At 33.7% G+C, this 144,179-nt stretch overlaps 9 protein-coding genes, 2 non-coding genes and 5 pseudogenes across 11 annotated transcripts in view; 7 read left to right on the forward strand and 9 right to left on the reverse strand.

Moving 5' to 3' along the window:
• The first annotated feature begins 18,283 nt into the window (after positions 1-18,283).
• On the forward strand, positions 18,284-19,050 carry LOC120149518. The gene is made up of 3 exons (XM_039162279.1): positions 18,284-18,420; positions 18,618-18,697; positions 18,821-19,050. The coding sequence occupies exons 1-3, from the start codon at positions 18,284-18,286 to the stop codon at positions 19,048-19,050; spliced, it is 447 nt and encodes a 148-aa protein (XP_039018210.1).
• Positions 19,051-19,271: 221 nt separating this feature from the next.
• Positions 19,272-22,670, reverse strand: LOC120149424. Its single transcript, XM_039162212.1, has 4 exons — positions 21,821-22,670; positions 21,575-21,729; positions 19,943-20,011; positions 19,272-19,863 (listed from the first exon to the last, which is right to left on the reverse strand). The coding sequence occupies exons 1-4, from the start codon at positions 22,503-22,505 to the stop codon at positions 19,462-19,464; spliced, it is 1,311 nt and encodes a 436-aa protein (XP_039018143.1). The 5' UTR covers positions 22,506-22,670; the 3' UTR covers positions 19,272-19,461.
• Positions 22,671-39,070: 16,400 nt separating this feature from the next.
• Positions 39,071-41,820, reverse strand: LOC120149452 (annotated as a pseudogene).
• Positions 41,821-45,663: 3,843 nt separating this feature from the next.
• On the reverse strand, positions 45,664-46,892 carry LOC120149426 (annotated as a pseudogene).
• Positions 46,893-60,087: 13,195 nt separating this feature from the next.
• LOC120149397 (zinc finger protein CONSTANS-LIKE 16-like) lies at positions 60,088-61,433 on the forward strand. The gene is made up of 2 exons (XM_039162196.1): positions 60,088-61,011; positions 61,089-61,433. The coding sequence occupies exons 1-2, from the start codon at positions 60,118-60,120 to the stop codon at positions 61,314-61,316; spliced, it is 1,122 nt and encodes a 373-aa protein (XP_039018127.1). The 5' UTR covers positions 60,088-60,117; the 3' UTR covers positions 61,317-61,433.
• Positions 61,434-75,056: 13,623 nt separating this feature from the next.
• LOC120149460 lies at positions 75,057-75,566 on the reverse strand. Its single transcript, XM_039162232.1, has one exon. The coding sequence runs from the start codon at positions 75,535-75,537 to the stop codon at positions 75,265-75,267; it is 273 nt and encodes a 90-aa protein (XP_039018163.1). The 5' UTR covers positions 75,538-75,566; the 3' UTR covers positions 75,057-75,264.
• Positions 75,567-76,914: 1,348 nt separating this feature from the next.
• Positions 76,915-79,154, reverse strand: LOC120149403. The gene is made up of 4 exons (XM_039162198.1): positions 79,013-79,154; positions 78,365-78,600; positions 78,207-78,270; positions 76,915-77,461 (listed from the first exon to the last, which is right to left on the reverse strand). The coding sequence occupies exons 2-4, from the start codon at positions 78,553-78,555 to the stop codon at positions 77,150-77,152; spliced, it is 567 nt and encodes a 188-aa protein (XP_039018129.1). The 5' UTR covers positions 78,556-78,600; positions 79,013-79,154; the 3' UTR covers positions 76,915-77,149.
• On the forward strand, positions 79,110-85,951 carry LOC120149519 (annotated as a pseudogene).
• Positions 85,952-87,094: 1,143 nt separating this feature from the next.
• LOC120149413 (transcription factor MYB62-like) lies at positions 87,095-88,335 on the reverse strand. The gene is made up of 3 exons (XM_039162207.1): positions 88,141-88,335; positions 87,892-88,021; positions 87,095-87,819 (listed from the first exon to the last, which is right to left on the reverse strand). The coding sequence occupies exons 1-3, from the start codon at positions 88,292-88,294 to the stop codon at positions 87,225-87,227; spliced, it is 879 nt and encodes a 292-aa protein (XP_039018138.1). The 5' UTR covers positions 88,295-88,335; the 3' UTR covers positions 87,095-87,224.
• A 19,380-nt stretch (positions 88,336-107,715) lies between these two features.
• On the forward strand, positions 107,716-108,614 carry LOC120149431. Its single transcript, XM_039162217.1, has one exon. The coding sequence runs from the start codon at positions 107,775-107,777 to the stop codon at positions 108,531-108,533; it is 759 nt and encodes a 252-aa protein (XP_039018148.1). The 5' UTR covers positions 107,716-107,774; the 3' UTR covers positions 108,534-108,614.
• A 3,043-nt stretch (positions 108,615-111,657) lies between these two features.
• On the forward strand, positions 111,658-111,745 carry TRNAY-GUA. The gene is given in 2 exon segments: positions 111,658-111,694; positions 111,710-111,745. It is a non-coding gene; the product is annotated as a tRNA-Tyr (tRNA).
• A 1,626-nt stretch (positions 111,746-113,371) lies between these two features.
• LOC120149520 lies at positions 113,372-114,642 on the reverse strand. Its single transcript, XM_039162280.1, has 3 exons — positions 113,831-114,642; positions 113,669-113,746; positions 113,372-113,377 (listed from the first exon to the last, which is right to left on the reverse strand). Exons 1-3 carry the CDS (start codon positions 114,548-114,550, stop codon positions 113,372-113,374), a joined length of 804 nt encoding a protein of 267 aa, XP_039018211.1. The 5' UTR covers positions 114,551-114,642.
• Positions 114,643-119,283: 4,641 nt separating this feature from the next.
• LOC120149400 lies at positions 119,284-122,235 on the reverse strand (annotated as a pseudogene).
• Positions 122,236-129,430: 7,195 nt separating this feature from the next.
• On the reverse strand, positions 129,431-129,530 carry LOC120149540. The gene has a single exon (XR_005518477.1). It is a non-coding gene; the product is annotated as a U6 spliceosomal RNA (small nuclear RNA).
• Positions 129,531-130,706: 1,176 nt separating this feature from the next.
• Positions 130,707-139,890, forward strand: LOC120149491 (annotated as a pseudogene).
• Positions 139,891-143,878: 3,988 nt separating this feature from the next.
• LOC120149490 (ethylene-responsive transcription factor LEP-like) overlaps positions 143,879-144,179 on the forward strand; it is a 750-nt gene continuing 449 nt past the window's right edge. The window contains exon 1 of the mRNA XM_039162264.1: positions 143,879-144,179. This exon is cut by the window's right edge and continues 449 nt beyond it. Coding sequence (XP_039018195.1) covers positions 143,903-144,179 — 277 coding nt within the window. The 5' untranslated portion in view covers positions 143,879-143,902.

A 144,179-nucleotide genomic window follows, 5' to 3' on the forward strand; every position in this document is an offset into this window, starting at 1 on the left:
CGTTCCAATAAGAACTTCAACGGGAGACATTATACCGGATTCAGGAAGAGATTCATGAAGAGATTCAGTCCTTATCAGATGAATGTCAATATTTTTATTTGAAAAAGTACAAAGAAAAAAATATGACATTTGAAATTAGTTTTGATTCTCGTACGGAAACCCTAAATTGCTCATACAGAAAATTCAAGACAGTTGGACTTCCACGTCGCCATCAACTTCACGTTTTGAAGCACTTGGATTACACATATTTGCCTGGGTCGTTGATTCAAAGTAGGTGGACTAAGGATGCGAAGACTTCTGCACCCAGTTTTGTTGATTTGAATGTGCCTCCAGAAATAATGCAAATGGCAAGGTTTGCTTCTCTATGTGCAACAACAAGTATGTTATGCTATGCTGCATCAAAGACATACACGTCTTTCAAAACGGCATGAGATGAGATGAAAGATTAACAGAAGAATTTGAGAACTCGTTTGGTTTGAATGATTCAGTAAATCAGAGTAGTGTATTAAACAACGTTCACGACCCTCAACGAAAACAACGCAAGCGAAAAGAAGTAACAAAGAACAAGGTCTAGAAGAAATTTAGGTGATGTGGGTTCTGAAACGGTAAGGGACATAACAAACTAACATATACTCAAGTCAAGCTGGGTTTGAATACAAGCACGCAACCTACTTCAACTGATTTTTTTGAAGATGAAATGAACTGGTCATTCAGTCCTACACATGATGTTAGAGACATTTGGAATAATGCAGACAACGATCTCCATATATCCCAAGTATCAACATGACTCCTACTGTGTATAAGAAACATGTACAACAACCTATTGTTATTGCAAATAAACCACAACATTCAATCTCGTTTGAACATTACAACTATATTAGTATAAAATTAAAAACAATTCTTCAACAACTGGATACAACTATTATATGTAATGTTCAATCATGTACTCCTTACGTTGTAGGGATTCAATCCCTAATCCCTAAAAAAAACTTGTCTTACCAATTTATAGCTTACCATTTAGACCCTAAAAGAGTGTTTTATTGGCTATGCAGTCAATATGATTATGAGCTTCCTTTATCATTTTGCATTCAGTCAGACTGTAGAGATTTGAAATTTGTAATCAATTAAAAGATCTTAAACACTTGAATCCAATTACCATTTCAAGAACAATTACATGAATACATTGATACTTACTGGTCGCTTTCGATTTTCTTCAATGTTGATACGCTGGGGCTCCATTTGAAGATCATCACCGTTGGAGTGGAAGAGTTCTCTGCCTTTAGGGTTTTTCGATTTGGGTTTTGTATAGATAAGAAAAAAACACGCGTAATTTTAAAAAGTATCGACACTAATTTAAAAAGTGTCGATACATTATGTAGACCTATTTTCTCATAAAACTGGTAAATTTAAACCGGTTACATTGTAAAGTGACCTATTACATTATAATTACGGGTTTCGATATTTTTAGGATCGACACTTTTTCTAAATGTATCGACACTTTTTCGTGAACTTGTTTCGAAAATTTATTATGGACATAAAGTGTCGACACAAATGTATAAAGTGTCGATACATTATGTATACCTTTTTTTTAATAACCGGTATATTTAGACCGATTACATTGTTATGTTACCTATTACATTATAATTATGTGTTTCGATGTTTTTGGGATCGACACTTGTTATAAATGTATCGACACTTTTTTCGTGCACTTGGTTTGGAAATACATTCTGGACAACATGTATCGACACAAATGAATAAAGTGTCGATACATATTGTAGACCTATTTTCTCAAAAAACCAGTAAATTTAAACCAGTTACATTGTAAAGTGACCTATTACATTATAGTTACGGGTTTCGATGTTTTTGGGATTGACACTTGATATAAATGTATCGACACTTATTTGTGAACTTGTTTTGGTTGGAAAATACATTATGGACACAAAGTATCGACACAAATGTATAAAGTGTTGATACTTTATGTATACATCTTTTCTCATAAACCGGTATATTTAGACCGGTTACATTGTTATTTTACTTATTACATTATAATTATTGGTCTCGATGTTTTTGGGATCGATACTTTTTATAAATGTATGGAAACTTTGTTCGTGCATTTGGTTTGGAAATACATTCTGGACTACATGTATCAACACGAATGAATAAAGCAAATTCATTATGCACATTATAATTAGTGTTGATATTTCAACAATCCTCAAATGTATCGGTGTACAAAGAAGCAAATATGGATATAAAAGCCCGACCAATCAACCATCAACGATTTGGAGATCAAATGACGTTATATATTCGGAGCAATCAACCTAAATAAAACACGAGGGAAATCCCGACCATCATAATTTTGAGTAACAAGCAGACAGACTGGATAGGCGAAGAATTTCTTCCTAATATTATCCATTTCTTCTAGCTCATAAAGATAGGAGAACCGTAAACCGACGCTTTGGGTTTTGTTTCCCTTTGTTGCATTTCTTGTATACCATCCAGATCATACATCCGAAACGTTTCTGTCGCTTTAACTGTTTGAGAACCAAATGCATCGCCGTTGAGATTTTAAATCTGCAGCTGCTTCTACATCAAGTATGTTTCGCTAAGACTGTATAAGTCACATGTTATAATATAATATTCATATTAAAAGACACAGTTACTATATTATATGATTTAGTTTTTTTGAATGGAATGAAAATATACACATAATATAATCAAACCATAACATACATACACAACAAATTTATGGATAACAATGTTCAAATAATGTACCTACAACGAAATTAATCCGATGGAAAAGGGTTATCGCTAACGAAGTCCGGAACATTAGGCGCCTTCAACAAATTTTCCAAATATTCGCGTATGTTACCACCTTTTTCTGAGGATATATATAAATAATTTCAATAATCAAACTAATCAGGTGTAATTTTACTAACAAGAAACTAAATGAGCATAATCAGGAATAAATTTGTGTCATACTTAGAGCATCGTCGTCCGAATGGGAAACAACGTCGAAAGAATGTGTACATATGCAATTGTTTATCTAATAAAATCATAAATTGTTAATCAATCATTCTATGAACAACTGTTTAACTGGAAAAATATGGCATAACTGTAACTTACCAGATTATGAATCATTTTTCGCGGTGAATCATTGACCAACAGTGTATTTAGGACATTAAAATCAGTAAACTCGTTCCAAACATCATTGAGATCTTTACAGTATGTAAACTTATCTGCTGTTTTGCACTTTCTTTGATCCTGTTTACAAACAGTCGAACATAAATATGTAGGAATCTTAGACAAATTAAAGTTAGCAAAGTGTAATGACAATCATCTTACCCAAACGAATAGAAAGTGGTCAGAGAGCGAACGTAGTTTATCAAGTACACGGTCCATGTTATGCCTAAGATTGTAATCAAGTTTGAATGTTAACATTTAATTGTATATTAACGATTTTGGCTATAGTAATTTGAATTGCTCAATAGTTTTAACCTCATCTTGGATGACCAAATGGCAACAATAAAAGTATGTGTACAAAATTGCATAAATTCACATAATCCATTTATGAGGATAACATCTGCAACATGAAGAAAATGAGATTAAAGTTGTACGCTTATATGTTAAAATAATGGATACAAATTAACAGAATTGAAACCTTCTGGATGTCTTGGGATGTAAGCAAGGACACCATTGACATAAAAAATTACTAGTTTTCTTGTAGGCGGCGTTGCAGACACGATATACTTGTTTGGATCATCATCATCTTCATCGTCATCTTCATTGATCGCTTGGTTGTCCACATCTGTTAAAAGAAAATAAAATACATTTTAGAACGTGTAAATGTTTAGAAACATAAATAATTAATTACCTAACTCGTTTAATGTCGTTGACGTAATTCGTCACGTAATATGGAGACTTCATTACGCAATGATGAAATATCGGCTCGCATTCCGCTCACAAGGGAATCAATATGCTCCCGAAAATTAACCATGTATTCCATCACTGTCGTAATTGTAACATCCTGTCCAACGCGAGCTTCTGGAGCTTCTGCAGTTTTTTCCATCATTGCGTCTCCTCCCCCGTCTCCCATTGATTGGTAATCTTCATTATCCTCCCTCTCTAGATCTAATCCGACTTCCTTGACACGCTTCCAACCAACTTTTTCAACAAAATCATATCCCGCTTTTTTAATAAATAACATGTCAATCTTGCGGGTTAATCGAACAGGGGCGTCAAGCGAAAAATCAACTTCTTCATTTTTCAACATATGGGTGATGACACATCCATATGGTAGTGAATTTAAAATTGATTCTCCCTTTGTGACCATATATACAAATGTTTTAAACACTAGTTTAGCAATGTTTGGGGCTATTTTGGATCTATACTTTGCTATCCACCAATAATCGCAGTCTCGAATCGTTGAATGTTTTCCCCCCAGAAGGCCGAATAAACCAAGTCAGCATTTTGTGAAACACTCTCGCCTCTACATCTAGGTGAATTGGGCTATTTCTATCAACCCGTTGTATTGTAGTATCTAAATCATTTTCATCTGAATCCCCTTTATTCTCGACACCTATACCAGAAGTAATAGTCTCTGGAGATATATATATATATATATATATATATATATCCTTCCCCATAACATGGGTATTAATTCCTATTATATTATTCTTATTAGGCTCATACTGGAAGGAAACATTGTTGTAGAAGACTCTAACTAGGTTGGGGTAATACTTTGGTTCTACACCAAGGAATTCAAGTCAACCCCACGATGTAAATGTGGATTTAAAACTAAAATCATATTTACCATCGAACAAGAAACCCAGGTCAATGACACGTTCGGGACGAATCTTCTTTACTTTAAAACTCCTTTGCCATATTTCTTTCTCCGCATCGGATCTAAAGTTCTCATTGTCGAACGACCTGATTTCCTCAGAAGAGCTGGGTTGAGAAGAGATGGGTTGAGAAGAGCCCCGATTCTGACGCTTATGTTTTGTAGCCATTTTCGGTGTGGATGTTGTTACATTGGAACACAAACACATTAAGGAAACAAAAGTGACCAATTTGCAAATCAAATAAACCCTAATTTTTAGCAAAATATCGACAAATTTACCTGAATATCTGATCGTAACTGTTATGAACGCTGGTATTCGTCGGAGTCGATGAGTTCTCTTATTCCTTTAGGTTTAGGTTTAGGGTTTTTCGATTTGGAGTTTGTATCATATAAATAATGAATGAAAAAATGCGAGTAATTTAAAAATATATCGACACAAATTTAAAATGTGTCGATACATTATAGTGACCTGTTTCAAATTAAATAGGTATATTTATACCAGTTACATTGCAAAATGACCTATTACATTCAAATTATGAATTTCATTGTTTTAAGATCGATACTTTTTATAAATGCATCGACACTTTTTTGTGCACTTTTTGACCATTTACATTCTGGACAAAACGTATCGACACAAGTTCAAAGAGTGTCGATACTTTATGTACACGTGTTTTCTCATAAACCGGTGTATTTAGACCGGTTAGATTCATAATTTACCTATTACATTATAATTATGGATCTCGATGTTTTTGGGATCGACACTTGTTATAAATGTATCGACACATTTCCATGTACTTGGTAAGGAAATCATTCTGGACACAAAGTATTGACACAAATTCAACAAGTGTCGATACTTTATGCACACCTATTTTCTCATAGCCGGTGTATTTAGACCGACTAGATTAATAATTTACCTATTACATTATAATTATGGGTCTCGATGTTTTTGGGATCGATACTTTTTATAAATGTATCGACACATTTCCATTCACTTGGTAAGGAAATCATTCTGGACACAAAGTATCGACACAAATTCAATAAGTGTCGATACTTTATGTACACCTGTTTTCTCATAAACCGGTGTATTTAGACCGGTTAGATTCATAATTTACCTATTACATTATAATTATGGGTCTCGATGCTTTTGGGATCGATACTTTTTATAAATGTATCGACACATTTCCATTCACTTGGTAAGGAAATCATTATGGACACAAAGTATCGACACAAATTCAATAAGTGTCGATACTTTATGTACACATGTTTTCTCATAAACAGGTGTATTTAGACCGGTTAGATTCATAATTTACCTATTACATTATAATTATGGGTCTCGATGTTTTTGGGATCGATACTTTTTATAAATGTATCGACATATTTCCATGCACTTGGTAAGGAAATCATTCTGGACACAAAGTATCGACACAAATTCAATAAGTGTCAATACTTTATGTACACTTGTTTTCTCATAAACCGGTGTATTTAGACCGGTTAGATTCATAATTTACCTATTACATTATAATTATGGGTCTCGATGTTTTTTGGATCGATACTTTTTATAAATGTATCGACACATATGTTTACCATACTCTCATTAAACCGATATATTTTACCTATTACGTTTGGGAACCATACTTGGACAAAATGTTGGAATCAAATCTGTGTTTATTAATTTTTTCAGTGTTATTTTTTATTTTTACCACCTACATTGTAAATTTACCTATTACTTTAAAGTTATTGCATTTTGTAGTTATTGAACATACATAAATATGGAATGGTCATTCAGTCCCGCATATGATGACAATTATGTTAGTGACACTTGGAATAATGCAGACTCCTATTGTGTATAAGAAACATGTACAACAACCTATTGATAACTTTTCCCTTCTCATACATAATTACATTCATATACAAAATTATAAATCGTATACAAAATTAAAAATCTTATACAAAATTAACCCTACATTTACATCATCGCTTTCTTTTGTTATTCTTGTGTAGCATGACAACTTTTGTCATCTTCTCTCTTAGTTGATTTTGATTGTGGCATACGAGATCGTTTAATATTCGCATACGATCTCATTCTCCAACAACCTATATTCAAATTGTCAGTACGTTAATTATTATAAACCACAACATTCAATCTACGACTTTTAACAATGTAACGACAAACTAATTTTTAATTCTACTTACAAAATCACCAGTAGCCCCGCTAGAACCGACCGATTCCATCCACATCATCACATAGATGCCGCAATCATATCCATTCAATTGTTAGATCATCTTATGCTCCACAAATTTGAATCTTTGCAAGGGGACTTTTCCTAGAGAGCCACATGCTTCTACCCAAATGTGTTTCTCATTATAACTATCTAATATTTTCATCTGCATTAAAATATATGAAGTTATGATCCAAACAAATTATGCATTATAATTTACATAATTTCCTTTCATACATACCAATCTATTAGCATCATTCACTCTCTGTTTAGCTGCTTCAGATTTAAACAGACTACCATATACAGTTCCAACATGTTTTACCATATCCAACACCAACAGATACCAATGTGAATTATTGTAGTTTATTGTGATCATGATTTGCAATAAATTTCACACACAATTTGACAAAATTCAACATTATATATCCAAAAACATCATTTATGCCTATTCGTATGGTGTCTTACCTTCTCACAGTTGGTGAATTTCATATAGTTAGACAACATGGCACCCCAAAAGCTCGCAATACCCTCAACATCACTGTTGTCCAACACATGTTTCTGCAATTACGTGACAATCATTATTAATTTACCGTCTATAACATTACTTTTCAACATTTATTAATTTAACTCACCGCTAAGTGGTATGGAATGTAGCCAATCATCCGGTCTGACTTTTTAGAATCGTAGCATACTGTCCAGGCGAGCAAATCAATAACCTAACAAAATTAGTTACACAATAAGAACATATTCAATAGGTTTTGTCTTTTAATTGATTTATACTTACCATACCGCCAACCCATTTCATAGGCTTCAACGTTGCAACGTCAGATACTTGTGCGTATTGATTTCCCATTGAGATTACAGTATATCTGTATGAATCATTAGGATTAATATCTTTTCATGATTAATATTTTTTCATGATTAATATCTTTTCATGAAATATTTAAATATCACTCACAAAGCAATATAAGTGACTTACCCCGATTCTAACCCACTATTCCATAAATAATCACAAATTGCAGCTTCGACCGGTTCAATTCCGATTGGAATATCCGCTTTTACAACCTACAGTTTTGCATACAAATTTGTGTCACAACAACATGATAAAAATCAAATTAAGTTGTCTTTTATTCAACTTACCTTCTGCTTCTTCTTCTGGGGTACAAGACATTCTGAATCCAAATCTGCATCTATAACACTCTCCGGTGTATAGATGTTAGTGACATCCTTTCTCCTCATTTCCTCCATCTTTTCTTCTTCAAATTTTCTCAGTTCATCGTATTTTTTCTCTACACATCTCTTCATCTCTTTTATTTCACCCTTCAATTTCCCCCCTTCATCCAAGTTTTTATGAACCACCTCTTCACCCCCGAAAGTTCACTCCTTATTTCCACAACCTCCTTGACAACTCCATCAATTTTTCCACCCGTCAACAGATTAACTTCACCACTAAACACCTCAACTTTTTTCACCAATACATATATCTTTCCTTCCACTTCCATTTTATGCCTCTCATGTGTCTCTTCGACTCTTGATTGTCTTTGATGAATATCAAAAATGATTTTTTTAATATCAGCCAATTCAAACATCAAAATGTCCAATTTACTCTGTTTTCCCTGATCGTAACCCCCTGACCGTCATCCACCCCTCCAACCATCTCTTCCTCTGCCTCCTCTGCCTCCTATTCGTCCTTGAAAATAACCTTCAAAATTAAATTTGTATTAAGAGATTGATTATATTCTTAATATTATTTAATTTCATTTATTACCATTTATAGCTTCCTCGGTCTATCCACCTTCAACTTCGCCATCACTCTAACCACCTCTTCCTTCCCCCATGCACGGATGCGTGCCACTCCGTGTCTTTCATAAGCCGACAAACTATCACAGCTTGACCAATAATCGAACAGTGCAACCTGAATTTATAATAAAATTAATCATTTTATATAATAACGATACCATCATTTTATATAAAAAAACAAAAACATTCTTCAACTCAGTTACCTCTAAGATTGCTATGCACCCTTTGAGGTATCTCTGGCTGCCCTTTTGAAAGGTGATTATTGATTCAATCAATCTCGAATGAACATATTCAGCCCAATTGAATTCACCCTTCAAGCCTTCATTGCAAATGAGCTTCATATTGTCCTTGTTCGTTGACGTATCACCTGTTGGACAAAGAAATATCCCGACAAGGTACAATAGAACTCGGGCCTTCAGCTCATCCCCTCAGTAAGATCCGGTTTTGATATCCTCTTCAACTTCAGCATATGTCACCTTATGATTCAAACCATATTTGGAGGCAAGTGCTTTCCAGTTCTTACTCCTACAGACTTCTACAACACTTTTGCCTTTGTTTTGTACCCCCAAGACGGCTGCAGCAGTCGATACCCCCAGAGGGAATGAATAATCGCTATATTTAGCAATACATTGTTTGACATCAAATTGCTCCATCAAGGATCGACACAATTCCCTCCGAATTGGTCGATCCTTTACTCCTATCAATGATCCAAACCTCATTTCACTCAGCACATTCAACTGATCATTCTTTTTAAGGTGTTCAATTAATGAATACACCCTTTTTATATGTTGCACCTTGTCGACACATCCTACATTTTTTAACAATATATAATGTTATTGTTCTTATATATTTTGTATCAACGTATTTACAAGTTTAATAAATACCTTCTTTTCATGTGCTTTCCTCCGTTCTTTGTATTTTTTACTATCATTCCTTGAATGTGTGATGTAAGGTTCCTTTTGAGCATCACTCATCGAATTCCATTTCGACCTCACATCTTTTTGTCACCTAATATTAAGCATAAATGTTTCTTAATCAATACATTAACGCTAAATAATACTCAATGTCAATTTTATTTTACATACCGAACCGTTGTGTGTGCCATCTTCCTTTATCCTTTTGCATTCGGCAATACTGTCAACATTTAAAATTTGTAATCAATTTAAAGTTCCTAAATACTTTAATCCAATTACCATTTCAACAATAATAACAAAAAGAAATTGATACTTACTAGAAGTACATATATCCACCCTTTGGTTGCTTTCCACCCATTGACTTCATTTTTCCTTCATATATCAGTTTACACAAATCAAATTAAATACTTGTATACAAAAATCAATAACCACTCTTGTGGTAAAACGGTTGGTCTTCAAAAGAATTTGAATGGCCACTACAACAAGTGTCGGCACATTTATACAACCTAAAATATCATTTTCTACCTATAATATTATATACAGGTATCCATGTTTATTTTCTACCTATAATATTATATAATAATCGATCTCTAAACCTCCCTATTTCATTCAAACAAATGAGAACACTAAATACTCTAAGTATCAACACATTTATACAACCTATAATATCATTTTCTACCTATAATATTAAATAAAAGTATCGATATTTATCATCTACCTAGAAGATCACTTTCTACATGTAATCAGTCCCAAATGCTTCTTTACTTCAAAAACCCCAAATAACAACACATAAAACCCTAATTACTATAATAATAAAAAACTAGGGTTTCAACAACGTACCTTTCGATTTGAAATGCAGCAACAAACAAACAAACTTCAACGTAGAAACGCCTTCTGAAATGCAGCAACAATTACGCTTCGATTTCAAAAACTCTATCTATTTTCAGAGGAAATTTAGCTATGCCTTTATATTTACACTGGATATGTTATTTATATTTAATCGATACAATTACATAAGTGTCGATACTTTTATGTGAAGTGTCGATACTTTCGATAGGATATTAACCTATTTCTTTGAAATTGTCGATACTTTTTTACGCGTACTTATTAAAGTACCGACACTTTCAACATAACCGGTAGCGCTTTACTGGTTTTGTCATTTCGATACCGGTTTTGTCATATTTTTACCTATTATATTGTTATGGATCGATACATTTTCATAAAGTATCGACATTTTTTAGGCGCTATAACTTCTTCTCTTTTAAATTACGAAAGTGTCGATACTTATATTAATTTATCGACGTAGCTTTTTACCGGTTTTATCATTTCGAGACTTGTTTTGTCATATTCTTACCTGTTATATTGCTATGGATCGATACATTTGTATAAAGTATCGACACTTTATAGGCGCTATAACTTCTTCTCTTTTAAATTCAAAATGTGTCGATACTTATATTAACGTATCGACACTTTCAATATATCCTGTAGCTCTTTACCGGTTTTATCATTTCGTGACCGATTTTGTCATACTTATACCTGTTATATTGTTATGGATCGATACGTTTTTATAAAGTATCGACACTTTATAGGCGTTATTACTTCTTCTCTTTTAAATTCTAAAAGTGTCGATACTTATTTAAATCTAATCGATATTTTCGATATATCCAGTAGCAGTTTACCGGTTTTATCATAATGAAACCGGTTTTATCATATTTTTACCTGTTATATTGCTATGGAGCGATACATTTTTCATTTGTATCGACACAAACCGACAAGCTAAGTTTGTCGGTTGCCAAATTTTTTAATATTTTCTTCATGATTTCCACCTACAACATTGTTATTACTCGATATTTCCGGTAACGCTAAACCGAATTTATTAAATATATTATAATGTATCCGGTAACGCCGTATATTAACCGTATATTAACCCGCATTTCCTGAGACAACCCCATTGGTATTCCTCTTGGTCGGTAGTTCTATAAGTTTTTTGATTGCTCGCTTTCCTCATGCATGGCCGTTTGCATATGATATTTTGTTGTCTTTCAAATATAAGTATTGAATATAACTATATATAAGCGGATTGTTTTTTCATTTGTACACTTTGGATTAGGAATGAGCATGGGTCGGGTTTCGACCAATTTGACCCGACCTGATTTTTTGAGATAAAATTCGAACCTGATTTGAAATAATAATAAAATGTTATTTTTATTCAATAAAAATAGTGATTTAATTGAAAAAAAATAATATATAAAGAGTATTATTATAATTATTCTTAAATATATAAAGTAAAATTATATTTTTCGGGTACGATATTTTCACTATAAACTCGAATCCGACCCGACCGAAAATTACCTTTAAAAACCCTACCCTACCCGAACCTGATTTTAAAAAATAACCGAATCAAATAAAAACCCGTCGAATTCAGATCTCATGTCCATCCTACTTTGAATACTCTTTAGGTTCTCCTTTATGTATAATATTCGAAGATGTCAAAATGATTCGTATTTATATGTAGTTGTCTTAACTTTTGACGCTTTTGCTCGTTCAATTGTCATTAATTGTGCCCTGATATATTCTATTTATAATTATCTTTAATGTATGCTTGATATTATTCTACATGATGCTTTAATTAATACAATCTAAATATTTACTTTTTAAAAATTAAAAATATTATTTTAAAATAGTTTAATGAATCTTTTAAACTTTTATCTAATAATATAATAAATTTTTTGACAATACTCTATCTTATTTTATTCATTATACTTTTAATTTTTCTTATTTACTGAACTTTCGAATTACTCATATTTTAATCATTTTAATTATTTTATTATTATTTTTATATGACATGACCTTTTTATTACTATTTAGTATAAAATAATTGTAAATATAAAATAAAAATATAAGGTGGTCGGATGCATAGTCGACCACCGTTGACACCCATAGATGATGGTTGTTCAGTCTCAAATTTAATGGGTCAATTCGTCCCGACCCCTTATCTGAATATGTTGATTGTTACATCAAAAAATGTCTCAAAACTTGTGAAACTTGACTAAAATATTCTGACTTTCTCACTTTCAAGCTCTAATTTGTGAACTTTAAAACAAGTTATGATAAAATAGAGGTCAGATTCATACTCATGGTATCAAGGCGAAGTTATCTATGAAATTTGAGAACAAACAACCACAATCTACTAAGATGGTGTTCGGTCACCTTACGTTTTTTTTATATTTTAAATTATTTTATATTAAATAATAATAAAGTTATCATCTCATATGAAATTAATAATAAAATAATTTAAAATGATAACAAAATAAATACAATTCAAAAATTTAACGAGTAAAATAAAAATATTAAAATTATAATGAATAAAATAATAGAAAGTATAACTCGGTGGAAACGATTAATTTATACTATATGTAAAGATTATGAAAGGAAATTATAGTGATTATTTTATTAATAAATTTTCAAATTAAAAAGAACTGCACATTATTTAATTTGATTGATGTATGACACGATGTGAGATAAAAGCTATAAAAATTAAGTAAATATGTGTACGGTATGAATTTTATTTTTTTATGACGATAATTTGGGATTTTTAAAACAAAAATTACCTTGATACGAAATAATTGTCTGTCACATATTTTTTCTCTCCAAATTTTATCGATTTAATATTTTTTTTAACAATATGTAGATCAACATTCGTGTTTTTACGGAATTTCGTCTGAATTGGTACCACATCAAGAAAGACATTGATAGTTATCTGTATTTTATCCGAGTTGACGTCACATAAGAACATATAAAGATCGTCATATGCGTCTTAGCATTTAAAAAATTAAAAAAATAAAATTATAGAGATTAATATCGTAATTTAATACATATTAATTTTATGAGTTGAAGAACTTAATAGAGTTAATTTATATAGACATATTAAAATGTTTAAATTATGTTTTTTTGACAATATGAGATAAAAACTAAAATATGTATTTCTTGACAATATGTTTAAGTTATGTTTTTATGAGTTACTTTCGATCATTTTCATTATATTTTTATTTCAATTATATATATATATATATATATATATATATATATATTATAATAAGAAATTGATAAATTATTATTTGTTCAATTTTTAAGTTACCATTGAACTCCACAATTTGATGTTCGATTTTAAGATGACCTGATTTTCTTCTCCTGCCTCATTAACTACTGGAATGTAAGACAGAATTTGAAAAAGCTTACCTACCTTAAAATCTTCCTTTAATTTGGCTTTCATCGGTAGGGATTCTATTACTGGACTAACATATAATTCCTCAAAATTTCAAAGGACTTAAAGGAAAAATTTCCATTTTTTCCTGCTTCTTTGTGTTGTGCACCACACTTTACTGCCTATTTCTTCTGTTGGCCGGCCGATAGTGCATAAAATACAAATTGGGTAAACATAAAATGAGAATTTGGTTCTTTTGGCAGTTCACAAACGTAAATAATTTGGTAGTGAGGAGTCGGTAGGCGAATAATTATAAATCTGATCGGATGTAAGATTTTATATTGAGATAAGCTTATAAAATTTTAATGGTAAAAAGACATCAAAGGTCTCAGTACTTAAAAAATAATGTGACCATCGTATTATTTCCTCTCTCAATATATCATCTAACTCCAAAAATAAAATCGAATGTGATATTTTAACCAACAGTTTTTATTGTTTGATTGTTACGGTGTTGACATAGCAGTACACAATGGTTAATAATGTGACAGATAATATGATAAATTTACTAAATTGAAACTCAAACATTACAAGTGTACTGTTACATTAATACCGTGGACAACCACATTAATATCGTGAACTACCATGTTAACACTGTAACGGCCAAACGACGGAAAAAACTAATCAAATGATTACATTAAATTTATTTTTTGAGTGAGCTACATTGTACCCTAAAGTATAAGAACCTCTTTTCCCTAATTTATAAAATTTTAGGAGATAATTTTAATAAAAAAAATATAAAAAAAATCTAAATTATAGAAGATTTTAAATTTTTTTAGAATAACAACTATAATTTTCAGTCTTCCATCAGTCCATCTCTGATTCTAGGCAGTGCCCCATGGGTCCACAAAGCTTATGCCCTCTCACCATTTGAACCATCATTGATTGAAGTTTGTAATGTAATGCTCTGGTTTTGATCTGTTTCAGTATAATTATTGATGGGGCAGATGAATAGGAGAAGAAGTTTTAAGAAAGCAGCTGAGTATAGTAAAGTCCGGGATTAGGATGTTAGAGGTCCTGTGTAAATTTTTAAAAAAAATCCTTTACTATTTCGGGTCCTTGCAAATTTCTTTACTAAAAATTATAAAGTTTGAATGCAGTATAAATAGGAAGATTGGTGATATTACTAACTCAAATCCTAACGACATAGGATAGAGAGATCATGAAAATGAACTTATTTCTCGTAAAGTAAAGTTAAACAAAAAAAAATAAGATTTTTATTATAATAAATTTAATTTTTTTAGATATTTACTATTCTGGGACCCTGTTCGATCGTTATAACCCGCCCCTAAGTAGAGTGGAATACAACTAAGGGTGCGTTTGGTTCACGGAATGTAAGATTATTAGTGGGAATAAAAGATTACCAGAGAATAGAATTACTGAGAATATTGTATTTTGTGTTTGGTTGGTTTAGCAGGAATGTAAGAATACCGTGTTTGGTTAAAGGAATAAAAGATTATTGGAATGTATATTTAATCAAATTGTCCTTATTATATATTTGTATAATATTACAAATTGTAAAATATTTATATATTTTCTTTAAAAAAAATTAAATTCATAATATTTATATAATTTTTTTTACAAAATTAAAAATATAAAAAAGGTTTAATGAAAAGGTAAAAAAAAAATTAACCCTTGAACTTCATATAAAATTTTAATTATAGATTTTTTTTTTGTAAATCTAAAATAATTTAAGGATAAATTTATAATTTAACATTCGTAGAATTTTTATTATTCAATGACAGAAGAATAATATTTTTGAAAAAAAAATAAAAATTTAAGGGCATTTTAGTCCAAAACGCCGGTAATATTACAATACCTAAGGGAATGGAGGTAATGACATTCCCGATAATATACCCAAAAAAATCTACTATTGATAATAAAACATTACAGAAAATGAGATTCTCGACCAACTAAATATGGGAATGTGAGATTCTCATCCCATGAAATCCCACAATCCTTGAATCAAACAACTCCTAAAGGCTTGAGCACATGCTACATTTTGTCTTATCCATTCCATTTTGAATCTTAAAAGAGTGTTGTTTTTGGAGAATGTTAATGGCTTCTGCTTCAAGGCAACATTAACCATGTCATCTTAAATTAATGGCATATGCTCATCTTAAATTGGAGTAACATGCTCTCATCTAAACTTTACCAGTTAAACATACACACATGTCAATCAATTACGTTAATTTTATAATTTTATTGATAAAAATTGTTGAGTGTTTTGGTGCTTACGTAACAGTTCACCATATGATATATATGCGCCAATAATTTTAGTCGAATGAACACTATCAAAGAAACAAGCAAAATGTTGATCAGAATCAGTACGATTCAGATCACAAAAACCCTAGTTGATTTCAAAGAGAAAACAAGCGAAAAATGAAACAAGCTAACCGGTTCATTACCCGAAACCTCCCGATTCGGACCCACGATCTGACCCGACTCGGGTCCAACTGGGTACAGCCAGATCTCCGTCAGGTTGTACCCCCTATCTCTCATCATAGCTAGATGATCCATCGCCATTAAAGAAAGCAAACCCAAGCTCAAACTTCACATAAAAAACCCCAACAAAAGGAAAATAGGCATATATATATATATATATATTCTGGGTTCACTTTCCTTACAATGAAGGGAAACAGAAAGCGATGAAGGATGGATTTTTATCGTTTGTTTTTTGCGAGTGAGTGTTGATCTCCTTAGGCAGTGGAGATTGTTTGTTGGTTCACAAATTTGTGTTCTGCTCTCCTTGGACCGAACCTCTTCCCCTTTTCTAGTTTCTTCTTTCTGGTTTTATTACAGGGGGAGACCCCGGGAGTTGCGAACTATCAATTCCAGTGAGGTTTTGTCGGAAGGGGTGGTCCATTTTCTTCTTCTTTCATAAACCCCTCCTCTTTCTCACGTGCAACTCCACCTCAGTTGATTACCGTCTGATCAATGCGTTTGATTTATGTCAGCGGTTGAAACTAGGCCTACAAATAATGTGGTGGGAATTGGATTTGGTCACTCAGATATTATTTAGTTTCTATTCTGACTACTAGGATATTTTATTTTTCGAAATCATGCGTAACATAATGTTTTGATTCTATTTTGGTCATCCATCATTAAAAAATTAACATTGACGCTGATATGATTTATTTTTTTAATTATTTTTAAACATTAATATGATATTGTCTGATGGGTGACATGTCAACATTACATTTAATATTTTAACGGTGAGTAATAAAAATAGAATCAATAGTAATATTAAGTATGATTTAAGAAAATAATAGAAAAATGATCAAAAACATAAATTAAGTAATAAATCAATTACCAAATAAAAAGTTTATCCTAAAAGATGTAAAGAGTGGGGAAAAAAACTTTTTCAAACATTAGTGATCGATTTGTTATAAATCGATGACATAGTGATCAATTTGTTACTATTAAAACTTTAGTGGAAAAAATAAAAATATAGTCAAATATTAATGACTATTTATATAATTTATCATAATATAAGGTTTCACGTATTTATGAAAATATAATTTTTTAAGAGGTTTAGGGGTTAAGAGAGAGTATTATTCTTTTTTTTCATGTGGAGATTTTGTGTTTAAATAATTGTGCACGAGTGTGTGTTCATTATAAATAATTAAAAAATATTATAAATAAATATTATTTTATTATCATCACTATTAAGTATATAGTATATAGTATGTGAGTCTACTATTAAATTTTATATTACATCATGAAGTCAAATCAATATATATATATATATATAACATGAATCAAATTACCTCAGTGATTAGAGGAATGATTGTTTTTTCTTTAGGTCTTGAGTTTGAGCATTCCGTGATTAGAGGAATTATTGTTATTTATTAAGGTCTTGAGTTTGAACACTAACAATTACAACATGAATGATTGAGTATTTATAATAGATATTACTTTATAATCATCTAGTTTAATAAATAAATAAATAAATAATGTGTTTAATCTTGAATGGTCCACCGGTGATGACGGGTGGACTTATCTAACCCGGAATTAGAAATAACACGTTTCCCATAAGGATAAGGTGGGTGTGGAAGAGGATGTACTATGAATCCAACTAAAACAAGGCCTAGCTTGTGCCCAACTTATTGTCATTTTTTGATGTTTAATTTAGTTAGGCTCACTCCAAAAGCAACTCGATTCTCCTCCTTAAATTAGCATCCCATCACGTTTTGGGGATCGGATAGGCCAACTGCTTTCTTCATGGATCCGTCCCTATCCACTGCCGAAAATGCCGCCATGGCAGAACTCCGTCACTCACAACGAACCTCCAAGTGGAGCTACGAAGAAATGGGTATTATGGGATGTGGAGGTGGTGCATGTGGGAGAGTATTCCAAGTCTTTGAGTTTCCCTTCATTGTTTATTAGGTATTTGTTTTCACTTTGGAGCTTTTCATCCGTGTCCACTTAAGTTTTGGAGGCCTTGAGCGATGATAGTTTACTGTCAATCCCTTTGTTACCAGTTTCAGCTGTCAATCCCTTTGTTACCAGTTTCAGCCGTGTCATCATTGAAGTCCCCAAGGTCTACGGTGGTTACGATAATTTACCTTTGTTACCGGTTTCAGCCTTGTCATCATATTGAAATCCCCAAGTTTTACGGTGGTTCAACAGGGTTGCCGAAATTGTCAGCCGAATGGGTACTACGGTTTAACACCTTTTTCTACCTTTTCTCCTTAATTAGATAACTTGGATGACAAGAAAACATGGCTGCCCTTAAAATGTTTTGCATTTCCTTTCAGCAGGTAAACTCTTAACAAGCATGGGACAGGAATGGATTTGTTCCTTGATGCCAAAGTTGTGCATCTCCATAGCCACCATGACAAGTATCTCTTTGTAAAGGAAGACAAGGTCCAAAACGGATCCTCTGAAAATGCCCAACGGACTGTCGAGTTTGTGCCTGGAACACACATCATCCGCCTAAAAAACTCCTACAACAAGTACCTTACTGCCTCAAACCAACCCTTTTTACTAGGCATGACAGGAAGAAAAGTGATCTAGACACCTACTAGGAATCCCGACTCAACTGTTGAGTGGGAACCCATTAGAGAAAGGTCTCGGGTAAAGCTCAAGACTGGGTGCGATAACTTTTTTGGGAGCAAATGGAGGGTTACCACGGGAATAGTCGGGTGTCCAAAACGGAATCACGGGTATAGTCAGGTGAGTAAATACATAATTTACCCTAAATAATATTGGTGTATGGCCGCAAGAACAGAAATGTTAAACACAAAAGGAATATCACTAGAACTTCCTAATCAATGATTCCAATAGTACCTAACGGCCAAAAGAAAAGTTTAAATAAGGTGCCCAGGATTTGTACCATATCAACATCAATGATCAACCAACGGTCAAACAATGTTTTCCATGCAAAAAAAAACATTTTCATCGCCCTAGCGACACCGAGCAAAGATGTTATGAGGCCACACCGACATCAGCCGCAACATAACTACCATTCTGGACTGCTGACCTGTGATTGTTGTAAGCATGGCCACCTCCCCTGCCACCTCTTCCCCTGCTGTTATAGTAGTTCCTAGGATAATAGTTGTCGGACTGATCATAATACTGGCTACGGCCATTCTGATGGTAAGCGCTACCTCTCCTTCCACCGCCCCTGCCACCTCTACCATTAGAATAACCCCTCCGGCCACCCCCATTACTCTGACCACCTCTTTGGTTCTGATATGTTCTTCGAGGGACATACTGTTGATCACTGGGTTCAATATCTCTCTGATTATGCTCCACATCTTCCTGTAGTTTGCCATTTTCCTGTTGAACTGGAACATCCTCAGTACCATTTTCTATCTCATGTTCATTCTGCAGAGCATAAGCCTTCCAACATTAAGACAAATAAATAAGATCCAACAAATATAGCATTACAGCTAACTGAAGGCACCTTGTGAAGCTCATCTGCAGCACTAAGTTGACTAGTTTCAAATTCTTGAATATTTGATGCATCTTCTTCCTACATCAAATATGAAAAGTAATTTGAAAAAAACACATAATACCTATTGGAATCATACAACTAACAGGAAAAACAGCTCAAAATGAACTATAAATGTGTAGATCAATGCCGGAAAAAAAACATGTATACTACCAGAAACATCAAGTTATAGACAACAAACACCATGCTCTGATTTCTGAATTAAAAATGAAAACAAAGAAACACCACACTCAAGTGCAATTCATTCAACTTGTACCTTTATTTTAGAAACCAACACCAATGATATGTCATTGCTACTATAAATCCTTAATATACCGCAATTTAGCAAAATAAGCTAATTGGTCCAAAGGCTTTATGCTAGAGAATCAATTTTGAAATATCGAACATACAAAATGTAAAACAAAATTGTACACCCAGGAGATGCAGGCAACCTCTGTCAACATCCAAACCGGTTTATACCAGGTGTGAAGAACGCAATTGGAAAACTAAAGCATTTACATTTACCCGAAGTCCAGAAATTTAACAAGCATTCAATAATCCCTAATGGGTATTATCAACCTTCTTGTCACCCAATTAGGCTTTCATGTTTAGGAGTTGCTCATAGTCAGCTTTGGAGATAAAATGTAGAATCCTAGAAGTCTGTATATATACATGCAGCTTCTTTCAACTAATGAAATCTATTTCAACAGATGCATTAGAAATTGTTGATGGTTGTTAACATACCCAATCTCAGGCATGATTTCCAATGAAACTAGAAACAATGTCTAGAACCACCTTACATGTTCTCTTATTTAACTACAGCACAAAAAATTAAAATCCAATATACAAACCATTACTCAACCTTGAGTCATCTCCCATCCATAAATAGGGAATCCTTCGTATAACCCAATTCCTAACGCAAACCAATTGCCCAGTACATTAAACTTTTGATCAATAGTTACTATCTAGTTCTATTATGGTAGCTTTTACTTTACCCTGTACTTCAATCATCAAATAATTCCTATCTAGTTGTCCTAGATTAGGTATTATCATTAACAATACCAAGAACCTTACTCAAGCAACTCCCCCTCCCAAGAATAAAGGGGATTTGCTGACACAGCTAGCAATTCTCACCTGTGATCCTAGCTTAGGCATATTAAAAAAAGAGTAATAGAGTTCAATAATGTCAACTTCTGAAGGATCTCAACAAACATATTATTAATATTTACTTTCAATTGGAAAGACAAATGATCTACAGTTTCAGATAACACGAAAGTACAGATGATATAGCACACAGTGCTTGTTGTGTTTAAACAATCTTTCATGCATTCTCGAACATAGATACATAGGAATTATTTGATGATTGAAGTACAGGGTAACAAGGTCCTATTAGTATTCCTCAAACACTCACAAATAATATAGTTAAACTCTCATGCAAAATCAATAACCATGACTTAACAATATACAAAACAGATACAAGCAAAAGATTTAATGGGGTGCCCACATTATTAAACTGAGCTATAAAAATATCCTTTTCAATCCCAACAATTATTAATTCATAAACAACTAACCACGTTAGTATCTAAACTAAAAATAAAGTGTTACCTTCTGCTCGTATCGGCCAATTGAATCTTCGGCCTGAGATGAAGCATATGCCCCAACAGTAGCAGCTGCCAATTTAGCAGGAGCTTTCATCTCTGGCATGATTGTGAAGTATTCTAAATCCATAATCTTCTTAAGCCTACATCTCAACTCAGCATCTACAATAATAAGAAGGGAATCTAACAGATTAGGAAACAAAACATTAACAATAAAAAGGAAATTAAATAGATGATTAGAGTGAATTATTACAGGAGACGGCGACGGTGGGGTCAATAAGTTGATCGGAGTGCGAAAGCCAAAGCTTGGCATGATGAATGCAACGGTACAAAGCGTTCTGGTGAGATAAACAAGAATCAGCAGGTCGTGAAGTCAACAGTCCACCCAGCATCGAAATCGAATCCAAATCTTTCTCACTAAGCAGATCAGAAGCATCATCGGTAACGTAATCATAAGTTAAGCAACAGCCTCTCTCGTGAGTCCTAGTCAACATGATGGAAGTAAAATCGTTATGAGACTTGACATCGAACAACGACCCAATATAAAGCAGCTTGAGGAGATCCTCAACGCCACGGTACCGGGGCTCATCGGAATGCTGTTCTTGAACTTGAGTGGTTTCCCGCTGGTGTTGAGAGGTAGCTTGTTGAGGAGAAATAGTTTGACACTGTAAGGCGAGTGAGATCTCTTCGGATACGGCGGAAGAGAGAGGCTGACGAAGCTTCTCGAGTTCGTCGATGAGGGCGGAGACGGCGGGTTTAGAACGGAAGACTTCTTCCTGTTCTTTGTTCAAGGGCATTCCCTGGGAGACGGATTCTTCCATCTGGAGGATGCGGTTGTATTTCTTGCGTAGGGCACGGAGTCGTTTGTTGATGACGCCGAGGACGGGACCATCGGAAGAAGCGGTGACTGTGGCATTAGAGGAAACATATGCTGCCATTTGAGGGGTTGTCGATAATGATGGGTAACCAGATACTGGAGAGAGAACCACCGTGAGAATTGCGGCAGCGTCGGAGGTTTGGGAGGAGAAACGGCGGAGGGTTTGGGAGGAGGAGCGGTGATAAGGGACTTGTGGTAAAAGAGAGGGAAACTAAAAGGTTTAGTTTAGTGGTGTTGATTTCTGTAGTATGGGGTTTTTGCTTTAAGTGGAGAGAAATTCACGGCGTTTTTCCCGAAATATCATTTTTTACCGTTAATTTTTCCTATCAGATACCCTTTACATTATTTTTCTCGATCTAACACTCTTTATAATAAATCGCGCTCACTACAACGTGTTTTACGCTGATCTAACATCTCACCCCTCCCTATAAATACCTCAATTCTCAATCACTTTCATCACACCAAATCCTCTCAACTTCTCTTAAATACTCTTATATTCTATTTTAACTATTTAATATATATTTTATTATATTTAATATTTTATTTTTAATTTATTTAAGTATTTAAATTTTTTAATATTTTATTTATTTAATTTTTTTGCATATATAAAATAGAAGGAGGTATACTTCGCTTGGATAGAAATTATATATCGCGACATTTTGCTGATACGATAATATTTTAACGTTTTAATATAATTTAAATTATTAGTAATAATTTATTTATTTATTTAATGCATGATTATTAGTTTAAAAATTAATTTTTGTAATTATTTAATTTTAGGAGAGAGACCGTGTATTAGATCCTTTTATTAGGAACTTTAAGTTAGTGATACCTAGCCGTGTCTTGCCGTATTTAGTAGAGGTTGAATTCGGTCACATAAGTAGATATGAGGGTCACTGTAAGATAGAAACAGACCTTATTGTTGTCTTAGTGGAGCGATGGAGGCCGGAGACCTACACATTTCATCTTCCGTGCGGAGAGTGCACGATTACACTTGAGGATGTTTCTATGCACCTGGGGCTTTCGGTGGACGGAGATGTGATATCGGGGATGGCTCACGGTTCATGGACTGCTTTGTGTCGGGACTATCTACCCGGGAAAATTTAATGGTGGTCGGATACCGTTAAATTGGTTAGATGCCAATTTTCGGGAGTTGAGCGAGGACGCCTCTGATGATGAAGTTAAAATGTATGCGCGGGCATGCATACTACAGTTGATAGGAGGGTTGCTGATGCCGGACAAATCGCGCTACCAAGTTCACTGTATGTGGTTGCGACATCTTGGCAACTTTCGTATGGCCGGATCACTCAGTTGAGGCTCGGCAGTTTTGGCTTTCCTGAACAGGGAGATGTGTTGAGCCACTGACTACAGGAAAAATGCTATCGGCAGATGTCTCATGCTGCTGCAGTATTGGGCATGGTATCGATTGCCCTTTTTATGTCCCTTTGTCAAGAACACATTCATATTTCCGCTACTATTAAGGTAATTATAAAACTAATTTCGTATATTAATCATTTTATACAGTGTATAATAAATTTTGTTTTCCTTAAATAGGTGGTCTACTGATAGGAAAAATCATCAAGAGCTACCTGATGATTTAGAAAAAATTAGGGTGCTAATCGATCAGAAGACTGACACACATGTATGCATTTTAATGTTTAAAAATCGATTTTAGATTATAGTTGTATAATTAGATTATTATTTTGATAAAAATTATATATATTTGTTTTAGTTTGAATGGGTGTCATATTCTAATGATGATGTGAGGATGGTGATCCCACCTGAGTTGAGGGGACCATTAGATGTTTGGATGGCGATTGTCCCTTTGATCTGTTATGCGATCGTCGAGTGGCACTCCACTGATCGTGTGCTCCGACAATTTGGTTGTTGTAAGATGCATCCTATTCGCCATGAAGTTTGACAATGTCATTTTGTTTTGCCAACCAAGCTTTTTTATAGGAAACAGTGTATCCATACTGCGATTGTATAGCTGAAATCAACACATCAACAACTATATGAGAGCTTGCTTTTACCATGGGCATGATGACTTGTCATATCACTTCAGAGTCTAAGTTAGGATGATCTTGGTTGACCCCTCCAGCACAACATGTGTGAGGACCGTTGTATAATGTTAGTTCCCATCTGTTGTTTTTTCTCTTCCTCTTCCTCTTCCTCTTCAATACGCGAACCATCCAATTACATCCGTTTTCGCGTCGGGCACAGTAGCATACATATTTTTCTATCGTGGAGCGATCGACTCTCGATTGAACATAATTACGGATATTATAATTTTTTATAGCCATCATCACTTATTCTTTGCTTGAAAACTCCATGCCTAAAGATAACTCACTATTATTTATTGATGAGTAACATCCATAGTTACCGAGATGAGGCATATCCGTAAATTCTGGCCCGTACATTTCATAATAATCAGCTTCATACATGTGTGCTGGAGGGTCAGTTTGTACCACATTTAATGGAACTTCATCTACATTATCATCATCGTCGGAGTTGAATTGTGGTGATTCTGGGTGAATGAATAGTCCTGTCTCAGCACCATCCACACCAGGCTCACGAAGCGGTTCTTCTGGTGGAGATGATGGTTCCTCCATGCTCTCCACATTTAGCTCGAAGAACCTATTACTTGCACGTCTTCCCCTTGAACTAGAAGGCATATCGACATTGAGATCGAAAAAGCTCGCAATGGAATGCCTCCCCCTGGAGCTTGAAGTCATCGTGTCAAATGGAAACTGCACAGATTGTTGCGTCGATGGCATCTCCATATTAAGGTCAAAGAAATTTGCAGATGAATGCCTTCCCCTTGAACTGGACGCGATGTTGTCATACGGATTGTTCGTGAACCCACCTCGGTACATATAATAAGGAGTTGCAGATGAATGTCTCCCCATTGAAGTTGATGTGACGACACCATGATGTGGACTTCCAATTATGACATTAAAATCATTACACATTACTGTAGTCGGGCTGTCAACTTGATCAATTTGTTTAGCTAGCCCATAGTGAGAGCTTAATGACTAACCCCGAACAACACGCACTTGAACAAACTTTGCATATATCTCAATATCGTCGTCTGAATAATTACTTTGAGAATCAGTCAACATCATCATTGTTCGATAGTCAAACATTGTATAAGTTAATGGCAACAATGATGTTGGAAATCTGTACTGCAACGACGACATTCTTCTACTACTTCCAACATGAACCTTTCTCGAAATCTTCGTTATCAGCTACTCAAAAGTTATGTTTCTCTTGAATGATATTTTAACACGCTCATTTGATACGAAAATAAAATCAGTTTCATCTTCTCGAATTTCTCCATCAAAATAAACAGTAGCTGAAAGTCGCACCATTCTTAGAGTTTAAAAGTGCGACAATATTATATCTGCAAAAAAACAACTGAAACAAACCTGATAAAATAAATAATATATGAACGAAAATATAACACTAATTTTTTTTACACATAAACATAAATAATTTAAATATTATAATTTTATATTATTACCTGCACCGCAAAAATATTTCGACGTATGCTCCCGCTTTTCCCTTGAGCTGACACATAAATTAATTGAAAACAATTACTATAATATTTTTTCAAATAATCATAATAAACAATAAGTATAATAAAAAAAATATTATAACAAAATTACCTTATAACGAAAGATCGAACGAACTTCTGAATCAAATATAAGAGGATTGTCGGGTGTTATTTACTAGTTGAAAGGATTTTTGTATTAATTTCTCGGTTGAGTGGGAATTGTGAGAGAGTTTACGGGGAGAGGGTTATTTATAGTCGAGAGAGGATGCTTTAAAGTCGAGAGGTCTGGGTGAATTATGCAAGGCGCGGTCCCTGCACCGCGCCTTGTATTATGCATGTCTGATAATTGAGCATGTGATAATTGAAAAGCGCGGCCCCTGCCTCTCGCTATAGCCCTATGTGGCGTAAGGCGCACCCCAGGGTCCGCTCTTTAGACACATGTGTCCATGTCAGCGTAAAGCGCGCTGTAGGGGTACGCCTTACCCTACGTGGCGCAAGATCAGCGTAAAACGCACTGCAAGGGGCGCGCCTTACTGCAAAGGGTGTTATATCGGGAAAAATAGCCTGAAGGGTGCCTGACAGGGAAAATTAATGGTAAAAGGTTATATTTCGGGAAAAACACTGAAATTCACCTCGGCTGAGTTATGTATCCCATCTCATCAGCTTAATTTGAAGGGTAAACTACGCCAACGATCACTAATTTTTGGGTTAATTTTATTTTTACCATTAATGTTTTAAAAGTCATAAATCGATCATTAATACTATCGTTTGTTATAAAATGATCCATCGACGTTAACGTGTGTTATTGAGAGTAACGAAATACTGACGTGGAATGTTAAATTGATGATCCGACAGTGTTTTGCAAAACCAGATGACCACACATGTTAGCCATTTGACTTCCTAAGATTTTAACAAAGAAAAAAGGTTTGAAAATAAAATATCTTCTTCCCCGTATGAGAGGGTTGTCTTCCTCCTTTAATCTTTTGCAATGAAATACACAAATGAATGATAAATCATAGAATGAAATGAAAACAAGGTACCAGGAAATAGAAAGTAAAGAAGGAATGAAGAAGAAGCAAGGGAGATGATGGGCATTAAAAGCAAAAGGGTAAAGCTACAAATCAATAACTCTGCCTTCAAAAAGCTCATGAGGTGGAAACCCCTGCAATAGAAGAAGAGGATGCGTCATTGTTTTCACGTAAACACCATCTTTTCTGAAAACAAACTCTCTCTCTACCTTCTTTTCCTCTCCGTTTCCCAATCGATATACATTCAAGCTTCTGATCAACTCTGCAAAAAAAGGAAACAAGAAGAATCTAAACAAACCCAGAAAATAAAATCTGTAGAGGGTAAGGGATAAAGTTATCTTCGTTGATGGTATTTTCAAAAATAAAGAGAGTTGTACCCAAAATCCTTGATTGAAAAAGGCATGAAATCTGAGAAAAGCATATCAACAGAGATGGATCCTGGAATCTGGACGTTTTGTAGATGTCGATTGCAAAAAGAAATACGCCACCTCTTTTTGGTAGGACGTTTTGTAGATGTCAATGGGTTTGCCTTGGAGGATATCTTTAGTGAAAAAGAAATACGCCATGTCGGGTCTTCCCCATGGGCCGTAAACAACGAAGAATCTAAGTCCGGTGAAGGAGAGTGCGTAGACATGGTTATAAGTATGAGCGATTTCCTCGCTGGTTTTCTTGTTGCGGAATACGGCTATCAGTTAGAGCAAAATCGCAACTGATAGTTTGAGAAAATAAAAAATGAAGATAAAGAAGATACAAATTTTACGTGGAAAACCCCAAATAATATAGGGTAAAAACCACGGGTAAAGCTAAAATAATTTCACTATGAGAAAATAGGAATTACAACTTCTCTCGATCTAACAATGAGAAAACAATAACAATTCTCTCTTGATAAAAATGAGAAAACAACTCTCAAGAAAACTCTCTAAATTCTCTAGTATTGGGAGAAAACTAGAATGATTTGAGATGGTTTTGAAGCTAAATGGGTTAGGGTATTTATAGTCAAAGCTTAAGGACTAATCTTGTAAATACCCTAAAGTACAATAACTAAATGTGTAATTATTGTAATACTCCAAAAATTTAGATAATGACCGAAATGCAAATTTGGAAGGTTGGATGGTCAAAGTAGAAAATTGGGAAAAAGTTTAGGAAATTAAGTGATAATTTCCTAAAAAGAATTTTATTCCATAAATAGATAGTTTACTCTTGAGAGTGGAGTTTTATAGAGATCATATTTTTGGGTTTGGAATTGTGCAATTTTTCAGATTTGATCGAATTAGTGGAATTTAATGACTAAATCGAAATGATTTAAAAATATGAGGATTTAATTAAATTAAATAATGAAAGAAGAGGATAAAATATGATTCATGTTTAAATTAGATGGTAGAAAAAGATGATTAAAAGGATATGTTGGTTATTTGCATTAAATTGAATTTAATATTCAATTAATGGGGGTTAGGATAAGAGATAAGATGAGGAAGGGAATTGGAAGTCAACCCTTTCATCTTCATCTCTTTTTGCTGTGGAAAACTCTCCCCTTCAGCTCAAAGGTAAGTTTTCAATTTAATGGTTATTTCCTTCAATTTTTGATGGGGATTGAAACTTTGTATATTATATAAGCTAAATGAAGGTTTAAATGAGATTTAAAACTAAGTTATTGATGAGATATTAAAGATTAAAGATAATGGATTTTTAAGTGACTTAATGGAATATGAAGGTTTATGGAATATGAAGGTTTATGGATGAGTTATTGTAGATTTGACTTGTCATCAATTTAATTAAGAGATATGAGGTGTTAGAACTGGATTTAGAACATGTTGAAATGTGAGTATGATTCTTAAATCTCATGTAAAAGATAGGATTTTGTGGTTAAGGATGGGATAAATGAGTATTAATGAGTTTAAGCATGTGTATGTGACTTAAGAACATGAAAGGGGAAGAAACATGGAGTATTGAAGTTTAAAGGAGTGTATTTCATGCTTAAAATGAGATTTCTGGGCAGAGTGCATCGATGCACATGTGGTGCATCGATACACCCTTCAATTGAAAAACATCGAATGCAATAAGTGCATCGACTCATAGGCAGCGCATCAATACACTATAGAGTGCATCGATGCATAAGGGCCAGAATTGTTAAGTTGGGACGGAAATATTGTAGAAAGATTAATAGTAAATATTTTGATTAATGTTTAAGTTATAATGGTTAGTAAATACACTAACAATTGGTAATATACATGTACTCAATGAATGGGAGATAGATCGAAATAAAGCTTCCGAGTTGAGTAAGGCGAAAGGCAAGGGCCAAGTCTCAAAGTAATTATCTTGGTAATCAGGATTTATAAGCAAGGCGAACCAGGTGAGTGCATCTATTTATTCACATACATGTGGTAATAGTTAATATAGCATGATTTATTAATGTATGTATAGTGATGGCACTATTTGTGCTAAAATGATAAGGAAATCATACTGAGTGTATGAATTTCCATATGGAGCACTGAGTGTGCTAAAATGATAAGGAAACCATATTGAGTGTATGAATTTCCATATAGAGCACTGAGTGTACTAAAAAGATAAGGAAATCATACTGAGTGTATGGATTTCCATATGGAGCACAGAGTGTTCTAAAATGATAAGGAAATCATATTGAATATATGAATTTCCATATAGGGTATTATATGTGCTAATATGATAAGGAAATCATATTGAGTGTATGGATTTCCATATGGAGCATCGAGTGTGCTAAAATGATAAGGAAATCATATTGAATATATGGATTTCCAGATAGGGCATTATATGTGCTAATATGATAAGGAAATCATATTGAATATATAAATTTCCAGATAGGGCATTATATGTGCTAAAATGGTAAGGAAATCATACTGAGTGTATGGATTTCCAGAAAAAGCACTAAGGGTGATACAAGGATAAGGAAATCATACTAATAGTATGGATTTTCACATAGGGCACTTTATGTGCTAAAAATGGTAAAGGAATCACACTAATGGTATGGATTATCGCATAGGGCACTTCGTGTGCTAAAATAAGGAGGAAATCATATTAAGTAAATGGTATTCCAGATAGAGCACTGAGAATGCTAATATTATAAGGAAATTATACGAATTGTACAAATTTCTTATGGAATGTATAGATTCTAATAACGATTAATAAATGAGGTTAATGGCATCAGTGATGTAAATTATAGTAAGTATATTGGTAAAATAAGCTTACGAGCTTATGGAATAATGGTAAGTATATTGATAAAATAAGCTTACAAGCTTAGTGATTTAATGGTAAGTATATTGGTAAAATAAACATACGAGCTTATAGATTAAATGATATGTATATTGATAAGAAATCTTATAATATTTTGATCATGGTAAAATATTGGATATATTGATAACATGATTTTATGGCATTTTGCTTTTGACAATAAAATGCATGATTTGTATTGAACTATTTATTATTGTAATTGTCTCACTAAGTTTATACTTAGCGTGTAATGATTTTCACGCTTAGGTAAAAAGCCAGTAGTGGAGTAAAGAAATCAAAGTGACACTAAGCATCGAGGAGTATATTTCAATATCAGTAAAACATCCTATAATGGAATTTGAATTAGATAGTGGCATGTAAATAATAATATTCAATTTGTTTTGTTGAATTAATTTGGAAAACAATTGGTAACTTGATAGTGATGAAAGGTTAATTTTTATGAGTTTTATATGTAATTTTCGGAAATTACTGTAGCAATCACTGTAGTGGTACTGTAGCAGTGCATCGATGCACAGATATAATTCGAAATTGGGTGTATCGGTGAACTGTTCACATCACTGTAGCAGTGCATCGGTACACTGTTTACTATTCATAAAAAATACTTTGGTTTTAAATTTGTTATAATGAAACATAATTCATATGATACAATATTTTTATAATAACATTTACCATTTTAAAAGAAATAAATTTTAAATCAATTTTGAAGTGAAAATAGTGTTTAAAAATTCGGGTGACATATATAATCTGTATAGGTATAATTATACGGGTTATGGGTGTTACAATTATCCCATTACCCAATTTCAACAAATGACAACTAATTTTCGGTGCATTAAATTATGCACTTTCGGTGGTGCAAATTCCAACTTTCAACAATCTCCCACTTGAAGATTTGATTAGAACAATCATATCTTCACACCATTCTTTCTACCTTGTACCTTCATGTTGCTTACGTCTCTGACAGGACACAAGAGAATCGACACCAGGTAAATTTATCAGCATTGATTGTCTTCGTCATGAAATCTGTTATGTTGTCTTTCGTATGGATTTTCTACATATCTACCGTCCCTTATTCCACCTTTTCACGAATGAAATGGTACTGAACTCGTATGTGTTTTGTCCTTGAATGAAATGATGGATTCCTTGCTAGATGCAAGGTGCTTTGACTGTCACAAAACAGAGAGACATACTCTTGATTGTGCCCAAGCTCCTCCAATAGCATCTTCAACCAAATTGCTTCTTTACTGGCTTGTGTAACTGCTACATATTCTGTCTCTGTTGTGGACGTAGCCACAACTGACTGCAATTTTGAAACCCAACTTACAGCTCCACCAACAATTTTGAACACATATCCTGTAGTAGATTTGCTTTTATCCAAATCCCCTACATAGTCAGAATCAACATACCCATTTATAAGTAAATTTGATCATCCGTAACATAATGCCATATTTTAGGTCCCTTTGATGTATCTCAGGATCTTCTTTACTGTATTTCAATGCTCTTTGCCTGGATTCGCCATGTACCGACTAACCACTCCCACTGTTTGTGCAATGTCTGGTCTTGTGCATATCATAACAAACATTAAACTTCCCATTGCCGATGCATACGGTACTCGAGACATCTCCATCCTCTCTTTTTCACTGCTAGGACTCATATTGGAGGATAATTTGAAGTTAATAGGAAGAATGGTAGAAATTGGCTTACAATCTTGCATGTTGAATCATGACAAGATCTTCTTCAAGTAATTCTTTTGTGAAAGCCAAATCTTCCTATTACTTCTGTCTCGGTGAATTTGTATCCCTAGAATCTTGTTTGTTGATCCCAAGTCCATTTCAAATTTCCTAGCCAGTTGTGCCTTCAATTCTTCAATATGATCTTTGTTGGGTCCTGCAACCAACATGTCATCCACATACAGCATCAATATAACAAAATCGTTATCACGAAACCTCTTGAAATAAACACAAGGGTCTGCATTAAGTCTGTTGTATCCAAGACACATAATGAAGGAATCAAATCTCTTATACCAACACATCGACGTCTGCTTTAGACCGTACAGAGATTTGTTCAACCTGCAAACCAAGTTCTTCTTTTCTTTTTCTTCAAAACCTTTAGACTGGAGCATATAAATATCTTCTTCAATATTTCCATGAAGAAAAGTTGTTTTAACATCCCTGCTGATGATTACTTTACGGGTAGTGCGATCCTATAAGCGATACCCCTTTACTCCATCAGTATACCCCAAGAATTTGCATTTCCTGAATTGTTTTTGATCACATATCTCCTTAGTTGTATTCTTCTCCTCGATGCTTGACAATACTTCATCTGCTAATGCTAGATGAAAGTTTGCCATAACATTCCCGTCTATCTCGTTTTATTTGATGTCATATGTGAAATCTACCGACCTTTCACTGATAGCTGCTAGACAACCATTTTTCCTCAGGATGACTTTCATCTTCAATTTCAACTGAGAAATTTCTCCCATTGAACATTTCAATATCAAATTTTGTTGTCATAGCTTCTATTACGGATAGCTCCCACTATTTTACTATCGTGAATAGTTCTCTGGAACCTTCAAAGAATGAGTAATACCTTCTTACTTTCTTATGTTGGAGGATCCACCTTTTGATGGCAACCACAAAGACAATAAGTAGATATTACACACTCTAATCTGGCTCTTAATACCAATTGTTGCGGAATACGGCTATCGGATATAGCAAAATCGCAACTGATAATTTGAGAAAATAAAAATGAAGATAAAGAATACACAAATTTTACGTGGAAAATCCCTAAATAATATATGGTAAAAATCACGGACAAAGGTAGAAGAATTTCACTATGAGAAAATAGGAATTACAACTTCTCTAGATCTAACAAGGAGAAAACAATAACAATTCTCTCTTGATAAAAAGGAGAGCTTCGTCAACAGTGCCTCGTCATTCAAATCTCCTTCGACGATGAAAATCTGGTGTTTGCTCAAAAGATTCTGCCTCGCTCGTTTCAAAGAATGATCATAATAATCATTGAAAATTTTCAAGCCGAGAACCCCATCATCCTGTTTCTTCAAAGTGATGGAAATGTGAAAGTGGAGACGTAATAGAAGAGGAGGTTAAAATAATGGTCAAATGATGTTAAATCAACAATTAAAACGTCATGTTAGTTCTCTATCACCTACAATAATGACCGTTAATGTTGAATGATTATTTTATAACAAACAAAAATATTAGTGATCGATTTGTGATTTTTGAAACATTAATAGTAAAAAAGAATATTAACCTAAACATTAGTGACCATTGACATAGTTTACCCTAATTTGAATTGCTAAAATTACTCCAACTAAAATATCTCGTGTTATTTGATCAACTAAAATATCTCGTGTTATTTGATCAACTAAAATATTAAATAGTCTTAATACATTCTTAAGTGATTAAATTATATTTTAAATTGAATTTAGTGCTTAAATAATGTTTTATTAAAAATTAAGTGTTCAACATTTTTATATTTTTATATTTTTATCATTTTTATTTTTTAATAATGAAAATATTATTTACAAACATTAAAAAAAAATCAAATCTCACCCCTTGTCGTGACCTCCCTCCCTCACCGTTGTCCATCGATCACCCTTCATCGTCACTATGACATGCACTGTCGTTACCATCGAGTTCGCTATCATCTCACGACCAAACTCTAACCATAGTCTTTCACCCACGTCGTTCGTCGTTCGCCAGAAAGTCGTTAGAAGTCGCGTCGTTTTTTTTCTATCTTCGATTGTTGTAATCACCCTTTTTTTTTGCAAAAATCGTCGCTTGAATCATGAGGGTTTGGCCATTGGATGTTCGGGTGATCGGGTGCCATTGAGATTTCGACCTATTGGCTACGATTACAATAGCCGATGGTGATGAAGGGGTTGAAATTAAGGTTTTTTGAGATTTTGAGGCTTTTTATAATTTAAAAAAAACATAGTTTTTTGTAAAAAAATAATTTTATTTTTTTAAAATAAAAATTTTATATGACTCATGCTTGTTAGATAACAGCAAAATTTAACGATCATTATGGTCCAAACATCTAAAAGTGTAATGTTGGAAACTTTAGACACCTATTTTCACTGAAAAATTCTTTAAATATCAAAAATCAAGTTGAAGCATAGTGTAAGCCCTTAAAAGTGTATTAAGCCTGTTAAATATTACAAATGAAACTTTCAAGTGCAATTACAATTACAAGCCAACATGAGTGAGTTCATTAACTCCGGACAAGAACCACTACTTGATTTTTTGTAACATGAAAAATTACATACAATGCACAAACTGAATTATAATTATGATTAATACATATGCATGACAACGATCAAAATCAACCATTATAATGCATAGGTCTGTAAAAGAGTTGAGTCGAGCTCGAGTATTGCTGAGCTCTGTAAGAAATGAGATATAGACCAGAAGATGAAGACAATGTAACTCTGTTTACTAAATGTAAAAGAATGAATTACAAAGTGCTTGAATCTTTAACCATTACAAACAATACTTATATAGCACCACTAAACCAAGTTTAACAACTTGATCTAACAAACTAACCAACCTTTAACAAACTCAGTTAATTTGACTAAACTAATATCAACTAATTACATTCTATTATATTATATTTCTACCATTCTTTCACTTCTTCTTCTTATTCTTCTTGGGAAAAAAATTAAAAGAAAATAGTGTATTCTTCTTCTTTTTCCTTCATTGTTTCTTCACCCTTCTTGAATTTCACCGTGTGATTTGAGAGTTGATCGAACAATGTTGCAAGCCTAGTGAGTTATAATTGTGAGCTAGAAATCATGTACATTGAACAATTTTTCCTCGTTGAAAGAGGCTTTCTTCAGCTTTTCTTTTCTTCAAGAGTTTTTTTCTCTCTTGTTCTTCAGCTTTACTGTCATTCTTCTTCACTTATTTGGACAATCTTTTTGTTGGAAGCAAGGCAGTTAAGCTACGAGCTCTCGAGTGTAATATGAAGCCTCTATTGGGTAAGAAAACACCCTATTTTGTCTGGTTAAGGAGAGCAAGGCTGTTAAACTCTCGACTCTCCCCAGATATTTTCTACTATGGACACTTGGATGTTAAGCTTCAAGTTCCAACTACCTTGGAGAAGAAGCATCATATAACGAAGAATACAAATTGTTAACAATTTATCGAGAAATGCAATGTCATAGTGTAAATTTCCAGCAGTTTACAACCCAATCATATAACAACTTCCAAAAACAAGCCACTAACAATGAGTGAACTACAATTCCATAGAATTTTCCAGAAACATGAAGATCAACCAACAAAACCAGTGCCAAGAACAACCCAAAACTATCAGTAGATGCCAAAAGTTAAAGTAACTATAATATCCAAAGCAACACTAAAGATCAACCCCGAAACGTAAGATATGTTATTTAACAATTCCTCTCCAAACCATCAATGATAAAAACAAATTGATTACAATTAACTGAAATTACAGAACTTGCAACAGTAATAGGACGAGCAACTGGATTCTTTGTTAACACCAAAGAAAAACCATATCCTCTTAGGTAATATGACAAACAGATAGTGAGCACAAACTTGAAAGAACACCCCAAAACCATACTCTCTTTAAACAAACACCCTCTAAACAGAAGCAACCTCATCCAAAAAAACCTTCAAGAACGTATAGAGTTTCGAAGACAAAGAACAAATCAACGAAACACAACTTTCGATCGAAATAATTCCTAACAACCACTCATCTACTCTTCTAACAACGAGTCAACACGAGTATACTTTCTTACGGTTCAACAGGAAACTCTTACAGTAAAAACATAGATCGAAGAACTGATGCACACGATAAAAAAAACAAAACGAGTGCCATAACCAATCGAGTAAGGAAAACGAGAATAGGCTGAACAATTTAGGATTTGGTTTATGAGTCACCTACGTTATCTTCATCTATAGATCTTGAAGTGCTTTTGAGAGAAGCAACAAACAGACAAGCTCCAAACAGAAGACAAACTAATTGAATGAACAACGACGAAACAAATCATCAAGCCATAACAGCTTTAGCGGAAGGAAAATGAACCAAGATCAGGATCTTTTTGGTGAATGATACCATGTTATAAAGGAGACATAGACCAGAAGATGACGAGAAGGTAACTCCGTTTACTAACTGTGAAAGAATTAATTACAAAGTAATTGAATCTTTAACCCATTACAAACAGTACTTATATAGCACCACTAAACCAAGTTTAACAACTTGATCTAACAAACTAACCAACCTTTAACAAACTCAGTTAATTTGACTAAACCAATATCAACTAATTACATTTTATTATATTATATTTCTAACATTCTTTCTGCTTTTTCTTCTTGGAAAAAAAATTAAAAGAAAATAGTGTATTCTTCTTCTTTTTCCTTCATTGTTTCTTCACCCTTCTTGAAATTCACTGTGTGATTTGAGAGTTGATCGAACAATGTTGCAAGCCTAGTGAGTTATAACTGTGAGCTAGAAATCATGTACTTTGAACAATTTTTTTCCTCGTTGAAAGAGGCTTTCTTCAGCTTTTCTTTTCTTCAAGAGTTTTTTTCTCTCTTGTTCTTCAGCTTTATTGTCATTCTTCTTCACTTATTTGGACAATCTTTTTGTTGGAAGCAAGGCAATTAAGCTACGAGCTCTCGAGTGTAATCTGAAGCCTCTATTGGGCAAGAAAACACCCTATTTTGTCTGGTTAATGAGAGTAAGGCTGTTAAACTCTTGACTCTCCCCATATATTTTCTACTATGAACACTTGACTGTTAAGCTTCAAGTTCCAACTACCTTGGAGAAGAAGCATCATATAACGAAGAATACAAATTGTCAACAATTGATCGAGCAATGCAATGTCATAGTGTCAATTTCGAGCAGTTTACAACCCAGTCATATAACAGCTTCCAAAAACAAGCCACTAACAATGACTGAACTACAATTCCATAGAATTTTCCAGAAACATGAAGATCAACCAACAAAACCAGTGCCAAGAACAACCCAAAACTATCAGTAGATGCCAAACGTTGAAGTAACTATAATACCCAAAGCAACACTAAAGATCAATCCCGAAACGTAAGATGTGTTATTTAACAATCCCTCTACAAACCATCAATGATAAAAATAAATTGATTCCAATTAACTGAAATTACATAACTTGCAACAGTAACAGGACGAGCAACTAGATTCTTTGTTAACACCAAAGAAAAACCATATCCTCTTAGGCAATATGACAAATAGATAGTGAGCACAAACTTGAAAGAACGCCCTAAAACCATACTCTTTTTAAACAACCACCCTCTAAACAGAAGCAACCTCAGCCAAAAAACCTTCAAGAACTTATAGAGTTTTGAAGACAAATAACAAATCAACGAAACACAACTTTCGATCTAAAGAATTCCTAACAACCACTCATCTACTCTTCTAACAACAAGTCAACACGAGTATACTTTCTTACGGTTCAACAGGAAACTCTTACAGCAAAAACATAGATCGAGGAACTGATGTGCACGATAAAAAAAACAAAGCGAGTACCATAACCAATCGAGTAAGGAAAACGAGAACAGGCTGAACAGTTTAGGATTTGGTTTATGAGTCACCTACGTGATCTTCATCTATAGATCTTGAAGTGCCTTTGAGAGAAACAAAAAACAGACAAGCTCCAAACAGAAGACAAACTAATTGAATGAACAACGACGAAACAAATCATCAAGCCATAACAACTTCAGCGAAAGGAAAATGAACCAAAATCAGGATCTTTTTGGCGAATGATACCATGTGAGAAAGGAGACATAGACCAGAAGATGACGAGAATGTAACTCCGTTTACTAACTGTGAAAGAATGGATTACAAAGTGCTTGAATCTTTAATCCATTACAAACAGTATTTATATAGCACCACTAAACCAAGTTTAACAACTTGATCTAACAAACTAACCAACCTTTAACAAACTCAATTAATTTGACTAAACCAATATCAACTAATTACATTATATTATATTTCTAACAAGCTCGACTCGAACTCGAAAAGTTTAAAATTAGGCTTGACTCGACTCGAAAACTCAAAAGCTAAAAATTATCAAGCTCAGCTCGAACTCAAAATATAATATTGAAACTCGACTCGAACTCGAAAAGGCTCGAGCTTAAAAAATTTCAAGAGCTCGATTGAAGCTCAATTCAAGCTCGAACTCGATTCAAACTCGAACTCAAACTCGAATTTGAGCCTACAAAAATCTTATATTACATTTAAAAATATATTTTTAAAAATTTATAATTATCAATAATGTATTTTAATATATTTTTAATAATTTAATTTTTAAAAATCTAAAATTATAATATAACATTTTTTCGAGTAGCTCGCGAGCTTTTCGAGTCGAGTATTAAGTAGCTCATTAAGAATTCGAATCGAGTATTAAGTAGCTCATTAAGAATTCGAGTCGAGTTCATTCGATTCGAGTGTTGATCGAGCTTTGACCGAGTTGATCTCGAGTAGCTCGCGATCTGTCTTGTAAATACAACCCTAAATTAGTGCTCAAATGAGCAAAATGATAATCGAAATATATCTGAACATGGATCAAAATAACTCCGAATAAAATTCACACGTAATAGAACTTAAACCAAAATAAATATGGACTAAAAACTCATATATGATATATGGTATTTCGACATGAAGAGACCCTGACCAGGACTTAAACGTTACCAACACAACCAAGACCTTATTGGTAAGATTCAAAATATTTAAACAAGATAATGGTTCTTTGAGGTTAACCTGAATGTATTATCACAGTGTTAAGGAGGAGAACAGAGTGACCTAATGGCATATGTAAATCCACTCCCACAGTAAACTCTGACCGTACTGTCTTTGTGAACGACTTCATCGCCTAAACTAACTGTTCGAGGGTTGCTCTCATCGCTTGTACTCCCAAGGCCAAGCTGACCATGTTCACCCCAACCCCATGTCTTAATGGCTCCTTCCTCTGCCAATTCGAAGGAGAATTCAGTACACAATATGATGATTAGGCTCACAATAGTGAAAGATCAATGTGACTTTGCCTGTTACAACAGCAGAGTGCTCGGCTCCAGCTGCAATTTCAACAACTTTCGTCCCATCAAGACTTGGGACTCTCTCCAAAACAGCTGCTTCTCCTATATCAGCCGAAACATAAACAATTACTCTAGGATTGATGTGTATATAGATATAATGTTTTTGCTTTCCTTTTAGTACAATTTCCTTGCAATTCTGGTAGTTAAGAAACCAAACATCGCTAATGTGTGGGTGTGTGTATAAGCATCAATCCTTATTCTTCTATTATACTATAGTCTATCGAAGTTCTTGTCTTAGTTTTCCGAAAGGATTGCCTGATAAATGCTTTGAGAGGGTTGTATTCTCAGGATTGCTTAGCTTTCCATGATGGTCACCACCAAGCATAAAAACTTCTCCATTATCTGTACAAAACGAAAATGAAGACATAAACATGTGGTTTACTGTATCTTGCCAGGAGCATCCTAGGAAAGCAGAAAATCCGCTTAAGAGATTTTTCCCGTTTTTCCTTTTTCCTCGGCAGCTGATTGGGGTGGGAGAAGATATATTAAGTTACTGGCAAACAGATCAATTAAAAAGGCAAACAAACTACAAGTCTATATGGAATAACAAGTGTCCACGTGTACCAGATAAAACCAGAGCATGATTCCAACCAAGTGCAACTTTAGAAAACTTCGAGGACGAAGGTAAATGTCGAGGACTGAGAAAATCAGATGAGGAACCGAACCCTCTTCCCCAGGTGTACAATTCTCTATCAGCTGGTGTAACAGATACGAAACAACAATGATAAGAAGAATTACTTGGTGGATAAAATTAAACTAGCAGCTTGTGATTGGCGCTAAATGTTATTAATTCACCGTTCATGGGGTTTGGCGTGCCTAGTAATAGGGTAGTATTTATGATCCAAAATGTTATATGCAACAAATATTCGGCTAATTTGGGTGTAATCACCAGATAATGCTGCACTGTGGTCTCCATTTGCAGCGATGGTAATGATTTCAACACCATCAAATCCACGGGTAATCTCTGGAGTATTGACCGACTTGATTCTATCTATTGAAATAGCCAACTGACCACGCTTTCCAGATCCAAATCCATAAAGTAGAGTTCCTGAACTATCTGCAGACACGAAACTTGGTTATTGGAGATTAAAGAAAATAAGAATGACTAAGCTGAAGCTTCATAGGCTACCCGTCTTCCTTCATATTCACCAAGCATCCAAGATAGAAAAACTATACTTCTATTCATATGAGATTCCTTATTCAATGTTTAGCTCACAAATTCCAATTCATCCCAAGGATCACAAGAAAGTATCCAACAGAGCTTCATTATAAATCATCATTTGTAAAAAAAGAGTTACAAAAAAACACAGCTCCGCAGTTTATCTTTCAGCAATTAGTCCTACTGTGGAGTTTCCAGCAGATTAAGTGATCGTACATAAGACAGACTCCAAAACACATCCACGAAATACTAAGACAAACTTAAATTTCTTAAACGGAGCTTTCAAAAACTACTAGCAGTGCAACTAAATTGTCGTCACATTTACCTTTCGATAGAACAAGTGAATGGCGCATGCCACAAGCTATCTGTTCAACATTCTTATTGACAAAAAACGATACTTTAACAGGAGAGCAATGTGACTTGTAATCACCATGCCCGAGCTGGCCAAATGAACCATCCCCACAAGTAAAAACACAGCCTTCATCTGAAAACCAATTAGAAAACTAGTTCAGTACTCAACTACATGAACGTCGCCATACGAAACACACAACCTCGAATACGCTTAGTCGGACTAAGTTGTATGAAGTTAATTGAGGAACTTGATAACTAACTGTTCAAATTAAAATGGGAAAAACTAAGAAACCCCATCAATATAATTACATTTGATAACATCCAGATAGCAGTTTTAGGTAAAATCAAAATGAATTACTATACATTTTTGTGTGCAACTCAAACTTGAAACAAACCCAGAGAAGCTCCATCCAGCTGAAACTTGAGAAATGAAGTAACTCTCCAAAGTCATTACAGGCTTTGGAGTTAACAAGCTATTAACGATGTCTCCATGGCCTAACTGACCAGAGTTACCCCTTCCCCACGTTAACACTTTCCCTCCTACAGCGTTTATTAAACAAAGTCGTGTGTCAAACAACACAATTGATTCCTTGACAGGCTGACAAAAGAAAAGCGAAGGATAAGGTTGTAAGAAAGGTACCAGAGGTCAAGGCAACAACGTGAGCGCCGCCGCAAGCGAGCATAGAGACGGAGCCGGCGGAAGAAAGAGAAGGGAGGTTGAGGAGTCGTGGGAGGTGCTCGTCTTGGAGCCTAGCTGACCATCCGTGCCAGCTCCCCAGCTCCACAGTTCTTCTTCTTTCTCTCTATGATTTTCATTATCTTGTTGTTGTTTTTGTTCGATTATTGATTGTTTGCTCTTCCGGTTAACTTCCATCGCCGTCTCCACGGCCAAAAAGCCACGGCTGCTCCGCCGCGGATCCTTGATTCACCCAGTTGAAACTACGTCGTTTCGCGGCATATTCTTTTACGCTGTCGATAGCAGTGTTCGGGCCTTCGTGAAACCTTAAACTAAAAAAGGGGTAAACTATATAAACGGTCTTTTGAAATATGAGTATTTTTTATTTTACCATTAAAATTATAAAAATAATAAAACAATCACTAACAATATTTATTTTATAACAAATCAATAACTTAATCATTTTCTAAATATGAATATTTATTTTTAGTAATACATCATATTAACAATGTACAGAAGTATACACTGTCGGTGCATCAAATACAAGCTTGTAAATTTATTGTCAAATTAAAAAACATATGTTCAAGAGCAATTTATTAACAAATTTTGGATACAATAATAATACACACGGAGCTCAGGTCCGATCATCGACCGATCTTGCTTCATTCTGATTATTATCCCAAGCCGCCCCTTTCCCGCCCGTCTCGGTTTCTAGCTAGTTGGACGAAGCATCCGCAATTCAACAAGTTCGTGTCTATTCAAGCTGATATGGATCGAACTGGAAACTCCAACCTCTTAGACAAAGACTTGGAGCTCAGGACTAAACTTGAGGAGGTTTTGGATCATGAAGAGCTGTTGTGGCATCAAAAATCTAGAAGTGATTGGATCATTGAAGGAGATCGCAATACCAGATACTTCCACAATCACGCCCTTACCTGTCGAAGAACCAACTGTATTCAAGCTCTAAGACTAAAAAACGACGAGTGGTGCATTGATGAGGAACGTCTCCGCCTGGAGGCCACGTCATTCTATGCTTCGTTGTACAGTGACGAGGGTGATCGTACCGGTTCCTTTCCCATGTGATCGCCTTCCCGAAGTTATCTCATGCAGACATGCAAAGCCTCAACGCCACTGTTCAGAATGCAGAAATCAAAAGGGCCTTATTTGACATGAGTCCCCTTAAAGCGACTGGGAAGGACGGACTCCATGCTCTCTTCTTCCAAAGCTAATGGGATACGGTGGGCCCTTCCATATGTGCCTGGGTTAAAGGTACTTTCAACGGTAATTCTATCGAGCCTGAAGTTAACAAAACTCTTCTGGTTCTGATCTCAAAAATTGAAAATCCTGAATCTTTTACCCATTTTCGCCTAATTAGCTTATGTTCTATTCTTTACAAACTTATCATGAAGATTATCGCTAACAGGTTCAAAGCAATTTTCCCCAAGATCATTGCTTCGAACCAAGCAAGCTTTATTGCAGAACATCATCGACAACATTCTTGTGACCCAAAAAGCTATTCATTCGACGCGAAAGAAAAAAGGGAAAACTAAGTGGATGGCGATTAAAGTCGATTTGGAGAAAGCCTATGATTGCATTGGGTGGGATTTTTTTACTCTGATGATGAGATAAATCCTACTCACATCTGGCATTGATCTCAGAATTTTCTCAACAAGAACCGCATTTCAAATACTTCAACTGTTAAAACTCAAACAGATCTTTAAGATTATATTAAAGAAAGAAAGATGATTACGTGCCTTTAGCGATGAATCCAGTTGCATCAGTGATAAGAATCGCCTTTCCTATAAGAAAATTTTCAATTCCGATTCCGTCTTTCTTCGACTTAAAGAAAGAATTATGATTAATGGTGGTTGAAGAGTCAAAGATCACCGACATACGGAGATGAAGTAGGGGAAGAAAACATATAGAAAAAGGGTAAATTGATATTTTATCCTAATTTGAGTTTATAAAAGACTCATGATTAATAATTTATCTAAAGTTCAAGGGTTTAAATAAAAATTAAATTTTTTTACTAATATGCCACGTCATCCAATTCACGACAACTAATATCTCAATGACAATATCTTAATTAAAACGAAACAAAATTGAATATATATTATGTTTTTAGATTAGAGTTAACATTCGTTTATAAAATTAAAATAAAAGTAACTAATTTTGTAGTTTACCTTTTTTTATTATTAAAAACTTACTCTCTTTTTTATTTAGTCTCTTAATTTTACATTTTACTCAATTTGATCTTATGACTGCAATTATTTACAAATTCTTTCTTCTTATCAATTACTTAACGTCTTTATACTCTCATCAATATTTTGTCCTTAAAATACTTTCTATAAAATATAATATTATGAATATATTTTATAATTTTAAATTATATTCGTTATATTAAACAACGTTATAGTGTAAAAATTATGATATATATATATATATATATATATATATATATATATATATATATATATATATATATATATATATATATATATATATATCTTATATGGTTAGAGAAAGTAAAAAAATTAGAACTAATCCTTACAGTAATACTATAAATAATTATAATAAAATTAGCATAAAAACTCGAATAACATAATTTGAACAACTAAACTAAACTTTCTTAAATTCGACTCGACTCATTTTTTTAAAATTAATTTTAAATTATAAAATATGATTCTTCAACTTGAATAATTTAAATTTTTTTAACTCGACTCAATCAAATGTTTGTATATATAGATGAAATTGTATGTAGTCATGTAAAAGAACCGAACGAACATGAACGAGGATATGTTCATATTTGTTCGTTTAACTTTAAGCGAACAAATGAACGAACACAAACATAAACAAACAAAAAATTTCTTGTTCGTGTTCGTTTGTTAAGGAATGTAACTTGTTCATGTTCGTTCATTTAAATGATAAACGAACACAAATGAACGAACATAAACAAATGGATGTAAACGAACATAAACGAACACAATAAACGAATGTAAACGAACACAAACAAGCGAACATAAACGAACACAAAACGAACAAACGTAAACGAACACGAACGAATGTAAACGAACACAATAAATGAACATAACTAGAAATATATTTTTCTTTCCTAACAATTTTAGGATTATATTTTATTTAATTGTTTTGAACTTTTTTACTTGTATTTAAAATTAATTGAATTTTAAAATATTTATGGGTATCAAATTAAAATTTATTGAGCTTTAATATTTTAAATGAGTCTAATGAGATTGATATAAACATAAATGAACACGCATAAACGAACATAAACGAACGGACATAAACGAACATAAATGAACGTTTATGAATATAAATGAACGAACGAGCCTTCTATTCATGTTCGTTCATTTAATTAAACGATCATAAATAAACTTTCCGCCAAGTGATTCATGAACAATTTACTGAACATTCGATTCGTTTACCGGACCAATTTTATGCCAAAATCTCCCATTTATCTTATATTGTTTTTTTTTTTATTAGAAACACTTACAAGATGGTCTTTAATTAAACTCCCCCCTGCCTGCAAAATTTCACATGATCCTATCACAAAAGCCAATGAAATCAGATCAGATTCTGATGATCCCAACAGTCTTCACTGCTGCACCTGAATGCCTCGGGAATTTGGAACGATGCAATTCATATTCCACCAATCAGATAATCTCTCAATATTTTTCCATTTCTTGCCTAACCAAAGATTTTCCCTCTCCTCTTTCATCACTTGACTGTAATGAATAAATTTTCTGAAGAAAATTTTAAAATTTACATAAAAATTCTAACTCGAGAACTATTTAAACTATATCAAATTGTTTATTACTTTAATTAATCCGTTGATTATCAAAGATTTTCTTTTTAATCAATATTTTTCCATTTCTTGGGTTAGCAAAGATTTTTCCTTTAATCTCTAATAATATCTTATCAATATGCGTCGGATCGAATGATAAAAAAGTTATCTTTAAAGGTTTATCTATGATGAACTTTATGCTAAATGCAGAGTAAGCAAAGAAGAACGTATCTGATCTGAAAACACCATAATAAAAGTGCAGAAGCATCCAAGTGTTAGCACATTATCTTAGGTCAAGTGTTATTTAACTTAGTAAAACGATGACCAAAATGACTGATCTTCTACCGGTAATTCAAAATTACATGAATTGGCATGTGCATCATAGTAAAATTCGAGTTCGAATTTCGGGAACAACATAGGTGGATGCAGGTGCAGCAGGATCTTGCTTACATTTTCATCATCTCGGGAATTATCGGACTGATCCGGTTAAAAAACGTTCGACAAATCGATCAGCGGAGAACGGTTCCCATCAGTGTAACCAGGGCTATCCGAGTCGAAAGCATCACTTTTAGCCGAACATGCTTCTTCCAACGATGGCACATGGGACACAGGAGATGTTTTTGATGAATTTATGGCATCGAGTGATTCCAAATTTTCCATCCCTTTCTCTCTAATCAGCACCTTCTCTTTCAGTGCAAGTACCTATTCGGATGTAAGTTTTATGGTAAGAACGAATTTATAAAATGGTAGTGGAACGAAAACATATTACCGATAGAAAATAGCAACTGTTTTTGTCGGTCTTACCTCATTTCTCAAACTATCCTCCTCCTTCAGGAGATTCTCATAATCAATCTTGAGCTTCTCGTAGCTAGCTTTCATGGAATCATAGTCTTTCTGCAGCCGCTTGTTCTTAAACCGAGCACGCCGGTTTTGAAACCAGATTGCAACTTGCCGGGGCTGTAGACCGAGTTCCGTCGCGAGTTGCAACTTCCTGTCTGGTTCGGGTTTGTTTTCAACCTCAAAGCTTCTCTCGAGAAACTCAACTTGTGCGGCTGTCAGCCGCCTTTTCTTCCCCGGCGGGTTATACGATCCGTCGAAATCATCGTCTCCATTGTCTTCTTCGTCAACCGGTTGGAACAATGGCATCTCTGTGGTAATTTCAACTCCATTAACATCCTCATAGCTAATTGAAATTTAAACTTATGACAATCAACCAAAAAAATTGAAAGAAAAAAAACACAGGAGAGAGAGGAACAAGAGAATTACCCTGTAGAGCAGAGGAAGAAGAGGGTATCCATAAAGATTCCATAACCTGAGAGGAACAAGAAAGTTGTTCACTTTGAACCAAAACATTCATGTCTGAAACCCATAAATCACCAGGAAAGGAAATGGCCAAGCTTCAAGCTATGAAACCCAGAAAATTTTTGAAGCTTTTCATAAGCACATGGAATCAAAAGTTGTAAACTTTGAAGAGAGATTATTCCTCATCTGAAACTTGGGGTAGAAGGGCCTATGAGATTTAGATCAAGATTCAGTTGTGTGGTTTGTTTTTTTTCCCTCCTTGTGACAGTGGACGGAAGTGGAATTACTACATTGTCCCTACAATTTTCATTTAAGGTATTTAATATCTTATACTATAAATAATATTGTTAAATATATACAAAAAAATCATCATCATAGGTCTTGTACTTTTTAAAAAATTAATGTAATCTTTCAACTCAGAAAATAAATTCAATATGACCCTTTGATCAAATTTTTCATCCTTAATCGTTATAGTACTAACATGAGAATTCACAGTGCTGACATAACAGTCTACGATGACAGATGATATGACAGATGGACTAAATTAGTAACTCAAACATGACAAATAGACCGATACATTAACACCGTTGACCGCCACGTCATTACTGTTAATTGTCACATCGGTACAATCAACCATGAAAAACGATAGTCAAAGGATCACATTAAGTTTATTTTTTTGAGTTAGAGGGTTCAATTGAGAGAAAAATAAGGACCACATTATTTTTTTTCATTAAAAAATAAATAGAGCTCTAATTTATTTTTTGTCTTAAATATATAAAGTGTTTGCCCAAATTACATTAATGGTAAATATCTTAGTTGCTTGATTGTAATAGTTTTTTTTTTTGGTCATATTTGTCTGTCACAATTTTCAATTAATATTTGTTCATTTAGTCAATGATTGTTGATGATACATTCAATTTCAGGTTTTTATTTTTCAGGGGCTTAGGTTTGAATATTGCATGGGTTAGTAGTAGAGGTAGCCTATTAAGTATGTTAAGGGTTAAATCAATTTCAGTTGCGACGATTTATCTTTTCTGATTTAAGTGAAGAGTCTTAATCGATAGTCTTAGGGCGTATAACAACAACATGAGTTAATCAAAAAAAAAAGATTTTTTAGGAGTTGTTGATCTCCCAACAAAAAAGAGAGCAGACGTCGAAGTTAAAAAGTCGAAAAGGTTTCCAACATTGAATAAAGGCGTCAACTGAAACATGCAATTGCTCACCTGAACACCTTGAATGAAAGGGGTTTTCTCCCGAACGATGGTTAGATATGAGGTAACACTGAATACATCCTCTACCCATTAACCCAAGAGAATAGGAGTGGACAGGGGTGGACCTAGGTGGGGGTGGTCGCCCCCTAAAAATCTAAAATTACCATATATTTTAGATTTTTTATGTATTTTCTATTGAAATTATGTTTTTGCCCCACTGAAATTTTATAAGTTGAAGTTCGCCTCCCATAACATAAAATCATGAGTATGTCCCTAGGAGATGAGGTACCTGATAGCGATCATGCAAAGACAAATCGATGATCAGCAGGCTATCAACACTCTTAGGGAAGTATGCGAATAGTTTAATTAACCAAAGTAGGAAAACAACAATAGTTTGATCACCACAAGTGTAATTTACCATAAAAATGTGATCTATCGAGTCGTAAAAACTTTGACCTAAACGAGAGTCGTTCAGCATGACCACAAAAACCAAATATTTCCTGGGATATTATTTGTTAGGTATGACTCATAAATATACCAGTAAATATATCAAGGTTTATTTATTATAAAAGGAGATCTAACTAAAACCTATGAAACATTGAATAAAAATTCTAGCGCCGCCTAAGGCATCGAGGACGTAAGCACATTACTGAACCTCGTTAAAATTCTTGTGTTCTTTTCATTTTCTTTACGCGATTATTCAACATTATCTCATTACTTGGTAAACAGGTGCCCTGTGCTTTAAGAATTGGGACCAAATGTTAAATAGCTACACCATCTTCTTACAGTACAATCATTGAAAATCGAACCGAGTTGGACTTGGAAATGTACTCTTGAACTCCAAAGATGAGTATATATTGTAAACAAATATCGACCATTTAGTTAAATAGGTAGAAGGAACTTTGTTTAGACCAGAAAAGAAGAATATATTATCTGGATTTTTTTCAAAAGGAAAATAACAAAGGACCACAACTTCGGCGTTTTTCCCAAAAAATCATCTTTTTAATTTAATATTCCCGATCAGGCACCGGTCATACTATATTTCCCGATCTAACACCCTTTGCAGTAAGGCGCGGTGCAAGTATCGCGTCTTGCATTATTTTCCCAAACTTCTCGGCTTTAAGGCATCCTCTCTTGGCTATAAATAGTCGTCTCCCGTAAACTCTCTCACCAACAATCATTTGAATCAGTAAATAACATCCGACAGTCATCTTATATTTGATTTAGAAGTTTGCTCGATCTTTCGTTATAAGGTAATTTTGTTATAATATTTATTTTATAGTTATATTTGATTATTTGAAAAAAATATTATACTAACTGTTTTCAATTAATTTATGTGTTTGTAGAATTAGAAAATGGGAGCATACGTCGAAATATTTTTACGGTGCATGTAATAATATAAAATTATATTATTTAAATTATTTACGTTTATGTGTAAAAAATTTATTTTGTTATATTTTTGGTCATATATTATTTATTTAATCAGGTTTGTTTCAGTTGTTTTTTTGCAGATATAATATTGTTGCACTTTTAAACTCTAAGAATGACGCGACTTTCAGCTATTGTTTATTATGATGGAGAAATTCGAGAAGATGAAATCGGTGTTGTTTTCGTATCAAATGAGCGTGTTAAAATATCATTCAAGAGAACATAACTCTTGAGGAGTTGATAACGAAGATTTCGAGGAAGGTTCATGTTGGAAGTAGTAGAAGAATGTCGTCGTTGCAGTACAAATTTCCAACATCATTGTTGCCATTAATTTATACAGCGTTCAAACTATCGAACAATGATGATGTTGAAATGATGGTTGATTCTCAAAGTAATTATTCATACGACGATATTGAGATGTATGCAAAGTTTGTTCAAGTGCGTTCTGTTCGGGGTCAGCCATTAAGCTCACACTATGGGCTGGCTGAACAAGTTGATCAAGTTGACAGCCCGACTACAGTAATGTGTAATGATTTTAATGCCATAATGGGAAATCCACATCATGGTGCCAGCACATCAACTTCAATGGGGAGACATTCATCAGCAACTCCTTACGATAAGTATCGAGGTAGGTCCACGAACAATCCGTATGGAAACATCGCGTCCAGTTCGAGGGGAAGGCATTCATCTGCAATTTTCTTTGACCTTAATATGAAGATGACATTGACGCAACAATCTGTGCAGTTTTCATTTGACACGATGACTTCAAGCTCCAGGAGGAGACATTCAACTGCGAGCTTTTTCGATCTCAATCCATATATGCCTTCTAGTTCAAGGGGAAGGCGTGCCAGTAGTAGGTTCTTCGACCTAAATGTGGAGACTATAAAGGAACCATCATCTCCACTAGAAGAACCGCTTCGTGAGCCTGGTGCGGATGGTGCTGATACTGGACTATTCATTCACCCAGAATCACCACAATTCAACTCCGATGGTGATGATGATGTAGATGAAGTTCCAACAAATGTGGAACAAGCTGACCCTCCAACACACATGTATGAATTTGATTATGATACAATGTACGGGCCAGAATTTATGGATATCCCTCATCTCGGTGACTATGGATATTACTCATCAATAAATAATGGTGAGTTATCTTTAAGCATGAAGTTTTCAAGCAAGGAAGAAGCGATGATGGCTATAAAAAAATTACAATAGTTGTAATTCTGTTCAGTCCAGAGTCGACCGCTCCACAACCAAAAAATATGTATGCTACTATGCCCGACGAGAAAACGGATGCAATTGGATGGTTCGCGTATTGAAGAGTAAGAGGAAAAATAACAGATGATAACTAACAGTATACAACGGTCCTCACACATGTTGTGCTGGAGGGGTCAACCAAGATCATCCTAACTTGGACTCTGAAGCGATATGCCAAGCTATCTACCCATGGTAAAAGCAAGCTCTCATATAGTTGTTGCAATGTTGATTTCAGCTATACAGTCGCAGTATGGGTACAATGTCTCATATAAAAAAGCTTGGTTGGCAAAACAAAATGCCATTGTCAAACTTCATGGCGAATGGGATGCATCTTATAACGAACTTCCATGTTGGTTTAGGCTGGCGCGAACGTTGAATCATGGGACAATTGTGGACTTCGAAACCTCATATGCATACCATAATGATCGAGTTCTACGTGATCAATGCCAATTCTACCGGGTTTTTTGGACTTATCCACAGTGCGTTAATGCTGTCAAATACTGCAAGCTTGTGGTCCAGATCGACGGGACTTTCTTGTATGGAAAATACAAGCAAGTTTTATTATTGGCAGTTGTCCAAGATGGAAATCGCAACATTCTTCTAATTGCTTTTGCTCTTGTCGAATGAGAAGACCCATCAACATTTGAGGTTCTCTCATAGGTAATGACAAAGACCCTGATGAGGTTCAAGATTAGTTTCCGATTGTACCAAATCTGAGTTTATTGAGGGAGCGTGGTCGTCCAAAATCCAATCGAATTCATTGCGATATGGATATTCAAGAAAGATCTAGACAAGACAGAAGATGTGGGCATTGTAGAAACCCAGGACGCACTAGAAAAACATGTCCACTTCTGTTGTCATCAAGTAACAATTGATGAGGAAATGATGTAGTTGTTTATCAAATAATAATTCTTGTACTTTACTTTGCATTTACTTCAAGTTAATGTTATTCGATAACCGCTAATGAAGATTAAAAAAATGATACAATTATACGAGATTAGACGTTGGCGTTATATTAACGAATAATTGATATTAACGATACAATAAGTATTAAATGATAAATACTAAATACAAGTATAAAAAAACAAAATCTATCGATACTTGCGACACGAATGTGTTCCGCAGGGCGGTGGCTGTCGGTATCGAGGAGGATTTCTTCATATCACTAGTTGTGACTCCTCGCTGTCATTATCATCACCATCATCTTCGTCGTCTTCCTGAGTAGGTACATTAGGTTGATGAGGAGCTGATGACGATGAAGCACCTCCATAGAATAATGACCCTCGAGGTGTATGACTGACTATCCCACCGGCCTGTGAAAACTGGGAAAACTAATAAAACCCAGACATCGCTGAGTGTGAAAACTATACAGGAGGTGTCTGTGCTGCGGTCATGGGTGATGAGGCTGAACCCGCCAAATATTCATCATATGAACCCCAAGTCAGATGTACAAATATTGACCCATAATATACTCCAGGAGGGGTCATCTGTGACGGTGGCGGTGGCGGTGGCGGGGTCATAAAACCAGGTGAAGGTGGCAGCGGTGACATCTGGTAATGGAAAGGCGGTGGCATCATATATAGATGCGGTATGTAAGTCGCTGGATACGATGGTTGCTATGAAGGTCCTGTTGGTGCAGCTGAGGATGAACCAGAAGCATTTGCTCTCCGTCCACGAGTCGGGGGACGATGGTGCTGTGTCGGTGAACGTCTCTGTTGACGTCCGGAAAGGTCTGCCCTCGTGCATCCTCGGGAAGTAGAAACGGTTTCCCGTTACTGTTGAACCACTCGTAATAACCGTCAACAACCATAAAGAGGTCAAGTAAAATGGGCTCTCTACGGGGAAGGCGCCGATGTCGATCCTCCCACAACACAACCAACGCATGATGCCTCACCAGCCAATTTGTATCTGTCTTGCCGCGTCTATCTGTGCTATGCAACTCATCCATATTGCGAGGTGCTTCCGGAATTGGTTGAAAACAATCAAATTGTCGGAGCACGCGATCAGTGGAGTGCCACTCGACGGTCGCATAACATATCAAATAGACTATCGCCATCCAAACATCTGATAGGGCCCTCAACTCAGGTGCGATCACCGCCCTCACATCATCAGTAGATTATGACATCCATTCAAACTAAAACAAATATATATAATTTTTATCAAAATAACAATCTAATTATATAACTATAATCTAAAATCGATTTTTAAACATTAAATTCATACCTGTGTGCCAGCCTTCTGATCGATTAACTCCCTATTTTTTTCTAAATCATCAGGTAGCTCCTGATGATATTTTCTATCAGTAGACCACCTATTCAAGAAAAATAATTTCTTATTCACTGTATAAAATTATTAATATACAAAATCAGATTTATAATTACCTCAGGAGTAGCGGAAATACGAATGAGTTCTTGACAACGGGACATAAAAAGGGCAATCGATACCATGCCCAAGACTGCAGCAGCAGGAGACATCCGCCGATAGCATTATGCCTGTAGTCAATTGTTCGACACATATCCTTGTACAGGCAAGCCAAAACTGTCGAGCTCCAACTGAGTGATCCAGCCAGATAAAAGTCGCCAAGATGTTACAACCACATACAGTGAACTTGGTTACGCGATTTGTCCAGCATCAGCAACCCTCCTATCAACTGCAGCATGCATGCCCATGCATACTATTTAACTTCATCGTTAGACGCGTCCTCGCTCAACTCCCAAAAATTGGCATCTAACCAATTTAACGGTATCCGTCCACCGTTAAAATTTTCCAGGACACGTCCTAGACTAACCCGGCACAAAGTAGTCCAAGAACCGGAAGCTATCCCTGATATCACACCTCCATCCACCGGAAGCCCCATGTGCATAGAAACATCCTCAAGCGTGATCGTGCATTCTCCGCACGGAAGATGGAATGTGTGGGTCTCTGGCCTCCACCGCTCTACTAAGGCAGAAATAAGGTCTGATTCTATCTTACAGTGACCCTGATATCTACCTAGGTGACCAAATCCAGCCTCTACTAAATACGGCATTACACAAGTAGGTATAACTAATTTAAGGTTCCTAATAAAAGGATCTAATATACTATCTCTCTCCTAAAATATAAATAATTACACAAATTAATTTTTAAACTAATAATCATGCATTAAATTAATTAATTAATTAATTAATTAAGTTAAAACGTTAAAATGTTATCGTATCAGCAAAGTGTCGAGATATATGATTTCCATCCAACCAAAGTAGATCGCCTTCTATTTTATATCTGCAAAAAAATTAATTAAATAAAATATTAAACAATTAAATAAATTACTAAAAATACTAAATATAATAAAATATAACTTAATAAGAGAATATAAGAGTATTTGAGAGAAGTTGAGAGGATTTGGTGTGATGAAAGTGATTGAGAATGGGGGTATTTATAGGGAGAGATGGGTGTGAACGAGCGGAGTAGGTTGGTAATTAAGGGTATAGTGCGGGGCAGGGGCCGCACCTTTCTGACCCGTGTCAGAATCACAGGTAAGGCGTGACCCCTGCCCCGCGCTATACCCTTAATTACCAACCTGCCCGCACCATACACACGTGTATCCATGTCAGCATAAGGCGCGCCGCAGGGGGGCGCCTTACCCAACGTGACGCAAATCAACGTATAGCGCGTTACAGGGGGCGCGCCTTACTGCAAAGGGTGTTAGATCAAAAAATATAGTATGACTGATGCCTAATCGAGAATATTAAATTAGAAAGATGATTTCTGGGAAAAACACCCACAACTTCGTTTATTTGTTTGTTTTTAAGTGGTTTTCTTGTCTCCAACTTGCTTGTTGGGCAGTTGGTCTATTCTTCATGCTTAGAACAGAACGCGGACGATTAGGACAAGTCCGTTCAGGGGCAATGTATAGATAATTTTAAGGGTAAACTACATATTTAGTATCTAAACTATTAATTTTGGTTTGTTTTCATACCTAAACTTTCAATTTTTTAAAACCATGCCTAACGTTTATTTTGTTTTATTTTAGTACCTCGTCGTTAAAAACTTAACGCATTTAGTACATAAACTATCAATTTTGGTCCATTTTAGTACCCAAATTTTTAATTTTTTTTCAAAACCTAACGTTAAATTTTGAGCATGGTACTAAAATGAAACAAAAACTAAACTTTAAGTTTGATTTTAAAAAAATTGAAAGTTTAGGTACTAAAATAGACCAAAACGAATAGTTAGGTACTAAACACATGCACAAACCAAGCGACATTGGTGGTAAAGGAATTATTATTATTCCTTTAGGCCCTGGGTTCGAGCACCAATAATGTTAGGGGTGTGAGCGCTCAATTTCAAATAATTGAAAGTTATATTTGAACAAATATTACCTTGTCCTTGCACCAGATTAATGAAGAAAACTACCAAACACGTAATTTACCCTAATTTTAAAAAGAGCAAACTACACGTTTAGTACCTAAATTATTACTTTTATTCTGTTTTGATACCCAAACTTTATTTTTTTCTAAAACATACTTAACGTTTAGTGCATGTTTCATTTTGGTACCCACCGTTAAAAAATAAACGGTGATGTCGACGTGTCATATAAGGTAATGTTATGTCACTATTGAAAAAAAATAAAAAAATATCACGTCAGCAATTTGTTAAATTTTTAACGAAAGTGTACCAAATTGAAACCTAAAATAAACATTAAATATGGTTTTGGAAAAAAATTAAAGTTTGGATACCAAAATGGAACAAAAGTAATAGTTTTTTTTATTAATCTAGTGTAAGTACAAGGTAGTATCTGTTTAAAGATAACTATCAACCTTTCGACATTGAATGCTTACACCCCTGACATCTATGGTGCTCGAACCCGAATCCTAAAAAATAACAATAATTCATTTACCACGAAAGACACTTATTAATGAAAATAAATTCTCTCAATAAAGTAAATTGTTCAATGAAGGAAAAAAGGAATTTGTGAAGGGTAAAACTGTAAGAAAGAAAAAACAAAAGGGGGGAAATGTAGATGACAATGATGCAAGGAAGAGGAAAAAAACAAAGGCAAAGGGTGTAATCAGTCATTATCAGGTCCTTAATAAATAGGGAAAGCCACACTTAGGTGACTCATCTATAATTTAATTAATTTTTAAGTACTAATATTGTTCTAGTATTAAAAATAGAAACCAATTTGATTTGTTTTGGAATTACTCTGCCGACTTTAGTCCTTAGGCCATTCAGTCCACTCGTCGGGCGGCCTCCTCCGACTCTCCGCGTAAAATTTTGAAACTACTCGAAACGAAGGGCCACTTTAGAATCTGTTTATTTCATGTTTTATTGCTTATTTAGAGTTGTCGAAAGTTTTTGGAAGGATTTGAACTAAAAGGAAGAAAGAAAAAAAAGGGTAAAGTACACGACTGATCCCCCAATATAAGATGTCATTTTTGTTAAGTTTCTTAATTATTAAAAGTTATAAACTGGTCTCCTTACTATATGATATTGTTTTGTTGAGTCCCAGGACTATTAAAAGTTTCAAAATGATCACTCGACTATTCATATATTTCAAAATCGTCATTTTCCATTAAAAATTTTGACGGTTATCTGAGTTGGACGTTAACATGCTAATTGAGATATAATAAAATCATATTTTAATGATCTTTGTTAGTGTCGTCGTTACTCTCAAGTACAGACTCAATGGAACAATATAAACAAAGAATTGATCAACAAAATACACTTCAAATGGTTTTGGGATCAAGCTTTATCATATCTCTATAAATAAGTTAACAAGCAAATCAAACAATCACAAATTTTTTAACGGAAAATGACAAATTTGGAACATATGAATAGTCGAATGACCATTTTATAACTTGTAATAGTTGAGAAACTCAACAAAACAATGTCGTATATGCAGGAGACTGTTTTGTAACTTTTAATAATAAGGGGACTCAACAAAGTAATACGCTTTAGTCGGGGATCATTTGTGTACTTTACCTATAAGAAAATTGGTTTGATGATATTGGGCTCAATAGGGCCTCAAAAATCCGTTTATGGACTCAGGCTTGGTGTGAGGAGCTAAACTTCTGGTGTTCTCACAAGCATCTTGAATTGGATTATCATTTTGTTCACAGTTGGGTTCAAGTTGTATTCATTGAATTTAAGTTATGGGCAAACTACAAATTTTATCATTCAACTTTGATAATAATTTTGTTTTTGTCATTAAACTTTCAAAATTTTTAATTTGATCATTCCTTTTTTGTATTGCTCTGTTCCTTGTCACTGTTTCATTATTCATTTAACGACGTTATGATAGAGTATACACTTTTAAAAATCATGAAAAACACCCGTAAATTTCTTTTAAATTTGTGAAAATACTCCTAATTTTTTGTCTCTAAATTTTTAACTTAGGGGTTGTTTGTGTTGCCTCTTAATGCAATCATTCAGCGCTGAATGTTGAACCGTTTAGCATTCAGCGCGTTTGTTTCGCACCTCTGAATGATTCAGTGCTGACTGATTCAAGAAAACAGTGCTGAATGATTCAACACATAAGTACATTCTGAATGATTCAGAGCCATTATCAAATAGCATGTCACATTTAGAGCTAATTCATACAGAACCTCTGAATCATTCAGCATTTGAATCATTCAGCGCTTAATCATTCTGAAGTAAACAAACAACCCCTTAGTTTTTAGATTCCTTTTGATTTTTTCGATGTTGGAGCATCTTCTTCCAAATTCCAATGATGGAGAGGCGGAGAAAATGGGGACGACTTGTATATAATGATTCTATTATGATCGAACAATTTGGTTGAAGTCATTTTCCTCTGGCTTTCGGGTTTTTTAATAGTTTTGGGTGATTACAAGGTAGTATTTGTTCATAATCTTTCTTAACCATTGACAACACACACCCCTTGCAGACACAACTGCTTGAACACAATATCTCAAGGGAGAACAACACTCCTTGTAACACCTATAGCCCGTATACGCCTCAAAATATGAGTTAAAGATGTCACATCAACTTTACAAACATTCATTGATCATAAATGCTTAAAATTTTGTTTCATTATAAAACATTCCATTATTAACTTTACAATTATTCCATGAATTTTGTAAAATCATAAATAATAATTATCATATAAATCAAGCTTAATTTTAGGCAGAAGTTTAGTAGTTCAATAGTAAACAATACTGCTTAAAAACTGCATAATTTTAAAATATTTCTTTGTTCTCGTAAAATATAATTTTTATCTAAAATATAAAACTTTGATTCATATTTATAACCCTAATAATATATCTTAGAGATATCTTATTCGTATTATGTCATCTAGAAAATTTAAAATAGTACGATGCCATTATTGATACATGTAGTTGTTCTTTGTTGATTGATGTCAACTCGACTCCTTACTTCACTTGCCCTTCTTTACTTACGCGTGAAAATCATCGCATGCTAAGTATTCACTTAGTGAGACATTATAAACAAACTAAGGTGACATAAAATATTAAACAACTTAACAACATCATAACATTATTTTTCTTTATATAAAACTTAACTTAAAATATCATAACAATTCAAAACATTAAACTTAAATTCAAATAAAATCATTAAATATCTAAACCGATTTATTCAAGTCATCTTTCCTCATCAGAGACATGAAAATCATCATCTTATGATTTTGTCAAAAATCATGATAATCAATAATAAACATAACAATCATGTCATACTCTATTTCATTCAAATACTTTTCAGAACTTTCTTATTTAATTCTCATTTTCCACTTTCATATTCATTCACATATTCATTGTCATATTCCATGTTCATAATAAATACTTTCACATTTCAGAATTTATTTTCTGAATCAAAACTTATTTCTAAATTCAGAACTTATTTCCAAATTAATAACTTATTTTCAGACTCATAACTTATTGTCAGATTCATGGCTTATTTTCAAATTCATAGCCCAACATATATTTATGAGAATGTAAGGTACGTGAGACAATTATATGTCAGTATATGTTATGAGACAACTTTTATTCTTGTAATATTAAATGCTCATATCCCTGACATTCATGGTGCTCAATCTCGGATATCCAAGAAATAACAACAATTCCTTTATTACGGAGTTGATTCAATTTATATATATCATAATTTTGAAGCTTAGAAATAATAATCAAAACGTGATTTTTCTAGTGCGTTTGATTTTTATGCATTTAAGATCATATCTCCACATCACCCTATCCAATTTACCCTAAACCCATCAACTTGCGTGCTGAAAGACCTAAACACATAAGCAACCCTATTCTATCTTATTATCTTCTAGTTTGAGAAACCTATTGGCTCGGGGTTTTATTCCACAGATATACCAAGAACAGTCTTTGTCGTGCAAGACTTGAACCTTTAATGACATAAAATGATTGTGTATCGGTTTATGAATTAAATAAATACTAATTATAAATTTTAATTTGTGGCTTCTTCTTTTTAATTGACAAAAATCACCAGAGGTCTTTGTATTTTAATAAGAAACTATTGTGTTGTTCAAAAAAATAATAATGTGATCATCGTATTATTTTTTCTTTCAATATAGCTATTCAACTCAGAAAATAAATATAATATGGTCATTTGATTAAAAATTTTCTATCATTGATCGTTACGGTATTGATATGATAGTTCATGTTGCTGACATGACAATACACAGTACTGATATTGTAGTCTAAGGTGGCAGATGACATGGTAGATTGACTAAATTGGTAGCTCAAACATGACAGATGAACTGTCACGTCAATACACTGACATGTCAGTATACTGTAATGGTCAATGACGAAAAACATTGACCTTTGATACTTTTTTGTCTTCTTTATTTATATTATGTCTAGAAAAATTAAGTCTTTAATGACCTAGTGTGTAGATATAGTTACTCGATTTCAAAATCTTGTGAAGGAATAATACTATTCTTAAACTGATATCACTTTATAAGTTTAAAGTTATATGATCCATGTAAACTTAAGTGTGAAGATTACACTGGTTTGCATGACCCTGTTGCAGTGAGATACAAAAAAGAACCAAAGCATCAAGAAAGTGAAAAATGGATATGGCAAGTGCGCAAAGAGGGGACCGCACAAAAAGGGATCCGACTACTAACAACAACAGGTATAATGCAGCTGTTAGAAAAACTCAGAAACAAAACTGTCTCATTCAAAACCCTAGCAGACTGAAAAAGAAAAGGTTGACAAGGAAACTCAGTAGGATCGATTCAAATGACTCATTCTCACGTCCTTGGTGTATTGGACCACAGGAAATCCCCTCGATCAGAGATGTATCCAATGAGAATGCAGAGATTAGGATCAACTTTACAGCCTCAACCATTGGGAATCCAGATAAGGCCTGTTGAATGGACCCAAAAGTGCAAGCAATGGCTTTTAAAAATACTGTAAAAGAGTAGTTTGTGGGTCACATATACAAATAATTGTACCACTTTAAGGTCTCTGCAAATAAAGCACCGATTCAACATTTCCTGTTTCTGTTTGAGCTTTGATCAGTCCCCAGTTTTCTTTTTCTTTTGTGTTCCATGTTATCTACCAAGAAGAAGATGGCCAACGCCGTTGGTGCCAGGCACGTTAGAGCTTGTGATAGCTGTATAAAGAGAAGGGCTCGATGGTACTGTGCTGCCGACGATGTTTTCCTTTGTCAAGCCTGTGATTCTTCGGTTCATTTGGTGAATCCGTTTGCTCGTAGACATACACGAGTTCGCCTGAAAACCGCTTCGGTTAATTCCTCGGATAGCTTTTCACCGTCGTGGGATCGAGGGTTTACTAAAAAGGCAAGGACGAAGCGACCCGTGAAGGGCTCCAGAAGGAAGAACGACCTCGTTTCTATCGTGCCGGAAATCGGTGTCGATGAGATATCGCATGAAGAGAATGAAGAGGAGCAGTTGCTTTATAGGGTGCCGATATTTGATCCCTTTGTTGCTGAATTATGCACTTCGACCGACTCTAAAGCTTTATTGGCTGACGGTTCGAATGGGGTTTTCCCTTCCGAGATGGATCTTGCAGAGTTTGCCGCCGATGTCGAGAGCCTGCTCGGTAAGGGTCTCGAAAACGAGTCGTTCGCAATGGAGGAGCTGGGGCTAATCGACTCCAAAGAGGACTTTAGAGACTGTTCAATGGTAAACGGTAAAGTGAAGGTTGAAGACGAAGAGAGTTTCGAACCTTTTGAGTTAAGCTTTAACTATGATTCCCCGGCAAGCTGCGGCCGAGAGGATGAGTTTAAAAAGCAAGAAGTGGTAAATAAGAGTAAAGGGGAAGTGGAATACGAACAGAATACAGAGAAAACGAAGAAGAAGGAACCATTTTTGAGCTTAGATTATGAATCAATCATCTCTTCATGGGCAACCCAAGGCTCCCCGTGGACGTCCGGTGGCCGACCAGATTTTAACCCCGACGATTGCTGGACCGATTGCATGGTAAGTAAACTTAAAGCTTTCTACTTTATGCCCTCCATATACCAGTGTTTACAATGAATTTGACTTCAAATTCGCAGGGAAATGAAGGAGAAGAAGTTCGCCATAGCTACGGTGGTTTGATTTGCATGGGAGGACAAATTCCGACAATGGGAGATGGAGCAAGAGAAGCAAGAGTATCGAGATACAGAGAGAAACGGAGAACGAGGTTGTTCTCGAAGAAAATAAGGTACGAGGTTCGGAAACTGAATGCTGATAAGAGGCCACGAATGAAAGGGAGGTTCGTGAAGAGGGCATCGTTTCCATAGTATTAAATTGCAGTTGTAATATCGTAACTGCAATTACAATTTAATACTATTATCGTTTTGAACTCAGTGTCAGTCAAACTAATCAATGGTTAGTTCTTCCCGGTGTTTCTGCCTCTAATGTTCTTCATGTCCTAATAAGCTTAATAAATCAATGGTGAATTGCTTAGGGTTTTTTTTCTTTTTCTTTTCTTTTTTGTTCTCTCAGATGTTCTTCTGTTTATTCTGAAATCTGGGGAATTATAGAAAAGAAAATTTTATGTAGAAAATTTGGTTGCTGTTTGATTAATTTAGCATTACCCTTGTAAAAAGCTTGGAATGGAAAAGCTCTTCTGTTTGAACAAATAAGAAGTCTATTGGAAAGGTATTGCCTGTGTCGTGGATCCACAGTGTTAGGAAAGAAAAATCATCAATAACTTTTTTGATAAAAAATTCGTAAATAAAATTAATTTTATATAATTTGATTCTTAAAATATATGATGGGATTTTTTGATGAAGAAATTGTTGAAAAGTTAGCAAAAGTGGCCAAATCACTTTCGCTGCAAATAGGAGAGCTTTCGGTGCATGCACACAATGGTAAAATCATAATTTTGTCATTGTACTTTAGGGTATTTATAAAATTAGTCCTTAAGGTTCAACTATAAATACCCTAGATCATTTAACTTCAAAACCATCCCAAATCATTATAGCTTTCTCTCAATACTAGAGAATTTAGAGAGTTTCTTGAGAGTTGTTTTCTCCTTTCTATCAAGAGAGAATTGTCATTGTTTTATCCTTGGTAGATCGAAAGAAGTTGTAATTCCTATTTTCTCATAGTGAAATTCTTCTACCGTTGCCCGTGGTTTTTATCCTATATTATTCAGGGATTTTTCACGTAAAATTTGTGTCTTCTTTATATCTATTTTTATTTTCTCAAATTATCAGTTACGATTTTGCTCTATCCGATAGTCGTATTCCACAACAATTGGTATCAGAGCCATATTAGAGTGTGTAATATCTACTTATTGTCTTTGTAGTTGCCACCAAAAGGTGTATCCTCCAACATAATAAAGTAAGAAGGTATTACTCATTCTTTGAAGATTCCAGAGAACTATTCACGATAGTGAAATAGTGGGAGCTATCCGTAAAATAAGCTATGGCGACGAAATTTGATATTAAAAAATTCAATGGGAGAAATTTCTCATTATGGAAATTGAAGATGAATGTCATCCTGAGGAAAGACGGTTGTCTAGCAGCTATCAGTGAAAGGCCGGTAGATTTCACAGATGACAACAAATGGTTCGAAATGGACGGGAATGCTATGGCAAACTTTCATCTAGCATTAGCAGATGAAGTATTGTCAAGCATCGAGGAGAAGAAGACATCTAAGGAGATATGAGATCATCTCACCAAACTGTACGAGGCCACATCATTGCATAATAAAATTTTCCTTAAGAGAAAATTGTACACTCTTCGGATGTCAGAATCTACTTCAGTGACAGAACACTTATACAAATTGAACACTTTATTTTCTCAGCTTACATCCTTAAGATGTACAATAGGAGAACAAGAACATGTTGAACTTCTACTTCAAAGTCTACTGGATTCGTATGATCAACTCATAATCAACTTGACAAACAATAATGTCACCAGTCTAGTCTTCGATGACGTTGCAGTTGTTGTTCTACAATAAGAAAATCGACGCAAGAACAAGGAAGACAGACAAGTAAATCTACAACAAGCAGAAGCGTTGACAACGATGAGAATAAGATCAACAGAACGTGACCAAAGCAGTAGTCACAAACATGGTAGATCGAAGTCAATGAGCAAGAAGAATTTTAAGTGCTACAACTGTGGAAAGAAGGGTCACTTAAAGAATGATTGTTGGAGTCTAAATAAAAACTCTAATCCACAAGGTAGTACCGCAAACACTTCAGATGATGAAGATGCTCTATATTGTGAAGCGTCAACCACCGTGGAAAGCAGAAAAAGATTTGCAGATATATGGCTCATTGATTCGGGAGCAACATATCACATGACCTCAAGAAGAGAATGGTTTCATCATTATGAACATGTCTCAGGAGGATCTGTGTATAGTTGTAATGATCATACCTTAGAGACCATTGGCATGGGAACCATCAATTGAAGATGTATGATGGAACAATTAAAGTTGTTCGAGATGTGCAGAACGTGAAAGGCCTGAAGAAAATTTTATTATCCTACGGATTGTTGGATAATAATATAAGCAAGATTGAAATACAGAAAGGAATCATAAAGGTGTTCCGTGAAGCGCTTGTGGTGTTGAAAGGCGAAAAGATAGTTGCAAACTTGTACGTGCTGAAGAGAGAGACTTTGATAGAAGTAGAAGCCTCTGTTGCCTCATGTTGTTCAGATTCTGCAATGCTATGGCAATAGAAACTCGAACACATGTCAGAACAAGTAATGAAAGTCCTTGTGGAGAAAAAGCTACTTTCAGACATAACAAAGGTATCACTTACTATGTGTGAGCATTGCATAACAAGTAAGCAACACCGGTTGAAATTCAACACGTCAAATTCTAGAAACAAAAGTGTTCTAGAATTGGTTCATTCTGACGTATGTCAAGCACCAGTTACATCCCTAGGCGGAGCAAAATACTTTGTATCATTTATTGATGAATACTCTAGGAGATGTTGGGTGTACCCTATTAAGAAAAAGTCAGACGTGTTTTCAACTTTCAAAAACTTCAAAGCGCAGGTGGAACTTGATTCTGGAAATAAGATCAAGTGTTTCAGAATAGATAATGGAAGAGAATACACAAGTGAATATTTTGATGACTTTTGCAGGAAAGAATGCATCAAAAGACAGTTCACAGTGGCGAACAATCCTCAACAAAATGGAGTGGCAGAGCGGATGAACATAACCTTGCTAGAAAGAACAAGAGCAATGTTAAGGGATGCAGGCCTAGAAAAATCATTCTGGGCAAAAGTAGTCAATACCGCATGTTATTTGGTGAATCGAGCTCCATCAACTGTAATAGAGCTGAAGACATCAATGGAAATGTGGATTGGTAAACCAACTGATTATTCAAACCTCCATGTATTTGGAATTATTGTGTACGTGATGTACAACTCCCAAGAAATTTCAAAGCTGGATCCAAAATCTAGGAAATGCAAATTCTTGGGGTATGCTGATGGTGTAAAGGGGTATCGATTGTGGGATCCCACTGCCCGCAAAGTGATCATCAGCAGGGATGTTATCTTTGTAGAAGATAAACTACAAAGAAAAGAAGATGATGATAGCACTAAAAAGCCAAAGACTACGCAAATACATGTGGAAAAAGAGTTTGAACAAGGAGATTCTTCTCAAGCAGAACCAACACATGATGAACAAGAACCAGAGAGTTCTGAAGCTCCAACAACTCATCAATCAGATCGTGTGAGAAGACGTCCCAATTGGCACTCAGATTATGTTATAGAAGGAAATATGGCATACTGTCTTTTAACAGAGGACGGTGAGCGATCAACATACCATGAGGTAATAAACAGTTCAGATGCTTCATTGTGGATGATGGCGATGCAAGAAGAAATCGAAGCCCTTCATAAAAATAATACATAAGACCTTGTGCCACTACCACAAGGAAGGAAGCCAATTGGTAATAAATTGATCTTCAAAATCAAGCGAAATGGTGGCGATCGAGTTGAGAGGTATCATGCAAGACTGGTGGTCAAAATATATGCTCAAAAAAAAGGTATTGATTTCAATGAAATATTTTCTCCTATGGTTCGACTAGCAACAGTTTGAGTAGTCTTGGCAATGTGTGCTACATTGAACTTACATCTAGAGCATCTAGATGTTAAAACAACTTTTCTTCATGGAAATCTTGAAGAAGAGATTTACATGCTCCAGGCTGAAGGTTTTGAAGAAGACGAAAAAAAGAACTTGGTTTGCAGGTTGAAAAAATCTCTGTACGGTCTAAAGCAGGCGCCGAGGTGTTGGTATAAGAGATTTGATTCCTTCATTATGTACCTTGGATACAACAGACTTAATGCAGACCCTTGTGCTTATTTCAAGAGGTTTGGTGATGACGATTTTGTTATATTGATGTTGTATGTGGATGACATATTGGTTGCAGGACCCAACAAAGATTATATTGTTGAAGGCACAACTGACTAGGGAAGTTGAAATGAAGGACTTGGGATCAACAAACAAGATTCTAGGGATGCAAATTCACCGAGAAAGAAATAATAGGAAGATTTGGCTTTCACAAAAGAATTACTTGAAGAAGATCTTGTCACGATTCAACATGCAAGATTGTAAGCCAATTTCTACTCCTCTTCCTAATAACTTCAAATTATCCTCCAGTATGAGTCCTAGCAATGAAGAAGAGAGGATAGAGATGTCTCGAGTACCGTATGCATCGGCAGTGGGAAGTTTAATGTTCGCTATGATATGCACAAGACCAGACATTGCACAAGCAGTGGTAGTGGTTAGTCGGTACATGGCGAATCCTGGCAAAGAACATTGGAATACAGTAAAGAGGATCCTGAGATACATCAAAGGGACCTCAAATATTGCATTTTGTTACAGAGGATCAAATTTACTTATCAATGGGTATGTCGATTCTAACTATGTAGGGGATTTGGATAAAAGCAAATCTACAACAGGATATGTGTTCAAAGATGCTAGTGGAGTTGTAAGCTGGGTTCCAAAATTGCAGTCAGTTGTGGCTACATCCACAACAGAAGCAGAATATGTAGCAGTTACACAAGCTAGTAAAGAAGTAATCTGGTTGAAGATGTTATTGGAGGAGCTTGGGCACAATCAAGAGTATGTCTATCTGTTTTGTGACAGTCAAAGTGCCTTGCATTTAGCAAGGAATCCAACATTTCATTCAAGGACAAAGCACATACGAGTTCAGTACCATTTCATTCGTGAAAATGTGGAAGAAGGGACGGTAGATATACAGAAGATCCATACCAAAGACAACATAGCAGATTTCATGATGAAGGCGATCAAAGCTGATAAATTTACCTGGTGTCGATCCTCTTGTGGCCTGTTAGAGACGTAAGCAACATGAAGGTACAAGGTAGAAAGAATGGTGTGAAGATATGATTGTTCCAATCAAATCTTCAAGTGGGAGATTGTTGAAAAGTCAACAAAAGTGGCCAAGCCACTTTCGGTGCAAATGGGAGAGCTTTCGGTGTATGCACCGAAAATATTGATTTTTTGGACAATGGTAAAATCATAATTTAGTCATTGTACTTTAGGGTATTTATAAGATTAGTCCTTACGTTTCAACTATAAATACCTTAGCTCATTTAGCTTCAAAATCATCCCAAATCATTATAGCTTTCTCCCAATACTAGAGAATTTAGAGAGTTTATTGAGAGTTGTTTTCTCCTTTTTATCAAGAGAGAATTGTCATTGTTTTCTTCTTGGTAGATCGAGAAAAGTTGTAATTCCTATTTTCTCATAGTGAAATTCTTCTACCGTTGCCCGTGGTTTTTACCCTATATTATTTAGGGATTTTCCACGTAAAATTTGTGTCTTCTTTATCTCTATTTTTATTTTCTCATATTATCAGTTGCGATTTTGCTCTATTCGATAGCCGTATTCCGCAACAGAAATAAATTGAGAGGAGAATTAAATTTTTTAATAGATAAAAGTCTACATATATGGTTAAATTTCTAAGATTTGATGTATCTTTATAAAATTTTCCTATGTTTATCATTCATATAGTAAAATTTAGGCAAAAAGACATAAGATGTACTTATACTTTTGAAAAAAAATTAACGTAACACTCGTATTATTATTTTTTTCAATGTGGCCCTCTAAATCAAAAAATAAATCAAATGTGGCCCTTTGACCAACGTTTTTCGTCGTTAACCGTTACGGTGTTGATGCTACAATTCACGGTGCTGACGTGATAGTCTATGGTGGTTAGAACGTGGTGGATATCATGATAGATGAGTTAAATCGGTAACTCAAACATGGCAAATAGATTACCATGTCAGCACCGTGAATCGACACGTCAGCATCATGAATTGCCACGCTACAACTGTAATAGTCAACGACAGAAAACATTAGTCAAAATACCACATTAGATTTATTTTTTGAATCAGATGACTACATTGAGATAGAAAAATAATACAACGATCACATTGATTTTTTTTTCCAAAATACATGAACTCTTATGCATTTTTACCTAGAATTTATTTTCCTTATTTTTAATTTATTTTCAAGAGGTTTTATATAAAATATGTACTAACATATTTTTAAGATAATATTTTTTTGTATTCTTTTACACAGAAATGTCATATTATATACAGTTGCCCATATCATGGTGTCGAGAGCATGAAAACAACTTCCAATTGAGATGTCTTCAGGGAAACCTTTCCATTTCAGGGGGGGGGGGGAAGAGAGGCATTCATCTTTCATTTATGTGCATAAATATCATTCACTACAACATTTCTGTGTAATAATAAAAATAATTAAACTTGAAAATGTTAGAATAATAATAATAATAAACTAAAACAAAATAGGTACATAATTTTTTGTGTAATTACTTTGCAATGATTTCAAATGATTAGTTTTCTTTATTTAAAAAAAAGTATAATTTCAAAATAAGTGTTCAAATTATACCATTTTTTACCTAGGTGTCTAAAGTATTTTTTGACTCATCCCGGCGACTATCTTTACAAACGTTACTACTTTAGGTTCCCGGGCTGTCAACGGTGTTTATTTCCCTCGTTAAGTAACATATATTACAATCTGGTAATTGTAAAAATGTTTTTTAAAATTAAAAATAAAATAAAATTATGTATATTTAAAAAAATATAAACATTTTGAAATAACCCCAAAACTTTAAAAATCTTCCTTTCAACCCTTAAACCCACATCGACTGTCGCCGTTTACCCTCGACGAAGCTCCACTCGACCTTATCTCCCTCCGGCGACCAAAAAACCTTATGAAATTGTGACCAATCGATGACGAATCGACGTTTTATATCTTGCAAACCCTAGGATGAAAATCATAATCTCACGCGATTCTGATGGCCAATCGACGACAACTACGACTGTGTATGACTAGGATGATAGCAGGGACTACATCAACAGCGGTGTTTGTGGCCGGAAAGGGCGGCGACAGTGGAATAAGGTTAGAATTTTGGGATTTTTTATAATTTCAGAGAAATTAGTGTTTTTTTATAATTTCAGAGAAATTAGTGTTTTTTATAAATATAATAATATTTTTAATATTTTTTTAACATAAAATTTTAAAATCACCATATTGTGACACGTGTCACTTAACGGAAGAAATTAAAGTCGTTGATGGTCCGAACACCTAAAATGATAACGTTTGTATCGTTAAACATCGGAATGAGTAGAAAAATACTTTAGGCACCTATTCTTGAAAAACAATATAATTTGGACACTTATTTTGATATTAAGCAAAAAAAAAACCTTAAAAATGATATAATATTTTAGATCTTTTTCAATTTCGCTATCGAGATAGGAAAAAATGGTTGATTAAAGGGGGAATTTGACAACAATAGTGGGGCATAAATTAAATATAAATCTTGGCATTTTTAAAGTGTTGTGGTCTGCATTGTTGACATACATATAATGGTCCCATATAGGATGGTGTCGTTTGTGGATATCTTATTTTTTGAATCTAAAATTTTTAGAGAAAACAACGTATCTTTCATCATTGAAGTCACTTAATGGATTAAAAATAATCGTATTTAAACGTAATTGAACACATAACTTCCTAGATATTACTGCATCAATGATTATAAATCGAACTATGATCAATCAACTAAAAGATATCCTTTCTTAATTGCAAAAGATAATGTAAAGAGAAAAGGAAATAAAAAGTTATCCTTCAAAGGAAATCATACCTCCCTATTCTCCTATAAATTTTCCTTGCTCCACATATGTTGAAAGAAGTGTTATCCGGGAACAATTTAACTCGAAATCGATGAGTTTTAATCCGATCCGATTTTATAGGATTTTAAAAAAAAAAGGTTTAGATCGGTTCGAGTTAGGGAAGAGGGTGAAAAAACTCGATCCGACCCGACCAGACCAAGGATAATAATATAAGTTTATTAAAAAATTATTATTATTTAATTAAATCCTTATTTTATAATGAGTCGAACGGGTCAGATTTGATTTATACTCTAAAATTTCGGATTGGGTATGACTCAGGTGGAGAATATGTATTTTTTTAGATAGAATAAAAAATATATAATTTTTAGATCGAGTCAGATTCGAATGAAAGATACATATTTTTCGAGTTAAGTCGAGTTGAAAAGAAAACCTAATCCAACTAACCGTTGTCATCCATACTTTTATCTTTTCAAATGCAAAAGTTAGGGCCATGGCTTTGATTGCTAAAGGGATGATATTAATTACATTGTGTCATTTCCTACCATGTTTTCCTAAGTAAATGACAAACCCTAAAAACCAACTTTTGCTAAACTTATCCAGATAAGGTATGGAAAAATAATATTTGATTAAATTTACAAATCTATAACCATGTGTTTCCCAAAAAAAACATTCACCTATACGAGCTGGAGTTCAGTATAGAAACAAGAGTTCTACTTGGAACCAGCAGAAAAGTATCTTCCTTATATTATAGATTTTCACTATTATGCATGAGGTTTCATCTAAGCGATGATGTAGTCCTTGCCGGAATGATTGATACATATTACTATCATTATTTTCTTTAATGTCGATTTGTTTGTAGAGTTCGATGATCTCTACCTTGCTCGTACCATTGAGGATGTTATTTCCAGCTCGAATATCTCACCCACTCAAACAAATGACCAAGAAAAAAAACATAGATGATGAAGACCCAGAAGTATGATTCCAATTTGTACATGAACGACAACAACAAAAAGAATAGGGAATTGAAGAACTTAATCTTTCCTCTGACGAGTCTATTGATTACGAAGATTAAAACTTCTTAATCAATAATGCTATGTTAATGATTTTATTTAATGTTTATTGTGTTCGCAAGGTTAGTCCGATTTACTTCCTTATGTTAATGTATTAAATTTGTAGTTTTTTTTCTTCCTAATGTGCATTTCCGAAAGTCTAATCTAATGTTCATAGTTTATTGTTCTTTTCAACATAATCTACCACATTTTAGAGAGCAAAAAGAAAAAAATTAATAGAACTCGTCACCTCGACGTGACGAGTTCTAGTGTATTTTTTCTTTCCAACATTAAATTTGCATAATAATCTAAAAAATAATTTTTTAACAAGGTGATGAGTTCGCCTTGGACTGTAAAAAATATCATAGATTCTAAATTAATTTTTGAGGTGTTCTATTGGGCCAAATAATTAAAGTGGGTGCCATATTGAGCCCAAAAAACCCATGCATTTGGGCGTGTTGCGGTTCTTCCATTACCCATTATTGTTGGTCCCATTGAGGAGCGAGGCCCAGTTCATAAAAAGAACAAATAGGCACATTAACTTTACGAATCACTATAAATATCCATCACGTAATGTATATTATGCCTATTAATTATGCCTACTACCAAGTATTTAATTTTACGAATCACTATAAATATCCCCACGGAAGCTGCTCTCAACCTGGCGTTGGGACAACCTACTATCCTACATCCCCTTATCCCATTACATATGGGAATATTACCCCATTACATATGAGAATAGGGTCAGTTAATTTTTATTATTATAAAGTGGGGAAATAGATGCTCTATATCTCCATTTTCATGGTGTAGGCAAATACGTGCATTAATGTGCAATTTGATACCAAATCCAAACACTAGCAAACAAACCCACTGCAGCTACGAAATAAGCAGCAGATTTTTCAACCTTCTCTTTTCTTCTGTCTGCACTTGATTGTAAGCTGTCTTCACCCTCTTTTTTTCCCCTTAAAACGACAAAGATTTCTTAACTGCAAGATCCAACCAGAGATTCGTGTATGTTTCCAAACTATACAAAGTACTAAACTCCATAAAACTTTCAAAAAGATTTCACCTTTTCCACCCACTTTTAACTGTATTCTCATGTGTGAAGTCTGATTCTTTGTTGTGTATATATATTGTCACTCCACAAACAAGTTCATTTTAAGGATGTAGACGAATCAAATGCCCCTTTTTTTCCCTTTCCATTCATTGCTTACAAGCTCTAACTTTTCAGTCTTGTAAGTTGCAACAGTGACATTTCAAATTGGTGCAAAAGGAATTAAAGAGACAGTACCAAAATACCCTCGTTTTCCCTCGGGAATAACCAATATCAATCGACACGCTAGCATGAAAATGATGAGAAAAAAGGGGGTATTTTGGTTATCATCCAACAAATTTCCTGGAAAAGAAAAGAAAGAGGAAACAACTCTCTGCTAGTTGTGTAGAGGATCTGGGCAGCTGGGAATTCTCCGTTTGCTTTCTTCAAATCCTTTATCGGTTCCATTGAAGTACTTCTGAAACAACAAGTCCCTTTGACCCTTGTTATCGTTTCCAGGAAGAATCCTTATAGCTCCAGCTTGGAAATCACAGAGAACCCAAATCTGCAACACCAAGAGAATCAACAAGAACACCAACATGGATGTGTAAAATGGCCTCATAGTGCTGAAAAACCGCTTGCCCATGAAAATATATCCACATAAAAGATGCCCCCACTTGCTGTTAGAACAACTGCCTGTATTTTTCCCTGGGTTATCGTCTAGGAGTAATAAGAGAGAGGAAGAAGAAGATAGATGGAGAAGGAGAAGGGTTCATGCAATCAACAGTGGCCCTCGTGATGAGAGAAATGGCTATGTATACTCTTAACAGTGCAGCTTCACACTGGTATATATATATATATATATTTTTTTTTTTTTTTTTTTTGAGGTGAGAAGATTATCATGTAATGGTATGGAGTACTTTTTTTTTTTTTTTGCAAGCTTTAGGGCATGTGCAGACAGAGATTTAAAGAACAATTTTGTCTGTTTGACTTCAGTTTTCGCCTTAATCAAATCAAATCAAACTTCCAATTCCAGGGCTAAAATCATTTCCCACTTATGTCATGTGTTATTATGTTTTAAAAAACTGCATGTCTGTTCTTAGATGAAGGCATCTTTTCTTTATATTTTAACTAAATGACAGTATGACAATAATGAGCATAGATTATAAGATACTATTTTATTAAGTAATTCGACTGTTAATAGTTATAAAATGATATTCGATTATATAATATTGTTTTGTTAAGTTCATCGACTATTAAGTGTTACAAAATAGTCACTCGACTATTCATTATGATCCAAACACGTCATTTTCCGTTAAAAAATTGACGGTTGTCTGATATGGACGTTAACATGATTATGAGAACATATTTTATCATATAACAGTTAGCAGATTAACATTCAGCTCAGAATATTGTCAATGTTTTAACAGAAAATGACGAGTTTGGAATATCATAAATAATCAGGTGATCATTTTGTAACTTTTAATAATAGATTGATTCAACAAAGCAACACTCTATTTGGATGACAATTTTATAACTTTTAATAATTAAGAGATTTAATAAAATAATATCTTATAGTCGGAGATCATATGTGTCCTTCACCCTAAAATTTATCGTTATTTAATAAAGTTTTAGAATCTTATTAATAATTATTAATGGAACTCAAGACCTCAATTATTTTAAGAAGAAATATTTTTTATAAATATTTTGAGTTCGACTGTAAGGTATATATATATTGTCTATGATTAAAAAAATTCGAATAAATATTATATTATAATTATCTCACATTATTTAAAATTATAACTATATAATTTTAAAAATTCAATAATATTTTTCTTATAATTTTCATTTTACTGAATAATTGAACATGATTAATATTTTTATTACATGAAAAGAAAATTATAAGCTTTTACATATCACAAACTTTCCACATATCACGAACAGGTTGATCATTGATGCAGTCCATAGGATAATTTAAAATAAAAAATTCCAATGATGCTGATATATTATTACTGTCACACATTAGTTAGTTTTTTAACGGAAGCAACTAATTTAATTTAAAATAAAAAAAAATCTTAAATTATAATAAAAATTTACTATCATAATTTTAAATTAAGCACATAATTAAGATAATTTCTTATAATCATTCAAATAAAACTAACAATTATCATAAGGACCGTGAGAAAAAAAGATAAAAAATCTAACACAAAAGCTATAACAAAAATAGATACAAATAGATCCGATCGCATCAGCAAACGAACCACAAAGAGGGGATCAAGATATTGAAAGACCACCAATAAAATCGTAAATCAGACTAGAGTGACGTGAAAAGCTATCAACGAATGTAAAACGGGTATCCAAATCTACTTCGAGAGTCCAAAGTAAGGAAGATCAACAAGATATCATATAAGCATCATCTTGATCAATCGCGACAATGTTAAATCAACCCTAGAAAAACATTAAAAAAAATCGGCCAAACAATTAAAAATATGACAAAAGACAAAAGAAAACGTGTCACAAAAACATGTGAAAACATGTTATAAAGGTATATGAAAACGTGTTGTACATCTAGATTTATTGAAAATAGAAAAAAAAAGATATGACATAAAAAAGGAAAAAGATAATAAAGAAATACCGACGATCGACAACCAACATTAAAATTGATGTTATTCGCTAATAAACAAAAACGAAAAAAAATGAACCAATCAGAAAAAACAAACTTTTTCAAAAGAGAAAAAAAGGGAGTGAATGGAAACCTAATTAATATATTAATAGAATGCACCATCACCGTATAATATTCTTTAAGCATAATTATTATGATATTAATAGAATGACTCCATAATTTTGTTTGTGCTTCATAATCTTCCATTCTTTATCCTATTATTACTTACATTTACTCTAATCATTTATATGTTTCTACTCAACTGTTTTTTCTTCTACATGTCTGGTTTTTTAACCTAAAACATACAATGAGACGGTTAAGCATTCACATTGGATTCAGATTACGGAAGAAGAGAACTATGTTCTTGAATCGAATAAGACTTAGTTTGTGATTTCATTGTCACCAAAAAAGATTACAATTACGTGTTGCAGAAAATCTCCGCTGAGAGACTCACCCACCAAAGTCAGGTCGGTCCAGATTAGTCAAGGCAAAGCCTTGGAACTAGAAGGCAACAAAAGAAAAAGATAATAATTGTGTTGATTTAAGTAGATGATTTTTTGATCGCTGGGTATGACAAAGCCTGCAATGGCTCCTCTAGAGCATAATGTAAAGCTTACTACAGTTGTGGATGATGAGTTGTTGTCTGATAAAAGTATTTTTCAAAAGCTTATCAGAAGATCAATCTGCTTAACGCACATCGAACCTGACATAACTTTCGACGTGCATCACCTAAGTCAATTCATGCAACGGCCTAAGAAGTCTCATTTGAATGATGTACTGAGAATTGTAAGGTACGTTAAACAGTTCCATAGCTTTCTGCGATTCGGATTGGGTGTCCTGTCCTGTCATAAAAAAGTTGGTTTCTGGTTTTTGCATCAAGCTTGAGAACTCGTTGATTTCATGGAAATCAAAGAAGTAACCAACAGTGACAAGGTTGTTTGCAGAAGCAGAATATATGAGCATGACTGTGACTACAGTAGAGCTGGTTTGGTTGAATGAGTGTGACAGTAAAGCTGCTCTATAATAAATCATGTTTATCATGAATGAACAAAGCACATTGAGATAGATTATCACTTTATCGGAAAGAAGATTGAAGGAAGTTCCATCAGCACTGAGTTTGTTTCTTCAGCAGAACAAATGGCATATATTTTAACAAAGACTCTAAGGTCACAACATCATGATTCTTGTGTCCAAAATGGGGGGTTTCGTCCTCTAATTTTAGTTATCTGAATTGTATATAAATAGACTCACTGAATGTAAATGAATTAGACTAAAGGAAATACAAAAGAAATTCTTTCAGTTCTTTTTTAACAGCAAACACAGCTTTGAAAGCAAAACAGACTGCCAAACTGTGTCTCTCTCATTGGTGGGGAATCACCATGACGTTCTTGAGGTTCCAAATATCATCATCCCAGGCTACATCTCCGAACAATGCAGCGTAGGCCTTGTCCACATAATCCACATCCCACAGAGGCGACCACGCCGAAGCCCACGGCATTTGCTCATCCGCCGCCCACCACAACAAACTCTCTACCTCCGCCGCTACTCCTCCCCCTTCCTCCTTGCTTTCCACAGCTCTCTTGCTCTTCTTTCCACCCACGGCCTTCATCATACGACTCCCTTGCCTCTTCATGGGTGTTTTTTTTTCTCCTTCTTACGATTTTCAACGGGAAACGATGTAATGGAACGGGGTAGAAGAAGATGGAAACTTATATAGGTGAAGGGATGTGTGCATGAAAAGTTTTTGGACAACGCGGTGGTGGGAATTGGTGTGATTATTTATGCCATTAAATATAATCTGCATGGACCTGGTTCTTTGAATTTATCCGTGATTAAGATTCAAAGTCACATGCGGTTAAGAAAATGGAACTAACTTGGTTCTATAGATAAGAAAATGATGGAAACTTCTCAACTTGGATTTGCAGAATTAATTTATGTTATCAACTAGTTAGGCTACCAATATTGATTCAATCTGTGCGGTCATTTAAGACTTGGTGGCAATTAGATACAGAGTACCCCGTCAGACATGGCCGTTCCAATGAAGTTTCCCGACCGTTTTGCACTTAGTTAGCATGTTAAATTATGTGTCAAATATTTGGATTCAAAAAATTAGGGTAAACTATCTATTTAGTACTTAAATTATTAATTTTGGTATGTTTTAGTACCTAAAGTTCAATTTTTTTAAATCATATCTAATGTTTAACATAACTTTGACACACGTGACATTTTTCCATGAGTAAATTACATCATTCATCCCTTAACTATCTTCTCTTTCCTATTCTAGTCATTGAAGTTTAAAAATTTTCAATTTAAATACTCAACTTTCAAATTGCTCATATTGTATTCACTCTAATTTATTTTATTAATGATATTTTATGACATGATAATTTTTATTATTTTATTAATATATGATTAAAATAAAATATAAATTTAAAAGTTGGAATGAATAAATTAAGAGTAGTTTGAAAGTTAAGCAATTAAATTAAAAAAAAATAAACTCCAATGACAAAAAATAGGAATGAAAAGATAGTTAAGAGATGAATGATGTAAATTATCCATAAAAATGTCAAGTTGTAACGGTTCGTTAAGTTTTTAACGGCAGGATACTAAAATGAAACACAAAGTAAATATCAAATATGATTTAAAAAAAAAAATTGAAACGGTTTAACGTTAAAAGAAAAGGTAGTAAAATGAATCAAAACTAATTCGAGTATAAGATGCATAGTTTACTCTAAAAATTATAGTTCCATTTTATCAAAATTATAAATGATCAGAGAGTGTATTCTTTAAGAATAGATATTTTATTATTTTTTATAATTAAATTTAAATATTTAAATTTGTATATGTATAAATAATACATAACCAAATAATAGGTATATGGATGTCAATAAAATATGCATTACGAAATCAATGCAACAACATGAATTCATCATGGCCCGCTCATTCATTGGAACCGATTCAGCCATTGAATTTCTTCCCGTAAGGACCTCAGAATATGAAAATTTCTTCCCGACCAGAGACACTACACTGTGGCTATCAACACACCTCAAACCATCTTCCATCTTGCGGTATGGTTTCCCAACATTTTACTCTGCACCTAAACTACGGCTCTATGCTTTATTTTGTTCAACAAACTCGTTCACATTACATACAAAGAACCCCTCCAAAAGTATTTACATCGGAGAAGGGTTCTAAGCTCCTCTTCATCGTTTTCGATGTACTCTTATTGGGGATTGAAATGGATTCTAAGCCACTGCAGGGATGCTGCAATTTCGGCTATCCCTGTCAAGGCAATCGAACCCCTCGACTCTCACCGCGGGTTTATTACCAAAACTTGCTCGAACACAGCTCCCTTTCCTTGAACCGGATGATGGAGACGAGGACAAGCCCAAAGGAGGTGGGATCGGAGACTGCGATGAAAGTGGGGTGATGACCTTCTCATCCCCAAATCGGGCATCCTGTATTAATGGGTTAGTTACTCTGCTCGGCGGTGAGCAACAAAAAAATGGGGGCGGTGACGCCACTTGTGTATGACTTTCCTCAGCTACACAACCACCCTGTTATATTCCAAAACCAAGAGCCATATGGATTTTATAAGAAACGATGTACTAAAACATGAAGTTCCAATAACTATATTCTTTCGGTAACTCTTTAGTGTTCGCCAAGTGGAATCCAGGTTAACATATTTCTATCATTGAGATGCCGCGACATTGTTTATGGGACCAAACATTAGTTTCCTGTATAATTTAACGAATGATTTATTGGTGTATGGGGCTGTAAATGAGCCGAGTCGAACTCGAATATTGTTGAGTTCAACTCGACTCAAAAACTCTAAAATGGAACTCGATTTGACTCGAAAACTCACGAGACTAAAATTTTCAAACTTGATTGAAACTCGAAACAAAGAATTGAAGCTCGAAAAAACTAGAAACAAAAAAAATCTTAGAATTAACTTAATTGAAGTCTCAAACTCGAACCTTATATACATGAAAACCATATACTATATTTTTTAAATCAACACATAAATATTAATATTATCAATAATGTATTTTTAAAAAATAAAACTTTAATATATTATATTTTCGAGTTGCTCGCGAACATTTCGAGTAACACGTTTCGGTTCGTTAAGAACTCATGTTGAGCTCGAGCTCGAACTCGAGTCGAATATTTATCAAGCTTTGACTGAGTTGATCTTTAGTAGTTTACGATCTATCTCTTCTAGTTCACCCATTATAATTCCTACTTGTAAATAAGTTCCAGCATAATTTATGAATCTAAATAAAGTAGCAGAGAGAAGCATACCTTTGTAAGAATCATATCCATAACATCGCTCCCTGGATTTGAATCACAAAACTCCCCTTGATGACTGAAAAACACAGAACAATTTGCCATTTCTTTGCTTTAGCCTACATGGGAATATAAATAAAAAGTTGAAGGACACAGAACGACGGGAAAATTACCTAAGTTGCCATCTAAGGGGCCTAACAGACTGGTCGTTGAAGGAGGTGTTCAAGAGACTCAAACGACGTGGTTTTGGGCAGACCATAGTCTCTCCCCGATCCATAACCATAACTGCCATCGGAATGGAGCTTCGCGTCTCCTCACGGCTGATTCCAATCGCCTTTTTTTGGATCACAAACTGCTTCATCATCTAACTTTCACGATTTTTCCTATCGATTATTAACAATTATTTCCCCTGTTCAGCCAGTAGCAACATGATTAATAAATTGTCTTCCTAAAATAGAAAGCAAGATATAACAGCATATTTTTTTTCAATATTAAAATCGCACAAAATTACTTAAAAGCAGTTATAAATCCACAGATCTACGCACAAAATAAAACAAAACAAATTAAATTAAATTGCAATTCGAAGCCTAAAAAAGATAAAGTAGAGCGCTGATTTAATTTCTTCACAGATCTACCGAGGCTTAGCAAAAGTGATACAGAAACAAAAATTAAGCATCCGTATTCTAAATCTAGATTCCACTATAGACATGATCCAGATCAAGGAAAACATGATTCATAGCCGACACTTGAAGGGAAAAGGCCATAGCTATACCAAAAAAGATAAACAAAGAGCTAATTGAGACGAGGGCAAAGCAAATTACCCTAGCTTTTAACTGTACGGAACCACTGGAATTCTTGGAGTGGATGAATTAGTATAGATAGAGCAACGTAAACACTTTAGAAAATCAAAATACAGAAATGAAGCTGATAGATTTAGGCAAGGGTACACAGAAGGATGGTGAAGAGAGAGGTCTAGTGTAATTTATAGAAGAGGCGAGAGAATCACACAAAATTGAAAAATAATAAATAAATAAATAAATAAAAGAAAAGAAAAGTCGTGTGGGAATTTGGGGCTGAGAAAATAAATTACTTAATTAATAAAAAAAATTAAAAAAAGGAAAAGGCGTGAGATTGGGGATGACATTTATTTATTTGTAAAATTTAGATGAGCTTTTTTTAATTAATTACTCGTATCCGATCTATTAATCGACTAATTTAGATCGGATACTACAGAGGCGAGGGTGACCTTCCAACCAAGTTTGCTCCATTCGCAAACATCAGAATTTGAACCCATGACTTTACTTAAGGGATCTAGTGCCTCATCCCACTAGATCATCTGGTTGTTTTTTAATTAACTAATTGTTTTTTTAATTATATCACGAAGGACGTGCCTGCTTTAGAGGTGAGCAAAATTTGATTCGATTCGAAATAATTCAACTCGAAATAACTTCAAGTTGTAATTTTATAAATTGGACTCGACTCGAAAAAATTTCAAGTTCAAATCGAGTTGTAAAATACATCTCAAATAACTCGAGTTGTAAAAATTTTAAATAACTAGTTGATGATTTTTTAAGTTTAAGTCGAGTCCCTAAATTATATATGATATATGTATATCACATATGAAATAAATATATATATATATATATATATTTATTTTTCTATCAAAATCACATATGAATGGATTGTTATATATATATATATATATATATATATATATATATATATATATATATATATATATATATATATATATATATATATATATATATATGATCATAAAAAATCATTTAAATTAAAATAAAATAATATCATAATATTATAAATATTGATATCACATATGAAATAAATATATATGTATTGTATTTTTTTATTAAAAATCATAGATATTATATATATATATATATATATATATATATATAATTATAAAAAACCATTTAAATTAAAATGAAATAATATTATAAATATTGATAATTAAATTTAAACACAAACTCAAAAATTTAACTCAAAAAAATTTAAATCAACTCCAAATTATAATAATAAAACTCATCCACTCGAATAATTCAAAAAAATTTTACTCAATATCATTCCTGCAGCGAGAAATATCAAAGGATTAGAGATTCTTTAAAGAAATATCATTTGGGTCAACAGTTTTTTACTAACCAAATACCAAACCGACTTGCTACGCGAACATCCCTGTGATTTGGAAACCGACTTTCAAGCCATATCGATATAATGAACAAAACTATTAATTATATGTGATTTACTTACATTTATTAAATTAAATAAATAAATATAAATATTTTATATTTAATAAATAGATAGATAAATAAATATAAAGATCTATTCATTTTATTTATATTTACGAATAAATTTATATATAAAATATATAAATGATTCTCCAATTATAGGATGATGTTTTGATGAGTCTCTCAACTATTAAAAGTTATATAATGATCATTCGATTATAGAGTATTTTTGTGTTAAGTCCATCGACCATTAAACGTTACAAAATGATCATTTAACTATTCATTATGTTCTAAACTCATCATTTCCTATTAAAAAATTAACGGCGATCTGAGCTGAACGTTAACTTGTTAATTGTGATATGATAACTATTTAGATGACTATTTTGGAACATTTAATAGTCGATAAATTCAACAAAGTAACGCTCTGTAGTTAGAGGATCATTTTGTAACTTTTAAGTGTCTATATCGTAAATATCGTTGGCCATTTTTTGATACGTGTCATCATATAAAATTTTAAATTTTTTTATTAAAAAAATTATTATTATATATATTTTTTATAAACCCAAAGTTTCAAACTTCACGTGTGTTACACGACCACCACAATTAAATTCCTCACTCTGCTCCGACAAAATTCAAATGATGGTGACCATTCACCGTAGGAAGTGGAGGAGATGAGAGTGAGATGGGACGACAGGGGAGGGAGAGAGATTAATTTCTTTTAATCTTTTAAAAAAATAAAAAATCAAAATATAATAGAGGAAATGTTAAATACTTATTTTAAATGAAAAAAAATATTTATACACCAAAAATTAATTTAAAATATAATTTATGTAATTTTTGTATTAATCCTAAAAAAAACTAAAGAAATGAATGGTCAAATTTTATGCAGTTAGCATTTGCAGTTTCCAAAATATTCTACTCTTACACCAATTAGCCCTCGGCTTTATGATCGTGATTCAATAAAAAAAATTCAAAATTTTGAATTTGGGTTAATTATACTACAACCCCTTTTGTTTTTGGTTTATCTTATTTTGGTTAATAATTTATGAAAGTTATGTTTTGATAATGCATATTATCAATTTATTACATTTTAATCACTAAACCATTAACTTACGTTAGTTTATTGAAGTGATATGTTAGTAAACAAAATATTAACGTTTAACATGACCCCTAAATTATAGATAAACTACTAATTTACCCTAAACATTACATGAATAATAATTTATTTCCTAAACTATAAATAAATTATTAATTTGACCTCTAAATCCAGTCATCGACATCTACTCATCACCGTTGGTTATCGTCACCGTCGATCGCTATCGTCAACGATCACTGAACCATGAAATCTCCAACTCATTTGTTTACCTCCAAAATGCGAATATGGTGTTTGTTAAATTAGTATTCTTTCACTACTTTTTATCTAAAGATCAAAGATTAAATTAATATTTTATATACAATTTATGGCCAAATTAGTATCATATCTAAAATTCACGAATTAAGTTAAAATTTAACCATTTTTACTAACATGTCACTCCAACAAACTAATGGAAGTTAACACTGTAATGATCAAAATAAGAAAAATTAAAAACAAAAGTGATCAAAACATAACCTTTTCAAAACTGGTGATGAAAATAAGACAGATGGAGAATACAATAGATCACCAATGTAATTTACCCTTTAAAAAGTTATTGTCATTCAATCCTAGTTGGAAACTGAAAGCATGGAGATCTGGTAGTTGACCAAGGCTCATGTCAAAAGCTCGTGCAGATGAATTCAATTGCCTCAATAATCATATGATATTCCCTGACAGATATATGTTTGAAGTTCTATCACAAGCACTTCACTAAATATATTAAGGATAAACTACCCATTAGTACCTGAACTATTAGTTTTATTCTATTTTAGCATCTAAACTTTTAATTATTTTCAAAACCATGTCTAACGTTTAGTTTTCATTTCATTTTAGTACCCATCCGTTAAAAACTTAACGTCAGTTTTGGTTCGTTTTAGTACCTAAACTTTCAATCCTTTCAAAACTTAACGTTAAATTTTGAACGGGGTACTAGAATGAAATAAAAACTAAAGTTTTTAACGGCGGGATACTAAAATGAAACAAAAACTAAACTTTAGCTATGGTTTTGAAAAAATTGAAAAGTTTAGATATTAAAATATACCAAAACTGATAGATTATGTACTAAATGCATAATTTACACATATATTAAATATCACCAACTGCAATTGCTTACATTAAATTAACACTGTCCATGTTTCATTCTCCTGCAAATTTGTCCTCCAACAAAGCATAAATCAAGGTCCGTAGGTTTGATTCTCGCATGATGGATGGGATTCACAGCTTGAATTACTATAGTCTTGTTGTTTATTTCCTATGTATTAGAACTTGTCACCACCATGTCATCAACATCAACCATGACATATACTTGTTATCATCTCGTTCTCGAAAAAAATAATCAAAGACGAATCTATCGATCGACCTCTGTAATTAAAGGGAATGTTATTCTTCTTAGAAGTTCCGAGTTCGAGTAGCTTTGTCTTTAGGGTACATGTACATTACCAATGATTAAAAAAGATTTTAAATAAATACTATACATTATAATCGTCCCAGACTATCAATTTATGAATTATACATTCACTAATCATGAACCACGACTATCTAAATCTAAATTAAACTCTCAAAATGTATCAAGCATCAGCACTACTGTAAAAGATCAAACCTATGGACCTTAACAAAAGGTCAAAGTGGCTTTTATTTAATCAAAGGTCAAATCAGAATTTTTAAGGAATTTGATGGTTGGGTGGTTAAATTATAAAAAAGAATAGGGTAAATTATGTATTTAGTATCTAAACTATTAGTTTTGGTCTATTTTAGTACTTAAACTTTCATTTTGTTTTTCAAAACCAACCTAAAGTTTAGTTTTGTTTCATTTAGTACTATGTCGTTAGAAACTTAATGCGTCTAATACTTAAACTGTCAGTTTTGATCCGTTTTAGTATATAATTTTTTTTTCCAAAACTTAACATTAAATTTTGAACAAGTATTAAAATGAAACAAAAACTAAAGTTTTTAATTGTGGGGTACTAAAATGAAATAAAACTAAACTTTAGATATAATTTTGAGAAAATTGAAAGTTTATGTAATAAAATAAATAAAACTAATAATTTAGGTACTAAACGCATAATTTACCCAAGAAAAATTTAGACTACTAAAATGCTTGTGCCCCGAAAGTTTAGTGACCAAAAGGTTAGCATCGTTAGGGGTTTAATGCTTGGATGACCAAAACGATAGATTTCTTTAATGTTGGTGACTAAATGGAAAGAAGTTTTTAAGTGACCAACATGTTAGTTCCATAAAGGTTAAGTGATTATTTTGATATTTTACCCAAACAATAAGATTGTAGTCTACCCATAACATTGAAGTCCTAAAACTAGGGCCGAGGCGGTCCAATTTAGCTTGAGTTAACCCAATAATTTGAATTTTTCTAATTTCAGATTATGGTTTAAGGTATTTTGGGTTATGGCTCTTTTAGCCCATTTATTTTCTTTTTGTTGTTTAAATTTTAATCATTTTAATTTTTGTTTTTTAAAATTAATATAGAAAAAATATTATATAAGCATTATTTAAAAATTTAAATAATTATACGATAAAAATATTGATATGTAGAATATAGAATGAAATCATATAAATTATTATAAATGAAAAATAATCATTAATTTTTTTGGTTACAATAATGTTTAGATCAAGGGCAACTCCCCAGACATACCTACGACTTAATTGGAATTTACGTAGAAATTTACAGATTGTCAATCAAGAGTGCCTGTGCTAGGATTCGAACTTGGTCTTACAAACTCAAATTCTTAAATCCCAACCACTTATACCAACACACGCTCATTGGCAAATAATCACTGATGTTAATAATAATTCGTCACATTTATAAGTTTTATAAATGTAAAATAATCTTATATTACAAGATAATATTTGTTCATAATCTTTTTTAGCTATTGACAACGTACACACTCCCTAAAAACGTAACTGTTCAAATCCAAGATCTGTAGAACAACTTTTTTTCTTAATCACTGAGATCGTTGGATGAATTTTAATTTTTTTTTTAAAATATTAAAATTGTATTTAAACTATAATTAAATATCTTAAATTAAGCATGTGCATCTTGTCACACCCTTGGAGCCTTAAACTCGGGAACGTGTGACCTTAGATGCTTCGGAACCATTCTTGGACGTTTTGCATCTAAGTCGGCCTGAAAAATACTAAAATAAAAGGCTTAGAGACCTGCAGTTACCAGTACAAAAGTTCAATACTCCTTGTTACTTGATTGAGAAGTTTCGTCCCGACCCCGTCCCTGTAAACATATTAATTCCGATCTTCAGGGGACTGCAAAGACGAAGATGGAGTAGTCGGGAGGTGAGTTGCTGGTGCAATTAATAACTACACATCTCAGCTTCTTACTTACAGCTCTGCCTTATACGAATCTCAATGTATACACTTCACAATACCTACAATTTTTTTCTTATTGACTAAATTTTACATTTTTGTGATAAATCGATAACGTTATCCGATAACCTCACGCAATCGCTTCTTTTCCTCTCTCATTTCATGGGAGACATCCATCAGGTAATATGTTCCCCGAATCCCGAATCCATCGAAAATTTCGAGTTTCGCCGTAATAAATAACATCGACGTTCCGTTATCGCAGCCTTTGCTTGTGGGGTTTGCACCAGACAAGGGAGGCAACACCATTGATGTCCACTGGTATACAAGAAAGGTAATTCTTCACCATGTAAACCCTAAATTTCAACTTGTGCATAGGGTTTTTAATATGTACATTAATGCCAAAGATCAATAATACAGGTCTGGGATACCAATATAATTGAGACAGCTGAAGAGAGGTTTTTCATTACAAGCCTAGATTCCACGGTTGATGCAATTCAACAAAACATCACGGTAACAAGCAGATAATCTCAGTTGTCTATTTTTATGCATAAAACGATTTAAAAAAAGTGTAAAACTAAAAAATTTAACCCGTATATATTATATTTTTTTATCGATGATTGTGAAACAGAGTGAATGGGCAAATCAAGTCAAAAGATGGGAGACCTGTAGTTTAAACAAGACAGCATGCCCTGACATGTATGTTTCTTGAGCCTTAGCAATGGTTTGGCATTTTGGTATCATATATGAAATAAGAACCAATTATGTACGTATGTATGCATGTATGTATGTTGGCAGATATGCATCTGAAGGCATCAAAGCAGCATGTGATTGAGCATATAAAGTGTCCATCAAGAATCTGTGTACTTGAATGTAGAACTTAAAGTTGATTTTACAGTGATGAATCCTGAAAATTTTCATTGTTGAGACAACTAAACTGTACTTCCCGATATTGTAGATGGTTATTTTTTATCGCGGTCACCGGTCGATAATCGGAGGTTAGCACGGGAGGAGTTCGATTGGCTGCAACTCTGAACCGTATCTTTAGATGAAAAAGTAGCCTACATGACCCATCCTATTTTATTTGATTGAGAATTGTATATGAAACAAGCTCTATCTTAAGTTTATGAAATAAGTTAATGGGACTGAATTCGAATATCTTAATTTTACTGGACTTAAATGCGAGTTTCAAATCTATCTTGAGCTTTTAATTTAAAGCTCAAATCCATTTTGAAGTTGTCAAGGAACTTGTGCAGAAGTTATAGCAGTAGGATATAAGTTTTGAAGGTATAAAGTAATTCACACTAAATTTATCGATGTCTGTGTGAACAATCTTCTTAACATAAATTCGTCTCATTTTCTATACTTAAGAACGTTGGACGTATATCTCTCAAGATACAATAATAATCGTTCACAATAACGGTATCGTTCTAATAAACGAATCGAACTCGACCTTTGTTTACGAAATATCTCTCAAGAGACAACAATAATATTTGACGAGTTACTTTATACCCCTATTACTTTTCCTTTTATCATCCTTTATCCTCTGCCTATTGCCTACGACCAAGGCTTAACCTTTCTCTGCCACCACTAATTCTTTTTGAGATGTTGATTGTCGTTGAAGATGTGTTGAAAATATCTTTCATTTCATCATATTTTCTCAGCACGTGTTGAAAAATGTTAATCTCGACGCTTTTAAGGATGTATTTGATTTACGAAATATAAAATTATTTTTAAAATATTATAGGATTAGACTCTATATCAAAAATTATTATTTTAGGAATCAAAATATGTTCAAAATATTATAATGCAAGTTATACTTTTAAGTTATGGTATACAAATAAAATGGATGTGATTGATCTCCGAGACCTAAATTCGAACAATTACATCATACATAAAATAATTATAAACGAATATAAATTTATAAATACTCTTAATTATTCAAATAATGGATGTGATGTGACTCCATTTGCGATATTATAGCTAGCCATCTCTCTTCATAGTTTCCTTCAATTGATTAGACACCATTGAAATATCCTCTCCTCCTACCTTTCAGTTACCCTTGAAGTCAAGGGGCAATCAATTAGATTTCCAAGTAGAAAAATACCATATATTAATGACAACAACCAAATAAGAAAAGATGGTAATCTTAATCAATATACAGTACTTATAATAGTACACTGTTGAACAGAAAACTCTCCATTTCAACATATGTCACTTTAATCGCCTTAAATGATGGCACGGGGGTCATATTGAACAGTATTTAACTATAATGCCTTGAATTGTCATTCAAAGTATTCATTCCAATAGGGCATATAGCCCTTACTAGTTGCCCATTTCTCCCAACTCCCTAAACTGCCATATGTCATCCATGTTCCATAAATTATCTGCCATCTCATTGCTCATCATCCAATTGCCTTCAATGGAGTCCATGGTTGACATAGATGCAAAGCTCAAGCCCTCCATCTCATAACCAGCAGTGCTGCTGCTGTTTTCGATGTTGTAATAGCTTTGTTCAAGTGTCTGGTTGTTGTAGTTGTAGATGTTTGGAGTTGTTTGGTGTTGGGGGATTTCGGTTTGGTCGGAGAAGTTCGTGAAATCCGGCAGATAAATGGTTTGTTCGGTTGTGATGATCGAGCTGTCTGGGGTTTGGTTTGCAAGAGGGGGGAATGTCGGCAATGAAGGGACTGTGCGATCGGATAATTGACAGGGAACCGAGGTTTTGGTCGACGACGACGATGATGTCTGCTCGACTTTTTGAAGCAATCTCGGCATCCAAAAACACCGAACCGCGTCGAGGAATCTCTTGCTGTTGGACTCGATGTTGAGTTGTCGTGCCTGTTTTTGCACCCTTGTTCTCCAGTAGTTCTTGATCTCGTTGTCGGTTCTTCCCGGCAGATGTTGAGCAATTTTCGACCACCTACAACAATTATCCGACCATTAATGAACACATAAATGTATTAAAATCAACAGATAGAAAGACAAAACATACTTGTTCCCCCACTTGGAATGAAGTTCAAGAATCAATAGCTGCTCTTGGGGTGTCAGGTTTCCTCGCTTAATGTCTGGTTTTAGATAATTCAGCCACCTTAGTCTGCAACTTTTGCCAGTTCTCTTGAGACCTGTAGGAGAACCAAATCCGGGACAAACGTATAAAAATTTAGGAGCGAAAACAGATTATCAATAGAACATATAAATACGATTCATTTACATATGAATTGAGGGATGTTAGTTTAGGTACCTGCACATTTGGCCAACATATTCCAACGACCTTCACCGTGACGAGCAATGTAATGGGTTAGTAGAGTGTCCTCTTCAAGGGTCCACGGCCCTCTCCTAAGTTCACTGTCCTCTTCCATAGGACTGGACATGTTGTTCCTGTTGATATTAGCCATAGCTGCTCTTGTATTTTGTCTCTGATTTCTGGGTTTTTTCCCAAAAGGCTCAAAGCTACTGTTATTATGGGAATTTCGAAAGTGGAAAACTCAAATTTATAGGCTCTTTTCAAAGGGTCTAAAACAATGTTCGAACTAGAAAAAAGAAAGCATATACCATGTGATATGTTCATTGGGGCATCAAATTGTACAATAAGCCTATGAATTATAGGGTTGCAAAGGTGGCGATTTGCAGCTAGAAGAACAGTGCCCCAGATGGACCCTTCAACTGTACATCATATAAAACACCAATAGTGAAAGACTTGAAATTGGAACATTCAAAGTACTTGATTTTCTTTTATTTAAAAAAAGGGGACCAAATCAGAGAGTTAATGATGGTTTAAATTAAGTACAAAGTGGGTCCTCGCTGCAACTGTATAGCCTCGTATTTGGACCTTAAAAGAGCAATTTAGTCCTTGCACACATGCAAGTTTGAATGAAAGTTATATAAATCCATTAGCAATTACATAATGTAGAAGTAACTAAAAGAGAAATAAAGCCTAGAAAGAAGGAGAAAAGATGTTTGAAAATTGAAGCCAAGGAGTTTCTTATGCACAATGATTCCTTCCATTTTCATTTTTTCCCATAAAATAAGTCTTTAAAAGAGGATTAAGCATTAATTAGGCATGATAAAAAAATTAATGTTTCACTGAATAATTAGTAGACATTGTCGTAACCGTCTTTCAGGTGGATCCGAAATTGAGCTTCGACTTGAATAAAAACGTTAAAGCCGTCACATATCATTTATTTATTTATTTTTTTAGATTCACTTTAGGAGAAACGTGGTTGACTGAACAAAATATATTATAGGAGAAATTACACAGCTAACTAAACGTGGAATCATGGGGTTTTCTCTCAGCAGGGGTAGGCGGCATATTGTGAAACAGACACAGATACAAAAACTTATCTAAAAAATACAAACTCAAAAAATTATATTAAATTTTTAAAGATATAAATTATAAAATTTTAATAGGTATGAAATTAAATAATTAATAAAAAAATTAAAAATCTAAAAAATTTACGAGATACGACCACGAACCTGCACCCTCTCGATCCATCCTAGTTGTGAAGCATGTTAGACAATTTTGTATCAATGACTTGGAACACTGTACAACCAAAACCACTCCTATCTTTTCTATTTGGTTTTTATTTATAGGTACGAACGAATAATTTTATGTTAAAAGATAAATTTATAAAATTTTAAATATAAATAAATTTAAAAAATATTTAAAAAAGTATTAATAAAAATATTAAAAAAACTAAAATTTTCAGAAAGACGACAATCATCTCTTTGATTCATTTTTATTTATTTCTTCTACTGTATATGACAAAAATACCCAATAAATAAAATATAAGCTCGCTAAGTAATTAAAAATATAACTCAGTGCAGCTAATTTTGACCACGTTCAACAATTCATTTCTTTGATTGATTCCTAAGACTAAAAGATTTTGGAGTTTGTAAATCCAAAATGTTCTTGCGGCTTTATTATTTAAATATTTCATTTTTTTAATTGTGATTACAAACCTTTAAAAATTATTTTATAAAAATATTAATTATTTTGTAAAAAGTAATAATTTTGCCACGTAAATTAAAGATACGCTTCGTAAAAAATGTTTTATATAGTGTGTTTTCTCGTTACATAATATATGGGTCATAAAAGAATGAAGACGCCATTTACAAGGCACATATTTCTTAATTTTATCAATTTTAGTTTTTAATTTACTCATCAGCTTGAAGTTTTAAGATTTTCAAATTAAAGATTTTGAATGATTTTTTATATATATAAAGTAAGATTAAGGGTCACCTTTACCCCTGTAGTATACATAATTTATCATTTTCACCCATATTGTATTTTCTCATCAATTTAGCCATCAAAGTTATTTAATTGCACTATGCAATATCATTTCCCTAACTTAAAACCCTAAATTATAAATCTTAAGATAGTGTTTATGGTTTTAGGGTTTAGGGTTTAGGGTTTTAAATTAGGGTTTAGGGTTTTAAATTAGGGATAGAGTATAGAATGATTCAACTGAGTAACTTCGAGGGCTAAATTGATGCAAAAATACGATAGATACGAAAATGATAAATTGAATCTACTACAGTGACAAAAGTTAACCTTTTGCCATTTTTTATAATAGGGGTATTCAAAGTGTTATATTTTGTGTTAGAGAGTAATTGATTGGAGTTGAAAGTTTAGTTTAAAAGATGGATTTATAATAATGTTAAGAAATATTTGAAATAAAAAAAAATTGTTATTAGATGAGATAAATTACAAATGATAAGAAATGATGATTATAATTTGGGGGTTATAAGATCTTAAAGAGGACATTTTTGTTATGATTTAGATTTTTACTATACTATATCGTTTAAGTTATTTGACCTTTCTAATATTCATATTAGTATGTATCAGTGCCGGATTTAGAAATTGAAAAATGGGGGTTCAAAATTTTAATAATCGATTCTAAATAAATTTGGGTGTGCAAATTTTCTTATTTTTTTCCTATTCCCATGAGTAAACTAAACTAAGGGGTTGTTTGTTTACTTCAGAATGATTAAGCGCTGAATGATTCAAATGCTGAATGATTCAGAGGCTCTGTATGAATTAGCTCTGAATGTGACATGTTGTTTGATAATGGCTCTGAATCATTCAGAATGTACTTTGATGTTGAATCATTCAGCACTGAATCATTCAGAGGTGAGAAACAAACACGTTGTATGCTGAAAAATTCAGCATTTAGCGTTGAATGGTTCCATTCAGAGCCAAACAAACAATCTCTAAATTTAACATTTTTTTCTCAAAATAATGGGTGTGCAATGGCTCGCCTATGGAGCCATGTACATCCGCCCCTGGTATGTATCTTAATCAATTAATTTTAAACTGCCTGAAAAATTTAATAGGTTAGGATATCCACTTACATCTAGTGCAATACTTTTAATATTATGCACTTTTAGATTTGTTCGACGAGGATAAATCAAATGATGATATTAACTCTTTGTATCTTCTCTCATCTAACTATCCTACATAATTGTAAGATAGATGTATAAATAATGGACAAGAGTAAGATAAGGAAAACCCACCCCCATCCTGTTGAACTGCTATACCTAAAACCTTTATTTGAGGAAATACATAATGATCGGACCTGGAATTTGTCCCTGGTAGTTAGGGCTTTCTTTTGGGGGGGGGGGGTCAAGGCTATGAAAAGATTGAAAAGTAGTCCAGAAAAGAATAGTATACAAAAGTAAGAATCAATAATTGATGGATAAGAGCTTTTGTGGTTTGTAGATATTGGTGAGATTTCATGCATAAAGATAAAATAATGTTTTATCTTTTACAATGTGAGTTGATTGATCTTGTATGGTTTTCCATTTGTTCCATGACACGTTAAAAAAATCGAATAATAGGTCTCGGGTTCGAACACTAACGATCGTAACAGGAGTGATTGAGTGTTCATTGTCACATGATTGAGAGTATTTATAACATATACTACTTTATAAATCATCTTAACTTAGTCAAAAAGATTTTCATAGGTCAAACCTGGTCGAATTTTTTACCCCATACTCAAAATTAAACATATCTATTCGTATTCGATCTCACCCTAAATTTGAATTTCATCTCACCTCATTCACCATTTTAAAAAAATCTAACACAGCTTGGATTTAAAATCTTAAACTAAAAAATAATTTAAATAATTTGTATCATATAAAAATCATCAAGCTCGAGTAAAATGTATACATTATTTACAAATCACTAATAGTATTAGTGGGCAGGGTAGGAGACGAAGAATGATAAAAATGTGACCTTATCTGGGGGCGCACGCGTGTTATTGAGGCAGTGGGGGGACAAGCCATGACTGAAGCTGATCAATATGGTGAATAAACACAAAGGGAATTGATAAGGTTAATCCCCATATGATTGTAGGAACCTATGGACCTATGTCCCCCCCCCCCCCTTGTTATATAAATAGATACTTAAACTTTGTAACTTTCCTAAATTGATAAATAAATTTAAAACTTTTTAAATTTAGTACCCAAATTAACATAATATTATTCAATTAAATTGAAAACATCATACAATTTGATTGATTATTGAAATGTCATATTAATATCATATATTAATCTAAAAATCTATAAAATTCAAAATTTTTATACAAATTCAAGTATTAATTTAAAAGAAATTAAACAATTTGTATAATACTTTTATTCCAAAGTGAAGTCCATGACATCTGATGCACACAGTCATAGATGGATATAAAATTTTATGTTTATAAAATTGGGTAAGTTACAAATTTGATAACTAAACTTTACTTTGTCTCCCATTTCACTCAATGTACTTTAAATCTTTTCAATTTCCTAACTGAACTTAATACATTGTATTTTTTGGTCACTCAATCGTTTACTCACTAACGGTGTTATAAATAAGCTTTTATATAGATACAAAATGATATATTTTTAGTGAAAATTTTGTTTTTTAAAATGCCGTTAGCTATTTGACGGCGGAATGACAAAACAAACTCTATATTAAATTCAATGAAAAAATTAGAAACTTTTAAAGTTCAGTAAATACAATAAGAGAGAAGTAAAACGTAGTGATGAAATTTGTTATTTACCCTGCAAAATTTTAGAGGATTCACTTAAATTTACAAAATTTTAGAAGAGATAAAAATAAATTTTATAAAAAAATATTTAAAATATATAATAATTTTAAAATTTTAAAGGTAACCAACGTCTGGGTTTGTCCCATCTTGGTCCATTCATGAATGTAGAGATTATAAAGGTGAGATGGTGGAGGTTATATATATAATACTGGTACCAACTACCAAATGACACGATTGATATGCACAATAAAACAATAAAAATCCCCAAAGCTGAGATTTCAGTCTGTGAAGCACTGAACTTTGGATGCCTTTTGACTTTGATGAAACTGGGGAATAATGATTTGGGTGGTGAAATTCTGGGCTTTTGTCAGTTCCATTTATTTGATGCTTAGCCTTATTATCATCCCCTTTTCTTCGTACGGAACCTACTTGGAAGAAAGATTTTCCAGTTGCACATTGAGAGATGGAAATCTCAGAAGATCTAATTCACCCTTCAAATATAGGGTAAAGTACATGAATATAGCGTTTTTTCTCGAAAAATTACAGGTGATCGTATATTTATCGATCTAACATCGGTCATATTATATTTTTTTGATTTAACACCCGTAGCAGTAAAGCGCGTCCCCTGTCATGCGCTATATGCTGATTTGGCACCACGTGGGGTATAGAGTGCCTCCTGTACCGCGCTATACGCTGACATGGGTTACACGCCCCTGATCTGCTATTCATTATAAAATGGTCACTTGACTATTCATTATGTTCTAAACTCGTCATTTTCCGTTAGAAAAGTGACAGTTGTTTAAGCTGAACGTCAAAATTATTATTCGGATATGATAGTCATTTGAGATTCTATGATTATATTTTATTATATCATAGTCAACAGGTTAAAGTTCGGCTCAAAATATTGTCAATTTTTAATGAAAAAGGACGATTTTGAAACTTAATGAATAGTCAAGTGAATATTTTGTAACTTTTAATAGTCGATAGACTTAATAAAGCAATACCATATATAGTCTAGGGATCATTTGTGTACTTTACCCTAAAATATATTTATTTTCTTGTCTTATACCTTTAAAGGATATATTATTTTAGATGTCCTTGAATTTAAGAGTTGAATCAAATTCACTATTAAATTTAGGGTTAATTACACGATTGATCATTTATGTTTGTATTTGTCCACTTTTCTTCACTGATTAAAAAAACAGAATACGTGGTCACTTTCGTTTTTATTTAATTAAAATGAGATAACTACGGTCTACGAGTTAACAATTAACAGATTAGGTGACGTGGTATTTTAGTACAATCACACATTTTGTCATTGTTATTTACATATTCTCTCAATTTAGTCATACTTTTAATAAATTAAAATAAATCTAATCTTCCAATCGATTGGCGACACGTGGCACTAGTGATATGTGACATCATTCGATTGGATGATTAAATTTAGGTTTAATACAAAAATAAGTTCCTAGACTATATCTAAAATTGACTTTTGCTACCTAAAGAATTTTTCGTTAAAAATATGTGCCTAATGTTTTATCCATTACACTTTTAGGTTCCTACTGTTAAAAAACCCGTTAAGTGACACGTGTAACATTTATATTTTTTTTATTTTTTTGAAATAAAATATTTTTTAAAAACATTTTTTTTAAATCTGAACATGACATGGGTTAGTTAGCGATTTTTTTTAACGGTGGACACCTAATAATGTAACAGAAAAAACATTAGACACCAAAAGTCAATTTTGAGTATAGTCTAGACACTTATTTTTATATTAAGTCTTAAATTTATTTAAAACATTACTAAGTTGAGAGAATATGTAAATAATATGGATCAAATGTCTGATTATACCCAAAATATTTAACAACATTTAACTCGTGATGACCACATCTTAATTAAATAAAATCGAAACCATTAAGGTAAGGTATTACAAAGCAGTATATGTTCTAAATACTCCCAACCATTTAACAATCAACACTCAATCACTCTATAGCAGTCGTTGGTGTTTGAATCCCGTAATATCTAAGGATAACAACGATTCCTTTAACCACACATGTAAGTAGGTTCGTGCGGATAAAAGAGTCTAATTGTTTGATGAGAAGCAAACTTGAGCACCACTTTACATGGACAAAGGAAGAGGAAAAGCAGCAACGAAAATTAGAGGAGCCATCAATCAAATCCAATCTAATTAAGGTATCTAAGTGAGAAAGTATATGGAAAGGAAGAAGAGACGAGGAATGAAGGATCTAATATGGCGTAGGAAAAAAGAGAAGATGGCATCAAATCCGATCTCTTTAAGCATATGATATCATGATGAAGATCATTCACCATATCAGTATCCTATTCCTATTCCTATTCCTATTTCTATTCCCATTCCCACGCTAAATTTTCAGCAGAATTAAGCATGTGAGTATACAACAACAGTGGCCAAGTGAAAAAGGTTTTGATTTTTTTATTAGGGTAAACTACGCATATAGTACTTAAATTATCCATTTTGGTTTGTTTTAGTACCTAAACTTTTATTTTGTTTAAATCATACATAACGTTTAGTTTTTGTTTTGTTTCAGTACTTGTCACTGAAAGTTTAATGCGTTTAGTATTTAAACTATTAATTTTGGTCCATTTTTGTACTTAAACTTTCAATTTTTTTTAAAAAAATTTAATGTTAAGTTTTTTAGCCGGGAACTAAAATGAAACAAAAACTAAATGTTAGGCATGGTTTTAAAAAAATTGAAAATTTAGGTACTAAAATGTAATGGTTTAGGTACTATACGTGTAATTTACCCTTTTTATTATAATTATTTGGATAAACTACGCGTTTAGTACATACACTATCAATTTTGATCTATTTCAGTATCTAAACCTTCAATTTTTTCGAAACCATACTTAACATTTAGTTTTTGTTTCATTTTATTTCCCGTTAAAAACTTAACATTAAATTTTAATTTTTTTTTAAAGTTTAAATATTAAAACGGACCAAAACTAATAGTTTAAATAATAAATGTCTTAAGTTTTTAACGACTGGTGTTAAATTGAAATAAAAATTAAATGCTACGTATGATTTTAAAAAAAATAAAAATTTAAGTATTAAAATAAACAAAAACGGATAATTTAAATATAATTTACCCTAATTATTTTGCAGTGAGTTGATTCTTTCAAATCATATCACCAGCTTTCCTTTCGCTTTCGCTTTCCTCAAATAAGCGTGAAGAGACCAAACTCTTCCCTACACACACACACACACACACACGAGTGTAAATGAAAAACTAAGTGCTGCAACTGAACCTTGATTTGTCCACAGTGGTGGCAGGTCCGATGAAGTGAGAGGCCTCTCACGCTCACTGGTGGCCGTAGATTGACGTTTTCATATGAGGTCCTACAACATTTATTACGTAATCAATATTATTATTTTTATTTAATACATCACCGCTCAAATTTAGAAAGTATATAAATATAAGGGTAAAGTATATAAGTAATCTCCAAACTTTTAGGGTGTTTTCATTTTGGTCACTCAACTTTTAAAAATTGCAATAGTGTCATCAAAATTTTGGTTCTTTTTTATTTCTGTACTTCCGTTACCTCCGTTAATTTTTTTCACTGAAGTGACATGTAACTCCAGTCAACTCTCTTCTTCTTCTAAACCTGTTCTTCATCTCTGATGAATCAAAAAACTCCATTAAAACATACAAAAATTCAGCAATTTCAACCACGATTTTAACATAACTTTCATCATGAGCCATTGCTTGATATAAACTATCCAAAGCTTGTCTTTTCATCTCTGCATCACCAATCTTTGCAAGCACCAAGGCCTGGTTTTGAAGCAACAATGGCGAAACCACTGCTTAAAATCCCAACAGCGTAAATCCCAGAAATATTCTTCACATGGGAATCGAATTTAGCAGCGATGACATCAAGGTTGGTTTCCATCAAGAGCTTCCCGTTATAAGAAAAATCATAGCTTGAACTAGAGGTTTCAATGGCCATCAACCCAAAACTCAACTCCTCTTAGCCTTTTTCGAATAACTTGTCATTTAACATTGAAAACTTTGATAGATTGAGAAAGAGAAATCAAAGAAGATATATCCTCCATAACTTGCTTTGCTTTTTCTTCTTCACCCATTTTGTTGTTCTACTCACTTGTATTAAACAAACCAAATTTTACTTTTGATGAAAGGAATCAAATGAAGGGCATTGGTTGTATATCTATGGATGATTTCACCTTGTTCTTTTTAATTTCTTTCATCGATCCAAAGCAAATAAAAAAATTTCAGATTTTGCAACGAATCTTTCTTTATTGTGGTTCAAATGGATTTCTTCTGCAACTTTACTTTTGTTTTTTGTGAAAAATGAAAATGGAGGGAAAGGGAAGAGCTTTGGATTTTGCAGAGATAAACTCAAAGCAAAGTTGAACAATTTAGAAATTGGGGAAATTGTAGGATTCTTAGTGATTTTAGGGTCTTGCATGGTTTGTTTTGATTAGGTTTAGTTTAGAAAGAAGAAGAAGAGAGTTGATGGGAGGTTACCTAACACGTCAGTAAAAAAATTAACTGAGGTAACGGTAGGGACAAAAATAAAAATAAACTAAAAATTTAATTATTGCATTGCAAGCTTTAAAAATTTAGTGACAAAATACAAACGTCTTAAAAGTTCGAGGACTATTTATATATTTTACCCTAAATATAATGCTTGTTATCATCTTAGGACCGATTATATACTTATTTTCACCATGTAATATTATTGTCGGATCCAAAAATAAAAAAAAAATATAGGTTTAAGAATTTGATATGATTTTTGAAATAATGAGTATGTAATTCTTTTTTTTATTATCACATTAAATTAAATTTAATCATTTTTCCAAGCTAATAAGATGCATTTGATCTGAGCTCAGTGCATCCACCCCTGGTATTTTTTATTTTATACCTTTAAATAATTCGAGGTATATGATAATAAATTTTAAAAAATTGTAGAAATCTTTATGACTACTATACCAAATGATTATTTTAAATAAAAATAACATTCTTATAAAAATATATAAAATATTTTTTCTTTAATTTTAATTATAAAAATATAAAAATTATAATGTACTAATATTACAAATGAAATATCTATATATATATATATATAGGGATCATAAATTTTTAGATATTCAAACCTAGTTTGACTCACCATAAATAATTTGGATACAAAATATTAATTAGCTGACCCTTATTCCCATATGTAATGGGGTAAGGGGAGGTAAAATAGTAGGCTGTCCCCAATGTCAGGTTGAAAGCAGCTTCCGTGGGAGACCTCTTTATTATGAAATGCCTTCCGTTGGACTCGATCCCACGACCTCAAGGTTAAGAACCTTATGCTCTACCAACTGAGCTAGATGGTCATTTTATTTATACAAAATATTGTATTTTTTTATTTATATAGCTCACAATATATAAATTTCTTATAATGAAGTGCGTAAAGGTTTATATAAAAATATAATTGTTTGAATGTCGATTAAGTTTATAATATAAAAGAGAACGCAAGAGTAAACATAGAAATTAGGATAAATTAGGCGTTTAGTGTCTAAACTATTGGTTTTTATATGTTTTAATACTTAAACTTTCAAAATTTTCAAAACTATACTTAAAGTTTAGTTTTTGTTTCATTTTATTACACTATTCAAAAACAATTTTAGAAAAAAAATAAAAATTTAGGTATTAAAACGAACCAAAACTGATAATTTAGGCACCCATAACATATGAATCAATCATAGATACAAAGCAATGAGGGAGAAGCATGGCCATGGCCATGGCCATGCCCATGAAATAGTAGTGCATCATATCATTAGTCTGAATTCCTCAAAGCTGATAAGACCATGACCCAAGCATTCATCAATGGACTAAAATCTGTATGTAGCATCTTAAAGTGACTTAAATTGTATGCATAATTAAAATTATAGTAACATAGTCATAACTTTCTTTGATATAAGTATTTTTTTTTAAATTAGTAAAATAATAAGTATCAATTTCAAATCGGTACTGATTTTGGTGTTTTACATATAAGGTATATAAACAAATCTAACCCTTCAATTTTTACACAGTTATTCACTTTGGTCCTACTCATTTATTTTAGTGTAAATTGATCTTCGTCTTTTCGAGGGAAAGTAATAAAAATATAGTTTAAAATGTAATGCGGAGACTACATTATTGATCATTTCATTTTAGAATTGTACATTTTTCTCGTTAGATTGAAAAAACATAATATTTGGTCACTTTCGTTTTTATTTTAGTAAGAAATTGTCTCTTTTATTTAATTTATTCACCAACAACAATCAAAATTCCAGTGACTAGACATTTAAAAGTCGATAAGATAAGTGACCGCATATTAATTGAATAAAAATTAATATGATCACATTTTAATTAAATAAAAATGGAAATGACCATATAGTAATTTTTTTTGAATTCAATGAGAAAAATATGTAACATTTAAATGAATGTGACCAATCTTATAGTTTACCCACAAAATCTATGTGGGTTAATGTTACAACGGTCCAACTATGTTTAGGCCCAGCTGAGGGCCTACCTATATAAGAAGAAAGAAAACTCCTCTAATCAATTCAAATTTTATAACGCTCTAACGTCTCTCTCCCTCGTTTTCCCCCTCCAACGACGCTCTTTTTACTTTCTCCGGCGGCCGCTTAGTCTTCCTCGCGGTCTTGCTCGGTTGTTCATGATTTGTTTCTTCCTCCTGTTGAGGAGCTGAAACAATTCGCAGATGACTCAATTTCCTCCTAGGCATAATATCTTCAGTAAAAAAATAACAATATCAATAACTAGTTACAATAATACTATTAACTAATATATTATAAATTAATCGATTAAGATATAAATCTTATTACATTGTTATGCCATATTACTTTTCATAAATTTCTTCATCTATGTCATTCCAAACTCATTGGAATTGTGAACTAGTACTAGTGATAGTTTCATTTAAATTTTGTGCGACAAAAGGCAAAGTTTCCTATCTTGTTTCAATGTCATTTCTATTTCCATCTCTGATGCCTATAAAGGCTCTGGGTGTATTACGGAGTACAACATAAGAACCCTTACCCATTAGATTGTGGCAACAAAAAACTTCTTTGACGTGAGAATAAAATAAATATGGCACGTCCATCCACTGTAGACCAGTGCGAATTAATTCAGAGAAGTTCGTCATTGTAAAACCTAATTGATCTCTTTAATGCCTCGAGTAGTAGTTACATCAGTCCAATCACACCGAATTAACACAATATGTACTCTATTGCGGCATTGTTTTCTAAAAGCCACAAAATATTTACCTTATTGTGTTGTTTGTTAAAAAAATGCTACGAACTATGTCCTATTGCGGCGTTTGTTAAAAAAACGCCACAAACGATGAGTCTATTACGACATTTGTGACATTTTATTTATAAACGTCGAGATAAGTGTAAAATTAGTGGCGTTTGTTCTCAAAACACAGCTAAAAGCACCGTTACGGACATATTTTGTAGTAATGATATTTTCTTACCGTCTCTAATGTATTTTGCTGACACCATCGATACTCGTCGACGTAAAATTTTAACTTAAAATATTATATACTTTGATAATATTTTTTATTACAATTTAAAATGTTAAGTGTAGTTTAATATTTATTCATTCTACGGAAAAAATTAATATTTACCGAAACTTAATAATATTTTTTAACTTACCAATATTTTATTTTACATTTATTTTACAATAGTAATGGACCATATACTTAAAATAGCAATAGAGAAAACTTAGGTATCCGCCTTGATAAAAAAAAAAACTTTAGACACTTGAAATGAATAAAATGTATGATTTAAAAACTTATTTTTTTTAAATTAAACTATTATTTTACGATGTTCAAACATATTAAAGCATGTATTAAACACTAATTCATCTTTCTCAATTCATGGAATTTTCTTTGGAAATAGATATTGTCGGAGCCGTCTTTCGGTTGGGCCTGAAATTGGGCTTCGACTGGAATTGATTGGGTTAGGAGTCGTCACCGACCATTTTTAGACGAACTTAGGTGGGTCGGACACCATCTTACCTGATCTTCGTTGTACCAGAAACGTGTCGGGTTCGGGAGTCGGTTACAGTCAAGGAATGATTAGCACCCTTGAACCGCCCTTTCGGTACCAATTAATTTTCCGGTTTTCTTAGTTGCGAAAATTTAAAATTTAAATTAAAATTTAGAAATCCGATTCAAATTGCTTACCTTTGATTGATTGAGATGATTACTGAAAAAAGGTCAAAATGATGTTAAATTGGAAAAAATAAATGACTAAGTAAATAAATAAATATCAAATAAAAGGAGTAAAAATGTTAGAAATAAAAAGTGAATCAAAGAAAAATAATAAAATAAAAATATTAAATAAATTAAGAGAAAAACATAACAAAAAAATGGAAGTAAAAAAATAAAAAAAAAATCAAAATATATTAAACAATCCACACAAAAAAAAGTTTTAAATTTTATAGTAAATAAAATAAATATGATGTGAAAGAAAAAAAAGAATAATAATAATTAATAAATAAATAAAAAATAAAAATTTAAAGTATTAAATTGAGAAAAAAAAACCAAACTCCAAAAAAAATTAGAAGGTTAATCCACAAAATATAAACTGTGACTAAATTGAATGAATTAAGAATCCAGAGGTAAAATTACAAATGGTGGTCGTATTGTAATGCGACTCAAACTATCAGGGACTATGGAGCGAATTTAAGAATCTTTTATTTGCAAAATTGTCCCTGGTATATAAATACCCAAAACTCTCTAATCTCTCTTCATTCTCACCATTTCCCTCAGATATCATCCTCTCCCCTCTCACCAGATTCTCTCAACTCACCCCTCCCCGGTCGAACGTCGGCCACCATCTGGTGGCCTCTCCACCGCGCCGAAAATCGCTTGCGGCGGCTGAGAAACCAACACTCACCTAGAAGCTTCTTCTCGTCAACCTGAAGTTGAATTCGTCCTCAAAACCACAAAAAAGCCACTAGATCGGAGTACATCTAAGCCGAAAGGTTTTACCTTTTCGTCGTTGTTTCACCGTTTCACGATGACTGTTGGTTTTCTTCCTTTGTCTTGCTTACTATATATGTTTGCTTTGATTTTTCTGCCGTGGGGCTTCGGCCTTTGGGTTTATATTTTGTTGTGTGTTGTTTTTGAGTTCGTGGTGGCTCGATGATCCACTGTTGATTCGGTGGTTCTGTTTTCCACCGGTGGTCCTCGATTGTTTTTGTGTTGGTACGATCGTGTGATGGTTGTTATGTTACCCTTGTGGTTTTTTAGCTGATGATGGTTTCTGGTGGGTTTTTTTCTCAGTCGTAATGTTCCTCGTTGTGTTTATAGCCCCCTAGTCGGGGTTGTTCTGTAACATCCCAAACTATGGGTTAGTGACTTAATTGTAAAGTTTCAGAATTTGGTGATTAAAGTAGAAGAATGGATTAGTTCAATGATTTATCTGGAAATAAATCCAAAAAGTTGCTAGTAATTATTAAAGGAATTAAAGGGCAAAATGGTCTTTTTATCTAAAAGATAATTATCTTATCTCTTTATTAAGAGATAAGCATGTAGGGAGATATTTCTCCAGAACTTCTTCTCATTCTTCTTCCTCTCCTCCCGTATCTCCAAGCTCAAAGGTGAGTCTTCTACTTAGTTAATTATTTGTTAAGTTTAAGATTGGGTTTTGATCATTAGATGATAACTAAGCTTAAGGAAATCTTAAGTTATCTTAAGATCAAAAGATAAAGGAGATAGAGAAGATTAAAGATTAGAGGTTCTTGAATGAAATATTAGAATAGAGTTCATAACAAGAATTGAAAGTTGGATTTGACTTGTTATCAATCTAAGTAAGAGATATGAAGTAATAGAATTAGATTTGAAACATGTTGTAAAATTGATGTAATTATTAAATTACATATGGAAGATAGGATTTTGAGGTTTAAGATGAAATAAATGAATATAGATTGGTTTAAGGATGTATACTAGAGTTAAGAGTGAAAGAGGGGATTAAACATGAAGGATTTAATCCAAAATAAATGATTTTTGGGTTCAAAAAGAGGATTATGGGCAGAGTGCATCGATGCATATTCATTGTGCATCGATGCATCAAGGTTAAAACCCAGAAATTTGTTTGAAGGTGTATCGATGCATTGGTAGTGCATCGATGCACTCTTTTAAAATAAATACATCGAATGCAATTCATGCATCGATGCATAAGTAGTGCATCGATGCATCCCATTAATAATGAAACATCGAATGCAATTGGTGCATCGATGCATAAGGAGTGCATCGATGCATCTCAGCAATAATACAACATCGAATGCATTTTATGCACAGATGCATCAGTAGTGCATCGATGCATACCTTCATTAAAAGATGAAATTGACTTTTCTCTTGGTCTAAAGAGTGAACCATTAGAGTATATTAGTTATGATACTGATATAGATCTATGTATGATTATGTAGATATAGAACGTGGTCCTGTTCTGAATCAACTGAAGGATTAGAATCGAATCAAAGCAAAGCTAAGGTGAGTGCAATTTTATTTGTACTTATATTATTGAATAAACATTTGGCTTGCAATGAGCCAGTGATGGAGTTACTATGGTAAGAAGTAACTCCTAAAATGTTATTTGATTGGTGATCAATGTTATGATTTGTGTGATTATGAGATATATAAGTTATATGGAAAGTATATGTGAAATAAGATATGAGCTTATATGAATATGTGATATGAATAAAGCTATAAGAAATGATTTATGTGAATACATGCATTTGTGATGCGTGTTATATGATATTAGATATATGTTTACACATACATATGGTATGTGACCGAAGAGAATGAACATGTGATTATAAGATCAATGATTACACGTACATTTGGTACGTGACTGAAAAGAAAAGATATATGTTCATATGAAAAAGGATATGAATAAGTAAATTGAACTGTTATGAATGTTAATGTCCATGTTATGTGATAAGAGAGCTAGTGGTATAGTTGGCATGCCAAGGGTCGAGGGTTTACCTATGTTCTTCGGGACATATGGACTGTTTACCTATGTTCTTCGGGACATATGGACTGTTTACCTATGTTCTTCGGGACATATGGACTGTTTACCTATGTTCTTCGGGACATATGGACTGTTTACCTATGTTCTTCGGGACATATGGACTGTTTACCTAGGTTCTTCAGAATCTATGGACTGGTCATTCGGGACGAATACTGAACTAAGGTTCGGTGCCCCATGAGGGAATTGATACGAGCTGTGGTGACAGCATTAGTGCACAACCTCAATGTACTCACATACCTTAAGTTCTCAATAGTGTACATTGGCTAATAAAGAGATCAAACAAACATATTGAATGTGATATGTATACGATGGGTTTATAAATGGTTATCAAAGGTAAGTGGTTTGAAATGTGTTACATGAACCATATGATGTTATGTGTGTTTCTTAATGATAATGATGGTATATGTTTATGTATGATTTATGTTATATGAAATATTATATGTTTTATATGCCTCACTAAGTCAACGACTTAGCGTGTGATTGTTTCACACGTAGATTTCGAGAAGAGTAAAGAGTAATGCGGAGCAAGACAGGTCAGTTCTCCTTACCAAATGCCAGATCAGAAAATATATGTACTGTATATAGGGTGTAGTTGGCATGTAGTCTAAAGATATAAATTGTATGAACTCTGATATATTTTGTAAACGTTTTGAATAAGTTAAATGTTATAAAAGTTTTTAAATTACTCACTATTTTATACGAATAAATGTTTGAAAAGTCAATGTGACACTTCGGACTCGTATCCCGGTCGGATACAGGTTGGGGGTGTTACATGTTCTCTGTTTGTTTCAGGGCCCTTCACCCTGTTTCCCGACTAAATCGGGATGGTCGGTTGTTGTTAGCTGAGGACTCGGGATAGTGCAGTCCCGGGGATCTCGGCCGGACTGTTGGCCGTTTGTTCCATGCGACGCTGACTGAGACTGTGAAACCCTAATCCTTTACTAAGCTGGTTCAGGTCTGTTCCGGTTGGACTGCTACTGTCATTGGACCCAAAACATATCTTGGACTTGGACCCTAAAAAAAATGAAATTAATAATAATAATAATAACAAATAAAAAAGTAAATAAATAAATAATATATATATATATATAACTATTTTCTAAAAATCTATATAATATATATTTTCAAAATTATTTTAAAAGTATATATATTATAATTTTTTAAAAATGTTTTCAAAATTATGTAGTTTTAAAAAATGTTTTTAAAACTATATATTATATAAGTTTTCAAAATGATTTCAAAACTATATAATATATATGTTTTCAAACTTTTTTTTAAAAACTATAAAATTTTCAAAACGTTTTAAAAAATATATAATATATATATTTTTAAAAATATTTTAAAAACTATATATTATAATTATTTTCAAAATGTTTAAAAAAATTATATAATATATAAATGTTTTCGAACATGTTTTCAAAACTATATATTATATATATTTTTTCAAAAAACCATTTGTAAACTATATAATATATAGACATATATATAGACATATATGTAATAAAAAATAGACGAAAATAACTGTCTACATATATATATATATATACATATATTGTTCGGTAGATCAACTAATAGTTATATATATATAAATACATATTATTTGAACATGCACATTTGTATTCCAATGTGCATTGTTGGGAAAAGGATAATAAATAAAAAAATAATAGACAGGGGAAATTCTATATGTCGGCTATGGACAGGGTATTCTGAAGATTCAGTTGTTTTCTCTTTAGTAATGTCTCCTCACAAGTTATACCTAAGATTTTATATTAAGGAAAATGAACTTAATTTATAAAATTTCACGAATAAAAAAATTATATAAAAATCTAAATTATATTATAATTTTAAATTTATAAGAAGACTGATTGCTCTAGCTCACTCCCCGATCCGCTTTATTCAAAGACACATCCCTTTGTTATCTCTTTCATGCCATTTTTCTTTATGAAAAATAATCACGTGCGGCAGTCTTAATATATGATTAAAAAATGTGTTTTCGGTTTTGTTATTATTTAAATAGTAAAATACGTAAAAAATTACTAGAAACATTATTATTTCTATCAGTTTTGTTATTATTGGACGTTTTATCGAATTTGGTAAAGCGTTATCGGTTTTATTATTTTTTTCTACCGATTTTGTCATTATTGAATATTTTAACGGAAATGTCAAAAAATATTGATGTTTTATGTAAAAATAATAATATTTTATTTATTTTTTTAATTTTATTATTTAAATAATAACAAAATCGATAATACTTTATTTTTAACCATATTAAGAGTGTCGCAGTGTATAACTTCCCTTCCTCCCGTCCCTTCCCTTAACTTCTTTACCCAATAATGTGCTTAGCTCTTTTTATGTAAGAATTTTTCTTTTAAAAGCACTGAGTAAGCTCTATCAATCAACATGTTGTTTCTACCAATTGGACACCTTGAAAGCTCTTTTTCTTGAAAAAAATTGATTGAAATTCCATATAATTGCCTTCCAATTGACTTCAACAAAGTGAAGTTTTAGTACCAAAACTAGTAGTTTTAGTCCATTTTAGTATATAAATTTTCAAAAAAAAATCAAAAATCATACCTAACATTTAATTTTTGTTTTATTTTAGTATCATGTTATAAAAACTTAACAGAATGACTTGTCAGCCACTTTGTCTATAGTTGTCTTCTATCGTATCAGTCGGTCGATAAAACACAAACTTTTCAACCTGCAGCTTTTCGACCATCTGAATGTGATTTCAACTTCTGTTTCGTAGGGAAATGCCTCATTCTCCCCCAAATCGACGATGAACTCTTTGACTTTTTCCTCCTTTGATCTTCGTCATCAACCGTCGATGGGCTTGAATTGGACTATGTTGGTCGGCTCATTATTCTCTCATGGTTTACCATTCAGATTGATCGTTCGTCCACTGAAGCTATGCCCCGGCATCCCATCCATCAAGTTTTTAACGACGAGATACTAAAATAAACAAAACTAAACGTTAAATATAATTTTAAAAATATTAAAAGCTTAGACACCAAAATAGATCAAAACCGATAGTTTAGATATAGTAAGTTTCCCAAAAGTTTTTTAAAATTAAAAAGCAATTTTCATTTGTATAAGGCAATGAAGGTTGGATCTGACGGTAGTAGAGGTCAATTGGGTTGAAAAAAAAAAGCCAAATCTGGCACGAGTTTCATCTTGTGTCAAACCAACCTGGCTTATCGTAATCAGGTCAGCCAGTTTGCTGTACTCAACTTGTGGCTTGCTTAGATTTGGCTTTAAATGGGTGGAAATAGAGAGAGAAATAAATATATAAAATATTTTATTTTACTGATATATATATATATATATATTTAATTTAAAATAAATACAAGATAATAAAAATTATTCTCAATTATTTAACATTAAATATTTATATCTTTGATATATGATACTCAAAATTAAAATCTTAAAAAATAATAATAATTCTTTAATTTTAAATTTTAAGGGGTTAATCCCGCAGTTGTTTGATGTGATAAATTAAAATTCAATTGCCAATACAATTAAACTGAATTATATGATACTTATATATTACTGTTATTTTAATAATTTGCCTATATATGGCATTATCTTAATTATTTATATATTATTTTTTGACAATAATTATTTATATATTATATATACACGTAGATCTGATCCAAGTAATATTCTGTCCAAATAATAAAGATTTCACCTACCGTTCGCCATTGTTGCAATATACCCCGAAACATGTTTCTATGGCTGAGCTAACGGTGCCGAGCTATGGCCATTGAAGTTTTGTCAGAGATTTCAAGCCCAAGGATCTCGTTTTCCGATGATCTCGACGGCGCAGACTCCGTTGAAGAATGCCACCATCAGAGATTAGACACATCGCTGCTGAATTCATCGTCGGATTTCGATTTCTGCTTCAATAATACTAGTTTCGTTCAAGAACTACCCTCCGCCGATGAGCTCTTCTCCGATGGCAAGATTCTACCGATCGAAGTCAAGCGAAAACCTTTCGTCCCGAGACAAGTTCATCGTCAACCGGAGACGGTTGCGGTTAGTTTCCCGACGGACAACTCGGGGAAGATCAAAAGGTTGAAAGAATTCCTATCGATGAGCATCGACGCCGCGGACAACAAGTCCGCAGCAATATCTTTCTGGCAGTTCAAGAGAAGCAGCAGCCTCAACTGCGAGAGCACTCGGAGCAAAAGCCTGATCCGATCACTCCAATTCCTCACGCGCAGCAATTCCACCGGTTCGGCTCCGATTCCGAAAGAAACCCAACAAAAACACACTTCCCTGAAGCAGCCATCTTTGTCGAGAAAATCATCGGCGTCGAGGACGTATTATTACAGTTACGGTAACTCGACACAAAGGCCGCCATTAAAGAAGAGCTGTGGAGCACAAGGGAGTACCGGTGTTCGAGTCAGCCCTGTTTTGAATCTTCCGCATCCGATCATTTCGAACGTGACCGTAAACTTTTTCGGGTTGGGTTCTCTCTTCTGTAATGGTAAGGTTAAAAGGAAGAAGAGATGAAGGAACTTCTACAGTTGGGTTCCATGAAAGAGATGAATCGGATCATATCAGAATCACATGGGGGTGGGGGTATATGGTTCCAGTGTTAATGTGAGTGAAAACAATTCATGAAATTGATGATGATGATGCATATGAACATGTAATTATTGTTATGGACTTGGCAGACAGGTCATCATGGTATTTCTCTTCTTTCATAAGTTTTTTCTGTGTATAGATCGAAACATCAATCCTTCTTGCTGATGTTGTTCATTAATCAACGAGTTATTAAATGTGCTTTGTTCTTTTGATTGGTTTTAAAAACTTGCAATTCAATAAGTAATTAGATTGGGACCATGTTAATGTGTCTTTTTGTTTCTAGCTTGATCCAAAAGCGATAATTAAAGATGAACATGAGTCGGATTTGAGTATACAAACGTTGTTAATAGATTAATAAGGGTAAAAAGTTTTTTTTCTCGAAAAAACAAATAATATATCTCAAAATTAAAATCATCGAATGATCGTAATATTCATTAAAAGATCAAAATTTTAATAGATTCTCATCGATTTTATATAAATTTTATGAGATATTAAATAAATAAATAAAAAAATATAAATGTACTAATATCATGTCAAATAATAAACAATGACTGATATGATCCACCAAAATAATTTATTTTTATGAGATAATATAATTGCACTTTATTTATTTATTTATTTAGTTTATTAATAGGAAAAGTATAAAATAATATATGTTTAAAGATAATTTTTAATTTTTTGATATTGAACGCTTATACTCATAACATCTTGGTTTGTGTAAACTTTAAATGATTTAATGACAAAAAGTGTACACTAAGGTGGTGTTTGGTTGGATGGAATCACTTGGAATTGGGGGAATTGGAATCCAATTTCACTACTTTCTCATGTTTGGTTCAAGTTTTCCAAGGGAATTGGAATCTCTCATGACTTCAACTTTTCATCAAACGATGGAAAGTGAATTCCATCAGAGAATGGATGGAATTCAATTCTCTTGTTGGAGGGAATTGAAATTTGACCATACTACCCTCATCAATCTTTTGGTAACTTATTCATATAATGAATAAAAATACTTTTTTTATTATTTCAGGTCGGGTCGGGTCGTTTTTTTAAATGTGATATTCGGGTCGGGTCGAGTTCGGGTTTAGAGTGAAAAATACCCGACCCGAAAATATATATAATTTTACTTTATATATTTAGGAATAATTACAATAATACCCCTCTATATATATATTTTTTCAATTAAGTCATTGTTTTTATTGAATAAAAATATTTTTTTTATTATTTCGGGTCGGGTCAGATTTCTAATTCAAATATTCGGTTCGGGTCGGGTTTTTTAAGTGTGATATTTGGGTCGAGTCGGGTCGGGTTTTTTTAAGTGTGATATTCATGTCGGGTCGGGTTCGGGTTTAGGGTGAAAAAAACCGGACCGACCCGAAAAATATATATAATTTTACCTTATATATTTAAGAATAATTACAATAATACCCCTCTATATATAATTTTTTTTCAATTAAGTCAATGTTTTTATTGAATAAAAATATTTTTTTAATTATTTTGTGTCGTGTCGGGTTGGGTTTCTAATTCATATATTGAATAAAAATAGTTTTTGGTAACTAATTAACATACTCCGATTGGAATGTATTGAAATATTGCTCTATCTTTTGGTAATTTATTAACATATTTTGATTGCGATGATTTTAACTTATGATGTTTATTACCATGATTTTTATAATTTATTAAAATGAATAATCAATCAATAAAATGAAAATTTAATAATTTTTTATAATATATTACTACATGTAAGTTGTAAAACAAACTAAAATAAAACAAAAAAACAAGAAGAGCAATTCTGTCATTTTACATTACTGAAATCAAATTCATCTGACATGTCTGCGAACCAAACAGAATATGGAATTGGATTCCAATTCTATTTCCTGCCAACCAAACTGAATATGGAATTGGATTTCAATTCCTGACAGATTTCAATTCCCTCATAAACATTCCAACGAACCAAACGCCACCTAAGAATCTGGTTCCAGATTCTCACATCAATTTCTTTTATCACAGAAATCACTTGATTCGTGTACACTTTAAATGATTTAATGATGAAAAGTTAATCCAAAGATTTTAGTGACATATTAAAACTTTATAGTTTAGTAACCTAAATGATATAACGCTTAAAGTTAGTGACTAATGAAGTAGTTTACCCTAAATAAAATGGTTTAAACATATAAAACACTATGGTGCTGAGCTGCTAGCCATCTCGATAATCAGTCACTCTACTATGGTGCTGAGCTTCATCCATGTGGCTGACCAATTACTTGTCCCAAGGGCTAAATTTGGCCCACGTGTGCAATTGAATTTTTAATTGATTTAAATTCATGAGATTTGCATATATCTTATTTTTTGAATTAACTACTAGGATGGGCATGAGTTAAGTTGGGTCGGGTTTTTGAAACACCCGACCCAACCTTAGAATAAGGAATCCTCCACTCGAAATCCGATCTGATCCGACCAGATCAAAACAAGTTTTCATCCGACATGATATATAACTTAAAAATCGACTCAACCAACCCAAAATATTAAAAAAATACTTTTATTCAATAAAAACAATGATTTAATTGAAAAAAATATATTGAGAGATATTATTATAATTATTCCTAAATATTTAAGGTAAAATTATATATATTTTTTAGGTCGGGTCGGGTATTTTTCATCATAAACCTGAAACCGACCGACCCGAACATCACATTAAAAAACCCCGACCCAACCCAGATTCTTTAAAAAAATCCGATCCAACCTGATCGGGTCGGGTCGAAACCCATCGAGTTCGGATCTCATACCCATCTCTATTAACTACTACTATCTAATTTATTAATCGATCAATTCAAATTAAATTTTACAAAAAAAATTATCGTAAGAGATACTTTTTAAAATTTCAATCTTAAAAAAATATAGTGACTCAATCCACTTAACTAAAGAAATTGCATGATTACATACAAGAAAATTTTGTTTCAGACTCGTACAGATAAGAAACTTTTGTTGCAGACTCGATTAAAAACTATTATATATTGATTAAAGTTTTATAATTTTAATGTCATATCAAAATCCGACCTTAGCTCAGTTGGTAGAGCGGAGGACTGTAGTTTGTAATTGCTGAAATCCTTAGGTCGCTGGTTCGAATCCGGCAGGTCGGAAATTTAACAAGTTTTCTTTTCTCGCGGAAATGTTAAGTCCTTATTTTCGTTAGTTTTAGTTTCTCTTTGACCGGAGTTTGGTGTACAATCCGAAACCAAGGGCCGGCGTGGCGTTGTGTTGTGTGGGTTCCATATTCACCATCATTTTAAAATAACTTAATAAGAGGTAGATATTTAAAAATATTTTTTTAGTTGGATACATATATTAATTATATAAAATTTTAAATGAAAATATGTATAAATAAAATTTCAGGATGAGTACTATCCATAAAAATAAATAATTAATTAAAAAAATTAAAATTTAAGATAAACATAAAATATTTTAAAGTTGACATCATCACCCAACAAAAAAAAAAGTAGTTAATCGAACAACCAAGCTGTGGCTATTGTTAATGAGCATCGTTCAAAGCAAAATCAATAGCAAATCAGTCGAGTCATTGAAGTAAATAGATAAAAATAATAATACTAATAAGCCCAATTTTTTTATGTGGCACGTGAATGATGTGTTGTGGATGACATGTAATTGAACCATTAAATAAACGATACTTTAATCTGACACGTAAAAGAAAAGCTCAAAATAAAAATGTTCAATTTAATAATATTCTTAGGGGTGTTTAGTTTAAGTCATCTCATATTATGAGGGAAATGAAATGTCATCCTCCCGTTTAGTTGGCAAACATTTTCAGTCATCGGTAATTTTTTATTCCTAGCAATGGTAATTTGGAGGTATATTACCGGAAATGTAATTACTCTCTTTCCTTAGATATTATTGGATTATCGACGTTTTAGACTAAAATATCCTAAATTTTTTTCAAAAATATCATTCGTTGAATAAAAAATTCTAAGAAGGTTAAATTACAAATTTATCCTTAAACTATTTTAGATTTATAAAAAAAAATCCATAATTAGAATTTTATATGAAGTTAAAGAGTTAAAATAAAATTTTACTCTTCTATTAAATCTATTTATCTTTTTAATTTTGTAAAAAAATTATATAAATTTTATGAATTTAAATTTTTTAAATAAAATATATAAATTAATTATAGTACAATTCAACTTGTTAAAAAACAAATATATAATAAGGATAATTTGGTAAAATATACATTTCAATAATATTTTATTCTATTAACCAAACAATATAGTCTTACATTCCTGCTAAACGAATTAAACACTGTAATCTTACATTCCTGCTAAACGAACAAAACACAAAATACATCATTTCCAGTAATTTTATTCCCGCCGATAATCCTATTTCCGCTGGTAATCTTATATTCCGTGAACCAAAGACACCCTTAGTGTCATTTACCGATTAGAATTAGGATGAAAACACTGTCGTAATAATATTTTAAAACCCTGCCAACTAATGTTGGTATAAGTGGTTGAGATTCAAGAATTTGAGTTTGTAAGGCTAAGTTTGAATTCCACGACCGTCACTCTTGATGTACAATTTATAAAATCTTATGTAAATCTTAATTGGATCTTAACTTACGATCGAATTATAACGCAGTGATCACAATATAATAATAACTCACAGTTTAAGTGAAACTCAAACTCTAAAATTAATCAAAGTATTAATGACTATACTTGAGCATCTACTACCAAATGACAATCAAAGAGGCAAAGACACTATATCTGATTCAATCATTGTAATCACAGAATCAAAGCTAAAACCATTTTCTTCTATTTAAAAACCAACACTTTACTTACAAGTTCATTCACTTGAGGTTGAAGAAGATGAAGATCATAATAAAACTAAAACTAAAGCTTCCTTTTAATGGAATTCCCAGTTCACAAAGGTCTGAAATTTTCTTTCCAGCTTGTTGCAGCTCCGTAATTACCTCTGTAGAGAGCCGGTTATCAAAATCAAGCTCATAAATTTAGATTCTTTAGCACTACATATCAACAATTTCGATTTTTTCTTACCTTACCGTTTTCTCCGATCTCCGGTACCTTGTAGGAATCCGCCGACACCTCCGATAGCCACATTCCGGGAAACAAAGACTTCGACCCAATAGAAGCAAAATTCAAATTTAATGAAAAAAAGGATAAACGATTACGGAAAACAATGCCGGAAAATTAACTCACATCCAGTTGCTTCTGAACGTGGCGTGCCCGTTTCTTCGGTCTACTAGGAGGGCGGCGTCCGGTTATCGCCATGAAGTCCTCCTCGATCTCTTTCTTTGAAAGAGAGACCGAGAATTTCGGTGCTGGTCTTTTCTTATCGGCCGCCGCCGCCAACGGAGAACTATAAATGTTGTTAGCTCCTTCCCCGACAATCGCAGTCTGCGACGCGGCACGTCTTTTCCGGAGATTCCACGGCCTCTTCGCCTCCACCTCTACAGCCGGCGATTCCTCCTCCTCTATCTCTTTTCCCTTCCGTTTACTCTCCTTAAACTCATCGTCAACGGGAACTTCGTCTCTAAAAACCGCACCCATAATATCATCCGCCGCCGTTTTCAGATCCTTCATGATCTCCTCTCTAACCGCCCCGATCCCCTCCGCCGCCTCTCCCGTCGATATCTTCAACTGCCCCTCCCTTCCACAATTGTGTTTCTTGGGACACTCCTGTTCCGGCCGTCGCATTCCACCACCCTGTATCGAAATCCCCAAGGCAGACCGGCGTAGCCGTATCACATGACGACGAGGACGACGCAATGAGTCGACGGGGGCGGAAGCATCATCAGCGAGCTTGAGATGCGTGTGATTGTTCCACTTGAAACAAGGTAGGTTGAAATTATGCAGACGCTTCGATCTCTCGGGTTCCATCGCCCTGTCTCTTTCATTAGAATACACCATTGATCGCATCCAAAAGATAGAGCGAGCTTAAACCTGAAAACCCCAGAAAAAAAAATGAATCTTTTTGTTTGAATTCGCTTATATAGTCGCCGGTAAGCAAAGCCAAGTGATTGAGAGGTTTCGATTTATAGAGATAGAACAGTGCAGGAGATCGATTTTAAGCTTTGACGTCTTTAGGCTTATTTTTCCCTTCAAATTTCACGATTTTGGGGAGTAGGTGTTTCGAATGGACTTGTGGTTGGGTTCGGCCATGACCCAATTCCATTTAGAAAAAACAAAACCAAGTTTTAAACTTGTTTTGGGCCTATAGTGTCGGTCCATCTGTTTTATAACAATCTCTATATGAATGATATGTAAACCACCATGTTATAATAATAATCTTTATATGAATGATATATAAATTATCATGTTAGTATTAGTAACTATTACGTTTGATCTTAGTATTTTGGGCTACCCCGATTTCGTCATTGTTGCCGTCATGGCCATGTTGGAGAGTAAGCTTCATTCCTCTCTTCGAAACCTGCCCAGATCCAAAGCGTCTCTATCGGTTGCAACGACTGCAGCTAATGCAACCCACCCGCTCAACAGGGTGATACAGATCTATAAAGTGGCTGGAATCCTCCATGCCGAGGAAAAGGATTGCATAGTGAGGTCAAACGGCAGTTAAAATGGCTTTCCATTATATCAGTTAGATTAATGTTCCACGTCAGCGTTCCGTTATCCCAGTAACAGTCGTTAACGGCGAGTGACTGATTTGCTATAAATCAATAACGTAAGTGACCAATTTGTTACTTTTGAAACATTAATGGGGAAAACAAAATGTTACTCAAACATTAACGATCGTTTACCTTAAAATTAACTATTGAATTACAGCTATATACATTTTTCTAATGGTTTTTTTGGTGAAAAGAAAGAAAATAAAAACTTAATTAAGCTTGTATATGTGCTGTAATAGAGAAGAGCTTCCTCGGTTCATCTTGCCTCCTCGTAATAGTCGAAAATCATCCATCGAATCCACTTCTGGTAAAAAAACTAAAGTTTGGAAGTAAAAGACTGAAGTCGTTTTAGATTTAGTTTTATCAAATGTCACGTTAAAGAACGAGTAATATGAATTTTAAAGAATGATATTAAAAAAATTAACTCTGATTATAATGTAGAGTATAACTTTTCATAAAATTTTTTTATAAAGATTTAATAATTTTTGGCGATTTTTTTAATTATAACAAAATTATATTAAAAAAATACGAGTGTGTGCAATTTATTGGTAAAAATAAATAAATAATATATATTTTTAAATGTACAGAGAAAAAACTCGATATGGTACATAATCAAGAGGGATGGATCTAGGCGGAGGCGAGTTAAGACGATTATCCTTTTTAAAAAATAATTTTAGATTTTTTATATACTTTTTATTGAGATTTTATCCACCATAAGGTACTCCTGCTGGCCCTCTCCCACCACCAGCGGTTGGAATCAAACAACCGCGTCAGTAGTGGAAAGGCGGAGGAGGCCTTCCTCGTGGTAACTAAAGCCAAGATGGCGCCGTTGAAGCTGGCACCACAAAGGGTGCAGCCGACGCCAACAGATTCGGCGGAGGAGCGAAAACAGAGACCAAAGGGTTCGTGGCCTGCATCTGAGCAAGCTTCAGCCGTTGCCTTTCCTTTTTATGAGCATTTTGGTGACCTCCCAAGGCCTGGGAGTTGGCGAACTCACGGCAACAATACTGACACTCGTATCTACGTTAACCTGTAGGAGTCCCGGACGCTGGAGCTTTGATCGTAGTGATAATTGATTCCGAACCAACGTCGTCTTCGGATACTTGGAAGCCGAAGAGCTTTAGACGTGTAGCGGCGGCAGTGTTGGTTTTGGTGTTAACCAGGTAGTCCAGCTCCGCCATGTTATAAAATAAGATAGAGAGAGGAAAAGAGAGCAGAGAAAACAAAGAAGCTAAAAGGTTATGCAGTGTAAGAGAAGAGTTGTGTGGGATATATATATAGACAAGACTGAAAATACTTTTAACTCCCACTACGATAAATTTCTAATTCTACCCGTTAATTTATATATGGATTCCAACAAGCAGGTAAGGGATCATGGGACGGCTGTGATGACCCGTTCATGCATCCATTTACGTGGGGACAATGGTCTTACTTTATAGGAACCCCTAGTTATTCTTATGCACATAGATTTAGGTCTTAGTTTGGATCTCCATTTCTTTCCAAATAAAGTTTCTTATAAAAACAAAAACAAAAACCCTAAACCCTTATTATTAAATGGTTCATTAAGGTCTGGGATGGATAGATGAATGCTGAGATTAATAGATGGAGAAGTGTTAGAATACGATTATACTTTTTAAAAGATTCACATATTTTAAAATTTTAATAACTTTTTTTAAATTTCGTATTCCTAATATAAATTAATGTATTTGCCATTCATTCACTCTCTTTTATTTCATAAAAAATGAAGTTGAACAAGAACACAGCCCAACTCTCTAGCTCTTATGTTGGGATAGGGTGGTGAAACACTTGTCCAATCAGACATTCACAATCCCCAATGATCGATAAACAACTGTCTTCTTAACCATGGTGTTTTGTCTTTGTTGTGATGGCTTCCACCATCTCCCAATATAAAAGACAAACTTTTAACAAGGTTTAATCATGCTTTATTATTTTATTGGTTAAACTACACATTTAGTACCTAAATCATCAGTTTTAGACCGTTTAGTATCTAGACTTTCAGTTTTTTGAAAACCACACCTAACATTTAATTTTTGTTTCATTTTAGTATCTCATTTCAAAAAAAATGTTCCATTTTAGTGCTCTTCATTAAAATCTTAGCACATTTAGCACCTAAACTATCAGTTTTGGTCCATTTTAATACCTAAACTTTCAATTTTCCCCCAAAAAATTAACGTTAAATTTTAAACGTGGATGATAAATGAAACAAAAACTAAAATTTAGATATGATTTTGAAAAACTTGAAAATTTAGGTACTAAATGAATCGAAATTGATAGATGGGATACTATATGCGTAATTTACCCTATTTTATTTTTTGTTGATCGAAAGGATGCCAATATTGTAATTCTAAGATTTCCCCGGTCGAAAAAATGCCCCGCTTGCTTTGTCTCGTGAAGGGAAACGAGTACCAACCAAGTAATTTCGGTGTTTAAGAGATAATTGTTATCTCTAGAGATTCTGAATTGGAGTACGTCTGTAAAGATATTTAAATAATTAAAAAGCTTTCGAATAGATATTACTATTGTAATCACCTCATACTAATAAAATAACATTATTTTTCCTTTCTTAAAAAATAATCAAGGGAAATTAACCAATTAGAATAATATACTAGGTTATTTTTTTAGTATAACTAGCGGTATCTGATTTATTGATCGACTAATTTGAATTGAGTACTGTAGAGGCAAGGACGACCCTCCAAACCCAGTTTGTCCATTCCCAATCGTCAGGATTCGCACCCCTTATCTTATTTAAGGAATCTAGTATCTCATCCCATTAGATCAACTTGTCGTTGGTATAATATAGTAGATTATTTGAGACAATATATATATAAACTTCCCTAAATCTTCTTTGGTCTCCTTTTGCAACAATTACTTTAGGAAGGACCCAAAAAGGAAGAGATATCCCACACACAAAAATGACATACTTTTCAAGTTGAAACCCCTTTTCATGGATATGTTCAAAGAACTTCAAATCAATCCCAAACAATGAGGGTGACTAAAAAAAATTAAAACCCTACCATGGATTCCAATAGACACTAGCTACTTCACTTTTAAAATATAAGTAGGTGGGGAGGTTGGGTGGAGTCAGCTTCAAGTCGTGTGATGCAGTAGCATCCTTTTCTATTGTCTTTATTTTTAGGGTAAATTATACGTTTAGTATTTAAGCGATCAATTTTAGTTTATTTTAGTATCTAAGTTTTCGTTTTTTAAATCATATCTAAAGTTCAATTTTTGTTTCATTTTAGTATCCGTCGTTAAAAACATTAGTTTTTGTTTTATTTTGGTACACCATTCAAAATTTAACATTAAATTTTGAAAAAAATAAAAGTTTAGGTACTAAAACATATCAAAACTGATAGCTTAGGTACTAAACGCGTTAAACTTTTAACGACGGGTACTAAAATGAAATAAAAACTAAATGTTAGGAATAATTTTGAAAAAGTATAGATACTAAAATGACCAAAACTAATAGTTTAGGTACTAAATGCATAGTTTACGCTTATTTTCAAAATAATCGATAATTATTGTAAGCGTTGAGTTTATAATTAATTTAAGAATTACATAAGATATAACTGGAATATGAAAACTTAATAATCTCAATACTTCAACCTTACCAATTCTATTGGCTATAATTCAATTAGTTAATCATATTATCATATTATTTAATACAATTCTACCATGTCCTTGATGGGCTAAATGCTCATATAAGGGCATTTTTCTTTTAGACGTTGCTCGAATAAGGTCTTAAACTTTAAAAATGTCGAATAAGAGCCCTTTTTTAAAATCTATTCAAATAAAGGCCTAATCTTTCAACAATATTTTTAAATAAGAGCTTTGAGCATATAGAAAATATTATATCCTTGTCTAAACAAACTTGAAAACGTCAAGTTCTTATTATGTCCTTATTTGACTATTTTAAAAAGTTAAGCCCTTATGTACATAGTCTCCGGAAATCGGATCCTTATTAAGCAATTTAACACACATATATATATAAACGAACATTAGCTTGCAGAACATGAACATTATGTAATGTATTATGATTATAATGATTGCTCCATTTACTATGTACATTCCCTCAACAAAATGGGCAAATGAGGAGAACACTGAAATTTTTTGCCCTCTACTTGCTGTTGGCAATGGTAAAGAAAAACCTATACAGTAGCATAAGGTGTAGTATCCCTGCTAATCCATTTATCCGTCACCGAAACCGGCGACGGTGGCAGACGGATATTCTTCAACAATGCGATTTTATCGCCGGTCGGTGGCGAAGGACGCGGTAGCACGCTCCTCTGGATCTCATTATCGATATGTTCTTCCTCCTGCACACTACTCAACCTGTGACCATCACTTTGTATTGCCTGCAGTACCTCCAAAACCTCTTCCATTGAAGGGCGCATCTCTTTCTCTTGTTGCAAACATCGAAAAGCTAACTCCGCAACCGCAGTCGTCATCCTGGTAACTTCGGCATCCGAGTTATACCCGAGGTTGGGATCAATCAACGCATCGAATGCACACTTTTGAATCTTATTTATGGCGAAATTAGCCAAATTAATCTCATGCCTATGTCTACTGATATCAACCGCAGGCATCGATGATATGAGTTCGACGAGAACAACTCCGAAGCTATAGACATCGCTCTTTCCGGTGAGCTGGTAACATTGGTGATATTCGGGGTCGACGTAGCCAGGGGTCCCCTGTGGTGCAGTTGATATATGTGTGACATCATTGGGGAAAAGCCGAGAAATCCCGAAATCTGCTACTTTGACAGAAAAATTTTCGTCCAGGAGAATGTTGTTGGTTTTAACATCACGATGTATGATATCCGAGACATGGAGATAAGCTAATGCACTTGCGGTTTCGATCGCGATGTTCATACGAATAGGCCATGTGAGCGAACCGGACTGCACAAGATCGCCGTGCAGATGATCCGCAACAGTACCATTACGAATGTATTCGTAAACAAGTAGAAGTTCCTGGCTGCGGCGTGAAGTGCAGCCATAGAGAGACACCAGATTCTTGTGACGCAACCGGGTCAAGATTTCGACTTCGTTCATGAACTGTTCTAGCCGTCTATAGTTGTGCTGGTATAGTCGCTTGATCGCCACTTCTCGACCATCACGTAGTTTCCCTAGTTCAAAAACAAAACACAATGTGTCCATTTAGCACCTCATCTTATAAATATCAATTTAGATGACGTTTATCGTCTTACCATAGTATACGGTCCCGAAACCTCCGTCTCCGAGTTCTTTATCGTCCTCAAAATTATTCGTCGCTTCGACGAGTTCACCGTAAGAGAAGATGGGGAGCTCGAAGCAGACGATACTACTGCATTCGAGGTCCAATCTCGAAGAGGGATCGGCTGAAGCTTTTCCTCCGAAAGAGAGAGATGGAGCATCCTTTCGTTTGTATCGACCCCAGATGACATAGATGGATAAGAGCAGTGCTACCAGGAAGGGGATTCCAATTCCTACAGGCATAGCATAATCAATCACCAATTTTATCCATGAGAAATAGAAAGCTTTTCTTTTGTTTTAGTGGAAGCATAATTGATGATTTGAGAAGGTAGAAAGAGAGATTACCAAGTCCTAATTTCAACCACAATTCCTTCTTTTCTGTAATTCAATTTACAAAGAAATACAGTCAGTTTTCATATGGTAAATTATTTGTAATTTCTATGTTTAGAGCAAATTTTTCCTTCATCTTAAAAGATAAACAAAATTAAATCATATTAAATATTATTTTATGTGTCATTTATTTCGTTTTAGTACCCTGCCACTAAAAGCTTTAGTTTTCGTTTTATTGTAGTATCCTCTGTTAAAAACTTTAGTTTTTGTTTTCTTTAGTATCCGTTCAAAATTTAACGTTAATTTTTGAAAAAAAATTGAAAGTTTATGTACTAAAAGGATCAAAAGTGATAGTTTAGGTACTAAATGCTTCAAGTTTTTAACGGCAGATACTAAAATGAAATGAAAACTAAACATTAAGTATGATTTTGAAAAAAAAATATTCGAAGTACTATTGTATTTTTTTGGGTTAAAAGTAAAAAGTGTGAGAATCTACCTAGAGGACGATGATTAATTCGAATGAGTTGGTTAGGCAGCCAAGAATCGATTCAATGAACCGAGTGATTCAGTTTTGTTTATTTCGATAGATGAAAAGACTCATAAAACATACCAGGATGACAGCGCGCAGAGTGAGGCCTATCGGGGCAAAAGCACTTGAAGTGGTAGGACCCGTAATCGAATCCGCATTTGCCACCGGTCGCCTCGCAAAGGCTACAATTACTCGCTATCCAGTTCAACACAAACCCTCTCCTAACCACATCTTCAACACCTCCATCTCCGTCGCTAAAAGCCACCGGCGACACCACGCTTCCGGTGCAGTTTCCCGAAACAAAACCCACCTTAGGATCACCACTCAACAGCCCCAACGCCGTATCACTCCCATTCCCGGAACCACAATCAACCATGTGCCGTGAAAACTCCTCCATCACCCCCGAGCTTAAACTGCAATTAAACAGCAAAACCATAGCCCTCTGATCCTCAGGCAGATAAAAGCCGATAATCCGGAAGCGATAAATTCCGGATCGAGTGGCCGCACACGGCGTCTCCATCGGCTCTCGAAACCAGAATAGATTGGTTCTGATAAAATATATCTTGGATAACATAATCTCCGTCGGGCAACTTAAGAACCGCGGTCATGTTGTTTCTGCAGCTGATGTTGAATCTCGGAAAGCCACATCTGGGTTCATTCAGCTCCTGGACGAAGAACGGGAACTTTATCAATTGTCTACCGCAATATATCGGTTCGCTACAGACTGTGAAGCTTTCGTCCAGAGATAAACCTTTTCTTGCCTGGAAAAAGAAACTGAAGAGCACCAAGTATACAACTGGAAACAACGATGATGTGAGGCTGGAGGGATGGATTTGATTCATTTGTGGATCTTGATGTCTGGGAAAAAGAGAGATTGCGGGGAGGAAGAAGAAGATAACATATGAATATCATATTATTATTATTAGTTATATATTATAAAAGAGCAAGTTGGCAAAGGGGTAATTAAGTACTGGGAGAGTTGAGGTTTGACTTTGTTGTATTTAGGGATGGTATGGGATTGAAACCGATTGGTTCCGACTTGACCTGATCGGATCAGGTTTTTTTTAAAAATCGGGTTCAGATAAGGTGGAGTCGAGTTTAGGGTGAAAAATATCCGATTCGAAAAAAATATATAATTTTACCTTATATATTTAGGAATAATTATAATATACCCCTCTATATATTATTATTTTTAATTAAATCACTATTTTTATTATTATTTCGGGTCTGATCGGATTGAATTTTTAAGTTATAATTGAGTCGGTTTGGGTCGGATAAAATCTTATTTTGATCGGATCAAATTGTTTCTCGAGTGACAGATTTCTTATTCTAGGGTCGGGTCGGATAGACCAAAAACCCGATCCATTATCATCCCTAGTTGTATTTAGTCATTGTCTCAAACGTTTACTTCTTAATATATACGAGTTTTAAGGGGACTTGTCCAAATTACGTGCCACACATCTTGGACTGTTGAATGAAATAAGGGCAAATTTTCATAATTGGGAGTCGCCTTCCAAAAGTTGCATAAGTTGACCCTACAAAGCTTTCAATCCTTCTTTCCGACTTTCTTTTATTCCACATGATGAAAATCGTCATTTCTTCCGTGTCTGTCCTTTTTATAATAGAATTACACATTCAACATACGTACAATTTTTTAAAATAAATTTAATAGGTTCTATCATTGCACATTAATCATATTTTGAGACGACGAGGAGCGGAACATATACATGATTTTATATTAGAGAAAAATTTAAATTTATAAAATTATAGGGGGACGAAAATAAATTTTTAATAAAACGATCAATTATTTGTTTAAATATTAATTAATATTAGAAATAATACATTTTTAAAAAATAAATAAAGAAAAACTTCCCTCAATTAAAAAAATTGTATTTATGAAAAGCGAAAAACATTTTAACTCTTGTTATAATAAATTCTTAATTCCACTTATGAATGTAATTATATAAATATAAAATAAATTAAACGCAAAAGAGCATATTGATTATTTCCTTGTTTTAATAGAAGAAAACAAACCCATTCATTAAATTTCTGGTTTCCTTCATCTTTCTCTTTCATAGATGTCTTTATATGTCTTAATTTCTTAGCTATTCATTTGGTCTCCAAATCCTTGAGTAACCATTTTGACTTGAACTTAACTTTCAAGCTGAAGCTGAGTGGAGGGCTAATCACCGAAATGAAATACACGCCCGTTGACGTTGACGTTGACGTTAACGTAGTTATTCAAATTCAAGATTAATAAAATTTTCTTTTATTAAACATTAAAATCACTTGATGAATTCATGTGTTACATCAATTTTTCGCAGATAACTAAAGATAGAAATTATAATAAAAATGAATTAAAAATTTAATAACTAAAATACAAGCACCTTAATAACTACTCCCCATATCCCATTAAACGCGTCTCTTTTAGTTTTTAAAATCGTCCCGTTCAAAATATCTAATTAAAAAAAATTAACAAACAACACTTATATCTTTTTTTTTACCCTTATATCTAACACTCTTTTACACCTATCAAAACAAATCTGTCAAGTCTATCATTCACTTTTTAAGGATATTTTTGTCACTTCACTTAATCAAATATATCTCCTATAACTTTGTGTACAGTCGATATAAGACACAAATTTTGAGACGGACGGAGTATTTATATTGTTTATCTTATACTTACATATTTTTAATAATATTGGTGATTACAAAAAATTCGTTAAATGGGTTTATCCCATATTTTATTATCTTTGCTGGGAACAATACAATAACACGTGTAAGGCTTGGATTGATTGGTATTATTTTGGGTTCACTATTAGGCTAATAGTATTAGGGTGCGTTTGGTTCACGGAATGTAAGATTATCAGTGGGAATGTAAGATTACCAGGAAATAGGATTACTGAGAATGTTGTATTTTGTGTTTGGTTGGTTTAGCAGGAATGTAAGATTACCGTGTTTGGTTAAAGGAATAAAAGATTATTAGAATATATATTTGACTAAATTATCCTTATTATATATTTGTTTTTTTAACAAGTTGAAAAATATTTATATATTTTCTTTAAAAAATTTAAATTCATAAAATGTGTATATATATATTTTTTTTACAAAATTAAAAATATAAAAATGTTTAATGATAGGGTAAAATTTTATTTTAACCTCTGAACTTCATATAAAATTTTAATTATAGATTTTTTTTGTAAATCTAAAATAGTTTAAGGATAAATCTGTAATTTTACCTTTGTATAATTTTTATTGTTCAATGACAGAAGAATGATATTTTTGGAAAAAAAAATTAAGGGCATTTTAGTCTAAAACGCTGGTAATCCAACAATACCTAAGGAAAGTGAGGTAATGACATTCCCGGTAATATACCCGAAAAAATCTACTATTAGTAATAAAACATTATCGGGGAATGAGATTCCCGGTCAATCAAACATGAGAGTGTAGATTCTATTCCCATGAGAATCCCACATTCCTTGATCCAAACACCTCCTTAAGGAATTATATCTTCACCGTGGAAGACTGAACATTTTCTAATCTAATAATAGAGCAAGAAAGCAGCCCAAGTTTTGAAGTTTTTGGCACCTAATTTAAGTTTAATTTCAATCACAATCAAGTTGACTTAGAACATTCAATGTTTTAAATATGAAAAGGGTTAAATAGTATTTTTTTTAGTCCTTGAAGTTGTATTTTTTTATCACTTTGGTATTTGAAGAATGTTTTGATTCAATTTGACTCTTGAACTTTTCAATTGTGAAGCAGGTTGCTCCATAAAAGTCCAAACAAAAGAAATCCATAAAAGCTCGAACCCTATTCAATTGAGAACTTTAACAAACATCAAAAGTCTTTTGGATTTTTGAATAAAACATCAATGGTCAAAAATGAAAAAAAACCCGACATTTTTTTTTATCTAAAAGCTTTTAATTTATATATTTATAAATATTATATAATTATATTAATAAGTTAGGCTTAAGGGTTATCTTTGTCCCTATAGTAGACTCAATTTATCACTTTCGCTCCTATCGTGTTTTCGCATCAATTTAACCCTCGAAGTTGTTCAATTGTATTATTCTATATCATATATTCGACTTAAAACCCTAAATTATAAACCATAAGCTATGGTTTATGGAGTAAATTTATGGTTTTGAGATTATGAGGTTATGATTTAGGGTTTAAAGTTTAGGGTTTTAAGTTATAGAACGATGTAAGTGAACAACTTCGAAAGCTAAATGGGTGCGAAAACAAAATAAGGGCGAAAGTGATAAATTGAGTCTAGGAAATTACCCTTTAGACAATAAGTTATTATAAAATATAATTAGCAATTAATTCTTGATTTTACATGAACAAACTTTGATGGTATACCTGTGTACTTGGACTGCCGAAGATCTTAAATAACAATTCCCTTCACTTTATTTGTTTGCATCGAGCTCGATTATATGAACTGAAGCTGTTTATATGTTTGATCTCTAATGGTGATTCACTTAAATGACAATGGAAACCTTCAAGGAAGTTGTCATTGTGGTTAAACTGCAATCTCTGCTAGTAGGTTATGTTTTACACTTGTTCTCTGCACGAACAGATGACCATTCTAGTGGAGGAAGACTAGGTTGCCAAAACAAGGTAATGGGTTGTCTTGAGTTAGAATCATCTTCGGGTTTGGGTTTGAGTTCTGGTTGTTTAACTTAAACTATTTGTACTAAATTTATGATGATATGAATATTGAAGCTAGTCAATTAGAATTTGATAAGCTTCTTAACACTGATCATTTTGTTGCTTTTTCAAAACAACGGACATTTTGTAGGATGAAAGAAGGAAGAGAATGTAAAGATCTAAGGGAACTAAAAAGCTTTTGTTTTGCTGCACTGATGAAACTGGAAAATGGATGATATATATATACACACACACTCCGTCTCGAAAGCAGTCTTTTGAATGATGCTTTTCAATGTCTACAAGAGCTGTTCCCTGCCAAGGCTCAAGGAGACTGCAGGAGAACCGAATTTTTCGATGTTTTGCATTATATACTTTTAATCTACAGAGGTGTGGATCAATACAAGATGAGAAGAAAAGGGGGGGGGGATTGCTTCAGAAGCTGTGTATTGGAAATTGTTGGATCGTTTCTTGCTGGTAAAGGTACGACGATGAACAACGACAGCTACTGACTGACATGCTCAATGCGTTCTCCACTTCTTTACTTAGTATTCTTTTGATGAGAGCAATTACATACTCCATAAAGTTTGCATTGCAAGGCATGATGAGAAGCCCATTGCCTGGAAGTCCAAACTCTTCTTCTGCCGAGTTGAATAGCTCCGTCACGATTTTGTTCTTTAGATATTCCAAAGGAAGAACAAAGCGCTTCTGATCCATGTTGTATACAAAAATTTGACCTTTTTCGACTACCGATGATGTGTTGTGACTGGTTGTTTCAGCATCCCCGGTGGTTCCTGGTGATATGATTCTTTTTCTCCTAATTGAAGCCAGTTTTTTTCATTTTCTTGCTAACTTGATAATCTTCTTGGCATTACTCTCCAGAAGAACCTGGAGATTCAAAACATGGCAAATAAATATTTGAGTTCAGTTCCTGTATATTAACAGAGGATTCCTATTCTGAATCTTATATATATTTTCTTGGTAAAACTGTTGAGTAATACCATTAGTTGACATTGATAAGTCGGTCTTTCTGGTATGAACTTGTTCATGTAATATTGTAGATAAGAAGTAAGTTCCCTACAAAGATTCAAGACAACTAGGTATGAGAGACAAAAAAATTGATGTTTTCGCATTATATACTTCAATATACAAAGAGGTGGATCAATTACAAGACAAGAAAAGCAAAACAATTTGCTTCAGAAGCTCCATATTGGCAACCGTGGTTCATTTCTTGCTGATAAAGATATGACGAGCAACAACGATTGGTGCTTACAGACAGGATCAATGTTTTCTCCTGTTCTTCACTTGGTTTCTTTTTTATCATAGCAATTACATATTCCATAAAGTTTGCATCACAAGGCATGAGGAGTCCCATTGCTTGGTAGGCCAAACTCTTCTTCTACCAAGTTGAATAGCTCCGTCACAATGTTGTTCTTTAGATATTCTAAAGGTAGAACAAAGTGCTTCTGATCCACACTGTATACAACAACGTGACCCTTGTCGACCACCGATGATGTCCTGCAACTGTTTGTTTTGGAATCCCAAAAGGTTATAGGTAATATGATTCTTTTTCTCCTAATAGAAGCCATTTTTTTTTGCTAACTTGATATAGCTTCTTGGCACTGATCATCTTGCTTTGCTTGGTTTAGTAGGAAGGACTCTGAGATAAAAGGAAGAAAAAAGAGAGGAAATTTTAGGTCTTAGAACTCTGATTGCTAAATGCAGTTGTTGTGCTTGATGTGAGGCAATGCAACTGGGATGAACATATACAATCACAAGGCTAGATATAATCCCTTTAATGAATTAGTATAATTCATGAATTCATAGGAAACAAAGCCATGCAATGGCATATATGAGTGATAATCTGCAAGGGGACCTGCCCCTTTTTTGTGAATGATTGAACCATCAAGGTGGAGCATTCAAGTGCATGCAGACACATCTTTACCTATCAGCCAAGTGGCTTATCAACAATATGATCCAATGTTGAAATAACATTGACTCATGATTTGATAACAGATGAAGATTTCTTGCAGTTTACATGTGAACGTGACCATCTTGATTCTCTGAGTAGTAAAAACAAAATTTATCAGCTGGTCTCGGTCCTTGACCGGCTAACAATCTAGTCTTATTTTAGTAATTTTTAGCAATGCAGATATGCAAAAAAAAAAAAAAAATTTACTATATCCAACGAGAAGGAGGTGGTATATCTAACTTGCTAATCTATGTTGTCATAAACCTGACAATTCTCAGTAAAAAAGCACTATAAATTGCTAATCTATGCTGTAAGCAGGTTTCTATAAGAAAGGGTTTTACTGTTCTGATTCAGACTGAAGCTGAATTAGATCATGCCACAATGAGCAAGGTTTCTATAAGTTAGAAAGCAATAGCTACAGGTTGAAGATGAATTAGTTCGGGTCACATTGCGAATTTCTTTGAAGGGACAACCTTTATGCATCCAAAGTGACAAACTGTCATTCATTAGAGTCTGAATGAGCAAAACAAGTACATGAAATTGTGGTCATTCTAACCTCTTTCAGCAGCTCAACTGCAGGTGAACTCTGACCAATGGAGCTGAATTAGCTCATGTCAAACTGAGCAGGAAGCAACAGCCAAAGGTTGAAGCTGAATTAGTTCGGGTCACATTGCGATAATTTCTCTGAAGGGACAATTTTTATGCATTCAAAGTGACAAACTGAAAGACATTAGAGTCTGAATTAACAAGACAAATACATGAAATTGTGGTCATTCTAAGTTCTAACCTCTTTCAGCAGCTCAACTGCGGGTGAACTTTGAACTTTCAATTCAAATGCATTCCTCAATGGTACCAATTACCAGAAACAACCAAAGTTGTATTGTTTTTTGGAACTTGAAATGGAAAATCCACAAGGTAAACCAGATTGAGCAAAACTTATGAAGTCGAACATCAAACTAAGCAGAAAAACGCAAAGAAAATAATCAGATAAAGAGATGGAAACAGAAAACCAGGGTGGAATTCCACAAGCTAATTCATCAAACTCACACGGCAAACAATCTCAAATCCCTAATAATAAAAATGGCTGTCTCTTGTTCCCATATGTATGGGGTAAGAGGGAGGTAAGATAGTAGGCTGTCCCCAACACTAGGTTGAGAACAGCTTCCGTAGGAGACCTCCAAATTATGAAATGTCCTCCATGGGACTCGATCCCACGACCTCAAGGTTAAGAACCTTGTGCTCTACCAACTGAGCTGGATGGTCATTTCTCAAATCCCTAATAATGAATGTCGAAATCATATTCACTGTTCAAGATTGCTAAAAAGGAAGAAACCCAGATTGAGCAAAACCCATTGAATCGAATATCAAACTAAGCACAAGAACGCAAAGAAAATGGTCAGATAAAGAGACGGAAACAGAAAATCCGGGGAAAAAATCAAAAATAAATTGGACCATTTCTCGATTTGTGCGTGTCATCCTTGCGCAGGGGCCATGCTAATCTCTGTATCGTTCTAATTTTATCGGATGTCCCCGAAGGGACAAGCTTATGCAGCTGGTTAGTTCATTATAAACTGTTCGTTTTCTCTTTACCTAACTAATGTGGGATATCTAGTTGGTTCCCAACTGAATCATGAACTATCCTATCTCATCTTTATAAGATCCTAACGTGTTGGCTGGCCCAGACTTGGGCGTCACATAAAACAAAAACCATGGGCTTTTATACTGGTATCTTACTAATCTGATTCAAATGGATATAAGATATTTGGTCAGATTCCAACCAAAACCAGAAGCTGAATTAGTTCATATTACACTGAACAAGGCCTCTATACGATAAGGAAACAAAAACTTAATGTTGAAGCTGAATTAGTTCATCTCCTACTGAGAATTTCTTCAAGGGACAAAAGCTGGCTGAGCAGCCTTAAAAATTCGAGTTGCATCCAACCACGACGTTGGAAGCGGATCTACAAAATGATCGATATAATATGCTCTCGCCTCTTTACGAGCAGCTAAAGAGTAAAGAGGCCGCAACCGCGATGCCACACCCGCAATTTAGTACTACGAACATTGTTGGATTGAAATAGTGCAAGTCTAAAAAACCCATGCCTCTTACCTTCTTGGGGATACACAACGTCACATGCATCCTAGTGAATGCTTTTCCAATCATAATCCTTCAAACCCCAGCAAAAGAAGTTCATCATCTTTTGCGGCTCGTCACTAAGATTAAATGGAAGAAGGAATACTCTTATACAATACATAAGAAGAACTTGAACTAGTTTTGATAACAAACTATTTATCATGTCGCAAAAGTGTTGCATCATTCCAATTGAATAATCTTTTAATCGCTCATTGCTCAAAGAAAAACACTTCAATTTTATTTATCCTTAGAAGAGATGGCAAGTCCAAATATCGACCACGAACAATAGGATTAGACACCCCAAGCACTGTAAGATTAATGTCTGGATTGATGGTTGGCTGACAAAAGGACCTGATAAAATATTAAGACTTTGAGGATTCAATTGAAAACAATTGATCTTTAGGGATCAATTTAGAATATGAGATATAGTTTGAGGATATTTAGTGGAATACCCAGTTTTTAAGTTGCCTCAGCTCTCCTGAATTCAGTTTCTCTTCCCAGAACCTTAAAAAAAACCTTCCATTTACGAACATTTGTCTCTTCCTCCATTTCTTTCCCATTTTTTACTTCATTTTTCTAAATATGTCTGCTAATGGCAGTAAAGCCGAAGTAAAAGCTTGTTCATAGCAGCAGGTTGCATCAGGATAGTCAACAACGTTTCATGGGGTGCTTCTGTTTTGGTCTCTTTTGGTGCCCAAAATGCTGTCGCCATTTTCTGTCCCAAGGTTTCTCCTTTAATCTTCTTCTCAGCTTCCATGTTTCATTGATCAAACGCTTCTTCTTACTTGTCTTTTTTATGAATTGCAATTTGCTCAAATTTTGACAACACTTCCGGGTCATAAGGAAGCTGTGAACTGCACCCATTGGCTTCCAAGTAACAAGTTTGCATTCAGAGGTACAGTTTTCATTCCGTTGTTTTATTTGCAAAAGGGGTATAGATTTATCAAATTGGAAGATGTTTTATTTGGGTTTATAGAATTTTCTGAGTTAAGTTTGTTTTGGTACTAAATTGCTGTTAAAAGTTCAACCTTTTTTAGTGTTTTTAGGAGGATTTGAACCATTTATTGGTGTAGCAATTATCTCTTTTATATAGCTTATTTGCAGCGAAACACTTAGATCGGCATTGTCTATTGGCCGGAGATGCTGATGGTACTGTTATTGTATGAACTTTCTGTTGCTGACAATAAGACATTCACTCTGCAAATCCTCTAGTTAGAAAACAAAAATATAATGAGTTGGTGGTGTTTTCGGATCATACTATTATTTGAAAGAATTTGGCATGTTTATTTTTTGTTGGATCTTATAGTTATGATTGTTTTATATCTATTCTTCTTTTTTCCTCTTTTTTTTTTTACAGTGGAAGCTTGTTTTATACTTGCCGCAATCGTGTAAGAAGGGTGTGACATGCATTACTTCGTTTATGGTTTCTCAAAGTGATGCAATATTCGCTACTTCTTCTGATGGCACCGTTTCCTTATGGGATGCTGTGTTTCCGACTGCTTCTGGGGGTGTGTCAAATGTTTGAAGAAACTTAAATTTATCTGTTTTGAGTTTGTGTTCTATGTACCTGTCGCTATTGTTAAATTAGTTATCTTCTGCTTCTGCATCAAAACTGTTTGTTTTTGCTTGTACTCTTTAGATCTTGTTGTTTAGACACACATTGTTTAGCTAATGGTAGTTGATAACCCTTGAAACCTTGATTGTTTTTGTTTAGGTGAATGTAAATTGACTTGTCTGGAGACTCTTATTGTTGGCTCAAGACCGATGGTGGCTTTCACTAGCGCAACTGCCTGGAAATACAGGGCTTGTAGCCCTGGCAATGGGGGGTTTGGATAACAAGATATATCTTTATTGTGGGGAGAGGACCGGAAAGGTACCGATGTCTGCTTTATCCATCTCTTGTCACACATCAATTAATTTCTGTTGATCTCAATATATTTTTATTCCAAATTGGTAAGGTGTCTAGATACCGAATAGTGCCCGATATTTTTCAACCATGTCAATTTTGGTCTCCCTAGAATATTTCTTTGTGGCTAATAAATAAATGTCCCTCTTTATTTTTCGAATTTGCATGTCCAGTTTGTTCGCGCTTGTGAAGTAAAAGGGCATACAAATTGGATCAGGAGCCTAGACTTCTCGTTACCTATATTAAGTGGTGAACACGATAGTATTCTACTTGTAAGTTCATCTCAGGACAAAGGTGTTAAAAGTTTCAAAGTTTGGCAATCAACTTTGGAAAATGTTTTTTCAAAGTTTGGTAAATGTTTCTTTAAAAAATGTTTTTCAAAGTTTGGTAAAATTTTGGTAGATGTTTGTTGAAAATAGGAATGGGTAAATTCACTTTAGTCATTGCACTTTAGAGTATTTTCAAAGATTAGTCCCTAAGTTTCTACTATAAATACCCTTACCCATTTAGCTTCAAAGCTATCCCAAAACATTTCTTTCTTCCTATACTAGAGAGCTTTCTTGTGAGTAGTGAGTGTTTTGTAAACACCTGTAAATTTTCTCTCTTAGTAAAAGATCTGCAGCAGCCCGGAGACGTAAGCACAATTGGCTGAACTCCGTTATTAATTTTCGGGTATTATTTTTCCGCTTTTAATTCGCATTCTCACTAATCTGGTTATAGGGAAATTACTTGTACTCGGTTTATTTTCCTAACAACTGGTAATCAGAGCTTTTGGTTGTGAATTTTGTCAAATTTTCTGCGAGGTTACTATTCATTACTATTCACATGAATAGTGAATTTCGTGAATAGTGAAATCCGGTCGGCGATACGAGTTTGTCGATGGTGGTGTTCTAATACACGGTGATTCGCAAGAATTGTCAGAAACGATCCAAACGAAGCCAGATTCGAGTGGGAGCGATGGCTGCAGACGAAGGGAAGGTGAAAATTGAAAAGTTCGATGGTGCGGACTTTGACTTTTGGAAGATGCAGATTGAAGATTTTTTGTACCAGAAAAATCTATATCAACCTCTCTCAGGAAAGCAACCAGAGGGCATGAAGGATGAAGATTGGGCTCTTCTCGACAGACAAGCCCTCGAAGTTATCCGACTGACGTTATCCCGCAATTTTGCTTTTAACATAGCAAAGGAAAAGACCATTATGGCGGCTCTCTCCAGTATGTACGAGAAGCCATCGGCCTCAAACAAAGTTCATTTGATGAGGCGATTATTCAATTTGCGGATGGCGGAGCGGATGGCGGAAGGGGCATTGGTGACACAACACCTAAATGAACTCAACACAATCACAACCCAGTTGAGTTCAGTGGAAATTGAGTTCGATGATGAAGTTCGAGCTTTAATTCTCTTATCATCTCTACCAGATAGTTGGAATGTTACTTTTACAGCAGTCAGCAGTTCGTCGGGAAACAGTAAATTAAAATTCGACGATGTTCGGGATCTGGTATTGAGTGAAGAAATTCGACGGAGAGAATCGGGTGAAGCATCAACCTCCTCAACCTTGCACACGGAGTCCAGAGGGAGAACTTCAGAAAGAAATTCAAATCGTGGCAGATCGAAATCCAGAAGGGGAAAATTAAGAACAGGAAATAAAGATTTTACCTGTTATAATTGCGGCAAGAAGGGCCACTTCAAAAGTGATTGCCGAGCACCGAAGAAAAATACCGGCGCACAGGAATCTGCCAACATGACGGAGGAGACAGGTGATGCTATGATTTAAGCGTCAACAGTCTGATTGAATCATGGATTTTGGATTCAGGGGCATCTTTCCACTCCACACCATGCCAAGAAATCATGGAGAACTATGTCAGTGGTGATTTTGGGAAGGTCATCTTGCTGATGATGAAACCTTGAAGATCGTCGGAAAAAGAGACATCCGACTAAAGCTGCCAAACCAGACCACCTGGAAGCTGACAGGAGTGAGACATATTCCTGGTCTCAAAAGAAATTTGATTTCTGTAGGACAGCTTGATGGAGAAGGATACAGTACAACCTTTTCAGGCTGTGAATGGAAGATTACCAAAGGAGCACTCGTCATTGCTCGTGGTAAGAAGACTGGTACTCTCTATGTAACCTCAAATTTAGAGAATATCATTGCAGTAGCAGATGTTGATGGAAAATCAAATCTATGGAACCAAAGGCTTGGCCATATGAGCGAGAAAAGAATGAAGATACTTCTGTCAAAAGGGAAGCTGCCGGATCTAAAGAATGTAGATGTCGGACTATGCGAGGATTGCATCTTTGGAAAACAAAAGAAAGTCAGTTTTACAAAGATTGGCAAGACTCCCAAGGCAGAAAGGTTAGAATTGGTTCATACTGATGTATGGGGACCATCACCTGTTCCATCTCTTGCAGGCTCACTATATTATGTCACCTTCATCGATGATTCAACAAGGAAGGTGTGGGTTTATTTTCTGAAGAAGAAATCAGAAGTCATTGATACCTTCAGAAAATGGAAGGCCATGGTGGAAAACGAGACTGGTTTGAAAGTCAAGCGGTTGAGGTCTGACAATGGAGGAGAGTACAGAGACAGTAGTTTCAGAGATTTCTACGCAAACAATGGGATCAAGATGAAGACAACAGTTCCCATAACACCGCAGCAGAATGACGTAGCAGAGCGCATGAACAGAACTCTGAATGAACGTGCCAGAAGCATGAGGATACATGCCGAATTGCCCAAATTTCTATGGGCTGAAGCTATCAACACTGCAGCTTACCTGATCAACCGTGGGCCCTCAGTTCCTTTGGATGGCGGAATACCAGAGGAAGCTTGGAGCAAGAAAGAAATAAACCTTTCACACTTAAGAGTGTTTGGTTGTATTTCTTATGTACACATAAACTCTACTGAAAGAAGTAAATTTGATGCCAAGTCCAAAAAATGCGTCTTTGTTGGTTACGGTGGTGATGAGTTCGGTTACCGGTTTTGGGACTACGAAAATCGAAAGATCATCAGAAGCAGAGACGTCATTTTCAATGAAAATGTGATGTACAAAGATAGGTCAACCGCAGAATCAAGTAATACCGAAGCTGAAACAAAGGAATTTGCTGAGTTCGAGGAGATTTCTGGAAATGATGTTCAGATCAATCCTGAAGCAGTTCAAGAAGAACCACACACACCAGAACTGAGACGCTCCTCCAGAATTCCTAAACCAACCCAACGGTATTCGCCTTCTTTGCACTATTTGTTGCTGACTGATAATGGTGAACCAGAGTGCTATGATAAAGCAATGCAGGTGGAGGATTCAGTCAAGTGAGAGTCTTCCATGAAAGATGAGATGGACTCGCTTATGTCAAATCAGACGTGAGAATTAGCTGAATTACCACCAGGCAAGAAAGCGCTCCATAACAAGTGGATTTAAAGAATCAAAGAAGAACATGATGGGAGAAAACGCTACAAAGCAAGATTGGTTGTCAAAGGTTTTCAGCAAAAAGAAGGTATTGACTACAATGAAATTTTCTCTCCAGTCGTAAAACTGTCTACAATCAGACTGGTGTTGAAAATTGTAGTTGCGGAGAATTTACATCTTGAGCAGTTAGATGTAAAGACAGTTTTCCTTCATGGTGATTTGGAGGAAGATATCTATATGAGGCAGCCAGAAGGCTTCATAGAGGCAGACAAGAAAAACCTGGTATGCAGGTTGAAGAAGAGCTTGTATGGTTTAAAACAAGCTCCTAGACAGTGGTACAAGAAGTTCGATAGTTTCATGAGTAGCAGTGGTTTTACCAGATGCCAAGCAGATCATTGTTGCTACATCAAGAGGTTCGACAATAGTTTCATTATTTATTGTTGTACGTTGATGACATGCTCGTTGCAGGCTCAAACATGCAAGAGATCATAAACTTGAAGCAAAAATTGTCGAAGCAGTTTGCTATGAAGGATCTGGGCGCTGCAAAGCAGATTCTTGGGATGAGGATCAAGAGAGACACAAAGTCGGGGACTTTGATGTTATCACAGGCTGAGTACATCAACAAAGTACTCTCCAGGTTCAACATGCAAGATGTTAAACCAGTAAGTACACCTTTAGGTGTTCATTTCAGACTCTCCAAAGACCAATCACCAAAGACAGAGGAAGAACGTGCACACATGGTGAAGGTGTCGTATGCCTCAGCAATTAGAAGTCTGATGTATGCCATAGTTTGTACCAGACCAGATATTGTTCATGCAGTGGGAGCTGTTAGCAGGTACATGAATAATCCGGGCAAGGTACACTGGGAAGCAGTCAAATGGATCCTCAGATATCTTCGGGGTACCACAAACAAAGCACTTTGTTTCAAAGGTGGAGATATAATACTGACAGGCTATGTAGATGCTGACTTAGCCGGAAATATCGACATCAGAATGAGCACTACAGGGTATGTCTATACTCTAGGAGGAACTGCAGTGAGTTGGGTTTTCAACTACAGAAGATAGTTGCTCTCTCCACAACTGAAGCAGAATATGTCGCTGTTACGGAAGCCAGCAAGGAGATGGTTTGGCTCCAAAGTTTCTTGGAAGAGTTAGGCAAGAAACAAGAAAACAATATCTTGTATTGTGACAGTCAAAGTGCTATCCATCTAGCAAAGAATCCGTCTTTTCATTCCATGACAAAGCACATACAATTGAGATATCATTTTATCCGGTCTCTTCTGGAAGATGGGATTTTGAAACTTGAAAAGATTAGTGGAGCTCAAAATCCGGCAGACATGTTGACAAAGACGGTGACTACGGACAAACTGAAGTTGTGTTCAGCTTCAGTTGGCATGCTAGAATAACAAGACCAGACATGCTGTTGCATTGATCGAGGTGTGAAGACATATTAAAATCAGTCTTCAAGTGGAGATTGTTAAAAGTTTCAAAGTTTGGCAACCAACTTTGGAAAATGTTTTTTCAAAGTTTGGTAAATGTTTCTTTGAAAAATGTTTTTCAAAGTTTGGTAAAATTTTGGTAGATGTTTGTTGAAAATAGGAATGAGTAAATTTACTTTAGTCATTGCACTTTAGAGTATTTTCAAATATTAGTCCCTAAATTTCTACTATAAATACTCTTACCCATTTAGTTTCAAAGCTATCCCAAAACATTTCTTTCTTCCTATACTAGAGAGCTTTCTTGTGAGTAGTGAGTGTTTTGTAAACACCTGTAAATTTTCTCTCTTAGTAAAAGATCTGCAGCAGCCCGGAGACGTAAACACAATTGGCTGAACTCCGTTATCAATTTTCGGGTATTATTTTTCCGCTTTTAATTCGCATTCTCATTAATCTGGTTATAGGAAAATTACTTGTACTCGGTTTATTTTCCTAACAAAAGGTATACACATATGGAAGTTGACTCTCCGAGGTTCTATAGCCAACACAGAGGGTACACATAAAAGAGGCGAAATAAGCCTGGCATCTTATATCGAAGGTCCTGTTTTCGTAGCTGGTTCACTCTCTTATCAAATTTCTTTGGAGTCTCTTCTGATTGGACATGAGGATTGAGTATATTCGGTACAATGGCAACCACCTTCAGCAGCTGCCAAAGAAGAGGTTGGCTTCTATCAACCCCAAAGCATTTTGTCTGCGTCAATGGATAAGACAATGATGATCTGGCAACCAGAGAAGAAAACTGGTATTTGGATGAATGCCGTCACTGTTGGGGAATTAAGCCATTGTGCTTTAGGCTTTTATGGTGGCCATTGGAGCCCTGATGCTCGTTCTATCTTGGCGCATGGATATGGTGGTTCATTCCATATGTGGAAAAATATCGGTGCTAGCTCAGATAAATGGCAACCACAGAAAGTACCTTCTGGGCATTTCGCACTGGTGACGGATATCACTTGGGCAAGGTGCGGTGAGTACATGCTGTCAGTAAGTCATGATCAGGTGAGACGTCATCCTTGTTTAAGATGTAGGTTTATGAACTTTTTATCATTTAATTTTATGAACTTCATTAACATTTCTTAACACGCAAGAATCAATTTGAATTATTGAGGCCCTTTTGTAATTAATTTATTTGAATGGCGAAAGGTTGAGATAGCAATAGCATTAGTGTACATTCCTTGAAACTTTTACGAAAGCAAACGACAGTATTGATGCTTGAATCTCTCATTGCAGACAACTCGTATTTTTGCTCCATGGAACAATCAAGATCCTCAGTTGAATAGGGACCCCTGGCATGAAATTGCTCGGCCTCAAGTTCATGGACACGATATTAATTGTGCAGCTATCATTCAAGGAAAAGGGAACCATCGTTTTGTCAGTGGAGCGGAGGAGAAAGTTGCCAGAGTGTTTGAAGCCCCTTTATCTTTCTTAAAGACACTGCATCATGCTACTTCAGAACAATTTAGTTTTCCGGAAGATGCACAAGCAGATGTTCAGGTCTTGGGTGCTAACATGTCCGCTCTTGGTCTATCACAGAAACCTATTTATGTAAACGGTTAGTCTCGTAAGTAACTAATACGCAGTATGTCCATTTCAACTGAGATCCCGTCAAATAATTTTCTGATCGATGATTTGGCGTTTCCTTTTGATGGTGAAATTTTCTCGTCTTCATATTTGTAACGACTAAAGTTTGTCTCCATCAGTTTAAATGTGCATGAACTTGTATAAGCAAATTATCTGACAGGAAATTTTTTCCTTGCAGCAACCCATGAGGTCCAAGATAATTCCGGAAATGATGGTCTTGACACTCTTGAATCCGTTCCTGATGCTGTGCCGGTTGCTTTAACTGAGCCTCCTATCGAGGATCAACTTGCATGGCATACACTATGGCCAGAATCACACAAACTCTATGGTCATGGGAATGAGCTATTCTCTTTATGCTGTGATCACGAGGGAAAGCTCGTTGCTTCATCATGTAAGGTACACGTCTTTCTTTACCATTTCGCTTACTAGAAATTTTATTCCAATGAATCTGGTAAGGTGGATTGTGTTTTGATGTAATCTTGCCCCTCGTGTATGTATTGAATTAATCTCTCTTTTCACATCGATGGTTAGTCATACAATTCGTGACCGGCATTGATTTAGCAGTACCGAAGTAATCAACCATCAATCTGCAACAGTAGAAGTCCTTTTCACATCATGTAGAAGTCCTTTTCCTATCGTTTCTCGTACTTCTAAGTTTGCAGGCTCAATCTGCAACAGTAGCCGAAGTATGGTTATGGCAAGTGGGTCCATGGAAAGCTGTTGGTCGCCTGCAGTCTCACAGCTTAACAGTGACACAGATAGAATTCTCTCACGACGACACCCTTCTTTCGGCAGTCTCACGGGACCGACATTTCTCTGTTTTCAAAATCAATAGAGGTGGTACCCTCAAATCTACTAATCATGTTCGAATGCTGTTTCGTTTAAGTACTCGTTTCGTTGGTATATTACTCGTATTGATTGAATGTCATCATAGTTTATGTCCAGTTAATTCAAAGATTATAGTCGCCGGGTTTTTTAATCTGCAGGCACGGATGAAATTCATTACAACCTTATAGAGAGACGATAGGCCCATAAACAAATAGTATGGACATGTTCTTGGAACCCTTTCGATCACGAATTCGCAGCATGTTCAAGGGACAAGACAGTAAAGATTTGGGGCGTGGAGAAAACATGTTCAGTTGAAAGAGGCGATGACAGCATTACGACCCCAGGTGGACTGCCGCTCCGATCATCCGGCTCGATCCGTTCATGTGCCATGTTTCTGCAGTCAACCGTTTGGCGTGGAAGAGTTGGGAGAAAATTGAAAATTGTACAAAACTCCAGCTAGCTTCTTGTGGAGCTGATAATTGTGTGGGGTTGTATGAGGTAACCATTGAATAATACGATAACCACTTTGTATCATAGCCTCAAATATTTTTGGATCGATCTTAATCTATACATTTAAAATTTTATTTTCATAAATAAAATTAATAATATAAAGGGTGACCTACGAATTCTATTTTGATCACTCAACTATTTTTTATAAATAAAATTATATTTTTATTACGTTTTGATCATCCTTAGTTCAAAATAGTAGAGATATTAGTGTGATTCTTTTTTACTTTTTTTAATGATGATGCGTCATTATTTTATGATGACATGTTAGTATCTTTGTTAATTTTTTAACATTCGGTGATCAAAATAGAATCAAAGTATAAGTTTAAATATGATTTTGAAAAAGATAATTAAGTGGCCAAAATAGAAATACGAGAATAGTTGAGTGATTAAATATGTATTTTGTCCTAATAATAAAATAGCATGCTATTTTTTTAATTACCCTCTCGATTCTAAGATTTCGTTTTGACTAATCTTGACCGACTAACGTTGCATACTTGATTTTTATGAGTAAATCTTTCAATAAAGATTTTCTGCATATATAAAAACTCGAACTCAAAACGTTTGAATTAAGTAACTAACCCCTGGGTCGCTATTAATCCAAATCCCAACGTATTTTGATAAAAACGAAAGAAATGGCGTGTTCGACCAAAGTGTAGGCATATTGTATGCTGCAAACAAAGGATAAGGAGGGTCTAGATGTCGTATCTATAACTTTGTATACACAGTTAAAATACAATTAATTTGAATCTTTAAGAGGAAATAACTTTTTTAAATTGTCTTTATATTTTTCATAATTTTATCCCGACTAATTCAGATTGATTCGTGTCGTACATCTGATTTTAGTGGATGAATTTCTTAAGGAGAATATTTTACATACACGAGACTTTGAACTCAAAACCTATTTAAACGATATCAAATTGCTTACCATTTGAATCAATCTCGTTGATAAAATAATATTTTTCTAACTGCTGAGTTCATTCAATAGATAATATTTTCCTATTTAAACGTGACCACCGACAAATCAATCAAAAATAAATGTCGTGGTGATATTTGTACGAGAACCAAAACGATCGTAAATGTATGCAAAAAACTTACAAAAAATCATAAAGATCGTGCCACAAGATCAAAGCAAAAATGTGTCACAAAGATAAAGATTTTTTATTCAAAATTAAAAAGACTCAAGAAAAAAAATAAAAGACATAATATAACAAATAAGAGAATTGATAATCTCCGATGGTCATTAATCAATATTAAGATTAACGTCGGGTTAAACAAATATTAAAAAAAAGAAAAAGATGTTGTAAAAATATTCAGACAAAATTAAAATAAAAAATCTAATAAAAATTTCAACTGGTAAAAGAATAAATTTTACATTCTATTTCTTAATACATGTTACTTTATGTTTCCTTTTCGTAATATAAAAATATAACTCACATGGGTTACGTAAGCAGAGATAATACACCTAAATTGTATTATAAATCTATCTATATATCCTATATATATAAAATCTTTGATCGAATTAATATTATGAATTAATTAAATATTAATTTAATTAAAATAATAAAAACCTTTCGTCAAATTTTATCATATTCCAGTCAACATACTAAGTTTAACTTAAAATGTTGTCAATATTTTAACAAAAAACAACGAGTTTAGAACATATGAATAGTTGAATTACCATTCTGTAACTATTAATAGTAGTGTGACTCAATGAAGCAACAACCTATAGTTAGGGGACCATTTTATAACTTTTAATAGTCGAAGGACTTACACGACCCAAGCGACCTCGGTGGTAAAGGAAATAAGGAATTGTTGTTATTCCTTGAGATCCTAGGCTCGAGTACCAGGAAAGTAATGGGTGTGAGCGTTCATTGTCAAATGATTAAGAATTATCTTTGAACAAATATTAACTTGTACTTAACCCATATTAATAAAAAGAATAGTCGGAGGACTCAATAAAATAGTTTCATATAATCAGGGGATCATTTGTATACTTTACCCTTTTCTTATTTTAGTCCAACAATTTATATTTTTATTTCGACCTTTCAATTAAATATTTTTAACTTGTATCTTTAAAGAGTGCACGAACTAAATTATCCCAGTGGTTAAAACCTTAAAGATATCGTTGTTATTTCTAGAGATCACGAATTCGAACACTAATAATTACAAAGATGATTGAGCGTTTTTTTCCCAGATGGTTGAGAATACTTTTATACGGGTCTCCTTAGGTCAAAATCATGCTATCTACATATATAATTAATCTTTATTTGAGTGGTTTAAATTAATTAATAGATGGTAAGTAGGTCATACTAGTGGATTGTTTTGTTCAAAAAAGGATGCCTTTAATGTCATTCCCTCACATGCAACCCAACATGCCTTCATTCGATCCGAGTGTTTTCAGTCATACTGTTCTATACTCTCAAACTTCACATATATTATTATAAACTTAGGCATTCTAAAAAGGATGGAAAAAGCATCAATTTTACCTTCAAAAGTATCATTATAGTTCTTGAGATAAATTGGATGCACATGGCTCTGATTTATATACATACATTCCACGTAGAAAGGCTCTGCATATTCGTAATTCTAGGGCAACATGACCTTTTCAATGTAGGAGCGGACTCATACCTATTATATATAGAGAGAGAGGTGTAAATGAACAGAGAGTTTTTATAAATCATTGGTATAAATATTGATGAATGTAAAGATAAATGTCGGGTAAACTTTAGAGTTAAATTGTAAAATCTAATAAGTTTAAGGATTGGTGATGTAATTTCACCATTTTATTGGTCTTGTAAATAAGAGGGTAAAAAGAGTATGCAGTATCATGTTCGTAAAGTTAAATGAATATGTTTATAAATGTTAAAATGAATCGAACACGTACATCTTTAAAAATAAATAAACAAACATAAATATAATATTAAAATTTAAACAAATATAAACCGAACATGGACACAAGGACGAACACATGGCAAATTTCTAAAATTTTAGATGATAATAAACTTATAAAACCCTAAGAGACAAAAATAGATTATCATTAAAAAAATATAAAGAAAATAGTTTAAAATATATTAATTTGGAATTTTTAAGGGATAATTCCTCCATTGATCCATTCCTCTATTAATATTTTCGAAAATAAATAAACGATTATGAATATAATTTATTCGTACAAACCCCTAATAAAAAAGAAATAAAGAGAGAGAGAAGTACTTTCAGGCTAGAAATCTAAGTAGACTGAAAGATGAAATGGTCGGTTCAAGATGTACACGTGGAAAATGATGGTTACTGACAAGTAAATGATGATGGGAATGATAATCATGCAGCAGGTTGGTCCATAGTTTGGATCAAAAACATATTATAACATTAAGTTCATTAAGGAGAACATGTCAATCATGGAAATGTGTGTGTGTATATATATATATAATTATCTGCTGATGAGCTCATGATTGCACTTACTCGGTGGGCTCCTGCAGAGGGGAGAAATCATCAGAAAGCTCAATCTTATGGCCGACTGATATGATTGAATGACCGGTGATGAGTTGTTTTAATGATCAGTATTCAAATCACCTGAATACAGTTTGATCACATATGGTGAAGCTAAATGCATAGCTCGAACTACGTCTTATCGTTCTCTTTGGTTATTTGTTGTTCGGAGTAAAATTCGACTCGATTAAAATATAATATAAATAAAAATTCAAAATAATTTGACTCTATTCAAATTTTATAATTTAAACTAAAAAATTCAAATAAAACTTATAAACTCGATTAACTCAAAATATTTTAACTCGATTTAATGCGATAGAATACTTATCCCTAATCGTCACATTGAAAAAGTGATTGCTTTGAGTGACTCATAATGAAAGGCAACTATGCTCAGGCGAGGGTTCTATCGGAACTAATGGCCCACACTAGGATCATTGGCAAGCATGCCAAACCTTCTTTTTGTAGATTTTATGATTCATGTTTCGAGTGTTCGATGTTTTTTCGATAGTATATAAGAGGTTAGTATCTTTGTGTGTGTCTAAAGCGAGGAAAATTATAAAGACGAACACTTTATCTTGATGGATTCGAACAACAAAAAGACCAATTCGCCTTCCTCTTCTTCCAAAAGCAAAAGGAAGCAGCAGCAGGAACAAGGAACAAGGTTCTTGGGAGTAAGGAGGCGGCCATGGGGTCGATACGCGGCCGAGATAAGAGATCCTTCCACTAAAGAAAGGCATTGGCTCGGCACATTCGACACGGCCGAGGAAGCTGCCTTGGCCTACGACCGTGCCGCTCGGTCCATGCGCGGCTCCAAGGCTCGAACCAACTTCGTTTATTCCGACATGCCCTTCGGTT

This window comes from Hibiscus syriacus, unplaced genomic scaffold, assembly GCF_006381635.1.
Source record: "Hibiscus syriacus cultivar Baekdansim isolate YM2019G1 unplaced genomic scaffold, ASM638163v2 tig00111005_pilon, whole genome shotgun sequence".
NCBI classification, from domain to species: Eukaryota; Viridiplantae; Streptophyta; class Magnoliopsida; order Malvales; family Malvaceae; genus Hibiscus; species Hibiscus syriacus.

Bases quoted from the DNA above. Each gene is read 5' to 3' on its own strand.
- LOC120149518 (XM_039162279.1), top strand. From the start codon at position 18,284: ATGCCGCCATGGCAGAACTCCGTCACTCACAACGAACCTCCAAGTGGA. The intron at 18,421-18,617 runs GTATTTGTTTTC...TACCGGTTTCAG, and splicing joins TTCCCTTCATTGTTTATTAG to CCTTGTCATCATATTGAAAT. The intron at 18,698-18,820 runs GTTTAACACCTT...AGCATGGGACAG, and splicing joins TCAGCCGAATGGGTACTACG to GAATGGATTTGTTCCTTGAT.
- LOC120149424 (XM_039162212.1), bottom strand. From the start codon at position 22,505: ATGGCAGCATATGTTTCCTCTAATGCCACAGTCACCGCTTCTTCCGAT. The intron at 21,730-21,820 runs GTAATAATTCAC...TTATTATTGTAG, and splicing joins CCCCACCGTCGCCGTCTCCT to ATGCTGAGTTGAGATGTAGG. The intron at 20,012-21,574 runs GTAACACTTTAT...TATTTGATGTAG, and splicing joins TTGGCCGATACGAGCAGAAG to GAAGAAGATGCATCAAATAT.
- LOC120149397 (XM_039162196.1), top strand. From the start codon at position 60,118: ATGTTATCTACCAAGAAGAAGATGGCCAACGCCGTTGGTGCCAGGCAC. The intron at 61,012-61,088 runs GTAAGTAAACTT...TCAAATTCGCAG, and splicing joins ATTGCTGGACCGATTGCATG to GGAAATGAAGGAGAAGAAGT.
- LOC120149460 (XM_039162232.1), bottom strand. From the start codon at position 75,537: ATGAAGAGGCAAGGGAGTCGTATGATGAAGGCCGTGGGTGGAAAGAAG.
- LOC120149403 (XM_039162198.1), bottom strand. From the start codon at position 78,555: ATGATGAAGCAGTTTGTGATCCAAAAAAAGGCGATTGGAATCAGCCGT. The intron at 78,271-78,364 runs GTAATTTTCCCG...TGTGTTTTTCAG, and splicing joins CCCCTTAGATGGCAACTTAG to TCATCAAGGGGAGTTTTGTG. The intron at 77,462-78,206 runs GTATGCTTCTCT...GGAATATAACAG, and splicing joins TGGATATGATTCTTACAAAG to GGTGGTTGTGTAGCTGAGGA.
- LOC120149413 (XM_039162207.1), bottom strand. From the start codon at position 88,294: ATGGCTAATATCAACAGGAACAACATGTCCAGTCCTATGGAAGAGGAC. The intron at 88,022-88,140 runs GTACCTAAACTA...GTTCTCCTACAG, and splicing joins TATGTTGGCCAAATGTGCAG to GTCTCAAGAGAACTGGCAAA. The intron at 87,820-87,891 runs GTATGTTTTGTC...TAATTGTTGTAG, and splicing joins CATTCCAAGTGGGGGAACAA to GTGGTCGAAAATTGCTCAAC.
- LOC120149431 (XM_039162217.1), top strand. From the start codon at position 107,775: ATGGCCATTGAAGTTTTGTCAGAGATTTCAAGCCCAAGGATCTCGTTT.
- LOC120149520 (XM_039162280.1), bottom strand. From the start codon at position 114,550: ATGCGATCAATGGTGTATTCTAATGAAAGAGACAGGGCGATGGAACCC. The intron at 113,747-113,830 runs GTGAGTTAATTT...ATTGGGTCGAAG, and splicing joins ACGTTCAGAAGCAACTGGAT to TCTTTGTTTCCCGGAATGTG.